The sequence below is a fragment of the Phacochoerus africanus genome, chromosome 6, assembly GCF_016906955.1.
Source record: "Phacochoerus africanus isolate WHEZ1 chromosome 6, ROS_Pafr_v1, whole genome shotgun sequence".
NCBI lineage: Eukaryota > Metazoa > Chordata > Mammalia > Artiodactyla > Suidae > Phacochoerus > Phacochoerus africanus.
The window spans coordinates 47,098,275-47,242,453 of record NC_062549.1 but is presented as its reverse complement, the minus strand read 5'-3'; the positions used below and the strand labels follow the sequence as shown (position 1 = coordinate 47,242,453).

General features: G+C 38.6%; 2 protein-coding genes across 7 annotated transcripts; one reads left to right on the top strand and one right to left on the bottom strand.

Annotated features, from left to right (window-relative positions):
* The first annotated feature begins 27,724 nt into the window (after nt 1-27,724).
* Nucleotides 27,725-54,451, top strand: OSGIN2 (oxidative stress induced growth inhibitor family member 2). Of its 3 annotated transcripts, none has more exons than XM_047783642.1 (6): nt 27,725-27,874; nt 35,117-35,271; nt 43,508-43,644; nt 44,422-44,613; nt 47,872-47,963; nt 52,439-54,451. In XM_047783642.1, exons 2-6 carry the CDS (start codon nt 35,205-35,207, stop codon nt 53,469-53,471), a joined length of 1,521 nt encoding a protein of 506 aa, XP_047639598.1. In that variant the 5' UTR covers nt 27,725-27,874; nt 35,117-35,204; the 3' UTR covers nt 53,472-54,451. The 3 variants fall into 3 exon arrangements, with proteins under 3 accessions (XP_047639598.1, XP_047639599.1, XP_047639597.1); XM_047783641.1 differs by lacking the exon at nt 27,725-27,874 and adding an exon at nt 28,505-28,670; XM_047783643.1 differs by lacking the exons at nt 27,725-27,874; nt 44,422-44,613 and adding an exon at nt 28,504-28,670.
* A 23,911-nt stretch (nt 54,452-78,362) lies between these two features.
* NBN (nibrin) lies at nt 78,363-142,527 on the bottom strand. 4 transcript variants are annotated; one of them, XM_047783637.1, is made up of 16 exons: nt 142,355-142,527; nt 140,173-140,303; nt 138,011-138,159; nt 137,435-137,594; nt 134,760-134,863; nt 130,996-131,113; nt 129,889-130,082; nt 123,080-123,177; nt 115,369-115,495; nt 114,472-114,747; nt 112,007-112,451; nt 109,023-109,091; nt 107,434-107,589; nt 105,582-105,695; nt 79,671-79,720; nt 78,363-78,519 (listed from the first exon to the last, which is right to left on the bottom strand). In XM_047783637.1, the coding sequence occupies exons 1-16, from the start codon at nt 142,389-142,391 to the stop codon at nt 78,489-78,491; spliced, it is 2,259 nt and encodes a 752-aa protein (XP_047639593.1). In that variant the 5' UTR covers nt 142,392-142,527; the 3' UTR covers nt 78,363-78,488. The 4 variants fall into 4 exon arrangements, with proteins under 4 accessions (XP_047639593.1, XP_047639595.1, XP_047639594.1 ...); XM_047783639.1 differs by lacking the exon at nt 142,355-142,527 and adding an exon at nt 141,230-141,298; XM_047783638.1 differs by lacking the exon at nt 109,023-109,091 and having other exon boundaries at nt 142,355-142,511.
* Nucleotides 142,528-144,179: the final 1,652 nt, after the last annotated feature.

Genomic DNA, 144,179 nt, shown 5'->3' with positions numbered 1-144,179 from the left:
TAGTAAAGTCTGAAGTCAGAGAACCTGATTCCTCCAGTTCCTTTTTTTCTTTTCAATATTGCTTTGGCTATTCAAGGTCTTTTGTGTTTCCATACAAATTTTAAAATATTTTGTTCTAGTTCAGTAAAGAATGTCATTGGTAATTTGATAGGGATTGCATTGAATATGTAGATCATCTTAGGTAGTATTGTTATTTTGACTGTTTGATTCTCCCAATCAAAGAGCATTGTAGATTTTTCCATCTATTTTACCATGGTAGACTATTTGTGTCTTCTTTGACTTCCTTCATCCATGTCTTATAGTTTTCAGACTACACATCTTTGGTTGCTTTTGTAGGTTTATTCCTAGATATTTTGTTCTTTTGGATGCAATGGTAATGAGATTGTTTCCCTAACTTCTCTTTCTCCTTTCATTGTTAATATATAGAAATGCAATTGACTTCTGTGTATGTGTATTAATTTTGTGTCCTGTGATTTTACCAAATTCATTGATGAGCTCTAATAGTTTTCCAGTAGTCTTCAGGATTTTTTACATATAGAATCATGTCATCTGCAAACAGTGATAGTTTTACTGCTTCTTTTCAAATTTGGATTTCTTTTTTTTTTTCTTTCTTTTTCTTCTCTGATTGCCAAGGCTAAGACTTCCAAGACTATGTTGAATAACATTGGAGAAAGAGGGCATCCTCGTCTTTTTCCTGATCTTAGTGGAAATGCTTTCAGTTTTTCCACCATTGAGAATGATGTTAGTTGTGGGTTTGTCATAAATGGCTTTTATTATGTTGAGGTAGTTACTTCTATGCCCAGTCTCTGGAGAGTTTTTTATCAGGAATAGGTGTTGAATTTTGTCAAAAGCTTTTTCTCCATCTATTGAGATCATCACATGGGTTTTATATTTTGATTCATTGATGTGGTGTGTCACATTGATAGATTTGCAGATATTGAAGAATCCTTGCATCCCAAGGATAATTTGATCATGGTGTATGATCTTTTAAATGTATATTTGTATGTGGTTGGTTAATATTTTGTTGAGGATTTTTGCATCCATGTTTGTCAGTGATATTGGCCTGTAATTTTCTTTTGGGGGGGTATCTCTTTCTGGTTTTGATATGGGGTAATGGTGGCTTCATAGAATGAGCTTGGGGGTGTTCCTTCCTTTGCAGTTTTCTGGCGAAGTTTCCAAAGAAAAGATATTAACTGCTCTTTGAAGGTTTAGTAGAACTCAGCTGTGAAGCCATCAGATCTTGGGCTTTTGTTTTTTGGAAGTTTTTAAATCACATTTGTGTGTGCGTGTGTGCTGTTTCTTGGGCCGCTCCTGTGGCATATGGAGGTTCCCAGGCTAGGGGTTGAATCGGAGCTGTAGCCACCAGCCTACGCCAGAGCCCCAGCAATGCGGGATCCGAGCCGCATCTGCAACCTACACCACAGCTCACAGCAACGCCGGATCCTTAACCCACTGAGCAAGGGCAGGGATCGAACCCGCAACCTCATGGTTCCTAGTCGGATTCATTAACCACTGCGCCACAACGGGAACTCCTTAAATCACATTTCCAATTTCGGTACTTGTTTTTGGCTTATTCATATTTCCTATTTCTTCCTGGTTCAAGTCTTAATAAGTTGTACCTTTGTAAGAATCTGTCCATTTCTTTTAGGTTGTTCATTTTATTGGCATACAATTTCTCATAGTAGTCTCTCATGATCCTTTGTATTTCTGCAGTGTCAGTTTTTTTGTTTTTGTTTTTTTGTGTGTGGGGTTTTTTTTGGGGGGGGGTTGCCTTTTAGGGCCACTCCCAAGACACATGGATGTTCCCAGGCTAGGGGTGCAGTCAGAGCTACAGCAGCCAGCCTACACCACGGCCACAACAACTTGGGATCTGAGCCTTGTCTGCAACCTATACTACAGCTCAGGGCAACGCCAGATCCTTAAGCCAGAGAAGGCCAGGGATCCAAACTGTGACCTCATGGTTCCTAGTCAGATTCATTTCAACTGTGCCATAATGGGAACTCCTGCAGTGTCAGTTGTAACTTCTCCTTTTTCATTTCTAATTTTATTGACTTGAACCCTCCCCCTTTTCTTCCTGATGAGTCTGGCTAATGGGTTATCAATTTTGTGGATCTTTTTAAAGAACCAACTTTTGGATTCATTGATCTTCTCAATCATTTTCTTTGTTTCTATATTATTAATCTCTGCCCTAATCTTTTTTATTTCTTTCCTTCTACTAATTTTTGGCTTTGTCTATTCTTCCTTCCCTAGATGTTTAAGGTATAAGTTAGGTTATTTGCATTTTTATTCTTTCCTGAGATAAGATTGTATTGCTATAAACTTCTCAGAACTGCTTTTCTGTGTCCCATAGGTTTTCGGTTTTTGTATCCTCATTGTCATTTGTCTCTATGTATCTTTTAATTTCCTCTTTGATTTCTTCAGTGACCCATTAGTTGTTTAGTAGCATATTGTTTAGCTTCCAAGAGTTTGTGTATTTGCTGGGTTGTTTGTTTATTTGTTTGTTTTCCTGTAGTTGATTTGCAGTCTCATAGCATTGTGATTGGAGAAAACACTTGAGATAATTTCCATATTTTTAAAAATTTATCAAGGCTGATCTGTAGCCCAAGAAGTGATCCATCCTGGAGAATGTTCCATGTGCACTTGAGAAGAAAGTATATTATGCTGCTTTAGGGTGAAAAGTTCTATAGATATCAGTTAAATTATTTGGTCTAGTGTATCATTTAAGGCCTGTGTTTCCTTACTGATTTTCTGTCTGGAGATCTGTCCATTGCTGTAATTGGGGTGTTAAATTCCCCCACTATTATTGTGTTGCTGTCAATTTACTTTCTTCTGACTGTTAGTGGCTTTATATATCGTGGGGATCCTACGTTGGGTGCATATATATTTAAAATTATTATATCTTCTTGTATTGATCCTTTGATCATTATGTAATGTCCTTCTCTGTCTCTTGTGATCTTCTTTATTTTAAAATCTATTTTATCTGATATGGGTACAGCTACACCTGCTTTTCTATCATTTCCTTTTGCATGTAATGTTTTCTTCCATCCCTTCAATTTAGGTCTGTATGTGCCCTTAGATCTGAAGTGGATCTCCTATAGACAGCATATATATGTTTTGCTTCTGAATCCATTCAGCTAGACGTTTTCTTTTAGTTGGAGCATTTAATCCATTTACATTCAATGTAATTATGGATAATTGTGTATTTATTTTCATTCACTTAAAATTTTTTGACTGCTATTTTCGGTCATTATTCTTCCCTTCTTCTTTTTGTTGTCCTTTCTTGAGACTTGCTGACCGTGTTTAGTGTTATGTTTGGTTTGGTTTTTCTCTTTTATATGTGTGACCATTACAATTATTTGTCTAGCTCTTCCTCATGTGTTTTTTGATATATCCTACTATATGTGTGCAGAATTCTTTTATATTGCTGGTCTCCTCAATTTCTTTTTTTTTTTTTTTTGTCTTTTTGCTATTTCTTGGGCCGCTCCCGCGGCATATGGAGGTTCCCAGGCTAGGGGTCGAATCGGAGCTGCAGCCGCCAGCCTACGCCAGAGCCACAGCAACGCGGGATCCGAGCCGCGTCTGCAAACTACACCACAGCTCATGGCAACGCTGGATCATTAACCCACTGAGCAAGGGCAGGGACCGAGCCCGCAACCTCATGGTTCCTAGTCGGATTCGTTAACCACTGCGCCACGACGGGAACTCCTGGTCTCCTCAATTTCAAATGCATTTTCAGTGTTCTGCATTTGTCCTCTCCTCTTCTCATGCTTGCTAGTTCATATATCATATTTGTCAATGAGTGATTTCCTACCTTTAAATTATCTTTGCCTTACCAGTGAGGTTCTTCATTTTTAATATTCTTGTTGCTAATCGTGCCTTTTCCTTTTCCTTGCTTAGAGAAGTTCCTTTAGTAGTTGATGTAGAGCTGGTTTTGTGGTGCTGAATTCTCTTAGTTTCTTCTTGTCTGGGAAGTTTTTGATCTCTCCATCAAATCTAAATGAGAGCTTTTCTGGGTAGAGTATTCTTGGTTCTAGGTTCATCTTCTTCATCACCTCAAAACTATTATGCCACTCCATGCTTTTTTTTTTTTTTTTTGTCTTTTTGCTATTTCTTTGGGCCGCTCCCACAGCATATGGAGGTTCCCAGGCTAGGGGGTGAATCGGAGCTGTAACCACTGGCCTACGCCAGGGCCACAGCAACGCAGGATCCGAGCCCCGTCTGCAACCTACACCACAGCTCATGGCAACGCTGGATCGTCAACCCACTGAACAAGGGCAGGGACCGAACCCGCAACCTCATAGTTCCTAGTCGGATTCGTTAACCACTGCGCCATGACGGGAACTCCTTTTTTTTTGTTTGTTTGTTTTTCCATTCTTGCTTATATAGTTTCTGGTGAGAGATCAGCTGTTATCCTTATGGGAATTCCCTCACTGTAATTTGTTGCTTCACCCTTGTGGCTCTTAGTATTTTTTCTTTGAATGTAACATTTGTCAGCTGTCTTTTTTTTTTTTCCCTAGGGCCGCACTCATGGCATATAGAGATTCCCAGGCTAGGGTTTGGAGTTTTAGCTGTTGGCCTATGCCACAGCCACAGCTATGTGACATCCAAGCCACGTCTGCCACGTCACTACAGCTGATGACAATGCCAGATCCTTAACCCAGTGAGCAAGGCCAGGGATTGAACCAGCGTCCTCATGGATGTTAGTCTGATTGATTTCCGCTGAGCAAAGACTTGAATTCCAGTCACTTTGATTAGTATGAGTCTTGCTGTATTTCTTCTGGGATTTATTTACTATGGAATTCTCTGTGTTTCTTCCACTTGAGTGAGTGTTTCCTTTCCCATATTTGGGAAATTTGCATTTATAATCTCTTCAGATATTTTCTCTGGCCCTTTTTCTCTCTCTTTCCATTCTGGCCCCTATGATGCCAATATTCGTGTATTTAATGTTGTCCCAAATGTCTCTTTGTCTCTCCTCAGTTTTTTTTTTTCAATTCCGTTTCTTTATTATTTCCTGTCACAGTAATTTCCACCACTTTGTATTCCACTTCACTTATTCATCCTTCTGCATCCATTAAACTGTGATTCATTCCTTCTAGATTACTTTTTTCTTTTTTTTATTACTCAAAGAATTTTATAGAATTTATAGATGTACAACAATCATTACAAACAAATTTTACAGCATTCCTATCCCAATTCCCCAGTGCATCCCCCCACCACCCCAACAAGTTAGGAAACCATAAGTTTTTCAAAGTCTGTGAGTCAGTATATGTTCTGAAAAGAAATTCATTGTGTCCCTTCTTTAGATTCCACAGGTAAGTGATAGCATTTGATGTTAGTGTCTCACAGTCTGACTGACTTCACTTAGCATGATAATTTCTAGGTTCGTCAATGTTGCTGCAAATGCTGTTATTTCTTTCCTTTTATGGCTAAGTAATATTCCATTGTGTATACGTACCACTTCTCTGTTTTTTTGTTTTTTTTTAGGTAACAGCACTCAAATTGTTTTATTCTTCATTCAGTTCTCCCAACTGAACATTAAGATATCTCTTGTTTTGATGGTTCTTTTTTTCATTCTTTTTTTTATTACTCAATGAATTTATTACATTTACGCAATGAAATGCTGGTATTTCATCCCTTTTAATGGATGAGTAATATTCTATTGTGTATATGTACCACTTCTTCTTGATCCACTCCTCTGTCAATGGACATTTAGGGTGTTGCCATGTCTTGGCTATTGAAAAGAGTGCTGCAATGAACATCAGAGTACATGTGTCTTTGCGAGTCATGGTTTACTCTGGATAGATGCCCAGGAGTGGGATTGCAGGATCAAATGGTAGTTCTATTTTTAGTTTTCTGAGGAATATACATACTGCTTTCCACAGTGGTTGCACCAATTTACAATCCCACCAACAGTGTCATAGGGTTCCTTTTTCTCCACACCCTCTCCAGCACTTCTTGTTTGTAGACTTTTTGATGATGGACATTCTGGATCTTGTAAGGTGGTACCTCAGAATGGTTTTGATTTGCATTTCTCTAAGAATGAGTGATGTTTAACATCTTTTCATGTGTTTCTTGGCCATCTGTATGTCTTCTTTGGAGAATTGTCTGTTTAGATCTTCCACCCATTTTTTGATGGGGTTGTTTGTTTTTTCAGTATTGAGCTGTAGGAGGTGTTTATAAATTTTGGAGATTGATCCCTTATCAGTTGCTTCACTTGCAAAGATTTTCTCCCATTCTGTGGGTTGTCTTTTTGTTTTGTTTAGGGTTTCCTTTGCTGTGCAGAAACTTTTAAGTTCGATTAGGTCTCATTTGTTTCTTTTTGTTTATATTGTCAATACTCTAAGTGGTGGATCCGAGAAGATGTTGCTGTCGTCTATGTCAGAGAGTGTTTGGCCTATGTTTTCTTTCCTCTAAGCATTTTAGAGTGTCTGTTCTTCTATCTAGGTCTTTAATCCATTTGGAGTTTGTTTTTGTGTAAGGTGTTAGGGAGTGTCCTAATTTCATTCTTTTCCATGTGCTGTCCAGTTTTCCCAGCACCACTTATTGAACAAGCTGTCCTTTCTCCATTGTATATTCTTGCCTCCTTTGTCAAAGATTAGTTGGCTGTGGGTGTGTGGGTTGAATTCTGGACTTTCTATCTTGTTCCACTGATCTCTGTTTCTGTCTTTGTGCCAGTACCATACGGTTTTGATGATTGTTGCTTTGTAGTATAGTCTGAAATCTGGGAGCCTGATGCCTCCAGCTTCATTTTTCTTTTTCAGGATGTCTTTGGCTATTCTGGGTCTTTTGTGCTTCCAAACAAACTTTAAAATATTTTGCTCGTGTTCTGTGAAAAAAGTCCTTGGTAATTTGATAGGGATTGCATTGAATCTGTATATTGCCTTAGGTAGTATAGTCATTTTGATAGTATTAACTCTTCCAATCCAAGAGCATGGTATGTCTTTCCATCTATTTGTGTCATCTTTGACTTCTTTCATCAGTGTCTTAGAGTTTTCAGAGTACAGGTCTTTTGTCTCTTTAGGTAGGTTTACTCCTAGGTATTTTATTCTTTTGGATGTGATGGTCAACAGAATTGCTTCCCTGATTTCTCTTTCTGATCTTTCATTGTTAGTATATAGAAATGCCTTCTATTTCTGTCTATTAATTTTGTATTCTGCAACTTTGGCAAATTCATGGATGAGCTCTAACAGTTTTCTGGTAGAGTCTTTAGGATTCTCTAGGTATAGTATCATGTCATTTGCAAATGGTGATAGTTTTACTTCTTCATTTCCAATTTGGATTTCTTTTATTTCTTTGTCATCTCTGATTGCCGTGGCTAGGACTTCCAAAACTATGTTGAAAAGTAGTGGCGAGAGCAGACATCCTTATCTTGTTCCTGATGTGAGCAGGAATTCTTTCAGCTTTTCACCATTGAGAATGATGTTAGCTGTGGATTTGTCGTATATGTCCTTTATTATGTTAAGGTAGGCTCCCTCTATGCCTATTTTCTGAAGAGTTTTTATCAGAAATGGCTGTTGGATTTTGTCAAAGGCTTTTTCCACGTCTATTGAGAGGATCATGTGGTTTTAATTCTTTGGTTTGTTAATGTGGTGTATCACACCAATTGGTTTGTGGATAGTGCAGAATCCTTGCATCCCTGGGATAAATCCCACTTGATCATGATGTACAATCCTTTTAATGTATTCTTGGATTTGTTTTGCTAGCATTTCTTTCAGGACTTTTTCCTCTATGCTCATCAGTGTAATTGGCCTGTAATGTGTGTGTGTGTGTGTGTGTGTGTGTCTGTGTCTGTGTGTGTGTGTCTGTGTGTGTGTGGTATCTTTGTTTTTGATATCAGGAAGATGGTGACCTCATAGAATGAGTTTGGGAGTATCCCTTCCTCTGCAATTTTTTGGAATAGTTTCAGAAGAACAGGTGTTCTCTCTTCTCTAAATGTTTGATAGAATTCACCTGTGAAGCCATCTGGTTCTGGACTTTTGTTTGTTGGAAATTTTTAAATCATAGTTTCAATTTCAGTTCTTGTGATTGGTCCATTCATCTTTTCTTTTTTTTTTGTCTTTTTTTTTTTTTTTTTGCTATTTCTTGGGCTGCTCCCACGGCATATGGAGGTTCCCAGGCTAGGGGTTGAATCAGAGCTGCAGCCACCAGCCTATGCCAGAGCCACAGCAACACTGGATCCGAGCCACATCTGCAACCTACACCACAGCTCATGGCAACACCGGATCCTTAACCCACTGAGCAAGGGCAGGGACTGAACCCACAACCTCATGGTTCCTAGTTGGATTCATTAACCACTGCGCCACGATGGGAACTCCCATTCATCTTTTCTATTACATCTTTGTTTAGTCTTGGAAGATTGTACTTTTCTAAGAATTTGTCCATTTCTCCTAGGTTTTCCATTTTATTGGCATATGGTTGCGCATGTAGTAGTCTCTTATGATCCTTTGTATTTCTATGATATCTGTTATTACTTCTCCTTTTTCATTTCTATTTTTACTAATTTGAGTCCTCTTTTTTCCATGAGAAGTCTGCTAAGGGCTTATCAATTTTGTTGATCTTTTCAAAGAAGCAGCTTTTAGTTTCATTGATATTTTCTATGGTTTTCTTCATTTCTATTTCATTGATTTCAGCTCTGATCTTTGTGATTTCTTTCCTTCTGTTAACTTTTTTTTTTGTCTTTTTGTCTTTTTAGGGCTGCATCAGTGGCATAAGGAGGTTCCCAGGCTAGGGATCTAATGAGCCTAAGCCACCAGCCTAAGCCACAGTCATAGCAAAGCCAGATCTGAGCCATATCTGTAACCTACACCACTGCTCATGACAACACTGGATCCTTAATCCACTGAGTGAGGGTAGGGATTGAACCCTCAACCTCATGATTCCTAATAAGATTTGTTTCCACTTCACCACAGCAAGAACTCCTCCTTCCGCTACCTTCAGGTCTTGTCTGTTCTTCTCTCTCTAGCTGCTTTAGATGTAAAGTTATGTTGTTTATTTGAGCTCTCTTGATTCCTAATGTAGGCTTGTATTGCTATAAACTTCCCTCTTAAAACTGCTTTTGCTGCACTCCATAGGTTTTGGAGGGTCATATCTTTGTTGGCATTTGCTCCTAGGTATTTTTTAATTTCCTCTTTGATCCCTTCAGTGATTCATTGGTTGTTTAGGAGCATGTTGTTTAGTCTCCACGTGTTTGTGTTTTTTTGCAGTTTTTTTTTTCTTCTGGTTGATTTCCATTGGTATCATGTTGTGGTCAGGAAAGATGCTTGATATGATTTCTATTTTCTTTAAGTTACTGAGGTTTGATTTGTATCCCAGACTATGATCAAACTCAGAGAATGTTCTGTGTGCACTTGAGAAGAATGTGTACTCTGTTGCTTTTGGATGGAATGTCCTATAAATATCTATTAAGTCCATCTAGTCTAATACTTCATTCAGGGCCTGTGTTTCCTTGTTGACTTCCAGTGTGGATGATCAGTCCATTGCTGAAAGTGGGGTATTAATGTGCCCCACTATCATTGTGTTATTGTCGATTTCTCCTTTTAAGATTGTTAGCAGTTGCCTTATATATTGTGGTGAACCTATGTTGGGTGCAGAGAAATATTTTAAATTGTTATGTCTTCTTTTTGGATTAATCCTTTGATCATTATGTTGTCCTTCCTTGTGTCTTAAAATAGTCTTCATTTCAAGGTCTACTTTTTCTGATATGAGTATTGCTACTCCAGCTTTCTTTTGATTCCCGTTTTTATGGCGTATTTTCTTCCATTCTCTCACTTTCAATTTGTATGTGTTCCTGAAGTGAAGTGAGTCTCTTGAAGACAGCATATATATGGATCTTGTTTTTGTATCCATTCGGCCAGTCTACGTCTTTTTGTTGGGGCCTTTAGTCCATTAACATTTAAGGTAATTATTGATACATATGTTCTTATTGCCATTTTATTAACTGTTTTGGATTTGGTTTTGTTTCTCTTTTTTCTTCCCTTCTTCTCTTGTTCTCTCCTCTTGTGGTTTGATGACTACCTTTAGTGTTGTACTTGAGTTGATTTTTCTTATTTGTGTGTGTATCAATGGTAGATGTTTGGTTTGCAGTTACCCCGAAATTTTGATATAGGAGTCGGTATATACACGAGATTGTTTTAAGTTGTTGGTCTCTTAATTGCAAGTGCATCTCCAGTGTCCTGCATTTGTACTCTCTTCTCATGATTTCTGATTTTGGTAGCATAACTGTACATGGATTATTTCCTACCTTTACTGAACACATGCTTTTGCTCATGAGCCTTGTCATTTGCAGTATTTTTGTTTCTAGTTGTGGCTTTTTCTTTTCTGCCTAGAGAAGTTCCTTTGCTATTTGTTGTAAAGCTGGTTTAGTGTTGCTGAGTTCTCTTAGCTTTTGCTTATCTATGAAGCTTTTGATTTCTCCTTCAAATATGAATGAGAGCCTTGATGGGTAAAGTAATCTTGGTTGGAGCTTTTTTCCTTTCATCACTTTAAATATATCAGGATGCTTCCTCTGGCCTGCAGAGATTCTGCTGAAAAATCTGCTGATAACTTTATCAGGGTTCCCTTGTATGTTATTTTGTTCTTTTCCATAGTTGCTTTCAATATTTTCTTTGTCTTTCATTTTGGCCAATTTGATTAATATGTGTCTCAGGGTGTTCCTCCTTGGGTTTATTTTATATGGTACTCTTGCTTCCTGGATTTGAGTTAGCAGTTCCTTTCCCATGTTAGGGAAGTTTTCAGCTATTATCTCTTTGAATGTTTTCTGTCCCTTTCTCTCTCTTTCTTTTTCTTCTAGCACACTTATAATACAGATGTTGGTGCATTTAATGCAGTCCCAGAGTTCTCTGAGATGTTCTTCATTTCTTTTCAATTTTTTTTCTCTTTTCTATTCTTCATCAGTGATTTCCACTAGTCTGTCCTCCACCTGGCTTATTCATTCTTCTTCTTCCTGTATTCTGCTGTTGGTTGCTTCTAATGAATTTTTTATTTCAGTTATTGTATTTTGCATCTCTGCTTGCTTAAGTTTTAAATCTTGTATTTCTTTGCTCAATATTTCCTGTAAATTACCAGTCTTTGCCTCCAGTTTTTTTCCAATGTCTTTCATCATTTTCAGCATCATCAGTCTAAAGTATTTTTTCTAGAGGCTGATAATCTCCAGATCACTTCGCTGTTTTTATGGGGTTTTTTTCTTTATCCCTCATCTGAGTTATATTTCACTGTCTTTTCATTTTGTATAGGTTTTTGGTGTAGTGTCCTTTGTGCAGACAATAGAGTTGTAGCCTCTGTTACTTCTGATGTCTTCCCCCCTTGTGGCTGAAGTTAGTATGGGGGCTTGCTTCAGGCTTTCTTAGGAAAGGGACTGATTCTTCCCCACTGGTAGTGGGGCTGATTCCTATCCCTCTAGTGGGTGGGGCTTTGACTATGGGTGAGATTAGAGGTGGCTGTGTGCCTGGGAGGTCTTTATGCAGCCTGTTTCCTGATGGGTAGGGCTGATCCCACAAGGATTATTGTTTGGCCTGGTGCTTCTCAGTGCTGATGGGTGGGGCCAGATTTGCCAAAATGACCACCTTCAGAGAAACACTTGCTGATGTGTATTCCTGAGATCTCTGCCTCCAATGTCCTTCTCCCACAGTGAGCCACAGTCACCCCCTTTTTTCCCAGGAAATCCTCCAAGAACTGCAGTCAGGTCTGACCCAGGTTCCTATGGAGCATCTGTTTTTCCCTGCTGCCCAATGCACATGAGAGTCTGTGTGCACCTTTCAAGAATGGGGTCTCTGTTTCCCCCAGTCCCATGGAGCTCCTTTGCCCAAGCCCCCCTGGCCTTCAATGCCAGATGCTCCAAGGGCTCTTTCTTTCAATGACAGATTCCCGGGTGTGGGGACTTGACATGGGGCTCAGAAATCTCACTCCTATAGGTGAGTCTTTGTGATACAGTTACATTCCGTTCTGTGGGCTTCCCACCCTGGCAGTATGGGGTTGCTTATATTGTGTAATCACCCCTCCTACCTCTTGATGTGGCCTCCTTTTGTCTTCTGGAGCAAGATATTTTTTGAAAGTTTCAAGCCCATTTGGTTGTAATTTTGTTGTTTTTAATGAGAGAAGTTGAGCTCCAGTCTTCTATTCTGCTGTCTTAATCCTGTCTCCCATGATTTTTCAAAACTAGATTTTTTTCATTTCAGCTATTGCACTATTCATTTTGCTCTTCAAATCCTTAGCTCTCTGTTAATCATCTCTTTTAAGGTCTTGATCTGTCTCCACTCTTTTTCCAAGACCTTGGGTATCTTAACTATCATCACTCTGAATTTTTTTTTCAGGTAAATTGCCTATCTCCTTATCATTTAGTGGGTTTTGTGTGTTTTTGTCTTGTTCTTTTGTTGTAAAGCCACTTCTTTGATGTCTAAGAATGTCTACCTTTATGTTTATCATCCCCTTGACAGTTAGAATGTAGATGTTGAAGCAGGTGCCCAGTCCTGGAGATCTCAGGGGTGGTAGTGTTTCATGTGTACCTCTTTGCTGGGTAGGCTCTAGGGAGTGTTCTCTGTAGATATAAGAGCAAGTTCCACTGTTCTGCCAGCACTCTCCTTGCTTGGCCACTCTAGAGATCTCTCTCTAAAACCTCATGGGTGGGAGGCTTCTCCCTAATTGTTGCTCACAAACTCTTTCTGTAGCTTCAGGATGTCCACATGGCCAACCCGTTTTTTCCCCATGTAGCCAGCACCAGCTCCCTCTTTGGGTTTGATTGCTAAGGCCCAAGCTTTAGTTCCCAACACCTGCTGGCACCTGCCTACAGTTGCCCATTGCCCATAGCACCGACCATTTGTGGAGGACTGTCTCCTTCTTAACTGCTTCAGACCATTTGTATAGGGTTCCTCCTCTGTTTTTGGCTAGTCTCATTGCTGGCATCAGGACTTCCCAGGATGCAGGAGCTATTCCTCTTTCCAGCTCCCTCCTGGGAGAGCTGGTTCCTTTTCATTTCTTTGCACTTCTTTTTCTCTTGTTCTTCTTCTTTCTTCTTATGTCCTATCTAGTTTTGTAATTTTTTGTTGTTGTTGTTCTATCATCATCTTGAGGTCTTTTGTCATTCTTTCTCTAATTTTTTGTGTGAAAAGTTCCACATATTTTCAATGTATTTGTGGGAGTAGATGAGCCTTACGTCCTGCTACTCTGCCATCTTAGCCCCCCTCCTTCCCCATTTAGACTTAATTCAGGCATTTCCATTGTAGCTCAGCGGTAATGAACCCAACTAATATCCATGAGGACACAGGTTCAATCCCTAGCATGCTCAGTAGGTTAAAGATCTAGCATTGTCATGAGCTGTGGTGTAGGTCACAAAAACAGCTTGGATCTGGGGTTGCTGTGGCTGTGTAGTAGGCCAGCAGCTGCAACTTGAATTTGACCCCTAGCCTGGGAATTCCATGTGCCATGGGTGTGGCCCTAAAAAGAAAAAAAAAGTAGACAAGTCAGATTTAAAAATAGAACTGCTTTCTCCCATACATCAGCTTCATTTTCTGCTATTTTTCTTGGTACTTCAGTCTATTCAGAACTTTCTTGGCTTTTGCTAGTCCCAGTTTTGTAGAATGAAATCTTGACTTTGAGTAATGAGAAATTAGATGTAAACTCTACTGCCAAAATAGTTTTACTGGCTGTAATTAGATGCCAGATAATAATAAAGTAGTATTATTAAATTTTGTGTGTATCAGTAGTGAATTTAAGTTCCAAGTATTGGTTTGATCCCTCTGAAAAAAATTAAAGTATTATTTTACGTTACCCTAGGAATGATGAACATTTATAAACCATATAATATTATACAAAATTCAGCCAACTATTTCAAGGGACCAAAAAAAATAGGAAAATTATTTACTTATCTTTGTATCCATGATTCAAGTAAACATAATTATAATGTTAAGGAAATAGCTAATAAACCCAACTGGAACTCACAAGAAATAGTGAAACAATGAAAATTTAGGTAACATATATTAAATTAATCGATATTAGGTAAATATATCAGAAAAAGCTGATAGTGGAAGGACCTCTTCTCCCAACACTAAACTCTTGGATATACTGTCAAGCTACCTATTAACAGTAAAATCTCCAAACTGTGGAAATAAAGGAACAGAAAATTTGGGGTAGTATAGTGAACAGGAGTAAAGGCAAAATAGCTTAGAGTGACTACAAGATTACCATACACATTCCACACAGTTTTCATTACCAAACTAAACTTGGGTGTGCTCACCCGCATATAATAAAGTCAACCTACTGACATAGGCTTGTGGTGAAGGAAAGTGCAGCATCTATTTTAGGTGCCATACTAGGAGTCTAGGCAGCTAGGCAGCTCATGCTCTAAAAACCCAAATTCTCTGATAGGTGTCAGAAAAGAACTTTTTTTTTTTTTTGGCTTTTTGGTTTTTCTAGGGTTGCTCCCTCAGCATATGGAGGTTCCCAGGCTAGGGGTCTAATGGGGGCTGTAGCCACAAGCCTATACCAGAGCCACAGCAACACCAGATACAAGCCATGTCTGCAACCTACACTACAGGTCACGGCAACACCAGATCCTTAAGCCACTGAGCAAGGCCAGGGATCGAGCCTGCAACCTCATCATTCCTAGTCATATTCTTTAACCACTGAGCCATGATGGGAACTCCAGAAAAGCACTTTTAAAGGCAAGGTGAAGGAAGGGAGTCACAGGGTATGTGATCAGCTCAGGCACAAATCTCCAGTTGATGGTGAGGTAACAGGGCAGTGTCACAGGTGGTAACATTATGGATCCTCAGGCTCCAGATTGTCTGGAGGCTACATGCTCAGGGTCATCATGCAGATAACTTATTCCATTTGGTGGGGGCTTTATTATCTGTAAAATGACTCAGGAATGTGCTTTAGATACTGTTATCTATGTACTCCAGAGAAGAACTAAAGACTGTAACTGCCAATTTACTGTTTAAATTGTTACCAGTTCTCCTGACCAAATTCCTACTTTTGCCACTCTATGCTAATATCCTTTAAATCATTAATTCTTGAGCAATGTTTTTGTGACTCAGGGAGGCCTGGAACTATAGCTTTTCTACAAATAAGAAGCAAGTAGAGGACAGGGTTGGGGAAGGCATCTGTCCCAGGAAGGCCCATCTAGTTTAGGTAGAGACAAATCTGAAACATTGTGGTTAAGAGTCTACATCTTGTGTATACAGCATAAACTACCAAGTCAACTCCCGCTGCGAATGAATTTATAGTTAGAGATTATAATCTATTTGAGGAAATGAATCACATAAGAAAGTATTAGTAGACACATAAATAGAAGAATTTTCAAACCAAGTTTAAAATCTAGTCTGAAGGATACTTTGAAATAAATATTTATAAGTAAGGAAGGAATATAAATAACACTGAAAGAATAAAAGAATATTCTAAATGAGCAAACAGATTTGCTAAAAAAAAAAAAGGAAGAAAAAGAAAAGCCAAATAGAATCTTTCTGCACATAAAAACATATATTTATAAGGAAAAAAATATATATATTAAGAGGGTAGATTTCAAATCTCTTCTATTTAATTAGTTTATCTAAATCTCTGGTGTTTTTCTATTAGTTAACTCTGGTGTTTAACTCTTAGATGCATGCATTTTTTTTTGTCTTTTTTTTGTCTTTGTTGTTGTTGTTGTTGCTATTTCTTGGGCATATGGAGGTTCCCAGGCTAGGGGTCGAATCGGAGCTGTAGCCACCGGCCTACGCCAGAGCCACAGCAACGCGGGATCCGAGCCGCGTCTGCAACCTACACCACAGCTCACGGCAACGCCGGATCGTTAACCCACTGAGCAAGGGCAGGGACCGAACCTGCAACCTCATGGTTCCTAGTCGGATTCATTAACCACTGCGCCACGACGGGAACTCCAGATGCATGTATTTTTAAACAGGAAAGAAAATTAATTTTCCCCATGGAATTGCACAAGGAAACTAGATGTGTTTTACATGATTTTACAGAAATTCATTCCAACCTCTAGTTCTGAGCTCAGGATACTACACCAAATTTCTAATATATATAGCATTAGTTTTAATTGATTTTCATTACAGTTCATAAATTAACATAAAATCACACATAGAAGTTTCCCATTGTGGCTCAGTGGGTTAAGAACTTGGCATAGGGTCCATGAGGATGTCAGTTTGACCCTGGCCTTGCTCAGTGGGTTAAGGATCCAGTGTTGCCCCATGCTGCTGTGGGGTATGTCGCAGATACAGCTTGGATCCCACATTGATGTGGTTGTCATAGACTGGCAGTTGCAGCTCCAATTAGACCCCTAGTCTGGGAACCTCCATATGCAAGAGTGCCCCTAAAAAGAAAAAAAAGAAAGGAAAATAATAATAAAAATTGCACGCAAATAAGCATACTCTTTGGCAACCTCCTCCAAAGAACAACTCTATCAAACAGGCAGTTAGACCACCAAATGATTATTTTAACTATGTTATTACAGGTACATATTCTAAAAATTTTTAAAGAAATAACTGTATGTTGGAGTTCCCGTCATGGTGCAGTGGTTAACGAATCCAACTAGGAACCTTGAGGTTGAGGGTTCGATCCCTGGCCTTGCTCAGTGAGTTAAAGATCCGGCGTTGCCATGAGCTGTGGTGTATGTCGCAGACATGGCTTGGATCTCCAGTTGCTGTGGCTCTGGCATAGGCCGGTGGCTACAGCTCCAATTAGACCCCTAGCCTGGGAACCTGCATATGCTGTGGAAAGCGGCCCTAGAAAGGCAAAAAGCAAAAAAAAAAAAAAAAAAGAAAGAAAAAAAAAGAAAAAGAAAAGAAATAACTGTATGTTATTTATTTATTTATTTATTCATTCTTTTCAGGGCTGCCCCCACAGCATATGGAATTTCCCAGACTAGATGTAGAATTGAGGCTGTATCTGCCAGCCTACTCCGCAGCCACAGCAACGCAAATCCCAGCCACATTTGTGACCTACACCACAGTTCATGGCAATGCCAGATCCTTAACCCACTAAGTGAGGCCAGGGATCAAACCCATGTCCTCATGGATACTATTGGGTTTATTACTGCTGAGTCACAATGAGAACTCCCTATATTTATGGTTAATGCTATTATTTCTGTGATTTATAATAACATGTCTTAAGACTGAGAATAAGGATAGATATACAGTTGTTTTAATAATATGATTATTTGAGGATATCACTAGTATAAATGCATACCATTTGTCTTATTTTAAAATAGTTTTATAATTTTGAATGTCTTAAAATGCCAAGTTAATAATTCCTCTTCATTTACCATTGAAACATATCAAGGATAAATTATATGGGAGTTCCTGCCGTGGCGCAGTGGTTAACGAATCCAACTAGGAACCATGAGGTTGCAGGTTCAGTCCCTGGCCTTGCTCAGTTGGTTAAGGATCCGGCGTTGCCGTGAGCTGTGGTGTAGGTTGCAGATGCGGCTCGGATCCCGAGTTGCTGTGGCTCTGGTGTAGGCCGGTGGCTACAGCTCCGATTCGACCCCTAGCCTGGGAATCTCCATATGCAGTGGAAGCGGCCCAAGAAATGGCAAAAAGACCAAAAAAAAAAAAAAAATATATATATATATATATATATATATATATATGGAAATTCAGGCCTTCTTGCTAAATCTGATTTGTGATGTATTTGATTTTATAGTTTTTTCTTCCAAATCGATAAGAAATATATGTAAAAAAGCCTGTAATTTCTATAAAGAATCTCCAAATAATTCACCGTCAGTTGTTAAGTGCCTCTTAAGACTCTGAGATCTATGTCAAGAAAGATTTTAACAATGAATTTACATACATGAGAACTGCTATATAATAAACCATTTTTTTAACTGGAGAGGCCAAAGAGTCTTTCAAAATTAAGGAGAATAAATTTAGGAGAAAAATAATGAAATTACATTTTAAAGTGAAATAATAATGTCAGTGTCCTTATGAAATTATCCCATGTGATGGCATAAATTGAAACTCTGAAGTCTCTGGAAGGAAATGTAGAAAATGTGTCCCTTTCCAAATATAATTTTGCCAGGCTTCTTAGAATTTTCTCTGATTTAATGGACAAACAAGCACGGGTAGAAGATAATTAAGTACAAAGGACATCTATAATAGCATTTGTTCTAAGCTGTTTTATGAATAAAATGGATTAAGGGAAGGTAATGCACTTTTCAAGATGCTGATTAGATAGGTTTAGCTCAACAGAAGCATCAGTATTTAAAATAAAAAAATTAATATTTATTTTTAAAAAACTGAAACAATCCTTTTTCCTCTTAAAGTGGAAAGAGGATCATTCAGAGCAGAAATCTGATTTTTCATTTGCAACATAAGGCAGGTTACATTAGAAGAATCATCAGGTACAAAAACACAAAATTCAGTATGTATTACAGCACAAGTACCCCCCTGAGATGCTGTTAGACTATTGAGGGTCATGCAATTCCATAGGAATGCTTTCCTCATAGTGGAAACTTAACAGTTGATTAGTATCATTCAAAGCTTGCTGAGTAAATGTTGTTAAAGGCTTTGTGTGAGTAATGACATCTTCTATTCCAAGTGAAGAACAAATATCATGGCCAAATGATCATACTATTGGAAAACTGATTGAACACAAAGTGCCAGCCTTAAATGTAGATTGGCAGGGGCAGTTTTCAAGATTACCAGCAGATGACTTTGAAATCAGTTGTGCATCTCTCTAACCAACCTGGGCCAAAAATTTGCTCCACAAATCCACTGGGTCTTGTTAGGAACTAGCTAATATTCTCCAGGTTGTCTCAAAATCAATAAGTTCCAAAACAATAACTGGTTCTCAAAGGTAATAATATATTGGCACTGTTCATGAAGGCACTCAGGCCAATTTCCTAATGTTATTAGGCTAATTATCCTTAGTACGATTTAACCTTTCCCAATATAAGAGCCTTTAAACTTAAATTATTATAGCTTGGTGTTGACCATATAAATCCATCCCATAGTTGAAGGAGGGCCCTTCCCAACAATTGGGAAGTTGTATTCTTTGACTGAAATTTAGCTCATTACTCTGATTGAGTTTGAGTAATTTTAAATAAAATTCATGTTTATGGCCAAGGTCAGAGCAATTGTGATTAATGGGCTAAGTGAGGAGGCCCCTATTAGGTTTGCCAAGGGAGAAATGCCCAAGGCCAAGTTGGTAAAGCAGAGAGATTAAGGCATCCCAAGCAGATGGGTGGGAGTTCACATAATGCCTCAGCAATAATGAATCTGACCAGGATCCATGAGGATGCAAGTTTGATCCCTGGCATCACTTAGTGGCTTACAGATTCGATGTTGTTGTGAGCTGTGGTATAGGTTGCAGACATGGCTTGGATCCCGAGTTGCTATGGCTGTGGCATAGGCCGGCAGCTGTAGCTCCAATTTGACCCCTAGCTTGGGAACTTCCATATGCCACAGGTGTGGCCCTGAAAAGACAAAAAAAAAAAAAAAAAAAAGACGAAGAAGAAGAAGAAGCAGATGAGCTGAGATTAAGATGGCACCAGCACTGACTGATAGGAGATGCTGTGGCGTGAATCTGTGGCACGAGTTGTGGTGGGAACAATGCAGAAGGAGGAAGGGAAAGTTAGGGGAGTGGGAGGGTGTAGAGCCCCACGGCAGAGGGCAGTTAACCCTTGTAGGTGGTTAATCTATTCAGGCTGTACCCATGTCAGCAGCAGGTCTCCAAGGTGAAGAGCCACATTTGTGGTGTGGGGGTAGGGGTCTGTCACCATCAGCCTGGGAACCCATTAGTCCCATCTAGTAGTATCAGCAGGGGCCCCAAAAGAGCTGTAACTGTTTTCTTCTAGAATAAATTTCCTAAGGGCTGTCCAATTAGAGCCTTGGAGAGAAGAAATTTACCAAAGTAACCTAGGAATACTAGACACAGGTACAAATCCAGCAATTAGCCTGATTATTTAAACTCTCATATGATTAAGCCCAAGACAGAAATATATTTGGTTCATAAGCAAAAGTGTGAGCAACTATCAATATAACCAGTATATGGGCCTGGTTTAACATCTTAGGTTGGGTGTATACTTCAGCTGTCATATTCTTCTTGTCATGGTCTGATAGTGCTGCTCTCAATTAGTCTAAACTGGGTTTTAGAAACAGAAATTGCAGTCCAGGTATGAAAGAAGCCCTGATATGGTCCCTTCTAATGTGGCTATAAAGCATTCTTTTTCTGATGCCTTTTCCCATATGCATAATCTCCTGGTTGCAGGACATGGGGCATTTGATCTTCATTCAAAGATAGATTACTTTAGGAGGAAACTTAGAATGTCCTTTTAATAATTCCTTACAATAATGTAATATAGAATGAGGAGCCATCCAGGAAGTGATCTTAGACCATAGATATAGAACCTCAAAGACAATTAAATATTGCTAGAATTTAATATCAACAAAAGTATAATTTTTCTCTAAAATTGTCATAATTTTTAAAATATAATTTGTCATAATTTTAAAACTTAATTGTCATAATTTAAAATGTAATTTTTCTCTAAAAAATTTCCACCTAATATAGCCAAATTAAGACTAATTTGTTTGCAAAATAAGTGTGGTTTCAATAAATTTTGTCTGATTATTTACATAAATATAATTGATTATATAGGCTCTTTTTTTTTTTTTTGCTTTTTAGTGCTGCACTGGTGGCATATGGAGGTTCACAGGCTAGGGGTCATCAGAACTACAGCTGCTGGCCTACACCACAGCCATAGCAACGCAGGATCCAAACCATGTCTGTGACCTACATCACAGCTCACGGTAATCCTGGGTCCTTACCCCACTGAGCAAGGCCAGGGATCGAACCCAAAACCTCATCATTTCTAGCCAGATTCTTTTCCACTGTGCCACGGTAGGTATTCTGTATAGGCTCTTTTAAATTTGGCTTCACTGAAACTTTTCATGAAGAATTTCAGATTGAACTTTTTATTTTTTTTTTTTTTCGTTTTTATGGTTACACCTGTGGCATATGAAAGTTCCTAGGCTAGGGGTTGAATCAGAGCTACAGCAGCAGGCCTATGCCATAGCCTCAGCAACACCAGACCCTTAACCCACTGAGCACAGATAGGGATTGAATCTGCATCCTCATGGAGACTTTGTTGGGTTCTTAACTGCTGAGGCACAATGGAACTCCTCTTTTACTTAATATTGATGACTCTAAAGACATGTGTGTGTTAATTAAACCAACAAACTTAAACTAACTTTAATACTAGATCTTACTTTAATACTGATTATTTTTCAGATCATATGAACTTGTAATTTGGGTTTCTTTCTTTTATATTTCTGAGTATTTATATAAGTGCTTAAGTCAATTAAATAGAGCTCTTTCACAAATTAATTTTGGTGATACCATCTGGAAATGAAAACATATCTATAATGTATGCCAGATATCCATATAGACACAGAGAGATCTCATAGTTTTCCCGCTCGAGTTTAAAAAGGCCTCCTTCCCCTCTCCTTTCTTTTTCTCAGTCTCATGAATTGGAGATAATCTAGACAAGAGTAAGATAAAAGTCCCTGAGAGCCCTGGCAGAACATTTACATCTTAAGATATAGGGAAAGAAAAGCCTGTTGTGTTCCCTTAGGGTCAGAATTCTGAAAGAATGTTTCATCAAACCAGCTTTCTCTATGTGCCAAAGCCAGCTTATTCCATCTTGGCCATTTTCAGGGTGAGACTTCCCTCTGTTCCCAGCTAAGTAGCCCTTGTGGGTTGTGTGATACATAAACCCAGCTGGTATTCCCATAGGTGGCCATCCATTAGGGAACTAGTTATCCTTTGGGGCACAATTTCCCATTACTAACTTAGTATCCCAATTCAGATATGAGGTATCATCTGAACAACTTTCTGAGGACAGTGTGGTGGATTGAATGTGTGCTGCTTCTTAGCTTCCCAAGGAATTGCCCTTGGGTTGGTTCAACTCTTCTAGGTGTCATAGTTTCTCCCTCTGACAGTCTGAAACTACTGGATGATTAGTCCTTATCTTGTGCATCCCTGAAGGTTGTAGTGGGTTCTCTGTGGGACCCCCTACATGTCATGAGGATTGATGAAATTTCTGCTAAGTTTTGAGTCACCTTAAATACACCTAGCCAGAAAGAGCCATATCCCTGTTGTTGAGAGCTAAATAATTCAATCTCTCATTTCACTAGCAGTTTGTTCAGATCATATCTACTTTTTTTAAAAGACAAATTTAACAAAAACCAGCCACTTATATATCCCTTGACCTCCCACTCACATCTCCCCAGATCCCTGCCCAGGAAATACATCAGTGCTGCTTAAGACCCCAAGTCTAAAATTAAATAGCTTGAATAAAATGTTTAGGATCATTACTTAAAAGTAGTGAGATCCAGATAGCAGAAGGACTCACAGGAATACCTGAGGAAGCCTGAGAAACCAGGGGGGTTCAAAAGGTCCATGCTGGTACCAAGCACCAGTTCCCAGTAGACTGCAGGTGTTCTCTGGTGGGTATCTCTGATATCCTGCCAACTATCTACACAAATGTTGATTTAAAAAATTAGTCAGTAGGTGTCCTAAGAAAAAAATGGTAAATTTTATTCAAGCCAACTTGAGGATTATAACTCAGGAGATAGTTTTTCAGAAAGCTCTGAGGACTGTTCTGACCATTAGAGATCAAAGCAAGGTTATCTAATTTTTTGAGATGAGGGGTTCTGCATCAAAGTAACATATTGACAGTTTACATAGTCCAATAAGGTGAGTAGTGGGTCATCATAACCGTTTACATGTTTAAGGAGGGAATGTTATCTCCTAAGGATTTACCTCACTGGTTTAGAAGTTAATTTTTTTGTGTGCGAGCAGGCATTCTTGTGTCTTCTTAGGGAGTCTAATTAATGTATAATGCAGATGCACAATGCATACTAAAGGGGAGGGTATGGTGGCTCAAACAGCAGAGAAAATCTTATGAAGTTTTTCTTTTCCTACCTTAAAATAATTTTGTTTTATCAGCAGCTTCATTGAGGGGGTAATATTGAGTAGATTCTAAGGCAGTGAGGGACTCAGCCATGTGGATATGGTGGAAATGGTGTTTCAGGCAGAAGGAGTAGACACTGAAAAATTCTAAGGAGGGGAGTTTGTCTCATATTGAGGCAGAATATTAACTCAGGTAGTTAGTGTAGGAGCATGGTCTCCAATACATTCCTTTGATATGGATATTGATTAACTTTTGTGGCTTAAGGGCTCCAGGGAGTAACACCTCCATAGGACTTGTTTTATTTTAGGAAATGCGCATTCCCCACAGGCTTTGTCTTCTGTAGGAAATTCGAATCTCTAGCCCACTCCTCAACTGATAAAAAAGGAATGAGAGGAGTAGTGACTTAATCTAAGGAAAGAAAAGGACAAAAAAAACATAAAACTTTTGTGACGTTTCCAACCCTAAAACCCCTGTTGGACAAGGACTGATATAGGTAATTGAGCAAGGCCAATTGGAGAAAACCACATCTTTCTGGACCCCACGTTTGTACCCCCCCCCCATCTTTAAGGAATAAAAACCCCTAAAGGACAATAGAGAAAAGGGCGGGGGTTCTTCTACCCACTCCCAGCCTGTCCTGGGAGCTATTTGCTTCTCTTGAATAAAGACTTTGCTTGCTTGTTGCCTGTGTGTTCTCAGAGTTCATTCTTTGACTGCCATTAACAAGAACGTGGATTCCGGCACCATCTATCCAGCATCAGTATGTTTAGAGAACCGCATGGGTGTGCTGAGGGTAAACACTGAGATAAGAAGGTTTTGACCATTGAATTAACCTTATAAAAGTGAAATAAAAGCTACACATTTTCTGTTTATAACTATGTACTTTAAGATCAAAGAAGTGAGTGTTTTTCTTCCTCAGACTTTACATTATCGATATCAGGATGAAAAATGGTTTGAAGCTCTAGTTTTTCAACTCAATCAATTGTGCAGAAATTGCTTATTTATATGTTAATGATTTAAATCATGTGCCTGAGGTCCCTTTACCAGATTCTTTTAAATTTAATTGCTAGCAGTGAGTGTGGGAAGGGATAGGGTTGTGCCTGGGCATTGAGGTTTTTAAATGTTCCCAGGTGATTCTAATATGCATGGTTGAGAAGCACTACTCTGGTATCTGCATAAGTGAAAAAGATAAGGCTTTTCTCATTCCTGCGCCCAAGTAGTCTGCTCACTTCTGCTCACTTTAGTGTCTTATCACTACAAACTCCAAAACCACAAATTCCCTCCAAAGAAATCCTGGGACCTCTCAAGCCTCACCACTGGAGGAGGAAATACATCTCTCATGTGACAGATGCCCTCATGTATCTGGAGGTAGAAGAATACCTTTTCACCAAAAACAGCATTTGGGGCTGAGAAGCCCTGTTAAAGAAACCTTGTTACTTACTTACCTCAAGCCCAAATTCTGTTTAGATTCTTCAATACATGGGCACCCCAAACCTAAGTTCCTTGTCTTGTCAATTTCTTACAAATTTATGATTTCTTTGCCTAAAAAGTATAAAAGCTGGTTCCTTTAGCCTCTTCTTAGGACCCGTTTGTATAAGACCTCCGTGCGATGGATTAAGTTTTTCTTTTTATCTGAGAGAATGGATATGTGTATATATGTATGACTGGAACACTTTGCTGTAGAGCAGAAATCATCACAATCTTGTAAATTAACTACACCAGTGAAAAAAGATTTTCTGGAGTGTCCATTGTGATTCAGCAGGTTAAGAACCTGGCTAGTATCCACGAGTATGTGCATTTGATCCCTGGCCTCGCTCAGCGTGTTAAAGGATCTGGCATTGCCACAAGCTGCAGTATAGCTTTGTTTGTTTTTGTTTTTGTCTTTTTAGGGCCACGACTACGGCATATGGAGGTTCCCAGGCTACGGCCTGAATCTGAGCTGTGGCTGCCAGCCTACACCATAGTCACAGCAATGCCAGATCCAAGCCACATCTGTGACCTACACCACAGCTCATGGCAATGCCAGATCCTTAACCCACTGATCAAGGCCAGGGATTGAACCTGCAACCTTATGGTTCCTAGTCAGGTTCATTAACCGCCAACCCAAGATAGGAACTCCTGATGCAGTATAGGTTGCAGACATGGCCCAGATCTGGCATTGCTGTGGCTGTGGTGTAGGCTGTCGGCTACAAATTCAATTCTACACTTAGCCTGGGAATTTCCTCCCTCCCTTCCTTCTGTCTTGTGTCAATTTTATTAGTCAAGCCACAAGAAGGCAAGACAGGTAAAGAGAGAACCTCCCCACCCCACCCTCCAACTGTGGATTTTGTTCTTGCAGTGTGACTTTGGGGTTTTTTTCCTCATGATTCTAACTATGTTTCTTTAGACCTTCTATAATTCTGCAACGTCCTGTAAAAATTCTTCTTAACCTTAGAGTGATTTTTTTTTTGTCTTTTTGCCTTTTCTAGAGCCGCTCCCGCGGCATATGGAGGTTCCCAGGCTAGGGGTCGAATCGGAGCTGTAGCCACTGGCCTACGCCAGAGCCACAGCAACGCTGGATCCGAGCTGCATCTGCAACCTACACCACAGCTCACGGCAATGCTGGATCGTTAACCCACTGAGCAAGGGCAGGGCCCAAACCGGCAACCTCATGGTTGGATTCGTTAACCACTGCGCCACGATGGGAACTCCCCAGAACTTCTTTTCTTTAAGGTACTGGCCCTGCTGGATTAGAGTCCCATACTCATGACCTCGTTTAACCTTAATTACCTCTGTATAGGCCCTATGTCCAAATACCATCACATTGGGGTTAGGGCTTTAATATATGAAATGAGGGAGGGGAGTGAACTGTGATTCAATCCACAGCACATACATCCTAGAATTTTGATTTTAGAAAATATGAAAATATTTTACGATATTATTATTATTATTATTTTGTCTTTTTGCCTTTTCTAGGGCCACTCCTGCGGCATATGGAGTTTCCCAGGCTAGGGGTCTAACCAGAGCTGTAGCCACCGGCCTACGCCAGAGCCACAGCAACTCGGGATCAGAGCCGCGTCTGCAACCTACACCACAGCTCACGGCAACGCCGGATCGTTAACCCACTGAGCAAGCGCAGGGATCGAACCTGCAACCTCATGGTTTCTAGTCAGATTCGTTAACCACTGCGCCACGATGGGAACTCCTATGATATTATTATTGATAATAATGAAAACTAATATTTATTTTGTGATTAAAATGAGCCAGGCACTACGATAAGTGCTTTATAAGTATTTTCTTACTTAATTCTTACAATCAATGAAGTAATTATTATTAGCTCATTTTACAGATGAGGAATCAAAGCCCAGAGATGCTGAGTAACTTGTCCAAGATCACACTGATAGCAAAGATTCCAAAACAGACATTTTAATTACTATAATTTAATGTATAAAATACTGTACATTATACACCAGTAAGGAGGGTTGTTCAGTAAGGATTCTACAAGTAGGTAACATTGGAAGCCCAGAAGTTACCATGGACTGGAATGGTTGCCAGTGTGAGATAAGCTCTACACTAAATGTGCTGCTCAGGGCACTGAAAGGAAGAGTAAGGGTCCATTACACAGACAGGGGAGTTTTAGACCACATACTAATTTACCATCCCATCAGAAGTATCTGAGTCTGTTGCTCTGCAATATCATGAAACCTGGCGTTTATTTTTAAATAGAATTTCAATTTCAAAAAAATAAATACAAAAACAAAAACTCTGCTATAAAATCCTTATGTAGTTTCTGTGGCTTGGTTTAATCACTAATTACTATCAAGTGTAAGCCACGACTGCAAGTTTCCAAGGCTTAAATACAAGCCAGATTAAGTCTAAAATCTGATATACCCACTTTATTATTTGAAAACCTGAAAATACTGCAAAAAAACTAAAAAAAAAAAAAAGCCATAAAGGAAAAGCTATACAAAGTACTCATAAATCTTCTTATATTTTAATATTTCAGTTCTGGATTGGCATAGCTTTTACGAGTTTAGTTTCTTTAAATTTAAAAGGATGTTATTTTATTTTTTGTCTTTTCAGGGTTGCACCCTTGGCATAAGGACGTTCCCAGGCTAGGGGTCCAATCAGAGCTGTAGCTGCCAGCCTACACCACAGGGACGCAAGAACTGAGCAGCCTGTGACCTAAACCACAGCTCACAGCAACAATGGATCCTTAACCTACTGAGCAAGGTCAGGGATGAAACCCGCGTCCTCACGTATGTTAGTCCGGTTTGTTAACTGCTGAGGAACGATGGGAACTCCAGATGTTATGAATATTAACAAAAAATTAACTTATGCCTTACTTTCTGAAACAAAATAAAATGAACATTGGAGTAAAATGAATATACACACGTATTTTCTTACAGCGTAAAACCCTGGAAGCAGGCTGAGTCCTACAATTTTATTTTAAGCTCCACAGACTTAAAGTCTGTTAAGTCCAGGTTTGTTCCATGGTAACATTCAGGAAAAACTGAGAACTTAGAAATTTTAAGAAGAGAAACCTAAGTAAGATTTAATTGCAAAAATATCTAGATCTTTTTTGTAAGGAGGAATAGAAAAATATCTCTGTATATGCAGTCGATCACTTCTAGGTTTTCCCCGCCTTTATTTCTTGAAAACACCGAACAGGGAAACTCTTCATTCCATACATTTCTAATTTTCCTTGCATTACAATCACCTGGAGGAATTTTTAAAAAATACGTTCCTGCCTTCCCCCGCCCTCGGTGAATTCTGGGCGGGGCTAGCACCCGGGTTTTTTAACCAGGGATGCCACTTAAAGAAGAGGGACCTTAGTCGGTAAACCAGGCTTCCCCTATCAGAACCTCTGGGGTGGGGTGCACTCGTGGTTTACTGGGTTCCCCCATTCGATTGTGACGCAGGCTCAAGAGTGAAAAGCGCGGGGTAACTCCGGGCGTATGCGCTCCGGCCAGCACGAGCAAAGCCGCTAAAGTGAGTTTCTTGGGGCGGGTATCTCGGTCTTTCCCGGGCGTCTTCGGCGAAACGCCCGAACGAAAGGACTACGGAGACTCTGGCTTGCGCGCTCGGGTTGGCAGACGCAGTGCAGCAGACAAGGTTTTTCCCCTGCACCGTCCAGCTACTACGATTAGCAGCTGTTCCTCTTCCCCTTGTCACCTAGCCCCGAGCATCCTCCCAGCCTAGCTAACCGCCCACGCCACCAGTTCGGGAACACGCAATAGGGGCCGAAGAGCTCAGGCCGAAGCCGCCAGTCACCGCAAACGCCGCGGTCGGGTGGACGGGCGGATCTCGGCCCCCGCGGGCCTCTCAGCAGCCGCTTGGTCAGGCCAGGCCGCGAGGAGGCCGCGGCTCCACCAGTCCCAGGCCTCGCCCGCCGCCGCCTCCGCACCTGCGAGGAGGAGCCCGCGCGCCTCCGCCACAGCCGTCGCAGCGTCCCCGCCCCGCCCAGTTCCGCCCCCATCGCGGCACCCTGAGATCTTCGCCGCTGGTGTGTCGCTCCCCGCAGGCGAGGAGCGGAAGCCTCTCTGTTGAGGCGTATTTAGGCGCCCCGGGGCCCGGCCGGCTGCCGGATCGCAGCTTCCGGGCAGCCGCGGCCACGGCCTGGCGCGGGGCGCGGGAACCCCGCGGACTCCGCGACCGGGCGGGCGTCCCCGACGGGTCACCCCTCCGAGATAAGCGGCAGTGGCTGTGGTGGTCGCGCTCCGGCGCCCCGTGCGCCGCGCTCCATGCCCGTGTGGTGTTGCCGCTGCTCTCTGGCCGGTCATTTCAGGTGACTTCTCCGCCGGGGAACGAAGGGGAGCAGGCGGAGGGTGGAGTGCTGCGAGGTCCGGCGGCAGGGCCTGGGCCGAAATGGGCAGAGGCCGCGCCTGTCTGGAGTCGGAGATGGGTCGAGGGTGGAAGGCGAGCGTCTGGACCGCAGAAGCCCCCTGCCTCGTCCGCTGCTTCCTCCCGGTTCCCGCCTAGTCGAGGTTTCCCTCACTCCGGGGCAGTCGCTTCTGTTAACATCTCCCTTTTACCGAACCGCGCCAGTCATGGGACTGCGGGACCGGCTAGGCCTGGGTCGAGTCGATTACTGCGAATGAGACTTCTAAGTACTGCAAAGTTTGTGTGTAGTGTTGTGAAGGTCCCTCTAGACCCCCGCACACACCTTAAACATTTTTTTTTCCTTAAAAAAAAAAAAAGTCTGATAAGTTACTGGTTTGAAGGGAAGGCAGGGAACCATGTTTAAAATGTGATGGTCTAATTACAAATAGGTTCTGACTTAAAGTGTTAGTCATTGTAAATAATATATATTGTAGAAATTTGAGAAATATGGTGCGTCTAGACTAACATTATGGGGAATGTTTTAGGATATATATTTTGAAATAAAAGTGGATGTACTAGATCCAGCACAGTTGGCCAGCACTACCATTCAGTTACGGAGAGAAATTCGACAAAAACTTAAAACGGGTTTTAACCCTGTGGTGAAGAAACGTTAAGCTTAGTGAAGACTTTAGTAAAGTGCCTTGCTTTCTATAAATGAATGCTAGAATAGTGATATACAAAATTTCTTTTGTGAAATATGAAATTCTGATCAAGATTTCTTAAATCGCGGTGCAAATGTAGACTTTAGATGACCCCTGAACTTGGATGTAAAGAAAGGGACCAGGAATTTTCACTCAACTTTTACCAAAGTCTGTTTTCTTCAGTTGTGAATATAAGCAGTAAACCACAGTAGTATTTGTGACTTTGTCATCAATAGAAATCACAAGTATTTTCATATTATATTATTGTTGACAGATACCTAGAAATACTGTTTGCTTATTTCTTCAAGATTATAGTAATTATTTTACATCATTGAACTTGGTTTTCCGCACCAGGGGCATATGGAGGTCCCCAGGCTAGGGGCTGAATCAGACCTGTAGCCGCCGGCAACCACAGCAACCCCACATCCTAGCAGTGCATGTGACTTGCACCACAGTTTAAGGCAATGCAGGATCCCTAACCCACTGATGGAGGCCAGGTATGTAACCTGCCCCCTTAATGGATCCTAGTCAGATTGGTTTCCACTGAGCCACTATGGGAACTCCTGAACTTATTTAATACAATAAAGTACATAAAAACATTCCAAGACTACTTTTTAGTTTCCTTGTAAATCCTATTATGGATTTAATAATATTATTCAAAGAAGAGGTCCAGAGGCTTCACCAAATTGCAAAAGGGGATGTAAGGCATAGGACAAAGAAGACTCGCAATTCCTGTTGTAATAGAGAAGCAATTCAGGCTTGCGCTTTTTCAGTGCCGAAACCAGCTCAGCAGGATGGGGCTGAAGAAAGGGTGCTGTGGAACTTGAGAAAAAAAAGCTAACATAAAACAAGACACAGAGACATTTATCTTAAGTAAAGGTGGGAACCAGGGGACTCAAGGTCTCAGGGACCAAGAGCCCTGCCTCAAGAAACCACACTGCTTTTATTGTGCTCTTGAGGATTACATCAAGTGAAAAGGGGGTTGTAGGTGCAGGATATAGGTTTTTAAAATTATTTTATAAGTTCTTTTATTATTTTAAAAGTCACTTAGCTGGTAGATGGTTAAACTTTTGCTCTAAACTTTAGGCATTTAAGAATCATTAGCATTTGAGTTAGCTATCTATGCATAGCATTTCAGAGAATCCTCACTGTGCTTCCACAAAGGGCATGCCTGCACACAGGTGCAGCCCTGTGTGCCTAGGTTTGCACCTTGCTTCTCTTTGCTAATGCATATTCTGCCTACGACTACTCCTAAACCACTTGGCCATGAGGTTCCTCTTTCTCTTATTCTTTAGAGGACATATCATGCTTGTGCAAATGGCGTGCCAATCTGCACAGGTCTGGCATGCCTAGACCAATATAGTATGTCCTCATTCAGCTGACCCTGTGAATAACCCATGTGTTTAGGTCTTTGTTTTTAAGCTTAAGTCATTTACTATCACCGAGACTGTTTCTCAAGCAGGAAGAGGGGACAAAGTAAGGAAGGACAAGATGGAGTTTTCAGCAAAGAGGCTAAGAAAATATTACAAAAACATGTCTTGCAACATCGTAGGAGTCTCTAAATTCTGGATGTTAAAATTCGTTTTATGTAATAGAACTGTTGGATTTTAATTTCTAGGCACATTTATTTGTTACTTATTTGACAGTGATTTGAGAGTCTCAGATGCACTTTGGAGAACTTAAAACAAGTTCCTCTAGTGAAAACTTGTTAAACTGAAGCCCCTGAAAAAATAATGCCTTTTGGAAAATATTGTCCAAAAGCCTTTTGACCCCTTTTGGAACAGTTGAATCCTAAGGACACAGCTTGGGATTCATATCTATTAAATTACCCCTAAGTAGTAAATACCATATGCTTAACTTCTTCATACAGAAATTTGGAGGAGGGGATGAAAACAAGGTATTTGCTATATTTTGATTTTGAGGGATAAAGGAAAACAAGCCTGCTAGTCAAAGGATGAAAATTGTGATTGATAAATCATATTTCCATTGTAAAAACAGCTCTACCTTAAATTTTAAAAAGAAACATGTATTTAATATTTGAAACATTTTCTAGGAGAAGATTTATACTTAACTAATACTACTTTTTGAGCATTTTCATTAGGAACACACTTTTTTTTTGTCTTTTGTCTTTTTGTTGTTGTTGTTGTTGTTGTTGCTATTTCTTGGGCCGCTCCCTCGGCATATGGAGGTTCCCAGGCTAGGGGTCGAATCGGAGCTGTAGCCACTGGCCTATGCCAGAGCCACAGCAACGCGGGATCCGAGCCACGTCTGCAACCTACACTACAGCTCACGGCAACGCTGGATCGTTAACCCACTGAGCAAGGGCAGGGACCGAACCCGCAACCTCATGGTTCCTAGTCAGATTCGTTAACCACTGCGCCACGACGGAAACTCCAGGAACACACATTTTAAACCAGTTGTGACAATGTCTACATTTTGAATCTTGTCTAATACCTGAAAAGATAAGTGTTGTGAGAGAACTGTTTACTAACTTTCAAAGGGAAAACTCCCATACTGCCTGTTTTGAAAGATGAAGTGTGTGACTGACTTCATTTGTGACTATAGAAACATTTTTTCTTATGGTAGTATCAATTTGGTAACAATCTGGGATCATGCTTCCAAAGACAAAACTTAGGGAATAATGCGTTTTGCTTTAGGTTTTTGTTTTGTTTTTGGTTTTTTAGGGCCCCACTCACAGCATATGGAAGTTCCCAGGCTTAGAGGTTAAATCGGAGCTACAGCTGCAGGGCTATGCCACAGCCACAGCAACACCAGATCTGAGCCTCCTCTGCATCCTGTACCGCAACAGCAATGCTGGATCCTTAACCTACTTTGCAAGGCCAGGGATTGAACCCTTGTCCTCATGGATACTAAGCGGGTTTGTTACCGCTAAGCCACGTGGAACTCCCACATTTCATTTTAGTTTGAATGGTCATTTACAGTAGTATTGTTAGATGTGAGAAAAGTATTTTTGTTATTCAATTTTTTTTTTGTCTTTTTGCCGTTTCTTGGGCTGCTCCTGAAGCATATGCAGGTTCCCAGGCTGGGGGTCGAATCGGAGCTGTAGCCCCCGGCCTACGCCAGAGCCACAGCAACGCAGGATCCGAGCCACATCTGCAACCTATACCACAGCTCACGGCAATGCTGGATCCTTAACCCACTGAGCAAGGCCAGGGATCGAACCCGCAACCTCATGGTTCATTGTTGGATTCATTAACCACTGAGCCACGATGGGAACTCCAGCATTTTATTTTCAATTGTCTTAACCTCTTAAGTGTTTTCTTAAGTATGAACCAATTATTTGAGAAGACCAAGTCCAATGGTAATGAAAGTTCCTTATAAGATCAATAGTTTATGGAGTTGATAGCCATATTAAAGTTCTGAGGTCTGCCAAAAAAAAAAAAAATTGTTTGAGGCATCTTGACTTAGAATATTAAATGCCTCTTAAAAGTTGTACAAAAAATGAAATCTATTGTACCTTTAAAAGTGATTTGGAGTTTAAGCCAACACTTCTAGCCATGGTTTGTTTGTTATTAAGAAATTTAAATATTAAGTATTTATTTTACTATATTTATTTGCAGGCTTAAACTGGCCAAAGCATTTTCAACTACTGAGTTTTGCTTATAAAATCAAATATAGTAGTAACTGCTAAAATACATTCATTCAGTCATTGAGATGATTATCGTTTCCTTTCGGAGTATACAGGATATCAGATAATATTCACATATCTACTTTAATATTTATATAGTCTCAAGTTAATGCTAACCCCCAGCATATCTCTCTTTTATTAGTGTGAAACATTTGTTAAAGTTTGAAGAAGGAGATATCTTTTTTTTTTTTTTGGCTGTCCCTGTGGCATGCAGAAATTCCTGGACCAGGGATTGAACCCGCACCCCAGCACCACAGCAGTGACAACGCTGGATCCTTAACCTACTAAGCCACCAGGGAATTCCAAGGAGATATCTTTTTAATTACCAGATTCTTAGAGTGATGATCATTTTTATTAATTATATCAGAAGTTACATATATATATACATGGAAGCAACAGAGTTCGAGGTAGGGATGTCAGAAGGAGACTGACTATGAGGTGCGCATCTCTTGAAAAAGAACTGTGGCTTTTACAACAACCACAGTATTGATGAGGCCTGGCTACCTGAAAGGGCTTTAAACAAAAGCATCCAAAGGAAGCTGGGGAACCTGTCCTTGGCACACACTTAGGAGAACTATCAGGGACAGGCCCAAGTGCTCACCTTGAGTTCAGTTGTTAAGCAGAAGGCATGACAGCTGGTACATCTGGATCTGATCAGTGGTGGTAGTTGGAATGATCTGAAAGGGATGGATTGAGCATAGGACACTTTCCAGGGCCAGATATGCTTTCCTTAGTAGCTGTATCTAAAGGGTATCTATTCTAGCAAAAATGGGCCATGTATCATTAAGGGGTCCTATTATTGGGGATAGGAAACTTGTCAGTTTATCCCAGATAATTTGGGAACTTGGAAGGTTATAGGGAAGCCAAAATTTTGGTCTCTGCCTAATTAATTCCATTTGTCATCCTTTTGGATCAGTGAGTCCTGTGAAGTAACTGATCCATCCCCATGTTTATTATTTTGGGAATGGTAATAAGCACAGTCACCTACTAGTTAGTAATTAGTTTAATATTTTCAGACATTGGACTGGTTCTGACTACATTAAGATGAAAACTAACTCAGGAATTCTGTATTCTAAAGTAATCTCTAATATAATGCAGAACTTTGTATTCAGAGGACACTCCATTTATTGCATGAGCATGTCAGAATGCCAAAACTTGTTTCTAGGAAGGCAATTGGGAAAGAAAGTAGATTGGAAATCAACATTAAGATCTTTCCATTTTTCAGTATCTCTTTGAGAATAAGATGTACAAACTTTTCTATTACCAAAATGTACAATTTGTAATTGATGTTTAGTAACTTTCTTAAAATGCTGTGCATGACTGTTGTGTTCCAAATATATTGCCTCTTGTGCACTCACCTTTTAATGAGAAAAAAGTGAAAGAGAAACTTTCCAGTCCTGTATCTCAGAGGATCATAAAAATCCCCAATACAATGCTGTGTTTTTGGTCATTAAAAATAACGTTTAAGACTTGCCTTCAAGCCACTAAAGAGGCATTATCAGCTACAGTTGGACCTCCATATCTGCAGATTCTGACATTTAACCAGCTGCAAATGGAAAATATTTGGGGAAAAGAATTTCCAGAAAGTTCCAAAAAGCAAAACTTGCATGCAGGCAACTAAGTACATAGCATTTACAGTGTTTACAGCTATTTACATAGCATTTACATTGTATTAGATGTTGTACATAATCTAGAGATGATTTAAACTATATGGGAGGATATAGGTAAGTTATATGCATTTTATGTAAGAGACTTGAGCATCCATAGTTTTTGTTATTCGGGAGAAGGGGTGGTTCTGGAACCAGTTAACCTTGGATACTGAGGAATGTTTGTGTTTAGGATTTCTGATAAAGTGGTATATGTTGACATGTAGCTAAGCTACTAATTTGAAAGCATTAATCAGAAGCATTTCCTTTTCTCCTTTTATGGAACTATTGAGTATTTTATGTCCTAAATAAAATCTGAATAGAGACAGATTTTTTTTTTAAGAAACATTTTCATAAAGGCTGTATTGACTATATATCACTTGCTTTGTTTTGTTCCATGTTTTTCTTTTAAAAGAAACTATAGTGACACTGAAACCGAAGGAGAGATTTTTAATTCCTTAGTGCAATATTTTGGTGATAATCTGGGGCGAAAAGTTAAAGCTATGCCATTAGTTGAAGAAACTTCTTTACTTGAAGATTCATCAGTGACTTTGCCTGTGGTAGTAATAGGTAAGTTACTGCATTTTATATCTTAAAATTACATTTAATAATCCTTACTATTATAAATGTATAGTTACATAGCACAGGTTCTTAGGATTGTACTGAAAAGTATGTTTAGGTGGGGTTTTTTTGGTTTTTTTTTGTTTTTTTTTTGTCTTTTTGCCTTTTCTAGGGCTACTCCTACTGCATATGGAGGTTCCCAGGCTAGGGGTTCTAATCGGAGCTGTAGCCACCAGCCTACCCCAGAGCTCCAGCAACACGGGATCCGAGCCACATCTGCAACCTACACCACAGCTCATGGCAACACCGGATCCTTAACCCACCGAGTGAGGCCAGGGATCGAGCCTGCAACCTCATTGTTCCTAGTTAGATTCGTTAACCACTGTGCCACAATGGGAACTCCCAGGTTGTTTGATATTTTAAAGTCAATAACCAAATCTTTGGAGAGAGTAATTTGTTTATCATATTAAATTCTGTGTTAGCATGCACCATTTTTTCATTAAAGGGATGGTAATACTCTTATTTTAAAATACGGTCTATCAGTTGTATTTATTATATGGTAGTGTCATGATAATGATAGTAACCAATGTTATTAGAGCCCTATACAGAGCATTCTATGTGCCTTGCTTGATTATGCCTTACAACCCTTTAGCCCTCCAATGTTATAGGGCATGGACAGACAGGGAAACTCAGAGCTTGAGTAACTTGTGCAAGTTAGTAGTCATTGAACAGTAATGAACATTATAATACCCTATAGTTATGTTTATAATAGTTTAACCATGCATTACTTTTATATATCCTTTGTACCACCTCAGTAGATAGGCATATAAGATATTAAAAATTAAGTTATTCATAAAACCTAATTACTCTAGAATTATAAAACTATGTTTTTGTTTTATTGCATGTATTTAATTACCTGTCATGTATATCTTGAGTCTAATATTCGAACTCATGAAGTTGGACAAGTGCTACAGTGTGAAACCAAGGCAAAGGAAGGAATTACAGGACCTAATGTGCCTTGGTGGCATACAACTTCCTTAGTTTCTTGGATAGCCTGTTTCAAAGTTAATGGAAAGGAAAGGAAGAAGTTCTGTCTTCTTTCTGGCACGTTGGCATCTCCCCATAGGAAATGCAGTAAAGGAAGAAAGGAAAGAAGGAAAGCAGGATAGTTCTATAGTAGATTACCCTCTAGGGGAGCTGATAGAATTTTTGCAGTAGTTCTCATCCAGGATATCTTAGAGACGAAACCTCATGTTCCATTTTCCACTTATCACCAACCCTGGTTTTCTATATTGGATGCCTTGCAGTAAGTAAAGGAACCCTGTCTCCTTATTCCAGTTGGGCTATCAGAGGGTCAGGAAAGGAAAAACTACCTTCACCTGTACCTATCTCATGTCTCCCAACATAATCCGTTCCTATTTTGCTTCAGCTAGCCAATGAGTAGCTTAACCTCATATAGGGCCATTATTGCTGGCAGTAGCACCATCAGCTGAGCATCAATAAGAGGTAATTTCCTTAATATATGTAATTGGTTTAATGTTCCTGTCATAAACAATTACCACAAACCTGGTGGCTTTAACAACATAAATATCACCTAAATGTTCTGTAGGACAGAAGTCTAACACTGGTCTCACTGGGCTAGAATCAAGGTATCAGCAGGGCTGCATTCCTTTTGGAGGCTCTAGGGTAGAATGTTTCCTTGCTTTTCCAATTTCTGGTAGCCAGCATTCCTCGACTTCTGGAACTCTTCTGCACCTTCAAAGCTAGCAGTGTTGTTCTGTTTTGTTTTGTTTTTTGTTTTTTTTTGTTATTTCTTGGGCCGCACCCGCGGCATATGGAGGTTCCCAGGCTAGGGGTCCAATCGGAGCTGTAGCCACCGGCCTACGCCAGAGCCACAGCAACGCGGGATCCGAGCCGCGTCTGCAACCTACACCACAGCTCACGGCAACGCCGGATCGTTAACCCACTGAGCAAGGGCAGGGACCGAACCTGCAACCTCATGGTTCCTAGTCGGGTTCGTTAACCACTGTGCCACGATGGGAACTCCCAGTGTTGTTCTTCTTTTAACATCTTTTTGTTTAAAAAAAAAAAAAAAAAAAAAAAAAAAGAAGGGAGTTCCCGTCATGGCGCAGTGGTTAACGAATCCGACTAGGAACCATGAGGTTGCAGGTTCGGTCCCTGCCCTTGCTCAGTGGGTTAAGGATCTGGTGTTGCCATGAGCTGTGGTGTAGGTTGCAGACTCGGCTCGGATCCCGCGTTGCTGTGGCTCTGGCGTAGGCCGGTGGCTACAGCTCCGATTCGACCCCTAGCCTGGGAACCTCTATATGCTGCGAGAGTGGCCCAAGAAATAGCAAAAAGTCAAAAAAAAAAAAGAAAAACCCCATCTTTTTGTTGTTGTTGTTGTTGTTTGGTCTTTTTAAAGCCATACCAGCAGCAGATGGAAGTTCCTCCAGGCTAGGGGTTGAATTAGAGCTGCAGCCGCTAGCCTACACCACAGCCGTAGCAACCCGGGATCCAAGCCTCACATGCAACCTGCACCATAGCTCATAGCAATGCCAGATCCTTAACTCACCGAGTGAGGCTAGGAATCAAACCTGTGTCCTGAGGGATACTAATCGCATTCTTTTCTGCTGAGCCACGGTGGGAACTCCTCTTTTAACATTTCTTAGTTAAGGTTCCTCCTCACCACAGATGGGAAAGGGTATCTGTTTTTAAGGACTTACATGATTAGAAGAGGCCTACCTGGTTGATCCAGCATACTCTCCCCACTTCGAGGTTCTTAATTTAATCGTATCTAAAGTGATTTTCTCTGCAAGTAGAAAGTAAATTTTCTCTGTAAGGTAGTGTGCTCAGGTTCTTGGGGTTTGGATAGGGAAATCTATGGGAGTTGGGGTACATTCTGCCTGCATATATTTATATATTTCTCTATGAACTTCTAGTTTGTATTCTTTTTTTTTTTTTGTCTTTCTGCTATCTCTTGGGCCGCCCCCAAGAGCGGCATATGGAGGTTCCCAGGCTAGGGGTCAAATCGGAGCTGCAGCCTCTGGCCTATGCCAGACCCACAGCAACGTGGAATCTGAGCTGCATCTGCAACCTACACCACAGCCCACGGCAATGCCAGATCCTTAACCCACTGAGTGAGGCCAGGGATCAAAGCTGAAACCTCATGGTTCCTTGTTGGATTCATTTCCGCTGCTCCATGATGGGAACTCCTATACATTATTATTAACAAAATGTATAGTTTACATTAGGCTTCACTCTTTAGGTTGTACAGTTCTATGGGTTTTGCTGAATGTATAATGTCATTTATTATAATGTGTAGAATAGTTTCACTGCCCTAAAAACCTGTGTTCTACCTGTTCATCCTTTCTCTCACCTACCAACCGCTTGATAACCACTTTTTTTTTTGTCTTTTTTCTAGGGCCACACCCGCGGCATAAGGAGGTTCCCAAGCTAGGGGTCTAATCGGAGCCGTAGCCACTGGCCTATGCCAGAGCCACAGCAACGCCAGATCCAAGCCTCATGTGCGACCTACACCACAGCTCACGGCAACGCCGGATCCTTAACCCAATGAGCAAGGCCAGGGATCAAACCTGCAACCTCATGGTTCCTAGTCGGATTCGTTAACCACTGAGCCATGGCAGGAACTAGCCACTTTTATTGTCTCTGTGGTTTTGCCTTTTCCAGAATGTCATATATGGGGTATCAGTGTTGTAGCCTTTTCAGATTTGTTTCTTTGACTTAGCAATATGCATTTAAGATCCTTTTCTCTGTCTTCTCATGGCTTGATAGCTCTTTCATTTATCTCTGACTCTTATTGCATTGTATGGATGTTTCAGTTTATCCATTCACTTATTAAAGCTTATCTTGGCTGCTTCCAGTGTTTGACAGTGAAGTTGATATAAATATTCATGTGCAAATTTTTACATGGGCATTAAGTTTTCAACTTGTGTAGTAGTATGATTGCTGGATCATATGCTAAGACTATGTTCAGCCTTTAAGAAACTATCAAATTGTCTATAAAGTGCCTGTGTCATTTTGCATTCCTAAGAGATATGAATGAGAGTTCCTATTGCTCCACCTTCTTGGAAGCATTTGATATTGTATGTGCTTTGGATTTTAGCCATTCTGATAGGTGTGTAGTGGTATCATTGTTTTCATTTGCAGTTCTATAATGATAAAGAGTGTTGTGAATTTTTTCACATAATATACCTTGAGGTACAGAGCTTTTGCCTACTTTTTTTTTTTTATTGATTATGTTGGTGATTTTCCTATGGTTGAGATTTAGGAGTTCTTTGTATATGTTAGAAACAAGCACTTTATCACATACATGTTTTGCAGATATTTTCTCTAGTCTTTAATTTGTCTTTTCATTCTCTTAAAACAATGTCTTTTGGAGTTCCTGTCATGGTGCAGTGAAAACGAATCCAACACAGAACCATGAGGTTGTGGGTTTGATCCCTGGCCTCGCTCAGTGGGTTAAGGATCCCGTGTTGCTGTGAGTTGTGGTGTAGGTCACAGACGTGGCTCAGATCCTGTGTTGCTGTGGCTCTGGCGTAGGCCGGCAGCAACAGCTCCAATTGGACCCCTAGCCTGGGAACCTCCATATGCTGTGAGTGTGGCCCTAAAAAGACAAAAAAAAAATGTCTTTTGCAAAGGAGAAATTTTATTTTTATTTATTTATTTGCTTTTTAGGGCCGCACCTGCAGCATGTGGAGGTTCTCAGGCTAGGGGTTGAATCCGAGCTACAGCTGCCAGCCTGTGCCACAACTGCAGCAATGCAGTATCTGAGCCATGTCTGCAATGTACACCACAGCTCACAGCAATGCCGGATCCTTCCACTGAGTGAGGCCGGGGATTGAACCTACATCCTCATGGATCTTAGTCAGGTTCAATAACCACTGAGCCACAAAGGGAACTCCTAGAGCAGAAATTTTAGATCTATGATGTGGTTTTTGTTAATTTTTGTAAAGATACAAGGTTAGTGTCTAGGTTCATATTTTTTGCATGTTGATACCCAGTTCTAGTACTAATTGTTGAAAAGATTATCCTTTCTCCATTGCATTGCCATTACTTTTTTGTCAAAAATAAGTTGACTGTGGGAGTTTCTGTCCTGGCTCAGCAGAAACGAATCCAACTACCAACCATGAGGTTGCGGGTTTGATCCCTGACCTCACTCAGTCAGTTAAGGATCTGATGTTGCCATGAGCTGTGGTGTAGGTCAAAGATGTGGCTTGGATCTGGCGTTGCTGTGGCTCTGGTGTAGGCCGGAGGCTGAAGCTCCGATTCAGCCCCCAGCCTGGGAACCTCCATATGCCGCAAGTGCAGCCCTAAAAAGCAAAATAATAATAATAATAAATATATATATATATATATATATATATATGTATAGTATTTGTGAGGATCTAGCTCTTGGCTCTCAACATAATTCTGTTCCATTGATTTGTATATTCTTTCATCATTTCCACACTGTCTTGTTGACAGTAGTTTTATAGTAAGACTAAAGTTGAATGGTATCAGTCGTGACTTTGTTCTTAGTGTGGATACTGGCAATTCTGGGTCTTTCATCTTGCTGTTCAGACTTTTTTTCCCCCTCCAGCTCTGTCCATGGAATGTGGAAGTTCCTGGGCAAGGGATGGAACCTGCTGCCCCAGCAATAACCACAGCCACAGCAAGTGACAACGCCAGGTCCTTAACCCACTGTGCCACAGGAGAACTTCCATTTAAACTTTAGAATCAATTTGCCAGTATCCATAAAGTGACTTACTGGGATTTTTATTTATTTATTTATTTATTTATTTTTGTTTTTTGTTTTTTGTCTTTTTGAGGGCCACACCCACGGCATATGGAGGTTCCCAGGCTAGGGGTTGAATTGTAGCTATAGCCGCCAGCCGACACCACAGCCACAGCAACACCAGATCTGAGCTGTGTCTTCGACCTACACCACAGCTCACAGCAATGCCGGATCCTTAACCCACTGAGCAAGGCCAGGGATCAAACCTGCAACCTCATGGTTCCTAGTCAGATTCAACTCTGCTGCTCCACGATGGGAACTCCCAGATTTTTATTTTGATTACATCAGATCTGTAGATCAAGTTGGGAGGAACTGACATCTTAACAATATTGAGTCATTCTGTCCATGAACATGGTATATTTCCATCATTTAGATAATTTTTTGATTTCTTTCTTCAGAATTTTGTTGTTTTCCTTATTTAGATGTATTTTGTTAGATTTATACCAAGTATCTCTTTTTTTCCACAAATCTAAGTGGTATTGTATATTTAATTTCAAATTCCACTTGTATATTGCTGGTATATAGGAAAGCAGTTGACTTGTATATTAACCTTATATCATGCAACTTTGCTATACTTACTTGTTAGTCCAGGAGTTTTTTGGTCAGTTCTTTTGGATTTTCTACATTAGATAATCATGGCATTTACAAACAAAGTTTATTCTTCACAATCTGTATACATTTTATTTCCTTTCCTGGTCTTAATCCCTTAGCTAGGATTTTCCATTATAATGCGTTTTGAATAGGAATGGTGAGAAGAGACATCCTTGTCTTGATCTTATAGGGGAAAAAAACCTAATTTCTCACCATTAAGTATGATGTTAACTGTAGGATTTTTGTAGATACACTTTATCACATTGAAGAAGTTCCTCTCATTTGTTAAGTATTTGTACATGAATAGGTGTTGGATTTTGTCAAATGCTTTTTCTGTATGTTTGTATTGTGATTTTTCTTCTTTTGTCTTTTTCTTTTTGATTCAAGGAAAGTAGTTCGTTGCCTTTTTTGGGGGTGGGGCACAGGTGCAGCATCTGGAAGTTTTCAGGCTAGGGGTTGAGTCAGAGCTATAGCTGCTGGCCTGTGCCACAGCACCACAGGATCCAAACCACGTCTGTGACCTACACCACAGCTCACACAATGCTGGATCCTTAACCTATCGAGCAAGGCCAGGGATCAAACTCATATTTATGGATACTAGTCAGGTTAATTTCTGCTGAGCTACAGTGGGAACTCCTTTTGCCTGAGATTTTAACTTCTAGTATTTGCCATTTAAAAGAAAAATTATGAAGTTGAATGGTTTATTGTCCTGTCTTTTGGGTTTTGTGTCATACTTAAAGGCTTCTTATTCCAGCTTAATAAGTAGAAATATTACCCTCTTTTCTAATATTCTTTTGGTTTTACTTTTCATGTTTACATTTTTGGCTGTGGGATGCAGCAGCTTAATCTCAGTTTCCAGACCAGGGATTTAATCTGGGCCACAGAAGTGATAGCACTGAGTCTTAACCACTAGACCATCAGCGAACTTCACATATTAATATCTTTGAGCTTATTTTTTATGAGGCAAGATATTAGGCAAGGGGAAACAGGCTGTTTTTCCTGATGGCCAGCAGTTGTCCCAGGTGGATTAAATTTTTGGTAGGTGATCATAATAGAGAAGTGGCAACCCAAACTGAAGAAACTACAGAAACCAAAGTAGTTAAAGAGTGTTCAAAAAAAAAAAAAAAAAAAACCAGTTTTGTTTTAGGTAAGGAATTGAGAAATATAGGAAGGCAATTATTAGGAAGTGAGACTTGAAAGATGGTTGAGATCAGAACATGGGGAACACTGGGTATTCAGAAACAAGAAATGAAGTGCTTTTGTATAGAGTGGGTAATATAATGAGGACTGTGTTACCAAAACTTATTTGTATGTAGAATGTGAAATGATATTGGAGTAAGTGAATCTTGAAAAAGAGGAGATTTTTGGCTTATGGATGAGAATAGCAAAGACAGCTCATTGAATATAGGTGACAAAATAGGTTTAGAACCAGAACCTGATTAACCAATGATTTCGCTAGTATATATCATACTTTGAGAAGGAATAAGTCTTAAAGGAGAAGGCACCAAAATGGAAGAACAATGAATTTGCTTTTTAACACGTTGTAATTAAGTTATTAGTAGTTCAGTCAGGTGGAGTGAAGAAGTGGCGTATAGAAATGGATGTATTTTTTGAGTAAAAGATCAGCCTAGAAATCTAATTTTGAGGTTTAGTAGCATAGAGGATTGACGCTTTAAGGAGGTGAGACTTCCAAAAGAATACAGGAGAGAAGACAGAAGTCTTCTCTTGTAAATACTTGATTTTAAGAGATTGGAGAAGGAAGAATTGGTGAAGGAGAAAAGCCATCTGTGAAATAGAAAAGCCAAGGAACATTAATATTACAATTCATGATAACACTCCTCTCTACCTTTTTAAAAATAGGAAATGGACCCTCAGGAATCTGCCTTTCTTATATGCTGTCAGGCTACAGACCATATTTATCATCAGAAGCAATACATCCAAATACAATCTTACATAGTAAATTAGAAGAAGCAAGACATCTTTCCATTGTTGATCAGGTATTACTTTTCACATGTCAATTCTTTAAAATTTTTTTTATACCTGAGAACAAGTTTAAACAGTGTTAGTTTTCTGCTATATAAGCATTGTGTTATTTTAGATTTGTAAATATATTCTGTTGAGTTACTTCTGTTTATTTTCTTGAGTTAATTAGAGCAGAATTTCCCAAATTATTTCCTGATGGAGTTTAATAGGTGCTCTATAATCAAATAAGTTTGGGGCGTTCCTGTTGTGGCTCAGCAGTAATGAACTCGACTAGGATCCATGAGGATTCAGGTTCAATCCCTGGCCTCACTCAGTGGGTTGTGGATCTGGCACTGCCATGAGTTATGGTGTAGGTCACAAACACAGCTCAGATCTCAAGTTGCTGTGGCTGTGGTTTAGGCTGGCCTGGGAACTTCCGTATGCCACACATGAGGCCCTAAAAGCAAAAAAAAAAAAAAAAGAAAAACATAAAATAAATTTGGTAAATGCTGCTTTTTATCATTAGGGTATTTTGGTAGACATAATAAGGCATACTAGCACAGTAAAGGCATATTTATGTTTGTAGTAAAATGGTCTAATTAGCTTTGTTGAAACTCAACTTTTTCCCATATTTATTTGAGCAGAGAATCTTACTAAATTCTCAAGGAAAATCAGTTTTTTAGCACACCATCTGTGAAATGCTAGATTAGGGAAGTGATCTTCACTATTACTATGTTAACAAGGAGGTTTTTTGTTTGTTTAATCCAGATTTTATCTGCCTTTTTTCTTTCTTTTTTAAAAAATTCATTCAGGACTTAGAGTATTTGTCTGAGGGCCTTGAGGGCCGATCATCCAATCCAGTTGCAGTACTTTTTGACACACTTCTTCATCCAGATGCTGACTTTGGATATGATTATCCATCTGTTTTGCATTGGAAATTAGAACAACATCATTATATTCCTCACTTAGTTCTTGGTAAAGGTCCACCTGGTGGAGCTTGGCACGTGAGTATACTTTCCTTAGCATTTTAGTGAATGTGAGTTATTATACTTGTCATCTTGATAAGACCATTCTGATTCTTTTTTTTTTGGCCATGCTTATAGCATGTGGAAATTCCTGGGCCAGAGATCAAACATGTACCACGGCAGTGACAGGGGAACTCCAAAGACCATTTTGATTCTTAAACATTATGATATGATGTTACATATGATGATTACCACATTTTTGTCTGAGAACTTTTATGTATTCCATTAAATATGAGTTAATTATTCATAGAAATTAAGCAATTTGATTACTGAGTCTTCGAATTTCTCTAAGCATTACACAGAAAATATATCAAGAATGTTTTGCATAGTAAAAAATTGTTAATTCATTTATTTATTGTCTTTTTAGGCCACACTTACAGCATATGGAGGTTCCCAGGCTAGGGGTCCAGTCGGAGCTGTAGCCTCTGGCCTACACCATAGCCACAGCAATGCCAGATCTGAGCCTCATCTGCGACCTACACCACAGCTCAAGGCAATTCAGGATCCTTAACCCACTGAGTGAGGCAAGGGATCAAACCTGCGTCCTCATAGATCCTAGTCAGATTCGTTTCCACTGAGCCACGACGGGAACTCCCATTTCTTCATTTTAGAGTTTATAAAATATCACAGTATTTCGTACCAATATCCAGTATATTTCAAGATCTTTTTTTTTTTTTTGTCTTTTTGCCTTTTCTAGGGCCACTCCCACAGCATATGGAGGTTCCCAGGCTAGGGGTCGAATTGGAGCTGTTTCCTAGTCGGATTCGGTAACCACTGCGCCACGATGGGAAATCCTATATTTCAAGATTTTAAATGAAAAATATGAAAGAAAGAAATGTTATTAATCTGCTTGGGCTGCTAAAACAAAATACAGTAGACTGAGTGGCTTAAACAACAGATTCACAATTTGAAGACTGAGAAATCCAAGATCAAGATTCCAGCTAGTTCAGTTTGTGGTGAGGGCTCTTTTTCTGGCTTACAAACAGCTGCTTTCTTGCATGTCCTCATGTGGCAGAGAGTGGGAATTCTCTTTTTCTTATAAAGCCACTTACCTTGTTATGAGAGTATCACTGTCATGACCTCATCCACCCTAATTACCTTCCATAGGCCTTATCTCCAGATCCCATCACATTAAGGGTTAGGGTATCAGCATGTGGATCTGAGAGGCAGTACACTTCAGTCTATAGCAGAGGTTAAACCAGAGAGCTGATAACTTAAAGATCCAATATATTTCATTAGGGACAGCTAATAATTATTCACTCCTGTGTCCTTAGCAGTTAGTAACAGTGTCTAATGTGTAGGAGTGCTCATTTGTTGTACAAATAAAGGTTAAATAATTTTTGCCATGTTATGAAATACAAACTTCATGGGAATTTTAACATTACACATCAAATCTTCAGTAGACACCTCAGTTGGATATTCCTACATTATTGCAATGTTACGGCTTAAAGTTGTTTACATTTAAATTATCAAATGACTATTTCAGAGTATTTTGGGACTTTCTATATTAAATATATCATTGACTCTTTTTTTTTAATTTTATTCTAATTTTGTCTTTTTAGGGCCACACCTGAAGTGTATGGAAATTCCCAGGGTAGGGGTCAAATCAGAGCTGTAGCTGCCGGCCTATCCCACAGCCAGATCCGAGCCGCATCTGCAACCTACACTACAGCTCATGGCAACTCCAGATTCTGAACCCACTGATTGAGGCCAGGTATTGAACCCACGTCCTCATGGTTGCTAGTTGGATTCGTTACCACTGAGCCACAGTGGAAATTCCCATTAACTCTTTTCAAATCTAAATTATGTTTATGGTAATGGGTAGCTTACATGTTTATATTTGCTCTATTAATGAGCAGCACTCTTAATAAAACTGGCTATTTTTAAAAAGCCATAATACTTTTAAAAAAGTTTTTAGACTACCTTCTCTCAATTCCTGAGGTTTTTATTGTACTTGAATATTTTCTGCTAGAAAAATGTACCAGCAATAATTGATCTCTGTGTTACTTTATTTCTTCCATTTATATAAAAGAAAGTTAAAGTGTAGGTAAGCCTTGATTACTAAAAACATATTTGAATCAGTGGTAAGGCTGAAATATATCTAAAACTTGGTTTTGATCCTAATGTCAGGCCCAGCCTGCCTCAAAGCAGTGGAAACTTGCATTCTCTTCCTGTGGTGATCCTGTTCTGTCACAAATACACTTTATAAGCCCAAGCACATAGTAAGTGCTCTGTGAATGTTAGCTAATAGTAATAGTAAATCCTATTCCCAATGTCAGGATGTATGGAAACAGGGCAAGAAGATTCAAATAAATAAGCAGTTGCCTAAAAGAGTTGGTTGAAAGAGATGACTGAGGTCACTGAGGAAGGTGCTTTGGGCCCAAGGCTTTTCTTTGTACTGAGCAAAATAGAAGTAGGACAAGCTCGAAGGGCTCACTTCTTTAAAGGCAGCATTAGCCTCAGCAGTGAGCCTGTTCTTAATTAGGCAACCACTGCTTATTTCTGTAGTCTTAGAAAGAGATGCCTGTTGTATTCAGACCAGCTTAGACTTCACAATCATAATTGATGGAGGGCAGGGGAGCTATTTTGCTGCCCATTAAAAACAAATCTCATAATATTACAATGGAAAGACATTTAAAATTAATAAAACTTTTTCCCTTCTGGAGTTCCCATCGTGGCTCAGTGTTTAACGACTCTGACTAGGAACCATGAGGTTGCAGGTTCAATCCCTGGCCTTGCTCAGTGGGTTAAAGGATCCGGCCTTACCATGAGCTGTGGTATAAATTGCAGACGCAGCTTGGATCTGGCATTGCTGTGGCTGTGGTGTAGGCCAGCAGCTGTAGTTCCGATTAGACCCCCTAGACTGGGAATGTCCATGTGCCGCAGGTGCAGCCCTGAAAAGCAAAAAAAAAAAAAAAAAAAAAAAACGCCACGACGGGAACTCCTAAGATGAAAGTCTTACTTCTAATTATTTGGTTATAGGTCAAAGCTATTAACATTGTGTAGGCATTGAATAATATTATAAATCTGATTTATGAAAGAAGTAATATAGATACTATCAAGTGTCAAAAGTATTTGAAAGTTAATTGGAATATACTTCTAGAGGTAATTTAGGAGTTTTAACTCTCTTATCCAGACTTAATTATAGTAAATGAGATGGATTTGGTTTAAAAAAAGAAAAAAACTTATGTTACTCATCAAATTTGTTTTTTGACTGTACATTTTGTATTCAAATAGAATATGGAAGGCTCCATGTTGACAATCAGCTTTGGAAACTGGATGGAGCTACCTGGACTTAAATTTAAAGATTGGGTGTCTACCAAACGAAGGTAAAGATCAAACTTAAAGTTTGGTTTTTTTGTTTGTTTGTTTTTTTGTCTTTTTGTCTTTTCTAGGGCCGCACCTGTGGCATATGGAGGTTCCCAGGCTAGGCGTCTAATCGGAGCTGTAGCCGCAAGCCTACTCCACAGCCACAGTCACTCTGTGACTACACCACAGCTCATGGCAGGGCCAGATCCTTAACCCACTGAGTGAGGCCAGGGATTGAACCCACAACCTCATGGTTCCTAGTCAGATTTCACCAACCACTGAGCCATGACGGGAACTCCATAGTTTTTTTTTTTTTTTTTTTTGTCTTTTTGCTATTTCTTGGGCCGCTCTGGCGGCATATGGAGGTTCCCAGGCTAGGGGTCAAATCGGAGCTGTAGCCACCGGCCTACACCAGAGCCACAGCAATGCGGGATCCGAGCCACGTCTGCAACCTACACCACAGCTCACGGCAACGCCGGATCGTTAACCCACTGAGCAAGGGCAGGGACCAAACCCGCAACCTCATGGTTCCTAGTCGGATTCGTTAACCACTGCGCCACGACGGGAACGCCAACTCCATAGCTTATAATGGGAAAGAGTTTGTCAGCAAATCTCAAAATATTTATGTTCTTGTCAAGATGAATAATCTTGATGTATGTGTCTTTCAAACATAATCTCTTTGCATCAGTGGTTTTGAGCTAGTTTCTATTTAGAGATATTATAAAACTAAATAAATAGAGGGCTTGTCTATAGATTATTAATCATAGTTTTATCCTCCTCTCCTGCTAAACCACTCTGTTACTTTCTTATCCACTCATATATCTTTTCCATACTTATTTACTTGTTTTTATGAATGGATATATATATATATATATAAAAGTATATAAATAACTTCATGTATGTATATCTCATGTACACTTTGTACCTAGAGTATTTGACTTTGCAGAGTAGAAGAATATATATAATGAATAATATATAATTTATGATGGAATAAAATAGAATCTGATGTGATGGGCTACTTGGCTGTAAAGGTAAATATTTAATAAGAATATGAGAATAGAAAATATGAAAATCTCAAGTTGAAAGAAGTACAAGTTTACATTGTATTTATTTGGAAGAAAGAACCCAAAATTAAAAAAAAAGAAGTATGAAAAGCCCTATCACACTCAAAGATAGTAAATATTAAATTAGCTAGGAATTACTAATACAGAGAATCTACTCCAATTTGACTACTCACAGAAAAAGTAAAGCAGGAAGTTACTTAACCTTTGTTACCACAGGGCTGTAAAGTTTGAATGCTTGACTTCCTGCTAGATAGAAATCCTGTTAATGTAATTATCCTTAATTTGAGAAGATTTAAGGAGAGTAAATTTAGACCGGCAGGGGTAATTGAGGTTAAACCTTTCAAATACCTTTTTTTTTTTTTTTTAAAGGAATGTTATATGAGTTTGAAATGTAAAGTTGCAGATCAGGGAAATTGTACAAGTTCTTGATTGCTCATAGGTAAGAAAGTGAAATTGCTCAACATATTCCCTTTATGATGTGGAAAGCCTTGTGATTTATGTACCAGAAGTGTTCATCCTTCTAAATCGAGCATATTGTATATTTAAGTAATATGTGAAAATACATCTCAAAGTGAAAAATAGTAGCTTTAGTTCCTGTCCTTGCATAATATTAAGAAAAGATTCTTAGGGAGTTCCCATTGTGGTTCAGCAGGTTAAGAACCCAACTAAGTATACGTGAGGATGTAGGTTCAATCTCTCGGTGGGTTAAGGGTCTCATGTTGCTGCAAGCTGCTGGCATAGGTCACAGATGCAGCTTGGATATGGTGTTGCTGTGGATGTGGCATAGGCTGGCAGCTGCAGCTCTGATTCAACCCCTAGCCCAGGAACTTCCATACGCCGCAGGTGTACCCCAACAAGGAAAAAAAAAGACTCTTAGACTTCTAGGGTTTGGCAGTGTTTGAATCCTGACTCTATAACTTCTAATGTTGTGACCCTGATCAAATAACTTAAACTAGCTTTCTGTTCCCTAGTTTGAAAACAGAGATGATAATAATAGTAACTATTACTTAGGGTTTCTGGAAAATTGAGTTAATGCATTTATAGTCTTTTTTGTTTGTTTTTTTTTTGGTCTTTTTAGGGCCACACCCACAGCATATGGAGGTTCCCAGGCTCTAGGGGTCAAATAGGAGCTGTAGCCTCTGGCCTGTGCTACAGCCTCAGCAACTTGGGATCCAAGCTGCATCTTTGACCTACACCACAGCTCACAGCAATGCCGGATCCTTAACCCCCTGACCTTAATTATTATAGTCATTAAACTTTAAGAAGGAAAACTTTTATGAACTTCTTCCAATTAGAAGTTACAATGAATCATGTGAAATGATTTGGTGTTTTTTTTGCTACTACTTACCTCTAATTGGGGTAGTGTTTAAGGATGTTAATGCCCATTCCTTTTTTTTTTTTTTTGTCTTTTTGCTATTTCTTGGGCCGCTCCGGCGGCATATGGAGGTTCCCAGGCTAGGGGTCGGATTGGAGCTGTAGCCACCGGCCTACGCCAGAGCCACAGCAACGCGGGATCCGAGCCGCATCTGCAACCTACACCACAGCTCACAGCAACGCCGGATCGTTAACCCACTGAGCAAGGGCAGGGGCCGAACCCGCAACCTCATGGTTCCTAGTCGGATTCGTTAACCACTGCGCCACGACGGGAACTCCTTTTTTTTTTTTTTTTTCCATTTCTTTAAAGTTCAAGTGGAAAATAAAAGATGTATAAATGTGATTTCTTTTTCATAAAGAGCAGATTATATTTATAGATCTCTTTATGAGTAGGAAAACAGAAATGTTCTCTACTTAAAGATGATTTTGTTCAATAGAAGGCTGATAGGAATTATTTTTGGTCATTAGGAAAATGGAAGACAACTTACTAAAAATCATGTCTAGATATTATCTTTAAGAAGTATGGAGTTCCTGTTGTGGGTCAGGGGAAACGAATCCAACTAGTATCCATCAGGAAGCGGGTTCGATCTGTGGCCTCGCTCAGTGAGTTAAAGATTGGCGTTGCCACAAAGCTGTGGTGGAGGTTGCAGACACAGCTCAGATCGGTGTTGCTGGGGCTGTGGCGCAGGCCCACACCTGTAGCTCCGATTCGACCTTAGCCTGGGAACTTCCATATGCCTTGGGTGTGGCCCTAAAAAGCAAAAAAAAAAAAATATGTATATATATATATATATATATATATATATATATATATATATATATGGATTCCTGTTGTGGCTTATGAGTTAAGAACCTGACATAGTGCCCATGAAGATGCAGGCTCACTCGCGTCCCTTGATCAGGATCTGGCATTGCTGCAGGCTACAGTGTAGGTCACAGATGTGGCTTAGATCTGGTATTGCTGTGGCCGTGGCATAGGCCTATAGCTGTAGCTCCAATTCGATCCCTTAGCCTGGGAATTCCATATGCTCCAGGTGCAGCCATAAAAAGAAAAAAGAAGTATATGTATTACAATTAGACCTGTAATATCTCATTGGTTGTAATATAAATAATATGGTCTATAGTTATGTAGAATATAAACTGAATAGTATCACTATAGACTGAATTGTTTAGATTACATTATTAATTGTGATAGAGACTGAAATAGTCTAATTTTCAGATATACACATTTTAATCCCCCCCCCTTTTACTTTGTCTTTTTGTCCTTTTATGGCCGCACTTGCAGCATATGGAGGTTGCCAGGCTAGGGGTCGAATTGGAGCTACATAATGCCAGCCTACGCCAGAGCCACAGCCACGCCAGATCCGAGCCACATCTGTGACCTACACCACAGCTCACAGCAATGCCGGATCCTTAACCTACTGAGCAAAGCCAGGGATCAGACCCACAACTAAATGGTTCCTAGTCAGATTCGTTTCTGCTGCTCCACGATGGGAAGTCCTTTAATCTATTTTTAAATAAAAGCTTATTGATAATGGCAGTTAATCTGAACAGATACTTACACAAGGCATTGGAGAAACAAAGATAGATTAACTACTACCTTCATGAGTCGTATTTTTCCATTGATTAAAACTAATTTATTAACTTTTTTTTTTCTTTTTGCCTTTTCTAGGGCCGCTCCCTTGGCATATGGAGGTTCCCGGGCTAGGGGTCGAATTGGAGCTGTTGCTGCCAGCCTATGCCACAGCCACAGTAACACAGGATCCAAGTCACGTCTGCGAACTACACCGCAGCTCATGGAAACGCTGGATCCTGAACCCACTGAGCGAGGCCAGGGATTGAACTGGCAACCTCATGGTTCCTAGTCAGAGTCGTTAAACACTGAGCCACGATGAGAACTAATTTATTAACATTTAAAAAAAAAAAGCTTTCTTTGTAGAGTGTTAGAATAATTGTTGGCTTAGTCCAGAGGAATAAAAAGATACAGATGGAAAAGTAGTAATCATAGAAACTAAAAGTATTATCCTCAGAGAATATTTTTCCTTACCCTTTTCTAGGAACCTAAAGGGGGATCGAGTTATGCCAGAGGAAATAGCTCGCTACTATAAGCACTATGTAAAAGTCATGGGTCTTCAGAAGAATTTCAGAGAGAATACTTATATTACCTCTGTATCAAGACTCTACAGAGATCAAGTTGATAATGATGGTCAAGACCGAGATATTTCAACACCGCATTTACAGATAGAGAAGTCAAAATTTATCAAGAGAAACTGGGAAATCAGGGGTTATCAGCGAATAGCAGAGGGTTCTCATGTTCCCTTCTGTCTCTTTGCTGAAAATGTAGCACTGGCAACTGGAACATTGGATTCCCCTGGCCGCCTGGAAATTGAAGGGGAAGACTTTCCTTTTGTGTTTCACTCAATGCCTGAATTTGGAGCTGCTATAAGCAAAGGAAAGTTGCGTGGCAAAGTGGATCCAGTGTTAATTGTGGGTTCTGGGCTTACTGCAGCTGATGCAGTACTGTGTGCTTACAACAATAATGTCCCTGTGATTCATGTATTTCGCAGACGAGTAACTGATCCAAGCTTAATTTTCAAACAGCTTCCAAAAAAGCTTTATCCAGAATACCATAAAGTCTATCATATGATGTGTACTCAGTCATATTCTTTAGACTCAAATCTTTTATCTGATTATACCAGTTTTCCTGAGCACCATGTGCTTTCCTTTAAGTCGGACATGAAATGCATTCTTCAAAACATCTCTGGATTGAAGAAAATATTTAAGCTTTCTGCAGCAGTGGTGTTGATAGGTTCTCATCCCAATCTGTCTTTTCTGAAGGAGCAAGGGTGTTACCTGGGCCATAACTCAAGCCAGCCGATCACATGTAAGGGTAATCCTGTGGAAATAGATGCATATACTTACGAGTGTGTTAAAGAAGCCAACCTTTTTGCATTGGGTCCTTTGGTTGGAGACAATTTTGTTCGATTTTTAAAGGGAGGGGCATTGGGTGTTACACGTTGTTTAGCTACAAGACAGAAGAAAAAGCAGCGTTTATTTGTTGAAAGAGGAGGGGGAGATGGGATAGCTTAAAGTCGGTTTATAAGTCATTTATATGGACACTTTATTATTAAAGATTTTTAATAGTGGTTTTAACAGTGTATTGGCTTGAATTTTCTGAACTTGAATTAACTGGGAGAGCCTCAAGCTATAGTAACTATTTTTTAAAGTTATCAGAATTTGATGTCCTGATTACATTTAATGTATGAAAGGTGTCACAAATAGAAATACTGCCAATTTGGTATGCTTTAAGTTCTCAACTAAAATATTCCTTTTTTCCAAGATTTATTTTTTGTGATCATTCTTGGTTTATTTAGGTCTGATTCCAAAATAAAACAGCATTGCATCTATAAAACTACTGTCATTAGGCCAGAGATTGTCCTTACTTTATATATTGGATCACCATGCTGCTCACAGTGTGGTCCAGAGAGCATCAGCTTCATTTGTAGCTTTTTGGAAAGGTAGACCTTCAGGCCCCACAACAGACTTACTGAATCAGAAATTGCATCTTAATGAGATCCTCAAGGAATATGTATGCTTATTAAGGTTCGAGATACACTGGTCTAAAAGAAAATGGTATTAAAGGTACATATGCTGAGGTGGGTGGGATAGAAAGTATATACAGCTCAGGTTTTATTTATTTCAGAATTATCAAATGTGTAAATCTAATTTATTAACAAATATGATGAGCTTTTTAAAAATTTTTAATGTTGAAACCTTAACAGGTAATTAGTATTCTCAGCTTCTAATTTAAACAGTCCAATAATGTTGGCATATACTTAAGACATCCAAGAACTTGCCAAGATAATTTTTTTGAGATATATTCTCTACCTAACTAGCAGAATGCTTAAACAAATTTGCAGTTCAATAAATTTTGAATGGAACTTATTCCTGTGTGAACATTGAGTCAATTTCTGTCACTGAAATTTAAGATATTTGGACATAAGACTTTGTAATATGCAATATTTTTGGGTATTACCAGAATTATTAAAGATTGAAAAGTTTAAAACCTTTCTTTTCTGGAGTTCTCTTGTGGTGCAGCAGGTTAAATAAGGATCTGGTGTTGTCACTGAGTGGCTTGCGTCATTGCTGTGGCAGGGGTTTTATCCATGGTTTGGGAACTTCTTTTTTTTTTGCTTTTTTAGGGCCACAACCATGGCATATGAATGTTCCCAGGCTAGGGGTCCAATCGGAGCTACGGCTGCCAGCCTACACCACAGCCACAGCCATAGCAATCGGGATCTGAGCTGAGTCTGTAACCTACCACCCCAGCTCACAGCAACATGGATCTTTAACCCACTGAGCGAGGCCAGGGATCAAACCTGCATCCTCATGGATCCTAATCAGGTTTGTTAACTGCTAAGCCATGAAGGGAACTCCTGGCCTGGGAACTTCTACCTGCTGCAGATGCAGCCAAAAAACCCTGTCTTTTCTATTCTCAAGGTGACCACTTTGAAATATGTTCATTGGAGATGATACAGCATTTAATCCAGTAATTGTCTGTTGAGTTATTTGTTCTATGTTGTTTAAAATTTGGGTGTGTGTAATGTCTGTATATTCATACAATTCCCCAGAAATTTAGTGTTAGACAAAAAAAGAAATGTTTCTTTTGAAGTTCTCCATGGCAAATTGAATTTCTCAGTCTTTCTCTCTTTTTTTTTTGGGGGGGGGGCATAAAGCTTATTTTATCTGCAATATGTTTATTGAAAGTATTTCTATTTTTTCTTAGTATTAAAAAAATGGACTAAAAGTATTTTTCTATCCATGTTATCACAAAGTTATGTGCTTATGGAATCGTAATTCACCTTAAAATATAATTACTTAGAATAGACATCTACAACTAGCTGTTTCAGATGAATTCTTATATTCTTGATAACTGTCATGTCTGATTAACTTGATTTTAGAAATGACCATACCCAGTTTTTATTGTAACTTTTTTCAAATTAATTTCATACCTATTGATATGGTGTCACATCCTTTGATTTCACTGTCTTTTTGGCCTGTCTTTTGGAGCTCTGAATGAGTTGAATGCTTTTCCTTTCTTTTTTGGCTTTCCAGCATATAGAATTTTCCAGGCTAGGGGTCAAATCGGAGCTACAGCTGTTGGCCTGTACCTCAGCTCATGGCAATGCCAGATCCTTAACCCACTGAGCGAGGCCAGGGATTGAACCTGCATCCTTGTGGATACTAGTCAGGTTCACTTCCACTGAGACACTATAGGAACTCCCATAATGCTTCTCTTAATATCATTTCTAAATTGAAAATAACATTGTTACAAGGATGATTTCTAGGGAAGAATAAAAAGTGTTATCTTCTTTGTTTCTCAACAGTTTGCTTTTATTCAACTGAAAGCTTTTTTTGTGATGAGAGTATACCCTCCAAGTCCCCCCAAAAGAAAGACCAGGGAAAGTAAAGCTTCAGTAGGGCCCTAAGTAAACCTGGTGCATAATTTCATTTTTAGTAACTTCCCACTTCTCAGTTCTCTCTCAAACCTTTCTGGAATGTGATCCATGTGATTCTCTGATTATAGTAGACTGTTGTACTCTTAAGTTGATCAATTTCTGTCCCATAATTCCAAAATTTCTTATTATTCATCAGTATGAACTACCTATTCAGGGAGAAGGAAAGCACTAAGAATTTTGACCAGTCATACCATGATTTGGGCATCTCCATCCCTCAAAAGTCTAGCTCTTAAAAGGATGATTAAAAAGCAGAACCTAGAGTTTCCATATTGGCGCAGCAGAATCGAATCCAACTAGTATCCATGAGAATGCGTGTTCTCTCCCTGGCCTTGCTCAGTGGGTTGGGGATCCAGTATTGCCATGAACTGTGGTATAGTTTGTAGACAAGGCTTGGATCCCACATGGCTGTGGTGTAGGCCAGCAGCTGCAACTCCAATTCAACCCCTAGCCTGGGAAACTCCATATACTGCAGGTGTGGCCCTAAAAAGATAAAATAAATAAATTTAAAAGTGAATATAGAGATTCTTTGAGGTTTTGAAAATAATACAGTAAAAATAAGATTTAGTTATGGCTTTTGTTTTTAAATATGTGAGTATGTGAAATTTGTTCAACTTTACTTTTTTAAAGTGAAGGAGGAAAAAAAAAAAAAAAGGCCAGGCATTCATTCATTCAACTGAGACCCCAAACAGGCCAAGCTTTGGGAATACAGTCAGTGTAAGTGCACATTACCCTAAAACCAATTCTCAACAGGATTTGCCAGTATATTAACCACAGAACTTGACACTCTCTAAAGGGAGAGAATAAAATCCACATTCTCAGCAACACAACATCCAAAGTGCACACCATGCAATAAATTATTACATGTGAAGATAAGAGAATGTGATATAACCAGGAGAAAACAATAAGTAATCAAACACCCAGAGGAGTTCCCGTCGTGGAGCAGTGGTTAACGAATCCGACTAGGAACCATGAGGTTGCGGGTTCGATCCCTGCCCTTGCTCAGTGGGTTGGCGATCCGGTGTTGCTGTGAGCTGTGGTGTAGGTTGCAGACGCGGCTCGGATCCCGCGTTGCTGTGGCTCTGGCGTAGGCCGGTGGCTACAGCTCCGATTCAACCCCTAGCCTGGGAACCTCCATATGCCGAGGGAGCGGCCCAAGAAATAGCAACAACAACAACAACAACAAAGACAAAAAAAAGAAATAAAACTTAAAAATAGAGTTGACACGTTACAAATAGCACCTTTAAAAAACTTTATATAAATGTTTGAAATATTCAAAATGTTTACAAGTGAATAGGTGCTGAGTCTCAGAAGAAAAACTTTAACATTCTATAGCTGAAAAATGCATTCTGAAATGAAAAATTCACTAGGTGGGCAATAAAAATATACAAGACACTGTAGAAGAAGAAATCAATGTGATAGGGTTTATTGGAACTTCAAACTGAAATGCAGGCAAAAAGAATTTTTTAAAAAGTAGACATGGGATAAAGAACAAACGAAGTGGTCCAATGTGTATAGATGGATTCCAGAATGACAGGAAAAGAGACTGAAGCAGAAAAATATATGTGGAGAAATAAAGTTGAAAAATTTACAAATTTGGAGTTCCCGTTATGGCACAACAGAAACGAATCCGACCAGGAACCATGAGTTTGTGGGGTTGATCCCTGGCCTCACTCAGTGGGTTAGGGATCTCATGTTGCTGTGAGCTGTGATGTAGATCACAGACGCAGCTTGGATCCCTCGTTGCTGTGGCAGTGGCATAGGCCGGTGGCAACAGCTCTGATTAGACCCCTAGCCTGGGAACCTCCATATGTTGCGGGTGCGGCCCTAAAAAGACAAAAAAAAAAAAATTTTTTTTTACAAATTTGATTTAAAACGTAAAAAGCAATCCACGGGACTTCCTACTGTGGCTCAGTGGTAATGAATTTGACTAGTATCCGTGAGGATGGGTGTTTGATCCCTGGCCTTGCTCAGTGGGTTAGGGTCAGATCCAGGTTTGCCTGAGCTGTGGTGTAGGTCACAGATGGTGCTCGGATCTGGCATTTCTGTGGCTGTGGCATAAGCTGGCAGCTATAGCTCCGATTTGAACGTGAGCCTAGGAACTTCCATATGCTGTGGGTACAGACCTTAAAAGACCAAAAACAAAAAGCAAAAAACAAACCCAACCCACAAATCCAAGAAACTCAAACTGTAAACAGGATAAATACAAAGAACCAACCAATTGCTGAAAAAGACGAGAAATTTTAAAAAGCAGCCAGAGTTTGACACATAACAGTGAAGAATAAGAATGAACAACTTACCAAAAAAATGTGATAGTTTGTTATTAGTGTATATTAATTTTGTATTATCCAATATTACTGAATTCATAGTTCTAATGCTTTTTTGTGGCATCTTTAGTATTTTCTAAATATACTATCATGTCATCTGCAAACAGTGACAGTTGTACTTGTTCCTTTCCAACTTAGATGCCTTTTCTTTTTCTTGTTTGATTGCTGTGGATAAGACTTCCAAAAATGTTTAGTAAAAGTGGAGAGAGTGAACGTCTTTGTCTTGTTTCTGCACCTAGAGGGAATGATTTTAGCTTTTCACATATGTGTATGATGTTAGCTGTAGGTTTGTCATATATGGCCTTTATTATGCTGAGGTATGTTCCTTTTTTTTTTTTTTTTGTCTTTTCTAGGGCTGCACCTGTGGCATATGGAGGTTCCCAGGCTAGGGGTCCAACTAGAGCTGTAGCTGCCAGCCTACACCACAGCCACAGCAACTGGGGATCTGAGCCACATCTGAAATCTACACCACAGCTCACAGCAATGCCAGATCCTTAACCCACTGAGCAAGGCCAGGGATCGAACCTGCAACCTCATGGTTCCTAGTCAGATTCACCAACCACTGAGCCACGACAGGAACTCCTGCTTCTGTAACCACTTTGTGGAGAGTTTTTGTCATAAGTGAATGTTAAATTTTGTCAAAAGCTTTTTCTGCATCTATTGCGATAATCATATGATTTTTATTCTTCAATTTGTTAATATAGTGTATCACCTTGACTGATATCAAACCATTCCTGCATCCTTAGGATAAATCCCACTTAATATGGTACGCAATCCTTTTGATATATTGTTGAATTTGGCTTACTAGTATCTGGCTGATAACTGTCGCATTTATGTTTGTCAATGATATTGTCCTCAAATTTTCTTCTTTGTGGTATCTTTAGTTTGGGTATCACACTGGCCTTGTAGAATGAATTCAGAAATTTTCCTTCATCTTCAACTTTTGGAATAGTTTGAGGAGAAAAAGTGTTAACTTTTCAAATATTTTGGGAGTTCCCATCATGGTGCAGTGGAAAAGAATCCGACTAGGAACCATGAAGTTGTGGGTTCAATCCCTGGCTTCACTCAGTGGGTTAAGGATCTGGCATTGCTGTGAGCTGTGGTGTAAGTCACAGATGCAGCTCGGATCCTTTATTGCTGTAGCTGTGGCATAGCTACAGCTCCAATTAGACCCCTAGCCTGGGAAACCCCATATGCTGTGGGTGCAGCCCTAAAAAAGCAAAAAATGAAATAAAAATAAAAAATAAATTAAAAATAAAAATATTTTTGTATAATTCACCCATGAAGCCTTCTGGTCCTGGACTTTTGTTTGTTGGAATTTTTTTTATAATTATTTATCTAATTACTGGTAATTGGCCTATTTCTTCCTGATTCAGTCTTGGGAGATGACTGTACATTTCTAGGAATTTATCTATTTTTGCTAGGTCGTCCATGTTATTGGCACATAAATACTCACAGTAATCTCTTACAATCCTTTGCATTTTTGTAATGCCAGCTTTAACTTCTCTTTCATTTCTGAATTTATTTGGGCCCTCTCTTTTTTTTTCTTGATAAATATGGCCAGAGATTTATCAGTTTCATTTATCTTTTCAAAGGACAAATTCTTTTTTTTTTTTTTTTGTCTTTTTGCCTTTTCTAGGGCTGCTTCTGCAACATATAGAGGTTCCCAGGCTAGGGGTCTAATCAGAGCTGTAGCCACTGGCCTACACCAGAGCCACAGCAACGTGGGATCTGAGCCGCGTCTGCAACCTACACCACAGCTCATGGCAATGCCAGATCCTTAACCCACTGAGAAAGGCCAGGGATGGAACCCGCAACCTCATGGTTCCTAGTCGGATTCGTTAACCACTGAGCCATGATGGGAACTCCTCAAAAGACAAATTCTTAGTTTAGTTTCATTGATATTTATATTGTTCATCTTTTTTTTTTTTTTTTTGGCTGAGCCCTAGGCATGTCAAATTTTCCAGGCCAGGGATTGAACTCAAGCCATAGCAGTGACAACACCAAATCTTTAACTTCTAGGACACCAGGGAACTCCTGTTGTATTTTACTTATTTTATTTTATTTTTTCCTGTTAGGGCTACACCTGCAGCATATAGAGGTTCCCAGGCTAGAAGTCAAATTGGACTTGCAGTTGCCAGCCAATCACAGCAACATCAGATCCAAGCTGCATCTGCAAACTACACTGCAGCTTGTGGCAACTTTGGCTCCTTAACCCACTGAGTGAGGCCAGGGATGGAACCCACATCCTAGTCAGGTTCTTAACCCACTGAACCTCAATGGGAACACCCCCCCCTTTTTAGACTCTGTTTTATTTATTTCTGCTCTGATATTTATTACTTATTTCCTTTCATTAAATTTGGAGGCTTTTGTTCTTTTTCTACATCATTAGATATAAGATTAGGTTACTTGAGATTTTACTTGTTTCCTGATGTAGGCAAGTAGAACTGCTTTCGCTATATCCCTTACATTTTGGATTATGGTGTTTCCATTTTCATTTGTCTCCATGTATTTTTATTTTATTTTATTTCTGTTTTATTTTATTTTTAGGGCCACACCCATGGCATATGGAGGTTCCCAGGTTAGGGGTCCAACTGGAGCTGTAGCCACCAGCCTACACCAGAGCAACAGCAATGTGGGATCCAAGCTGCGTCTGTGACCTACACCAGAGCTCACAGCAATGCTGGATCCTTAACTCACTGAGTGAGGCCTGGGATCAAACCCACATCCTCATGAAGGCCAGTTGTTTTAATTAACTGCTGAGCCATGATGGGAATTCCTCCATGTATTTTAAAATTTCCTCTTTGATTTCTTTTGTGACCCATTGCTTGTTAGCTTCCATGTGTTGAAAAACTTGATATGATTTCAATCTTGTATTTATTGAGATTTGTTCTGTGTTCTATCATGTGCTCTATCCTAGAAATTGTTATATATGCACTTGAAAGAGAATGTGTATTCTGTTACTTTGAGATGGAATGTTCTAAATATATCTGTTACAGAGCTCTCCTTGTGGCTCAGCAGGTTAAGGACTCGACATTGTCCCCATGAGGATGCATTTCAATCCCTGGCCTTGCTCAGTGGGTTGTGGATCTGGCACAGCTGCAAGATGTGACATAGATTGCAGATGTGGTGCAGATCTGGTGTTGCCATGGCCGTGGCCTGGGCCCCAGCCACATCTCCCATACAACACCAGCCCAGGAACTTTCATATGCTGCAAATGTGGCCATGAAAAAAAAAATATACATATGTATATATATATATATGTACATATGTGTCCATTATATATATATATCTCCATTAGGGCTATCTAATGTATAATTAAGGCTAGTGTTTCCTAATTGATTTTCTCTCTGGATGATTTGTCCCTGGATGTAGGTGGGATGTTAAAATACCATACTGTTATTGTATTACTGTCAACTTCTCCATTTATGTTTGCTTTATGTATTTAGGTGCTCCTATGTTGGTTTCACATATATTTACAATTATATCTTCTTGGAGTCATCCCTTTATGTTATATCCTATTTTGTCTCTTGTTAGACTCTTTTAAACTACTTAGTCTGAAATTAGTATTGCCACCCCAGTTTTCTTTTCATTCATTTGCATGGAATACCTTTTTCCATCTCCTCACTTTCAGTCTACACGTATTTTTAGAGCCAAAGCGAGTCTCTGGTAGGAAGCATATATACAGGTCTTGTTTTGTTTAGCCATTTAGCCACTCTATGTATTTTTTTTTTTTTGTCTTTGTTGTTGTTGTTGTTGTTGTTGCTATTTCTTGGGCCGCTCCCTCGGCATATGGAGGTTCCCAGGCTAGGGGTCGAATTGGAGCTGTAGCCACTGGCCTACGCCAGAGCCACAGCAATGCGGGATCCGAGCCGCATCTGCAACCTACACCACAGCTCACGGCAACGCTGGATCGTTAACCCACTGAGCAAGGGCAGGGCCCGAACCGGCAACCTCATGGTTCCTAGTTGGATTCGTTAACCACTGCGCCACGACGGGAACTCCCACTCTATGTATTTTTCACAGCTGCTTTCAGTCCATTTATATTTAAATTCACTATTGATAGGTATGTAGTTACTCCATTTTGTCAATCATTTTCGAGTTGTTTCTGTATGTTTTTGTTCCTTTTTTCTTTTGCACTCTTTCCTTGTGATTTTAATGATTATTTTTAATGTTATGTTTGAATTCCTTTCTCTTTTTTGTGTATTTATTATAGGTTTTTGGTTTGTGCTTACCATGATGTTTATATATATCTACTTTATATAAAGTGAGCTGATGTGAGTTAGGGAAATATATATATTTCCCTAACAACTTATTATTATTTTGCCTTTTTCTAGGGCCACTGCCATGGCATATGGAGGTTCCAAGGCTAGGGGTCTAATCGGAGCTGTAGATGCTGGCCTACACCAGAGCCACAGCAAAGCAGGATCTGAGCCATGTCTGTGACCTACACCACAGGTCACAGCAATGCCAGATCCTTAACCCACTGAACGAGGCCACGGATCGAATCTGAAACCTCATGGTTCCTAGTCAGATTCATTAACCACTGAGCCACGACGGGAACTCACAACTTATTATGGATATAGGTGATTTGTTGCTGTAAGAAAATTTCACATTTCTCTTATAGCCTTTTCTTTTTCATTTCTATAACATTTCTTCAGTGCCACTAGTGGTGTTTTGCATGTCTGTAAAAGCTTATTTCTCCTACAAATCTAAATGATAGTCTTGCTGTGTAGTGCATTCTTGACTGTAGATTGTTTTCTTTTCATCACCTTAAATATATTGTGCTACTCCCTTGTGTTTCTGCTGAATCAGTTGATTGTCTTATTGAGAGTTCCCTTGTAAGTAACTAGTTGCTTTTCCCTTGTTGCTTTGAGATTGTCTCTTTCTTTATTATTTTTTTGTCTTTTTGTCTTTTTAGAGCCGCACTTGCAGCATATGGAGATTCCCAGGCCAGGGGTCGAATTGGATCTGTAGCCATTGGCCTACACCACAGCTACAGCAACATGAGATCCAAGCCGTGTCTGTGTCCTGCACCACAGCTCATGGCAACTCCAGATCCTTAGCCACTACTGCCAGAGGGAGGGAGGCCAGAGAATGAACCCACGTCCTTATGGAGGCTAGTTAGGTTTGTTAACCACTGAGCCATGACAGGAATTCCTCTTTCTTTAATTTTTGCAGTTTTAATTATAATGTGTTTTGGCGTTGACTTCCTTGGTTTGATCTTCTTTGGGACACTGTCCTTCCTGGACCTTGATCTCTGTTTTCCTTTCCCAGGTGAAGTAAGTTTTTAGCTATTACATCTTCATATAAGTTCTATGCTCCTTTCTCTTACTCTTCTCCTTCTGTTACGCCTACAATGCAAATGTTAGTAGGTTTAATTGTGTCCCCAAGTTCTCTTAAACTGTCTTTTTTTTTTTGGCTTTTTAGGGCCACACCCACAGCATATGGAGGTCCCCAGGCTAGGGATCCAATTGGAGCTACAGCTGCCTGCCTATGCCACAGCAACGCCAGATCTGAGCCAAGTCTGTGACCTACACCACAGCTCACGGCAACACCAGATCCTTAACCAACTGAGGCCAGGGATCAAACCTGCAACCTCATGGTTCCTAGTCAGATTTGTTTCCACTGCACCATGACAGGAACTCCGAACTGTCCTCATTTTTAAAAATTCTTTTTTTTTTTGGTGTTCCCAGTATGATTCAGCAGTTAAGAACCAGGCATAGTGTCCATAAGGATACAGGTTTTATTCCTGGCCTTGCTCAGTGGGTTAAGGATATGGCATTGCTGCAAGCTGTGGCGTAGGCTGCACATGTGGCCTGGATCTGATTGGCTGTGGCATAGACCTGCAGTTGCAGCTCCAATTCATCCCCTAGCCTGGGAGCTCCCATATGTTGTAGGTACAGCGGTAAAAAGAAAAAAAAATGTTTTCTGCTCGGTTTGTATGATTCCCACTACTCTTCCAGTTCCCTGATTCGTTCCTCTATATCATCTACTCTATTGATTCCTTCTAGTGTATTTTTAAATTTCAGTTTTGTATTCTTTAACAGTTTGGTTCCTCTTTTTCTAATCGTTAAGCTTCTCACTGTGTTCAATTTTTCCCCTGAGTTCATTGAGCATCTTTATGATTATTGTCCTAAACTCTTTATTCTCTTTATTGGGTAGATTGCTTATCAGCACTTTGCTTAGTTCTTCCTCTGGGGTTTCATCTTATTCCTTCATTGGAACATATTCCTCTGTCACATTTTGTCTAGTTTTGTTTTCATTTCTGTGATTAGACTGGTCATATTTCCTGATCTTGGAGACATGGCCTTATGTAGAAGATGTCCTTTGAGGCACAGTAGCACATTCCCCTCTGGTCACTAGAGCTATATTCACTTGGGTTGCCACTCATGTGGAATGAATGGGCTCTTCAGTGTGGCAGGGCCAACTACTGTAGGAATGTAGGCAGCTGGAGCTGTCCCCTTGATTGTTGGCTAAGGCCAAGAGAATTCCAGAATGGGTGTCATCCTGCTGGTGGGCAAGGCTGGGTCTCTATGCAGCTGGCTGCTTGTTGTGGGAGATCATGGCACTGGTACCAACTTGATTGTATGCAGGTAAGCTCCCAGTGCTAATAAGGACTCCAAAATGGCACTTGGCAGTACAATTGTCCTTGTGGTACAATAAGCACCCTCAAATTGCTTCCACTAGCCTCTATGTCAGTCAAAATCCCTGTTTCTTCCTATGTCTCTGTGCTGCTTCACAAAGTCTGTGATATTTGTGTGTGCCCTTTAAGAGCTGAGTCTCTGTCTCCTCCTCCATATATGCCCTGATGCCCTCAAAAGACAGATGTTCTGGGGGCTCATCTTCCTAGTGCAAAGCCCCAGGGCTGCAGAGCCCAGTGTGGGGCTTGGCCCCCATTCCACAGGAGAAACTTTGCAGTTGTTATTATCCTTTTGTTTGTGGGTCACCTACTAGAGAATGTGGGTCTTGACAATATCACATCTCTGTCCTTCCTACTTGTTTTGTAGTGGCTCCTTCTTGATATTTTTAGTTGTGGAATATCTTTTATGGTGCTTTTCAGGTTGTTCTCATCAATAATTACTCTGGAAAGAGGTATAGTTTTGGTGTGCCCATGGGAGGAGATGAGCTCAGGGCCTTCTTACTCCACCATCTTGGCCATTCCCTCTCCCTAAATGTTTGATTAACATAGAATAGATGTGACAAAGAGAAAAAAAATCATGGTGACAGATTTCAAACCAACTGTAGAAATAATTATATAACATTAAGCACCACTGATTTAAAAAAAAAAAAAAACCAAACTTTAGTAATGTTTACAGGAGACTCATGAAAATAGATAGTGCTATCCTGATGGAAGTAAAAAGACATTAACATATAAACACTTAAGAGAAAGACCTAAAGATGAAGTATACTAGAGACAGGGAGAGTATCATAAAAGATTTATTACATTCAGAAGACATACCAATATTTTAAAAATATATGCATCTAATTTCTAAGTTTCAAGATATATGACGAAAAGTTCTGGTCTCAGTTGGCAATATAGGAGGCTCCAGAATTCACCTCCTTCAGTGGACACACTGAATCTAGTTACACACAGAACAATTCCCTTTGAACGAAACACAGAAATTAGCTGAGTTATTCCTACATATACAGTGAACTAAAAGAAAAAATTAAAAAATGGTAGGAGAGACTGAGAAATCCTCTTGCCAGAATCCTCCCTGGGACAGTGACAATCAGGAAGGAACTCCCAATTACTCCCTGAGAAGTGAAGGGTTTGGACCCAACATTGAGCATCCTAACTTTTAAGACTTCTACCTGAGGGACAGGCCCCCCAAACATCTATCTCTGAAAGCCAATGAGGCCTGAGCCCACAGGATTCACAAGACTGTGGCAAAAAGGAAACAGTTCTTAACCAATACTTGAACTTGCTGTGGCTATTCCATCAGGGCTCAGCACAGAGGCAGCAGACAAAAATCTCCTAGTGTTTCACTAAAAGAGGCTTATTTGCATAACTTAAAAGATGTAGTCTGAAGGTGAGTTTCCTAATTTAGCACACATTTAGGGAGACATTGCTATCCTCTCCAGAGACCAGTAGCTATTATGTTTGCATTCCCCCTGTGTTCCACCCCAGGTTACTGGTGTCACCCCCAAAGAAGATGATGGATATTTCTGGTGCCTTAGCTTTTGAGGCTGCCACTCAGGGGATACGTTCCTTGAAGCCTGGCTCTGCTGGCCAGCTTAGCTTGGGTTCACAGGTCAACAGGGATGTAGCAAATAGGTCAACAGGGATGTAGCAAATAAAGTTTTTTTTTTTTTTTAAGTCTTAACTATTCTATTTTTTAAAGTTTTATTGAAGTATAGTTTATTTACAAAGTTGTGATAATTTCTGGTGTACAACAAAGTGACCCCAGTCATACATACACACATATTCATCCTCTCTGATTCTTCTCCCACATAGATTATCAGAGTACAGAGTAGAGTTCTCTGTGCTATACAGCAGGTCCCTGTTGCCCAATCATTCCATATACCTCAGTGTGCATATGACAGTCCCAAACCCCCAGTCCAACCTTCCCACCCCCAGACCTCTCCCCTTTGGTAACCATAAGTTTTTCAAAGTCTGTGAGTCTGTTTCTGTTCTATTCATTTGTATCCTTTTTTTCTTTTTTAAATTCCACATATAGGTGATATCATATGTTTGTCTTTCACTAACTTCACTCAGTATGTTAGTTTCTAGGTCCATCCATGTCACTGCAAATGGCATTATCCTGTTCTTTTTTATGGCTGAGTAATATTCCATAGTGTATATGTACCATAACTTCTTTATCCATTCCTCTGTTGGACATTTAGATTGTTTCCATGTCTTGGCTATTGTAAACTGTTGCAATGAACAATGAGGTGCTTATATCTTTTCAAGTCATGGTTTTCTCTGGATAGATGCCCAGGAGTCGGATTGCTGGATCATATGGTAGTTCTATTTTTAGTTTTTGTAGGAAACTCCATACTGGAGTTTTGTAGGAAACTAGTTTTGTAGGAAACTCCATACCATACTAGTCCTGTAGGAAACTCCATACCATACCATAGTATGGTACTGGCACAAAAACAGAAATATAGGTCAATGAAACAGGATAGAAAGCTCATAAATAAACACCTGTGTCAAGTAATTTATGACAAAGGAGGCACGAATATACAATGGAGAGAAGATAGTCTCTTCATTAAGTGGTGATGGGAAAACTGGACAGCTGCATGCAAAATAATGAAATTAGAACACTCTCTAACACCATACACAAAAATAAGCTCAAAACGGATTAAAGACTTAAAGTAAGACTGGATATATAAAACTTTTAGAGGAAAACAGGTCAAACCTGTACATTCCCACTAATAGTATAAGAGGGTTCCATTTTCCTCCACACTTTCTCCAGCATTTGTTATTTGTAGACTTTTTAATGATGGCCATTCTGACTGGTGTAAGGTGGCATCTCGTAGTTTTGATTGGCATTTCTCTAATAATTAATGATGTTGAGTATCTTTTCATGTGCTTTGTCTTGCCATCTGTCTTCTTTGGAGAAATGCCTTAGATCTTCTGCCCATTTTTTTTTTTATTGGGTTGTTTGGTTTTTTGATATTGAGCTGCAAGAGGTGTTTATATTTTGGAGATTAATCTCTTGTCAGCTGCTTCATTTGCAAATATTTTTCCCCCATTCTGTGGGTTGTCTTATTTTCTTAATGCTTTCCTTCGTTGCACAAAGACTTTTATACTCTAAAAGGTGGATCTGAGAAGATATTGATGCAGTTTACATCAGAGACTTTGGCCTGTTTTCCTCTAAAAGTTTTATATATCCAGTCTTACATTCAAGTCTTTAATCCATTTTGAGCTTATTTTTGTGTATGGTGTTAGAGAGTGTTCTAATTTCATTATTTTACATGCAGATGTCCGGTTTTCCCATCACCACTTACTGAAGAGACTATCTTCTCTCCATTGTATATTCGTGCCTCCTTTGTCATAAAAAACTTGACCACAGGTGTTTATTTATGAGCTTTCTATCCTGTTTCATTGACCTATATTTCTGTTTTTGTGCCAGTACCATACTATTTTGATACCGGGTAGCTTTGAAGTGTAGCCCGAAGACTGGGAGCCTGATTCCTCCAGCTCCACTTTTCTTTCTTAGGATTGCGTTGGCTATTTGGGGTCTTTTGTGTTTCCATACAAATTTAAAAATTGTCTGATCTAGTTCTGTGAAAAATGCCATTGGTAATCTGACAAAAATCAGTTGCCTTTCTATATACCAACAACAAACTACAAGAAAGAGAAATCTTTAAAAAATCCTAATTATGACAACAGCATCAAAAAGAATAAAATACTTAGGAATAAATTCAATGAAGAAGGTGAAATATTTGTACAAAAACTGTAAGTCACTGATGAAGTAACTGTAGAGATTCAGTATATTGCTTATCAAAATTCCAGTGGCATTTTTCACAAAAATAGAACAATTGTAAAATATGTACAGAACCATAAACAAACTTAAAAAAGCCAAAGGAGTCTAGAGACAAAGAATGAAGCTAGAGGCATCACAATTCTTGATTTCAGAGTATATTATGAAGGTATATCAAAGTGCAGTAATGCCATAAAAAGACACACAGAACTTTGAAAAACTTATGGTTTCCAAAGGAGACAGTTCGGGGGGTGGGGGGATGTGCTGGGGTTGTGGGATGGAAATCCTATAAAATTGGATTGTGATGATCATTGTACAACTATAAATGTAATAAATTCATTGAGTAATTAAGAAAATAAAAAAATAAAAAGACACATAGATAAATCAAACATAATAGAGTCCAGATTTAAAGTCAGGCACTAAATAAATTAAAATTTGACAAAAGACCCATGAATATAAAATGGGGAAAGGATATTTTCTTTAATAAATGGTGCTAATAAACTGGTCAGCCAAATGCAAGATTGAAACTGGACCACTGTCTTGTACCACATACAAAAATCAATGCAAAAGGGATTAAAGACTTGAACGTTAAGCGTGAAAGCATAAAATTCCTAGAAGAAATCATAGGAGGAAAGTTCCATTATAAAGGTCTGGGCAATGATTTTTTTTTTTTTTTTTGCATTTGACAACAAAGTCAAAGCCAGGAGTTCCCGTTGTGGTGCAGCGGAAATGAATCTGACTAGGAAACATGAGGTTGTGGGTTTGATTCCTCGCCTCACTCAGTGGGTTAAGGATCCAGCTTTGCCGTGAGCTGTGGTCTAGGTCGCAGATATGGCTCAGATCCCAAGTTGTTGTGGCTGTGGCCAGCAGCTGTAGCTCCATTTCTACCCCTAGCCAGGGAACTTCCATGGGCAGCGGGTGTGGCACTAAAAAAAAAAAAAGCAAAGGCAAAGCCAATAAAAGAAAAATAAACAAGTGAGACTATATCAAACTAAAAAGCTTCTGTACATCAAAGGAAAGAAGCAACAAGCAACCGACAGAATGGGAGAAAATATTTCCAAAGCTAATATACCTGATAAGGGGTAAATACCCAAAATATATAAAGAACTCACCAGCAAAAATTAAAAAATGCAATTAATAAATCGGAGAGGAACTGAATAGATATTTTTCCAATGATATACAGATGGCCAACAAGTACACTGAAAAGTGTTTGTTATCACTGATCATCTGGGAAATCAAATCAAAAGCACCTCACAGCTGATAAACTGGCTGTCATAAAAAGTATGAGATAACAAGTGCTAATAAGGATGTGAGGAAAAGGTAACCCTTGTACATTGTTGGTGGAGATGTAAATATGGGTAGATACTATGGAAAACAGTATGGAAGCTCCCCCTACACCAAAAAAAAAAAAAAAAATCTTATTATCCAGCAATTCCACTTCTGACTATAAAGGAAATCACTCTCAAAGAAATATGCACCTACGTGTTCATTACAGCATTATTTACAATAGCCAAGATGTGAAAGTAACCTAGGTGTCCACTGATGGATGAATAAAGAAAATGTGGTACACAATGGGACACTATCCAGCCATAACAAAGAAGGAAATCCTGTGTGTGACAACATAGATGGATTTTGAGGACATTATGCTAAAATGACAGACAAATACTGTATGACCTCACTTATATGTGGGATCTAAAAAACCCAACTAATGGAAACAGAACGGATTGGAGGTTGCTGAAGCAGATGGTGGGGAAAATGGGTCCACATAGTCAAAAGGTACAATATCTTCCAATTATAAGATAAACAGGTTCTGGGATTTAATGCACTACCTTTAACAATTATGTCAGGTGATCAATATTAACTAAATTTATTGTGGTAATCACTTCACAATACATATGTATATCACATCATTATGTTGTACATAAACTAACATATCTCAATAAAACTAAATAAAAAAGATAAATGAAAAAAAATTGACAGAACTAAAGTGAGAAATAGACAAACCCACAACTATAGTATAAGATTTTAATATTCATCTTTCACTAACTAGCCTAAGACAACAAAATAGGAAGGATATAAAATATTTCATTAACCCCTGATCTGACATTGGCAGAGTATCTACACCCACAAATTGCACAATACACTTTATTTTTTTTAAGTGCATATAGAATATTTATCACAGACCAACCACATGCTTGTCCATAAAACTTTCAAAAAATTTCAAAAGATTAAGTTTCTTGGAATTCCCATTATGGCTCAATGGTTAATGAACCCAACTAGCAAACATGACAGAGATTCAATCCTGGGTCTCACTCAGTGGGTTAAGGATCAGGCACTGCTGTGAGCTGTGGTGTAGGTCGCAGATGCAGCTCGGATCCCGAGTTGGTTGTGTATAGCCCTTCAGCTACAACTCTGATTTAACCACTAGCCTGGGAACCTCCATATGCCATGGGTGCGGCCCAGAAAAGACAAAAGACAAAAAAAAAAAAAAAAGGTTAAGATTCTTCCTAAATACAATCTCTTGCTAAAGTGGAATTAATTTTACAAAAAACTGGTAACTAGCTATTATATCTCTGGATAGATACAGAACTTTTATTTGGAAATTAAACAGCTAATCCACATATCAATGAAGAAAGCCCAGGGAGATTAAAATGTGTCTTGAACTGAATAACACAAATGTCCAAAGTTGTCACATGCAGATAATACAGTGCACAGAGATAAACTTATAGTTTTAAATTCTGATGTTAGAAAACACAGTTTTAAAATCAATGATCTAAATAAACTTCCATCTAGAGGGACTAGAAAAATGCAAATTAAATACAAAGTATTAGTAAGGAAATAAAGACAATCGTGAAAATCAATAAAAAAGAAAAAGGACAGGATTCCCATCGTGGCTCAGTGGATACGAGTCTGACTAGCATCCATGAAGACACAGGTTCAATCCACGGCTTCACTTGGTGAACTGAAGATCCGGTGTTGCCATGAGCTGTGGTGCAGGTCACAGATGCTGCTCGGATCTGGCATTGCTGTGGCTGTGGCAAAGGCTAGCAGCTGCAGCTCTGATTCGACCCCTAGCCTGGGAACCCCCATATGCCGTGTGAGTGCAGCTCTAAAAAAAAAAGAAAGAAAAGGGACAAAAATAGAGAAAAAAAATCAGTGAAACTAAGCATTTAAAAAAATTAAAATAGAAATGATAAACCCCTAGCTAGAATGATAAAGAAAAACTCCCACACATCTCTGAAAAGAATGATAAAAGGGACATCACTATATATCATACATTAAAAGTTTCACACAGGAATATTATGAACAACTTTATACTAGTAAATTTCATGTTTATTAGAATGGGCAAAGTCTTTGACAGACATAAACTACCAAAACTGCCACAAGAAATAGGAAATATGAATAGCTCCCTAAGATCAGAACCAAGGCAATTCAACCTCACATTGACAGTTCTAACCAATGAAACAAGGTAAAAGGAAAGGCAAAACAATATAAAAGAAGCAAAACTGCTTTCATTCACAGTTGACATTATTTATATAAAAATTCTATGGAATCTACCAAAAAAAAATTTACTAAGCTATGTGAGTTTTGCATGTTCTTAGCTTCTTAATTTAATATTACAAAGTTAATTGTATTTCCATATACAAACAGTAAATTAGATGAATTTTTAAAGTACCATTATAAAAGTATCAAAGATACTAAACATTTATATTTTGTATAAATTTAAAATAGACAAGTCTCTATACTGAAATATAAGATAATTCTTTAAGAAATTAAAGATCTGGGATGTCCTGTCATGGCTTAGTGGAAATGAATCCAACTAGTAATCATGAGGATGTGGATTCAACCTCTGGCCTCACTCAGTGGGTTAAGGATCCCATTTTCTATGAGCTGTGGTGTAGGTTGCAGATCCTGCGATACTGTGGCTGTGGTGTAAGCTGGTAGCTGCAGCTCTGATTTGACCCCTAGCCTGGGAACTTCCATAAACCATGGGTGAGGCCCTAAAAAAAGCAAGAAAGGAAAAGAAAAAGAAATTAATAAGTATATTATGTTCATGGATTAAACTGAATACTTTTAAGATGTCAAGTCTTCCCAAATCAAGTTTTAGATTCAGTATAATCCCAATTAAAATCCTAGCATATATTCTTGATAGAAATTGACAAGTTTCAAGGACTGACAGTATCTGATTTCAAGATTTAATTAACAGCTTCAGCAATTCAAGACAGTGTGGTGGTGTTTGTGTAAGGATGGACAGACAGATCAATGAAACAGGAAAGAATCTAGAAAACAGAACCTCCTACACATGGCTAATTCATTTTTTACAAAGTTGCCATAGTAACTTAGAGAGGAAAAAAATCATTCTTCCTACAAACGGTACTAGGCTGGATACTTACATGGTAATAAAATGAACTGAGACCTGTATTTCACACAATACTCAAAAATTTATTCACAATGTGTCAGACTTAAAAAACTGATGTTTGACTATCAAAATTTAAAATGTGCGTTCATCAAAAAACATCATTATCAAAAAACAATTAAATATGAAAATAAAAAATAAAGGCTAGGAAAAATAGTCTCAATACATGTATGACAAAGACCTGCATCCAGAATATAAAAAAAAACTTCTCGGAGTTCCCGTCGTGGCGCAGCAGTTAACGAATCCGACTAGGAACCATGAGGTTGCAGGTTCGGTCCCTGCCCTTGCTCAGTGGGTTAACGATCCGGTGTTGCCGTGAGCTGTGGTGTAGGTCGCAGACGCGGCTCGGATCCCACGTTGCTGTGGCTCTGGTGTAGGCCAGTGGCTACAGCTCTCCGATTGGACCCCTAGCCTGGGAATCTTCATATGCCGCAGGAGCTGCCCAAGAAATAGCAAAAAGACAAAAAAAAAAAAAAAAACAAAAAACCTTCTCTAACTCATTTATAGTAATTAAGAGTAATACAAATTAAAACCAAAATTAGACAGCACTACATACCCATTACGATGGTAATAACATTAGGGAAAAACAGTGCCCAAGTTTTGCAGATGGGAGCTATCAGAATCCTCTTACTGGTATAGGTAGAGCAATCGTCCTTAGAAAGAGACTGTGGGGGAGTTCCAGTAGTAGCTCTGTAGAAACCAATCTGATCAGTACTCCAGAGGACACAGGTTTGATCCCTGGGGCCTCACTCAGTGGGTTGAGGATTGGGCGTTGTTGTGAGCTGTGGTGTAGGTTGAAGACGAAGCTTAGATCTGGCGTTGCTGTAGCTGTGGTATAGCCTAGCGGCTACAGTTATGATTTGACTGCTAGCCTGGGAACCTCCATAGGTCATGGGTGTGGCTCTAAAAAGGAGACCATATATACTCCACCAGTTTCACAACCTAATTATGAAGCAAGAGACTCAAATGGTTCCATTTTCCCAATCAATAAGCCCTGTTAAATCCTAAAGTGTCCATGTTCTCTCCAGTGTCACTATCATAATTTAGTGTTTACAACCCCCCCCTCTTTTGTCTTTTCTAGGGCCACTTCCCTCAGCATATGGAGGTTCCCAGGCTAGGGGTCTAATAGGAGCTGTAGCCACTGGCCTACACCAGAGCCACAGCAACACAGGATCTGAGCCATGTCTGCAACCCACACCACAGCTCACGGCAGCAGTGGATCCTTAACCCACTGAGCAAGGCCAGGGATCGAACCCGCAACCTCATGGTTCCTAGTTGGATTCATTAACCATTGCGCCATGACAGGAACTCCTACAACCCCTTAACACTATTTTGACAATGTCTTAATCTTTAAAAAATGTGTCTTAATTAATCTTGATGCCTACACTAGAAATTGTCGATTGGTTCACCTTATTCTACTTCCTAGGGAGGCTGAGAATCTTAAAAACTACATTCCCCTGACTCCCTTGCAGCTGGAATTCCACCTGCAAATAGGGAGAACTTGCAAGTATGTTAATTATTTCTGCCAAGTAGATGCCATTCTCCCAAGATCTGGAGGTTGAGAGTGAGGCAGAGACTTCTCACTTTCTAAGTTATCCAAAAGGGATAACCTCCTATCCCTTTTGCTGTCTTTGCTTACCAGAAGTTATAGAAAAATGTCTTCCCTTGTAGTATTGTTCCATTCCTTATTCTCCAGACAACTGAACAGCTTCACTAATATTGATTTCAGCTTCTTGCTCTCTGAATCACAGGTACACAGCTCTATTCTTATACACATAGCTCTAGTGAGGTCTCAGAGTTAGAAGCAACCTGATGTCTCCTCTAAATTGTTCTGGGAGTTTTCATTGAAGGCCCAGACAAAAACCTTCTATTTTAGCCATTTTAATCATCTAATTCTTTCTACTAAATCCTTTCCTGCTTAAAACACTTATAGTGGTTTCTATTTACTTCAATTAAAGTTCAGTGTCAAAATGTCTCTAGCTTCCACTTCTTAATGTTTTAAACATAATTAACATACTGATTTAGAAATTCCCATTCAGGAGTTCCCATCGTGGCTCAGTGGTTAACGAATCCGACTAGGAACCATGAGGTTGCGGGTTCAATCCCTGGCCTTACTCAGTGGGTTAAGGATCCGGCGTTGCCGTGAGCTGTGGTGTAGGTTGCAGACTCAGCTTGAATCCTGAGTTGCTGTGGCTCTGGTGTAGGCTGATGGCTACGGCTTCGATTAGACCCCCTAGCCTGGGAATCTCCATATGCCGAGGGAGCAGCCCTAGAAAAGGCAAAAAGACAAAAAAAAAAAAGAAAGAAAAGAAATTCCCTTTCAGAAATTATCTGTAGCTCCTCAACAGTCCAGACACCTCTTGCCCCAACAGTTAAAATCTTGTAATTTATTAACAAACCCAACAATCTATTTCATTTTATTTTTTTTCCTTTTTAGGGCCACAAGTGCGAAATATGGAAGTTCCCAGGCTAGGGGTCTAATCAGAGCCGCAGCTGCCAGCCTACACCACAGCAACACCAGATCTAAGCTGCGTCTGTGACCTACACTGCAGTTCACAGCAACACTGGATCCTTAACCCACTGAGCGAGGCCAGGGATTGAATACACATCCTCATGTATTCGTTACCACTGAGCCACAGCAGGAACATCCCTACACTATTTTAAAGAAGTGTTGTTTCCCTAGTTTGGGAGGCTAGCCTATACAGTGATAGAGAAACAGGAGTGACATTCAATTCCATGGTTTAGAGCAGTAAAATAACTTCCAATAAGTTTGCTTACTCCACATCATCCACTTATAAAGTTAAGCAGAGCATTATGTTTATGAATTCACAGTTGGTAGCCTGACAAAAAAGACAGAAATATTCAAAAGCAAGTTATACAAGCAGACATGTTAAACTTGAGGGACAAGAAGACTTAAGTCTCAACGTGCTTCAGTCTCTTTGGAAGGAAAATATGGATACGATCATTCAAATAAGCAGATATAGATTCCCACTAGTGTGACCAGTTAACCACAAGGTCTAAGTTGTGGAAACGGGAAGAAATCTGTAAGGAAGATATTTTTGGGTAGAAAGAATATTATGCCTAAAGAAAGGGAAGGGGGTATGCTTCAAAAGTGCAGCTAGGCAATGGACAATTAGATTGAGGCCAAAGGCCAGACTACCTCTTTCCTCCCTCCACCTACAGCAACCCCGGTCAAAAATGGGGTCACAGTTCCAACTCATCTGACTGAGGAAGAAAGGAAGGTGGCAAATCATAGCCCCTTCTCTTTCTCTTAAAAACACATAAAGGCTTAGGAAAAAAGAGTGCCCAATAAAGCCAGTGGAAAAAAGTATAAGCATTTCTGTGACTGAAGTTGTTCAGGGCAGAGCTAACAGCTTTATTAAAATTGTGCACCACTTAAGGATGTATGCAAAGCAAACATCTTCCATCTATTTAACAACATTTTCTACATTAAACAGAACTTAAAGGACTTTTAGAAACTTAGATCATTAGTCCTGGAGTGTTTGTGCTTTTAGATTATACCTAGAGAGTAGAGAGCCCATTATTCATTAATCTTTGAATTCTTTCAGTGTTGTAGGAGGCAATGTTTTATATAAAATACATATTTAATAATTTTCCTCAACAAATAATTTGAAGGGGTAATGAAACAAACAAAACAGAAAAAACTATGACATTTACAAACTATCTCCTGAAAGAAACATGTTCTAAAGGCTGACCAAGACTACAAAGTATCAAATTCCCCTTGTGGTTCAGGCATTAAGGAACCTGACCAGTATCCATGAGGAGGCCTTGCTCAGTGGGTAGGGGATCTGGCACTGCCTTGAGCTATGGTGTAGGTCAAAGATGCAGCTCAGATCCTGCATTGCTGCTGCTGTGGCATAGGCCAGCAGCAGTAGCTCCAATTTGACCCCTAGCCTGGGAACTTCCTTCCATATGCAGCAGGTATGGCCCTAAAAAGCAAAAAACAAAACAAAACAAAACAAAAGAGTGCAAAGTATCTTAGCCAGAAATGCAGTGATTTTCCTTTGTTGAATATGAAGGCATACTGAATCTTCCATGAGGATCAAGCAACACTACATATTAATTTATGATATAACTTTTCATACTTTTCTATCTCTCACAACCTAAAAAGTTAGATTAGGTAGAACCTATGTGAGACTAGGAAGTTTTCAGTCAGCACAAAAAGCTTGTTCTACCTCCTAAGACAAAATGCATCAGTTTTTAGATTATTTAAAGAATAATCTAATTCTGCTGTGAGCCACATGGGAAGTACAACTTTACTCTAATTTGAATGTACAACTAAAGCTGTCCATGTGACAAAATTTGAAAAAAGGCATTGATTTTTTCCTTATCTCCCTATAAGAAAAAAGACAATCATACCATTTCTACTTCACAGATAACAAAACAAAACAAAAGAAAATAGCATTCTAAGCAGCTCAGAACACCATCAAACAAGTCTTATCTCATTCTAGAGAGGTTTATCCACAAGCCTGATGAAGTCTTCCACTTTTGTTTCCATTACTAGAATAATGTTTTGGTGACATCTTCAACACTGAATCCATTCCACCTGGGTTACTTCTACTCAGGGAAGATTACAGCATAATGGAAAAGAAAAAATAATTGAAAGAAAAAAAATTATGTTATTATGACTATAACCTTTCAATCTAGTCAGTAAAAAAGAGCAAGATAGAGAACATTACACATATTATGCTATTATTTTTGTAGGAAATTACTGAAAAATGATAGCACAGAAATTTGAATAGGCACTAAAAATTTCTGTAAAGACTCATTTGAAATGAGTATCATGAATTTTTTTCAAAGGAGGGGAAGCAAACAGCTAGGACAGTGGTAGAAAGGAGACCTTTTAATCTTTTACCCTTTTGTACTTTCAGATTTTGACTGTATTAATTATGACTATATTAACTGATAGATAAATTAAAATCTCATTTAAAAATGAAAAGAATTATCATAAGAGATGAGATAACAAAGACTGAAAACAGAACAAAACTGTCACATATAAAAGAAATAAAGGAGTTCCTGTCGTGGCTCAGTGGTTAATGAATCTGAGTATGAACCATGAGGTTTCGGGTTCGCTCCCTGGCCTCGCTCAGAGGGTTAAGGATCTGGCATTGCTGTGAGCTGTGGTGTATGTTGCAGACCCAGCTCAGATCTGGCACTGCTGTGGCTCTGGCGTAGGCCAGCGGCAATAGCTCCAATTAGACCCCCTAGCCAGGTAACCTCCATATGCCGCACATGGGGCCCTAGAACAGACAAAAAAAAAAAGAAAGAAATGGAATTTTGTGCATTTTATTTAATAAATTTAGGTCATATACTTAAATCTTCTATACACTATACGCATATATCCCAGAGATAACCCAAAGTAAATGCTTAATAGAAAATGTTTTTCCATGGCTTCTTTATCGTCTTCTTTTTACATTAGGATTATATCTGCAAGGAAAGAAACAGGGATAAATAATACCAAGATAAATGATAGCATTTTTCTCACTTAAAGTTAAAGGGCTTTGAAAATATTGTCACACTTTGACAAACAGAATAAGAATGCTAATTTTATTCTTAGGATTAGATATTAAGCACTGATATTTTTATTGTCATTTATCCTTTTGATGTTGCTTTGATGAATATTTGGCAAAAATAAAACACCAAAACATCCTGTAGAAGCATTAAAATAACTGATGAAAATAATAGTTTAAATATACATGTTTTTATACTTCTTCCAGGATGGCTTCAAATAGACCTCTCCATCCCCAAATTAAATTATACCATTTGTACAAAGGAGCATAATGAACCTAAAATATAATTATTTTATGAAATTTTCTCCTATAGCAATTAAACAAACGTAGGTTGGCAACTATATATTTTCATCTGATTTTACTTATGAAAATGAGCACTATTTGCCAATACTTTCAATAATGAAATTAAAGAATCAAATTTGCTACAAAACAGACTCAAAAATAGAGTATTTTTTGGTAAAACATTACTCTCCCCTAGTCAGAATCTACCTATAATATTGTATTTTATAAGTATTTCAGAGCAAATTATTATAAGGTTTGTTGGGCCTGCACAAATGCCGAAAAAACTAAATCAGAATTGAATCATAATCCCACTTTAAAACTCCTCTAACACTTCCACAAAAACCTGCTTTGAAACTCGAATCCAGCCTCTTATTTGAACGTATGTGTCAAATAAAAGTAAACAAATGGTCTGGTATTTACTTGTCTTATTTCAAAACTCATTCATTTATAATTCTACTGAGAACTGAAAATCTTATAAATTTATCATCCAAATTCAGCCAGCTCAGAAAACTTCTTTTGCCTAAATGCCCCATATAAATTTTAAATATCTTGGGATACAGTACAAGCGAATTAAGCCCAAACCTTGAAGCTGTATCCAATAAACTTCATTAAGATGTACTCAAGTAGTAAAAAGAAATACATTTATTAAAAACAAGACAAAATATTCTTTAGGTAAAGGTACTAAGTGTCTATTTCTAAGGAGAGAAGAAACAAATATTTAAACCCTATGAATAGAAATGAATTTTACATACAAAGATACATGAGAAAGCTGAAATAAAACTTTACCTAAAGAGATCATCAGCAAGAGATTCTTCTTTTGCATGTTGATTTTGAACCTGTCAAAATTAACATAATTTCAAACACTTGTTCAATGAGGAAAATATAGTTAGTGAAACTGCTATGGTGAGTGATCACAGTCATTTCTGGTCTTTTCACTTCATGCCAAGACTACTGCAAGAGTTCTCTAATTAAAGAACTTTCTCAGTGGGTTAAGGATCTGGCATTGCTGTGAGCTGTGGTATAGGTCACAGGCATGGTTGGATCTGGCGTTGCTGTGGCTATGGTGTAGCCAGCAGCTGCAGCTCCAATTTGACTCCTAGCCTGGGAACTTCCATATACCAAAGGTGTGGCCCTAAAAAGCAAAGAAAAAAAAAAAGAGAAAATTAAAAGTAACATCTGCTGTGAAGAACTCCCACAAAACTTTAACTATATAACTCCTAGATATTTATCAATTTCTACATCTGTTATAATTATACTACAGCTCCACTAAAAGAAAGACCATAAGTTTTCTGAATGCAGATAGTTTGTATATCAGTAATTTAAATCTGTGTATTTCCAAATACTAACTTAAAACTGTTTCTAAAAAAATTTCATTTAATCTTTATCTAATTCATCACTACTTTTACACTACTATCCCAATTTTAACCAATAAAGGAACAGTGACTTGGGTTAAGTAACATGCAAAAAATAAAAAATCTGTCACATGGAAGAACTGAGATTGTATAGGTCTACCTGAATAAGAGCCCCAGCTATTAACCAGGCTGTTACACTGCCTCTGAGTCTTTGGAAAGGACCTAGAAGAATGACTTGCAGAGATTCAAACTCAGAGAATGATTTTCCATTCATTCTTATATCATTTTACATTTTCTAATAAGTACAGCAGTTGTCAAAAAAACTGCTGTTATCATTATCCTAAATAGTCTTAAAGGTTTCCTGTCAGAGGATGCTAATTTTAAACTTTAATATAGTAAAGAAAAGTCAGCTTTATCTTATATATCTTAGTAAAAATATTAAGTAAAATAGTATTGAAAAACCGAAATCCTTCCGTTACTGGCCTTCTTCAATGGCTTGCAAGAACTCCAACTCACGGTCTTTAAAAATTCAAATCAGGGTGGATAGAGTTCAAATAATCATTATGTTTAATGCACAGAATGAAAATAGACGAAATTCAAGGAAAGTACGGGAACTAGGTGAGTATGAAAACTAAGAGGGGGCTGAAAAAGAACAAAAGGCAGGGAATACAGAAGAGTAGCTGGTGCAAGCCTAAAGAAATGAGACATCAAGACAGTAGCACATTTATATGTAGAAGCTATAGACATGCAGAAGAAGAAAGTCAACTCTATTTAAAGAGAAAATTGCTTTAGCAGAAATAGGAACGATTTGGTGGAATAAATCTAGAGCATATCCTCTCTCTGTACTAATGCTAATGAAATAAATGAAAGATGGAAAAAAGTTACCAGCTGCACAATCATTCTCTCAACTCCTCCCCATCCAAGAACAAATAAAACTCCACAGCTATAATTAATCAAGAAAAGCATAACTCCAAGCCATAAACTTCAAAAAGGTGGCTGTACAAAGAACCAAAAAACTGATGCAACTGATTCCAAACACCCCCCACCAGCCCATTAAAAGGTGCTACAAAACTGCATTTCTATACACTAACAATGAAAGAGCAGAAAAAGAAATTAGGGAAGCCATCCTGTTTACCATCATATCCAAAAGAATAAAATACCTAGGAGTAAACCTACCTAAAGAGACAAAAGACCTGTACTCTGAAAACTCTAAGACATTGATGAAAGAAATCAAAGATTGACACAAATAGATGGAAAGATATACCATGCTCGTGGATTGGAAGAGTTAATACTATCAAAATGACTATATTACCTAAGGCAATATACAGATTCAATGCAATTCCTATCAAATTACCAAGGACTTTTTTCACAGAACTCGAACAAAACATATTAAAGTTTGTTTGGAAGCACAAAAGACCCAGAATAGCCAAAGACATCCTGAAAAAGAAAAATGAAGCTGGAGGCATCAGGCTCCTGGACTTCAGACTATACTAGAAAGCAACAATCATCAAAACCGTATGGTACTGGCACAAAGACAGAAACAGAGATCAGTGGAACAAGATAGAAAGCCCAGAATTCAACCCACGCACCTACAGCCAACTCATCTATGACAAAGGAGGCAAGAATATACAATAGAGAAAGGACAGCTTGTTCAATAAGTGGTGCTGGGAAAACTGGACAGCCACATGGAAAAGAATGAAATTAGGACACTCCCTAACACCTTACACAAAAATAAACTCAAAATGGATTAAAGACCTAGATAGAAGACCAGACACTATCAAACTCCTAGAGGAAAACATAGGCCAAACACTCTCTGACATAAATGACAGCAACATCTTCTCAGATCCACCACTTAGAGTATTGACAATACAAACACAAATAAATAAATGGGACCTTATCAAACTTCAAAGTTTCTGCACAGCAAAGGAAACCCTAAACAAAACAAAAAGACAACCCACAGAATGGGAGAAAATCTTTCCAAGTGAAGCAACTGATAAGGGATTAATCTCCAAAAATTTATAAACACCTCCTACAGCTCAATACCAAAAAAACAAACAACCCCATCGAAAAATGGACAGAAGATGTCAATAGACAATTCTCCAAAGAAGACATATGGATGGCCAAGAAACACATGAAAGGATGTTCAACATCACTCATTATTAGAGAGATGCAAATCAAAACCACTATAAGGTACCACCTCACACCAGCCAGAATGGCCATCATCAAAAAGTCTACGAACAAAAAGTACTGGATAGGGTGTGGAGAAAAAGGAACCCTATGACACTGTTGGTGGGATTGTAAATTGGTGCAACCACTGTGGAAAGCAGTATGGAGATTCCTCAGAAAACTAAAAATAGAACTACCATTTGATCCTGCAATCTCACTTCTGGGCATCTATCCAGAGAAAACCATGTCTCACAAAGACACATGCACTCCAATGTTCATTGCAGCACTCTTTTCAATAGCCAAGACATGGCAACACCCTAAATGTCCATCAACAGAGGAGTGGATCAAGAAGATGTGGTAAATATACACAATAGAATATTACTCAGCCATTAAAAAGAATGAAATACCAGCATTTTTTGCAACATGGATGGACCTAGAAATTATCATGCTAAGTGAAGTCAGCAATACAATGAGACACCAACATCAAATGCTTTCACTGACATGTGGAATCTGAACAAAGGACAGACAACTTCTTTGCAGAACAGATGCTAACTCACAGACATTGAAAAACTTATGGTCTCCAGAGGAGACAGTCTGGGGTGTGGGGAGATGTGCTTGGGGTGTGGGATGGAAATCCTGTGAAATCAGATTGTTATGATCATTATACAACTACAGATGGGAAATATTCATTTGAGTAATAAAAAAAAGAAAAAAAAAGTATTAGCAAAAGTCTAAAAAACAAACAAACAAAAAAACCACCTGTCTAAATCTGAGAATTCTTACTAATAGTACAAATTTGGGAAAAAATAGCCTCAGCAGGAAAGAGAAAACAACTGCTGATGGACTGCTGAGAAGGGACCAATGGCATGGAGAATGAGTAAGTGGGACTGACACACCAAAGGCACAGCTTCCAGGCATCCTTAACAAATTAGTCAAATAATCTAAAGTACTAGGTTATTCTCTTCTGGGAAAGGATATACTCCCTGGTACATATTTAAATCTAGTCCCAAGAAAGACCTACACATAGCTTCACCTGAGCACCCCATTTCCTCTATTCAATGTCCTCAGGCAATAGAAAGAGAAATTAGAGGAGTTCCCGTCGTGGCGCAGTGGTTAACGAATCCGACTAGGAACCATGAGGTTGCGGGTTCGATTGCTGCCCTTGCTCAGTGGGTTACCGATCCGGTGTTGCTGTGAGCTGGGTGTAGGTTGCAGACGCGGCTCAGATCCCGCATTGCTGTGGCTCTGACGTAGGCCGGCAGCTATAGCTCTGATTAGACCCCTAGCCTGGGAACCTCCACATGCTGCAGGAGCAGCCCAATAAATGGCAAAAAGACCAAAATAAATAAATAAATAAATAAAAGTAAAAAAAAAGGAAAAAAAAAGAAATACAAATTAGATGGAACAAGCAATGGGCCTGTAAGCATGTTGCCATAATGACACTGTGAGGCCACTAGGATAATTTTTGTTGTTGTTTTTTTTTTTTTTTTTTTTTTTTTTCTTCTTTAGGGCCACAGCCATGGCATATGGAGATTCCCAGGCTAGGGGCTGAATCAGAGCTGTAGCTGCTGGCCACAGCCACAGCCACAGCCACAGCAACACAGAATCTGAGCTTTGTCTGTGACCTACACCACAGCCCACAGCAATATCAGATCCCTAACCCACTGAGCAAGGCCAGGGATTGAACCTGTGTCTTCATGGGTGCTAATCAGATTCGTTAACCAATGAGCCACAATGGGAACTCTGATAATTCTGTTCTTTATGAGCAAGCTAACATGTATAGGAGTGAATACAACCACATTCAACTTTTGCCTCACAAACTGGCTTTAGAAAGTAATACTTGCATAGAATGTATATGATGTTCCATAGAGCAAATGATATCTGGACAGGGTATTTTACTTCAAACAGCTGCAACATGAGAGAAAACAGCAAAGACACTCCGCATCCAGATGGGAAAAAAAGAGAGAGACTGGAACAGAACATGCAAAAGACAGAGAATCTGCAAGAAATAATAACCCCAAAATAGAAAGAATTTAAAAAAGATTAAGAACAGGAAAGTAATAAAATAAGAACAAAAAAGTTGATGATGAAAAAACCACAATGAAATTAAATGGGAATGAATGCTAAGTAAATAAACTGAGAACTCTAACACACCACTTCAGGATTAAATAAATGAGAAATACCCACACTGTTTCTGCTGTTATAAATACTTTTATTAGTAGCACCTTATGTAACTCTCACAAAAAGCCTGTAAAATAGAGGTACTATTATTGTTTTCATTCTGCACAGGAGGAAACAGGTACAAAAAAGCTAAGTAATTTTCTCAAGGTCACATAACATAGCTGGTGAGGAAGAAAACTGTAATACAACTGAAATCTGAATTTCTGCTATAGTGAAAGCTTAAGAAAGCCATAAGGAATGAAGAAGAAATCAATGTGGAGGGAAAAAGTGAATTAATAAAAGTAGAGTTATGTTTTAACTGTAGAGAACCCAGCAAATATAAAAAATGTTTTAAAAGATATAACAGAAAAGTTCATGAAGCAAAAAAGAACTGCACCTACAAACCAAAAGAGCACACTGCATTCCACGAAAAAGAAAGGGAGAATGATCAACACAGATACGTTCTGACTGTTACTGACTTTGAAGCTTAAGAAAAAAATACCACAGGCAGAAAAGTCACCTAAAAGGGGGAGGAAAAGGGGACTGACATGAAGTGGGGAAAGGGAAGCACAGAAAGTACACATAATTTCCTCCGTCTTCATAGCAAGGAACCAAAACAACAGTATCTAAAATCAAAATGAGCAGTTTGAAACAAATATTGATTTTAAACTGATAGTGTTTTTCATATTTAGGGATCATAGGAAACACCCTAGAAGGAAGAAACATTTATACAAATTCAGCAATGCTTTCAGTTTTACTTCCTTCTATTAGTCTCTATCTCCCTTCCTACACTGTCCCTGCCTCTCACTCCTCAATGAAGAGATTTCGGGAAGACTATATACTTAATGTCTCAATGGATAATCAGAATTAGGATTTTAATTTCTTCAATCTTCTGTGTAATACCATAATTTTTTGGAATGCAAGCTTCTAAATAATAAAGCTACTCATTCTTTCAAAAAAGAAAGGGGGGGGAATTCTTGGGTGGCCTAATAGGTTAAGGATTGGCATTGCCATTGCTGTGGATCAGATTTGATCCCTGGCTTGGGAAACTTCACAGGGCATGCACGTGGCCAAAAAAAAAAAAAAAAAAAGGGACGCCAATCAAGATGGTGCAGCAGTAGGATGTGGAACTCTCCTCCTCCCACAAATACATAAAAAATGCATCTATATGTGGAATAATTCTCACAGAAAATCTACTGAACACTAGCAAAAAACCTCAAACACCTGAAAAGACAAGAAAGATCTCTAAGTAACTAGGTAAGATGAAAGGGAAAAAAAAAAGAGGAAGCAGGATGGGACCTGCACCCTTGTGAGGGAGCTGAAAATTAGGAGAAGTTCCCACACCCTGGGAAGCCCCCTCACTGGTGGGGAGATCAGTTGGGACAGAAAAGGAACTTCATAGGAGAGTGCTGTGAAGTGGCAAGCAGGACAGTGAGACCAGTTTGTGGCAAGCAGGACAGTGAGACCAACACAGACTGTCCATGTCATTGCCCTGCTTGCCCCAGCTTCAGGCACGTGTCTGCTGGTGTTGGAGCTCAGGGTTTAGAGGACAACCTCAGGAAGAGGACTGGTGTTGGTGACATGGAGAAAGCCTGAGGGACTGGAGTGTGGTATAGCAAAAACCAAGAGTGTTTGTGGAAACCCAGGCCCATCATAGAAAAGAAGCATCAATGTTAAGTGGCTGTGAAGAAAGGGGGTGGGCTGCCACTGCAGCCTCTTTTTCCACGTGGTGCTGGTGTCCACCTCTAAGAGCTCTGGGAGAAGCTCCAAACTAGGCAGGCTCATGTGTCCTAGCCACTGCCTTGGTTGGTTCCCACACTGACCACCACCTTGGTGGGCCCCAGCAGCAGATACCAGCAGGCTATCCAAATGCAGAAGTAGGGCTGAAAACACAATTGAGTTCCAGGGGCCATGTGACATAGGAAGCAGGGTTGAAATCTCTCCCAGTGGCTAAGTGAGCCATATATTTACACCTCTGTCACTGGCTGTGTAAATTCAGTGTTTGTGGGACATCCAAATGAACAGATGCTCCTGCAGCTGGGACAGTCTGGTGTTAGCAGCTGTGGGCTTTGGGGTTGTGGGGGTGGGGAAAGGGAATGTAGTCAGGGTCTGAGCTGGCTCCATTGCTCCTAGAGTGGTTCCAGGTGTGCCATAGTCCTATAACCTGACTTCAGTGGATCTGCCCTGGTGGCCTTGTGATAACATGCTAGAGAGACATTAAGGCCAATTTCTGGCATTCCCCCAGTTGAGGGAGGGCTGAGGGCAGTGGCAACAACAGTGTACTCTGTGAGCCTGCATAACAGGTAAAGTGTGACACAACAGAGCACACTCACTTGTGATAAGCTCTGGTAGACTAATAATCAGTGGCTCCTCTCCAAATGGGAATGCTCCAATCACACCTATCTCACACCTGCAGCTCAGAAATGTACTCCAACAACTAGGGAGCAGACCCAGCCCCTGACAGGGCATTGACAACCAGAGTTCTGGTCACCACAACATAAATCACATATCCTATCAAGGAGACAGTAATCAGCATACACTGAGATAAGAGGTGGCAGGCATCTATACTAAACAAAGCCCTCACACCAAAAAATATTAAACCCAAGCAGGTTACACAGTGACATTCCTATATAAAATCAGTCCTAAAGACCACAAGAGATAACTGTTTCTCCTAAACTCAAAAAGTATGAGAAATATAAGTAAAATGAAGGAAAGGAACTACTCTCAAAAGGTAAAGAGAATTCCCCTGAAAGAGTAAACAATGAAACAGACATCTTCAGTCTTACAGATACCGAGTTCAAAAAGGAGATAATGAAAATACTGAAGGAATTAAGAAAGGCTATTTATAGAAATCCAGATTACTGAAAAAAAACACTACAAACTATGAGGAGGAGCCAAGAAAAATTACAAAATTCATTTGCAGATATGAAAGCTGAATTAAAGGTAATGAATAGCAGAATGAAAAATTCAAAAGGAGGAGTAAGTGAAATGGAAGATAGAATAATGGAAATCACCCAATTAGAACAGCAGACGGAAACTCAAATGCCAAAAATTAAAGGAATATAAGAGACTTATAGGATAATATAAAGCATGCCAATCTACACAATTGGGATCTCAGAAGGAGAAGAAAGAGAAAAGAGGATTGAAAAATGCATTTGAAGAAATTATGGTTGAAAACTTCCCAAACCTAAAGAAGGAAAAAAAAAAATATCCAGGTTCAGGAAGCATAGAAGTTCCTGAACACAATAAACCAAAACAGACCTACACCAAGACATATTATAATAACATAAATAGAATATATAATAATGAAAATATAAAGAGAGGATTCTTAAGACAGCAAGAGGAAACTAAGTGTTATTACAAGGAAATTCCCATAATGGTATCACATGATTTCTCCACAGAAAGGTTGCAGGCTGGAAGGGAGTGGAAAGATATATTCAAAGTCCTGAAAGGGAAAAATCTATAACCTAGGATACTCCACCCAGCAAGACTCTCATTTAGAATAGAAGTAGAGATGAAGAACTTCTCAAACAAGCAAAAACTAAAGTCAGCAATACTAAACCTAAAGTAAAGGAGAATTTGAAAGGTCTTCCCAAAACAGAAAAGAGGAAATTTATAGGAAAGTGAAAAATCACAAATGGAATGTAAATCACTTAAATAAGCCAGTAAACAGATTAAAAAAACAAAACTTTCTGTGAAAGAAATGACCACAATGAACAGCAAAAGGATGAACATAAAGATACAAAAGAGGATATCAAACTCATAAATGTGAGGGAGGAGGGTCAGAAAATGTAGTCTCTCCATGCCTCCTGGAATGTGTTTGAGTCTATATGTCTACCACTCTAAAGTAAACAGATATAAGAAAGAGTTAACATACTTGAAAAACAGGAAAATCACAAGTAAAAAACATACAACAGTTTCACAAAAACCAAACAGAAGAAAACATAAGTATAATACAAAAGAATAAAAAGAAAACAAACTACAAAAGTAAACACAAAAAGAAAAAGGGACAAAAACGAAATATAAAGTCAATGGGAAATCGAAGTTTAAAATAGCAATAAATACATATTTATCAATAATTATTTTAAATATCAATGGACTGAATGCTTTAATCAAAAGACACAGAGTGACAGACTGGATTCAAAAAACAAGAGCTTAGAATATGCTGCCTAAAAGAGACGCACTTTAGGGAAAAGGCCACACACATACTGAAAGTGAGGGAATGGAAAAAAGACATTTCATGCAAGCTGAAATGATAAGAAAGTGGAGGTTACAATACTCAGAACAGACTTTAACACAAAAGTTACAAAGATTAAAAAAAAAGTACACTGTGGGAGTTCCTGTCGTGGCTCAGCAGAAACGAATTTGACTTAGCATCCATGAGGATGCAGGTTTGATCCCTGGCCTCGCTCAGTGGGTTAAGGATCCAGCATTGCTGTGAGCTGTGGTGCAGGTTGCAGATGTGGCTTGGATCTGGTGTTGCTGTGGCTGTGGTATAGGCCAGCAGCTGCACCTCTGATTCAAAGCCTAGCCTGGGAACCTCCATATGCCACAGGTGTGGCCTTAAAAAAAAAGAAACAACAACAAAAAAGACAAAAAAAAATACACTATACACTATATAATGATAAAAGGATCAATACCAGGAGAGGATACATAAACATATACTAACAGACATAAAAGGAGAAATTGATGGAATAGATTTACAAGGAGATCCTGCTGAATATCATTGAGAACTTTGTCTAGATACTCATGTTGCAACAGAACAAAGGGTGGGGGAAAAATGTAATTGTAATGTATACATGTAAAGATAACCTGACCCCCTTGCTGTACAGTGGGAAAATAAAAAAAATTATATTAAAAAAATGGTCAAAAAAGAGAAATAAAATGTCATGTAGTTGGATAAAAAAAAAAAAAGAAATTGATGGGAATACAGTAACAGTAGGAGACTTTACCATCCTATTCACATAAATGGAAAGATCTTCAAGACAGAAAATCAGTAAGACAACACAGATCCTATATGAGATAACAGAACAGTCAGACTTAATTGATAGCTTCAGGACATTACATCCAAAAAAAAAAGAATACACATTCTTTTCAAGTTCACATGGAATATTCTCTAGGACTGACCACATAGTAGGGCACAAAACAAGCCTCAACGAATTTAAAAGTATAGAAATTATTTTTTCAAGCATCTTTTCTGACCACAACGGCATCAAACTGGAAATCAACCACAGAAAAAGAAATGAGAAAAAAACAATTACATGGAGACTAAACAACATGCTACTAAAAAAAAAAAAGAAAAAAAAAAGGATCAAAAAGGAAATTAAAAAACACTGTGAGACAAAAGACAATGAATAATACAACCACATCAACAAAAGACAAAAATCACATGATTATCTCAACAGATGTAGAAAGAGGATTTGATAAAATTCAACATTCATTCATAAAAACCCTTATGAAAGTGGATACAGAGGGAACAATCTAATAAAAGCTATTTATGACAGACCCACAGCCAATGTAAAACTCAATGGTGAAAGACTAAAAGACTTCCTGCTAAAATCTGGAACAATACAAGCATACCCAATCTCATCACTTCTCTTAGATGTAGTATTTGAGTCCTAGCCACAGCAATCACACAAGAAAAAAGAAATGAAAGGTATTCAAATGGTATGGAAGAGGTAAATTTGTCATTACATGGAGATGATATGATCAAATTAGAGGAAACCCTAAAGATGCCACACAAAAACTACTAAAACTGATAAATGAATTCAGCAAGGTAGCAAGATTATCATTAAATCCATTACATTTCTTTACACTAATGAAATATCAGAAAGGGAAAGTAAACAAACAATTCCTTTTAAAGTCATATGCCCTAAAATAAAGTACTGAGGAATAAACCTCACCAAGGAGGTGAAAGACATATGTTGAGAACCACAAAACATTAATAAAGGAAACTAGAAATGATTCAAAGAAATGGAAAGATATCCCACACTCTTGGATTGGAAGAATTAATATTGTTAAAATGGCCATATTGCCCAAAACAATCTACAGATTTAATGTGAACTCTATCAGATTACCCGTGACACTTTTCGTAGAACTAGAACAAATAATCCTAAAATTTTTATGGAACCATAAAAGACCCAGAATTGCCAAAGCAATCTTGAAGAAAAAGAAAAACAGGAGGCATAATCGTTCTGGACAGTCAGACAATACTACAAAACTACAATAATCAAAACCATGTGTTACTGGCATAAAAACAAGCAAAAGAATCAATAGACAGAAGAGAGAGCAGGATAGAGAGCCCAGAAATGAATCTACACACCTAAGGACAATTAATCTTTGATAAAGGAGGCAAGAATTTACAATGAGGAAAAAGTCTCTTCAGCAGGTGGTGCTGGGAAAGCTGGATATAAACGAATGAAACACACTCATACCACACATAAAAAATAAATTCAAAATGGCTTAAAGACTTAAATATAAGACAGGACACCAATGGAGTTCCCTGGTGGCCTAGCAGTTAAGGATCTGGCATTGTCACTACTGTGGCTTAGATTACTGCTGTGGCCTGGGAACTTCGGCATGCTATGGGCACGGACAGAAAAAGAAATGACACCATAAAATTCCTACAAGTGAACAGAGGCAGAACATTTTCTGATATAAATCATATCAATCATTTATTACATCAGTCTTCCAAGGCAATGGAAATAAAACAAAAACAAATGGGTCCCAATCAAACTTATACTCTTTTCCACAGCAAAGGAAACCATAAGCAAAATGAAAAGACAACCTATGGATTAGGAGAAAATATTTGCAAATGGCATGGGACTGACAAGGGCTTAATTTCCAAAACATACGAATAGCTAATATAATTCAATAATAAAAAGCAAGCAACCCAGTCAAAAAATGGGCAGAAGACCTGAATAGACATTTCTCCAAAAAAGACATACAGATGGCCACTTGACACATGAAAAGATGTTCATCATGGCTAATTATCAGAAAAATGCAAATCAAAACTACACTGAAGTACTACCTCACACTGGTCAGAATGACCATCACTAAAGTCTACAAATAGTACATACTGGATAGTATGTGGAGAAAAGGGAACCTCTTACACTGTAAGTGAGAATGTAAACTGGTGCAGCCACTATAGAAAACAGTATGGAGGCTCTTCAAAAAACTAAAAATAGTTACCATATGATTAAGTAATCCCTACTCAGTATATACCCAGATAAAACTATAATTAAAAAAAGATAGGAGTTCCCATCGTGGCTCAGTGGTTAATGAACCCAACTAGCATCCATGAGGATGCGAGTTTGATCCCTGGCCTTGCTCAGTGGGTTAAGGATCTGGCATTGCTGTGAGCTGTGGTGTAGGTCAAAGATGCAGCTCAGATCCTATGTTGCGGTGGCTCCGCTGTAGGGGGGTGGCTACAGTTCCCATTAGACCCCTAGCCTGGGAATCTCCATATGCTGTGGGTGCAGCCCTAAAAGACAAAAAGAAAAAAAAAAGATATATACACCCCTATTTTCACAGCAGCACTATTTACAATAGCCAAGACATGGAAACAATCTAAATGTCCATTGACAGATGAATGGATAAAGAAGAGGTATATTACTCAGCCATAAAAAAGAAAATAATGCCATCTGCAGCAACATGGATGGAACTAGAGACTCTCATACTAAATGAATTAAGTCAGAAGGAGAAAGACAAATACCATACGATTTCACTTCTATCTGGAATCTAATATATAGCATGAATGAACCTATCTACAGAAAAGAAACAAACTCATGAACATGGAGAACAGACTTGTGGTTGCCAAGAGGGAGGGGGAGGGAGTGGGAGTATGGAGTTAGTAGATGCAAACTATTGTATTTGGAATGGATAAACAATGAGATTCTGCTGTATAGCCAAAGGAACTTTATCTCATCACTTGTGATGGAATATGATGGAGGATAATGTGAAAAAAAGGAATGTGTATACACACACACACACACACACACACACACACACACGTATAACTGGGTTACTTTATTGTATAGCAGAAACTGACAGAACACTGCAAATCAACTATAATTAAAAAAAAATTTTTTTAAGTAAAAGGGAACCCTTTTATACTGAGGGTTAGAATGTAAACTGGTGCAGCCACTATGGAAAACAGTATGGAGGCTCTTCAAAAAACTAAAAACAGTTATCACATGATTAAGTAATCCCACTCATTGGTATATACCCAGACAAAACTATAATTTGAAAAGATATATATATGTCTATGTTTACAGCAGCACTATTTACAACAGCCAAGACATGGAAACAACCTAAATGTCCACTGACAAATTAATGGATAAGGAAAAGGTACATAAATGTAATGGAATATTACTCAGCCATAAAAAAGAATGAAATAATGCCATTTGTGGCAACAGTGATGAACCTAGTGATTATCACACTAAATGAAGTAAGAAAGAAAAAGACAAATACTATATGTTATCACTTACATGTGGAATCTAAAATATGACAAATTAACATATCTATGAAACAGAAACAGATTCAAAGACAGAGAACCTAGGGGGTGTGGATGAGGGAGGAAAAGACTGCGTGTTTGGGATTAACAGACAAATTATTATTATATATAGGATGGATAAACAAGGTCTTTATAGCACATGGAACTATATTCAATATCCTGTGGTAAACGATAATGGAAGAGAGTATGAAAAAGGATTTATATACATACATACATACATACATACATATATATATCCTTGTATGTGTATACATATATACATATCCTTGTGCGTGTATATATATCCTTGTGTTTTTTGGGGTTATTTTTTGTCTTTTCAGGACTGCACCTGCTGCATATGGAGGTTCCCAGGCTAGGGGTCTAATGGGAGCTGCTGCTGCCGGCCTACGCCACAGCCGCAGCAACGCCAGATCCAAGCCACGTCTGCAACTTACACCACAGCTCATGGCAATGTTGGATCTTTAACCCACTGAGTGAGGCCAGGGATTGAACCCGCAACCTCATGGTTCCTACTCGGATTCGTTTCCTCTGTGCCACGACGGGAATTCCTTTGTGAGTGTTTATTTATATATCTTTGTGTATATATATCCTTGTATAACACATACACATATATAAGTCACTGCTGTATAGCAGAAATCTACATATTTTAAATAAATTATACTTCAATAAAGTTTTTTAAAAAAGAAGAAAAAAAAAAGAGAAGAGTGGTGTTCCCATTGCGGCTCAATGGATTACAAACCTGACGAGTATCCATGAGGATTTGGGTTCAATCCCTGGCCTCACTCAGTAGGTTAAGGATCTGGTATTGCTGTGAGCTGTGGTGTAGACTGCAGACATGGCTTAGATCCTGCATTGCTGTGGCTATGGCACAGGCTAGCAGCTGTACCTCCAATTCAACATCTAGCCTGGGAATTTCCAAATGCTGCAAGTGCAGCCTGGGGAAAAAAAAAAAAAAGGAGCAAACAATGTTACTTCCAATCTTCCATTTTCTGACAGCAAATAACCCTGATAACCCTATTTTTTTGAGTGATCTAAGAATTTTTTGATTAAAAAAGTTTTTATTTTTTAATTTATTTTTCCTTTTAGGGCCGCACCTGTGGCACACAGAAGTTCCTGGGCTAGGGGTCAAATTGGAGCTGTGGCTACCAGCCTGCGCTAGAGCCACATCTGCAACCTATGCCACAGCTTGCAGCGACACTGTATCCTTAACCCACTGAGCAAGGCCAAGGATCAATGGGCACTATCAGTGTTCAATAAACCACAGGAAGAACACCTAAAAAAGCATTTTAAAAAATTTCTGAAGACTAAATGAGAAATATAAATCCTAAGATGTTACCAAGGGCCACAGCCAACTTTTGCCCTACCCTGTAGATATCTGTAAACCATAAAAAAACTTAGGCTCGCCTTTGATATCTGTTTGGGAAATGAGTACTATGAAAAAAATTCAAGATAAGAAATAGAAGAAGAGGGCAGAACTAAAGGGTGAAAGAAGAACAAAGTCTACAACACAAAAGGAGATAGTAAAGAAACTTGCCTGTCTTGAACCTGACACAGGGTGAAGGAAAGAAGTAAAACATCTAAGTTTGTAACACAGGTTGGCCTTCACTCAAGCCTCTGGTCCAAATACATATTAACTACCCAAATGACCCAAAAAACGACAAGCAGAGATTAAAGTAGTTTCATATTGGTAAAACAAGACTCACAGACAAACAGCTTTTCTATAGGAAATAAACTTAAAATTATGACTCAAGGAATTCTCAAGGATCAAGCTCCAAGAAAAATGAGCAATCCACATTTGAACACCACAAAATATATACTTGCAACAAGGCATCCTAAGAGAGGACTAGATGAAACATATCAACACTTTACATATTTGGTATCATTAGGAAGGAATATAAAAGAGGAGCTTAAAAACATTAGCAGGGAACAAGATTTAGAAACAAATGAAGCAGACTTCCAGAAATGAAAAATACAACAGATTGAACAAAAACTCAATGAATGAATGAAATACCAATCAGAAGAGCTGACAGGAAGTACTAAACTGGAAGATAAGCTGAAAAGAGTGATATGTTTCTGATTTCTTAACTTCCATGTAGGACTTTATATATTAAAAAGCTCACAGGAGTTCCCGTCGTGGCGCAGTGGTTAACGAATCCAACTAGGAACCATGAGGTTGCGGGTTCGGTCCCTGCCCTTGCTCAGTGGGTTGACGATCCTGCGTTGCCGTGAGCTGTGGTGTAGGTTGCAGACTCGGCTCGGATCCCGCGTTGCTGTGGCTCTGGCGTAGGCCAGTGGCTACAGCTCCGATTCAACCCCTAGCCTGGGAACCTCCATATGCCGCGGGAGCAGCCCAAGAAATAGCAACAACAACAATAACAACAACAAAAAGACAAAAAAAAAAAAAAAAAAGCTCACAGAGTTTCCGCTGTGGTGCAATGGGATCAGCAGCATCTCTGTAGCGCCAGGATGAAGGTTCAAAATCCAGCCTGGCACAGTGGTTTAAAGGATACAGCACTGTTGCAACTGTGGCTCAGATCTGATCCCTGGCCCACGAAGTCCACATGCCACACAATGGCCAAAAAAGAAAAAAGAAAAGAAAAAAGCTCCTCACTATATTGAACTTTATTAAATTTTCCAGTTTAAAAAAAAATGGTTGAAAGAATTATGGCTCAAGTGGACAGTCCCTACGAGTTTCTAACATAGTAGTTTATAAATAATATGTAGTTGACATACGTAAACAATGAATTTTTGGAAATCACATTCTAACATAGAAAGCTATCAATCGGGGTTCCTGTCATGGCTCAGGGATTAATGAATCCGACTAGGAACCATGAAGTTGAGGTTCGATCCTTGGCCTCTCTCAGTGGGTTAAGGATCTGGGGTTGCCATGAGCTGTGGTGTAGGTCGCAGACGCAGCTCAGATCCTGTGTGGCCGTGGCTGTGGCACAGACCGGCAGCTATAGCTCTGATTAGACCCCTAGCCTGGGAACCTCCATATGCCGCGGGAGTGGCCCTAGAAAAGGCAAAAAGACAAAAAAAAAAAAAAAGCTATCAATCGGTTCATATTTTCCCAAAAGAGCAATGTATAACTAAAGTTTGGGTTCTTGAGGCTTAGGCAGCATATTAGCTATAGATATATGATCAATGAATCTAGAACTCCCTTAAAAAGAAATATTATGGAAAAGTACAAATTTTTTTAAAATGATAACTAAATACACTACATATTTTTAAATTTTCTTATTATAGTTGATTTACATTGTTCTGTCAATTTCCACTGTATAGCAAAGTGACACAGTCATATATCTATACACTCTTTTTCTCATGTTATCTTTCATCATTTTCCATCACAAGTGACTGGACATCATTCCTTATGCTATACAGCAGGACTTCATTGTCTATCCATTCTGCTTGTTTTGCTTTTTACAGCTGCAGCCATGACAGATGACAGATCCCAGGCTATGAGTTGAATCGGAGCATATCCACAGCAACGCCAGATCTGAGCAGCGACTGCTACCTACACCACAGTTCACAGCAGTGGCAGATCTTTAACCTCCTAAGTGAGGCCAGGGATTGAACCCTCATCTTTATGGATACTAGTCAGGTTCCCTATCACTGAGCCTCAAAGGGAACTCCTGCCTATCCATTCTTGATGTAAGTTTGTCACTATTAACCCCAAACTCCCAGTCGATCCCACTCCCTCTTCCTCTGCACTGGCAACCGCAAGTCTGCTGTCCATGTCTGTGAGTCTCTTTCTGGTCTGTAGAAAGGTTCATCTGTGCCATACAAAATTTAGATTCCACATATAAGTTATATCATATAGTACTCATCTTTCTCTTTCTGACTTACTTAGTACAAGAATCTCTAGTTCCATCCACATTGGTGCAAATGGCATTTTGTTCTTTTTGACTGAGCAGTATTCCATCGAGTACAGGTACCACACCTTTGTAATGTCTATGGGCATTTAGGTTGTTTCCACGTCTTGGCTATTGTGGACAGTGCTGTAATGAACATAGGGGTGCATGTATTTCTGAATCAAAGTGTTGTCTGGATATATGCCCAGGAATGGGATTGCTGGATCAAGTGGTAGTAATATATTTAGTTTTCTGAGGATCCTCCATACTGTTTCCATAGTGGTTGTACCAATTTATATTCCTACCAACAGTGCAAGAGGGCTCCATTTTCTACAAACCCTTGCTACTATTTGTAGTCTTATTTTGGAGATTAAGCCCTTGTTGGTAGCATCATTTGCAACTATTTTCTTCCATTCCATAGGTTGCCCTTGCATGTTTGTTGTTGTTTTTTTACGGTTTCCTTTGCTGTGCAAAAGCTTTTAATTTTGATTATGTCTGATTGGCTAATTTTCATTCTTATTTCTATTGCTTTGGGTGACTGACATAAGAAGACATTTGTAGAGTTGATGTCACAGAATGTTTTGCCTATGTTCTCTCCTAGGAGCTTTATGATGTCTTTTCTTATGTTAAAGTCTTTAAGCCATTTTGAGTTTATTTTGTGCATGGTGTGAAGGGTGTTCCAGTTTCACTGATTTACATGCAGCTGTCCAGTTTTCCCAGCACCACCTGCTGAAGATACTGACTTTTTCCCATTTTATATTCTCTCCTACTTTGTTGAATATTAACTGACCATTAGGTGTCTGGGTTTATTTCTGGGCTCTATGTTCTTTTACATTGGTCTGTATGTCTGTTTTTGTACCATTACCACAATGTCTTGATTACTGTAGCTTTGTAGTATCATCTGAAGTCTGGGAAAGTTAAGCCTCCTGCTTGTCCCGCCCCCCCCCCCCCCCGCCCCCCAGGACTGCTTTGGCGATAATGGGTCTTTCATGGTTCCACATAAATTTTTGGATTTTTTTTTCTAGTTCTATAAAAAAAATGTCAAGGGTATCTTGATAGGGATCACATTAAATTTACAGATTACTTTGGGTAGTACGGCCATTTAAACAATATTAATTCTTCCAATCCACGAGCAGCATAGGATTTCTTTCTATTTCTTTGAATCCTCTTTAATTCCTTGATTCAATGGGGTTTTGGTCTTTGCGGGGGGGTGCACCGGTAGCATATGGAAGTTTCCAGCCTAGGGGTCTAATCACAGCTACAGCTGCTGGCCTATGCCCCAGCCACAGCAAGAGGATCCAAGCTGCGTCTGCAACCTACACCACACCTCACAGCAATGCAATGCTGGATCCTTAACCCACTGAGTGAGGCCAGGGATAAAACCCATGTCCTCGTGCATACTAATCAGATTCCTTTCTGCTATGCCACAATGGAACTCCTCCTTGATTAATGTTTAATATAGCATATAAGTTTTCACCTCCTTGGTCATGTTTATTCTTAGGTATTTAATCTTTTGGGGTACAATTTTATTTTTTAATTTTTCTATTATTTATTATTTTTTATTACTCAAATGAATTTATCACATCTGTAGTTGTATAATGATCATAACAATCTGATTTCACAGGATTTCCATCCCACAGCCCAAGCACATCCCCCCACCCCCCAAACTGTCTCCTCCAGAGACCCTAAGTTTTTCAATGTCTGTGAGTCAGCATCTGTTCTGCAAAGTTCAGTCTGTCCTTTTTTCAGATTCTACAGGCCAGTGAAAGCATTTGATGTTGGTGTCTCATTATGGCTGACTTCACTTAGCATGATAATTTCTAGGTCCATCCATGTTGCTGAAAATGCCATTATTTCTTTCCTTTTAATAGCTGAGTAATAGTCCATTGTGTATATGTACCATTTCTTTTTGATCCACTCCTCTGCGGATGGACATTTAGGCTGTTTCCATGTCTTGGCTATTGAAGTGTGCTGCAATGAACATTGGAGTGCATGTGTCTTTGCGAGTCATGGTTTTCTCTAGATAGATGCCCAGAAGTGGGATTGCTGCATCAAATGGTAGTTCTATTTTTAGTGTTCTGAGAACTCTCCATACTGTTTTCCACAGTGGTTGCACCAATTTACAATCCCACCAACAGTGTAATAGGGTTCCTTTTTCTCCACACCCTCTCCAGCACTTCTTGTTTGTAGATTTTTTGATGATGGCCATTCTGGCTGGTGTGAGGTGGTACCTCATAGTGGTTTTGATTTGCATTTCTCTAATATGACTTACTGGCTGTTGGTTTGTCATAAATGGCTTTAATTATGTTAAGACATTTTCCCTCTATACCCACTTTGGTAAGGGTTTTTTTTTTTTTTATCATGAATGGATATTAGACTTTGTCAAATGCTTTTTCTGCATCTACTGAGATGATCATGTCGTTTTTTTACTTTTCTTTTGTCAATATGGTGTATGATGTTGATTGATTTGCATATGTTGAACAATTCTTGTGAACTTGAGATGAATCCCACTTGGTCATGGTGTATGATTTTTATTATTGGATTTGGTTGGCTAAAATTTTGTTGAGAATCTTTGCATCTATATTCATGAAAGATACTGGCCTATAATTTTCTTTTTTTACAATCATCTTTGTCTGGTTTTGGTATTCGGGTGATGGTGGCTTCACAGAATGTCTTTGTGAGTGTTCCTTCTTTTTCAATCATTTGGAAAAGTTTAAGAAGGATGGGTATATGTCCTTCTATGTTTGGTACAATTTGCCTGTGAAGCCATCTGGTCCTGGACTTTTGCTTGTACGGAGTGTTATTACATATTCAATTTCACTTCTAATGATGGGTCTGTTTAAATGATGTATATCTTGATTCAGTTTTGGTGGGTTGTGTATCTCTAGAAAGCTGTACATTTCTAGGCTTTCAAATTTGTAGACATCAAATCATTCATAGAATTCTCATATGGTTTTCTGTATCTCTGCAGTATTTGTGAGATTTCTCATTTTTCATTTCTTTTCTTCTTTTTTTGATTTTTAGAGCTGCACCTGCAGTATATGGAAGTTTCCAGGGTAGGCACTGAATTGGAGCTACAGCTACTATCCATAGCCACAGCCACAGCAACATGGAATCCGAACCGCATCTGTGACCTACCCACAGCTCACATCAATGCTGGATCCCTGACCCACTGAGCAAGGCCAAGGATCGAACCCACATCCTCATGGATACTAGTCGTATTTATGTCTGCTGCACCACAATGGGAACTCCTCTCCTTTTTTCATTTCTTATTTTGTTTATTTGGGTTCTTTTTTTTCTTGGTGAGTCTGGCTAGAGGTTTGTCAATTTTGCTTATTCTTTCTAAGAACCGGCTCTTGGTTTTATTGATTTTCTTCTATTGTTTTTTGAATCTCTATATGATTGATTTCCTCTCTGATCTTTATGATTTCCTCCTTCTGCTGACTTTAGGTTTTGTTCGTTCTTTTTCTAGTTCTTTAAGATGGTAGGTTAAGTTGTTGATTTGATTTTTCTTCTTTTTTGGAGGAAGGCCTGTATAACTATAAACTTCCCTCTGAGAACTGCTATTGCAGCATTCCACAGATTTTGAATGGTTGTGTTTTCATTGTCATTTGTCTTGAGGTATTTTTTACTTTTTTATTTATTTTTATTTATTTTAATTTTTAAAAAATTTCTTTTGTCTTTTTGTGGCCGCACCTGCAGCATATGGAGGTTTCCAGGCTATGGGTCTAATCAGAGCTGTAGTCGCCGGCCTATACCACAGCCACAGCAACGCCACATCCTTGACCCACTGAGTGAGGCCAGGGATCAAACCCTCAACCTCATGGTTCCTAGTTGGATTTGTTTCCACTGCGTCATGATGGGAACTCCCTGAGGTATTTTTTAAATTCCCCCCCTTTTTTTTTATGTATGTAATTTGGTTTTATTGAAAAACTTACTAGGAGAGATTTTTTTTTTTTTTAATTTTCCCACTGTACAGCAAGGGGGTCAGGTTATCCTTACATGTATACATTACAATTACATTTTTCCCCCACCCTTTCTTCTGTTGCAACATGAGTATCTAGACAAAGTTCTCAATGCTATTCAGTAGGATCTCCTTGTAAATCTATTCTAAGTTGTGTCTGATAAGCCCAAGCTCCCGATCCCTCCCACTCCCTCCCCCTCCCATCAGGCAGCCACAAGTCTTTTCTCCAAGTCCATGATTTTCTTTTCTAAGGAGATGTTCATTTGTGCTGGATATTAGATTCCAGTTATAAATGATATCATATGGTATGTCTTTGTCTTTCTGGCTCATTTCACTCAGTATGAGATTCTCTAGCTCCATCCATGTTGCTGCAAATGGCATTATATCATTCTTTTTTATGGCTGAGTAGTATTCCATTGTGTATATATATACCACATCTTCCGAATCCAATCATCTGTCGATGGACATTTGGGTTGCTTCCATGTCCTGGCTATTGTGAATAGTGCTGCAATGAACATGCGGGTGCATGTGTCTCTTTTAAGTAGAGATTTGTCCGGATAGATGCCCAAGAGTGGGATTGCGGGGTCATATGGAAGTTCTATGTATAGATTTCTAAGGTATCTCCAAACTGTTCTCCATAAATTCCCCTTTGATTTCCTCGTTTATGCATTAGTTTTTTAAGTATGTTGTTTAGTCTCCATGTAATCAATTTTTCCTCAATTCTTATCCTGTGGTTGATTTCTAGTTTCAGGCCATTTGTGGTCAGAGAAGATACTTGAAATAATTTCTATACTCTTAAATTTGTTGAATTTAGTTTTGTGCCCAAATATGTGGTCAATCCTTGACAATGTTCCATGTAAACTTGAAAAGAATGTGTATTCAGATTTTTCTGGATGTAATGTCCTGAAAACATCAACTAAGTCTAATTGTTCTATTGTGTCACTTAGGATCTCTCTTGTCTTCTGGTATTCTATCTAGAGGATCTGTCCATTGATGTGAGTAGGGTGTTAAAATCTCCTACTATTACTTCATTCCTATCAATTTCTTCTTTTATGTCTGTTAGTATTTGCTGTATGTATTGAGTGCTGCTTTATCAGAGACATATATATTGACAAGTGTGATATCCTTTTCTTGAATTAATCCTTTTATCATTAAATATAGTGTCCTTTTTTGTCTGTCTTTATCACCTTTGTTTTAAAGTCTATTTTATCTTGGAGTTCCCATCGTGGGGCAGTGGTTAACGAATCTAAGAACCATAGGTTGCAGGTTCGATCCCAGGCCTTGCTCAGTGGGTTAAGGATCTGGCATTGCTGTGAGCTGTGGTATAGGTCACAGACGTGGCTTGGATCCCGTGTTGCTATGGCTCTGGCATAGGCCAGTGGCTATAGCTCCGATTCAACCCCTAGCCTGGGAACCTCCATATGCCGCAGGAGTGGCCCTAGAAAAGGCAAAAAGACCAAAAAAAATTTTTAAAAAGTCTATTTTATCTGATGTGAATATTGCAACTCCTGTCATTTCCTTTTCCTTGAATTATCTTTTTCCATCCCCTCACTTTTAATTTATATGAGTCCTTTGCCCTAAGGTGAGTCTCTCATGGGCAGTATATTGTAGGCTCTTTTTATTTTATCCAGTTTTCCCATTCTATGTCTTTTGATTGGAGCATTCAGTCCATTCACATTTAGGGTAATCATTGATAAATATGTATTTATTGTCATTTTAAACCTTGTTTTCAAGTTGATTCTGTTTCTTTGTTCCTTTTTTTGGTAGGATGATTTTTTTAAAATTTTATGCTCATGTCCTCTTCTTTTTAGTTCTTGTGAATGTACTATTTAGTTTTGATTTGCGGTTGCTCTGTTTTTCAAGTATGTTAACACCTTCCTAATCTGCTTGCTTTTAGCCTGATAGTCATATAGGCTCGAACACATTCTTAAAAAAAAAAAAAATCTAGATTTTCTTACTTTCTTTCCCCACATTTTGATCTTGATGTCCTTTTTTGCATCTTCATGTTTATCCTTTTGCTTTCCCTTGTGTTTATCACCACTTTTACGAATAGAGTTTTTTCCTTTTAGATTCGTATACTGGCTTGCTTAAGTGATTACTTTCCAATTGTGATTTTCCTCCCTCCTATGTCTTATTTCTTTTCTATTAAAAGGAGAACTTTCAGTATTTCTTTCAAAATGGGTCTAATTTTGCTGTATTCTATCCTTGTTTGTTGAAGAAAGTCTTTATTTCTCCTTCTATTTTAAATGATAATTTTACTGGGTAGAGTATTCTAGGCTGCAAAATTTTGAATATATCTTGTCACTCTTTTCTGGCCTGTACTGTTTCTCTAGAGAAATCAGCTGATATCCTTATGGGGGGGTGTCCCTTATTAACTCTTTGATTTTCTGTTGATGGCTTTTTCTTGCTTTGTCTTTACCTTTTGCCATTTTTATTATTAATATGTCTTGGCATGGGTGTGTTTGTGTTCAACTTGCTTGGGGGGGCCCTCTATGCTTCCTGTATCTTGATATCTGTTTCCTTTAGATTAGGTAAGTTTTTGGCCATAATTTCTTCAAGTAGATTTTCAATCTCCTTTTCTTTTTCTTCACCTTCTGGAATACCTATTATGTATAGATTGGTCCACTTTATATCATCCCATAGACCTGTTATATTACTTTCATATTTTTTTATTTGTTTTCTTTCTGCTGACCCAATTTTCATTATTCTAACCAACAAGTCACTTATTCATTCCTTTGCATTATTCATTCTGCTCTTTAATGCCTTTAACTCAGCTTGTGACTCTGCAAATGAATTTTACAATTTTTCATGATTCCTCATCTTTTCTAGTTCCTTTCTAAAGTAATCTGCATTACTGTTCATATCTGGCCTTAATTCCTTCAGTATTTTCACTATCTCCTTTTTGAACTTGGTGCCTGTTAGAATGCAGAGGTCTGCTTCATTGTTTGCTCCTTAGGTGAATTCTCCTGTTCTTTTTCTTGGGAATGGTTCCTGAGCTTCTTCGTTTTTCTTATATTTTTCTTATTCTTTGAGTTTAGGGAAAATAGCTACTGTAATCTCAGAGGGCCATTTATATGTGAGAGTGCCCCTGGGTGGTTTGTCAGGGCTTACAATTTTTTTTTTTTGGCACGAGGGCTGCTTTTGGTTGGGATGCTTGCTGTCTCTTTCCTCAGTGTGTGCAGACTGTTATCCCCTTGATAAGTGGTGTGCTGGTGCAAGGCCTGCACTTGCTTCCAGGAAGATGGAGGCAATCGGCTAGGCCAGTAGTCAGTGCCTGGCTGCTAGGCCCTTGACAGTGGTGAGGACCTACAGGGAGGTGGCACAGACTGCTCTTGGTTGCAGGGCCCTGGCAAGTGGTTGCAGGGAGGTGTAGGCAGTGTTCTGAGCCTCTGGCAGCACCAAGAGCAGAGTGTGTGCATTCCCAGGGGAGTGAGGGCAACCGGTGGTGCTCAGTTGCAGTACCCTCCTCTGTGCCAATCCAAGAGATGACTGGGACTATAAGTGGTGACCATTCAGGGACTCCTGGTGGTAGCAGGCCATGCCTACCTCTGCAGTCTAAGATGCCTAAGGTGATCTGCCCCCAGGTAGTGCAAGAAGCACCCTGCCACCCAAGAGCCTGGGTGTGCAGAGAGATATTCCTATAGTGGCCCTACCCTTTCTCCTCTCTTCCTCCCCAGCAATGGTTCCTTGCTTTTTCTGCAGGCAAAAGCCTCCTCCCACACTCCCTCAGCTGTGGTACTCTGGTCCCCAGCCCAGGGTGCACCACTCCCTAGCCCATCAGGCTGTCTCCACACAGCTAACGCTAGTCCTCTACCCGGAACCAACTTCTGAAGCCTGAGTCTCAGTGCTCAGCTCCCACCGGAGTGTCAGAGGCTGTAGTACAAGGGGGCAATGGTACTGATGATCTGTGCAGCTCTCTTTCTGCTTTGCCCCTCTCAATCTGGCCGCTGCACTACTCACGGAGGCTTTGAGTGGCCTCCCAGAGTGCAAGTTCCTTTCCTCTTTCACAGCTCACTCTCAGGAGCTGTGAGCGAGCTGGTTCCATCCTGATGCCTTTTTTTTTCCTTTCCTCTCTCCATTTTTTTTTTTTGTTGTTGTTGTTGTTCTACCCAGTTATGTGGAAAGTTTCTTGCCCTTTTTGGAGGTTTAAGGTCTTCTACCAGCATTCAGATGTTCTGTGCCAATAGTTCTACATGTATTTGATTTCTTTCTTTTTTTTTTTTTTTAAAGGTCTGCGCCTGTGGCATATGGAAGTTCCCAGGCTAGGAGTCAAATCAGAGCCACAGCTGTTGGCCATAGCTACAGCCATACGGGATCCAAGCCACATGTGACCTATACCACAGCTCACAGCAACACCTGATCCTTAACCCACTGAACACAGCCAGGGATTGAACCTGCATCCTCATGGATACTTATGGGGTTTGTAAGCTGTTGAACCCCAAGTGGAACTCCCTAGATGATTTTTTCTTGATGTGTTTGTGGGAGAAGATGAGAGCCATGTCTTACTTCTCTGCCATGTTGATCCCACCCCTAAATTAATCTTAATGCTCCGTACCTCATGAATTTTTCAGAATGAATAACCTTAGATCATTTATCTTAAGTTAGATTTTAAGAAGAATTTGCTCTAAGGAAATCACAAGGGATGGAAATGCAAATCAAACAAGTTACTGGGTCTCATTTCCTACTAACCTCCATTTCCTGCTTCAACCAGTCTTCTAATTCTGTATTCTTTCGAGCATGATAAGCTATCAGATCTGATCCTCCAATGATGTGTGGAAGTTTTCCTGCTCCAGGATATGTGACCTGTTAAATAGTAAACCTTGTTAAATGCACTAAAAACCAAGACAATCATTTTTTTAAAAAGTTTTAAAAAAGCAAATATTGTAAACATGCATAATAGTACATGATAAAGTAATTACTAAAGATGTTTATGTCCTATAAATGAATATGAGCAAGAGATAAAGGAAATAGAGCTATGTTACTGATTTGAGTATATTCGGAAAAGCTAAAATTCTTTCATTAGAGGCAATCCAGTTAAACTTCTTTCCACATAAATTTTGGTTTGAATTCCTTTTAGAATCAACAAATTTCCTTGGTCAATTAAATTAATATTTTTAAGGGTTTTAATTTTTTCTGAACTATTTCCCCAGCATATATGCACTACTTTATACTTCTTCATTACTCCTGCGCCAGTAATGACTATTATTGCTTTTTTTCATTCATTAATTAAAAAAGTAGTACATCTTTTAAATTTTGACATAACAATTAGATTTTGTACCACTATATTAACATGAAATAATCAACAGCAAGAATGCCCCTGTGCCATTTATGAGCTGCAGCTGTGGGGTGGAAAAGAGTAAGTGGGTGCCATGTAAGTAGGAGATATTTCCCATCACCTACTCTAAGTAGAAGTCTTCCTGTTAAATGGAGTTTAGAATCCTTTAATAACATTATAATACTCCCTAAGGTTCTAAAGTCATTGGAAGAAAACTATTTAACTGAGAAATGTTAAGAGTAGCTCACATTAGAGAGAAAAAGCTACAATACCCCATAGTCACAGCAAGAATCATAAAGATCATGTTCTAGAGAAAAGCAGTCTTTCATAGAAATCACTTTCGAAAAAATTGCTGTATTTTGATCAAATGCATAAGCAAAACCTAGCAGTGATTAGTAATATGGAGCAAGAAGCAAACATATCAGTAGAGAAAACAAAAAGAATATACAACAAAAAGAATACAAACTGGATAAGAACCACAAAAGTATGGTTCTTTGTCCATACTGATAAAATAAATATCAGTTCCTAAAGGTGGAATTCAGGTTTGATATTCAGTGTACATGTTTATATTCTGTGTTATACATATAAGTAATAATAAAATGCCTAGTTTTCATTATTAAATGTGCTCATTTATTTTAAACAAATCTGTATCTCCATAAAGTCCTGAGGTTAAAGAACCTCTTCAGACAGTCACAAATCAATATTAGAACTGGAAGCACCCTGTCAACACAGCCAAAAGAATGCTGCTGAAGGTGGAGAAAACCAGGTAAACAGTACCATATAAAGAATTCAACCGTAATAAAGTTTGCTTCATATATTCATTAACTGTCAGTATATGTCCATACTAGAGTAATTTTTTAATTACTTTTTGTAACTGTTTTAAGCAGAAGAAATGGTATCAGTTTTCAACATAAACTGCTTTTTTTCTTTTCCTTCTTTTTTTTTTTTTTTTTTGTCTTTTTAGGGCCACACCCATGGCACATGGAGATTCCCAGACTAGGGGTCTAAGCAGAGCTGTAGCTGCCTACCTACGCCAGAGCCATAGCAACTCCAGATCTGAGCCGCATCTGTGACCTACACAACAGCTCATGGCAATGCCGGATCCTCAACACTGAGCGAGGCCAGTGATTGAACCCACAACCTCATGGTTCCTAGTCAGATTTGTTTCCACTGTGCCATGATGGGAACTCCCCTTTTTTCTAAAAATATTTCTAAAAAATATTTCACACTGCCATCTTATAATATTTTAGTTAAAGGACTACATACCTTTTTGAATTTCTTGAAATTCTTTAGTTCACCATAATCATTATTTATACTGGATAGATTTCTGGAGAAAGAGTTACTGACTACCAGTGACTCAAATTTGGTCAGCAACACCTTCCTTGGAAGCATCTCACCTTCATCTTGAAGTTCACTGTTGTTCTTAAGTGAGATTAAGATGGATAGAAGAAACGAGAAGGAAAATGAAAATTACTTGTCATTTAGGAGTCTAAAGAAAAAAGATGGAATATCTGAAAAAAATTTTAAAGGGTTTATTTCTGGCACCTAAACATATGATTTGAAATCAAATCATATCTATTTCAAAACCAGAAATTTACTCAAGTACTCTCTAACTTTAGAAACATTTATATCATACTCATCTACGACAGAAATATCATGAAGTATTTTAAATTTAATAGCTAACATATTCTAATAAATCATCCCAGTAAGCAATTTATCTTCTTGTATATATTTTCTTGGCAAGAAGTATTATCTGCTTCATTAAAACCATATACCAAGACTGTTACACAATCTGTTCTATAAGTTCTCATATAATAAGCTTAAAGTTTCTCGACTTACAATAATTTATATTGTTTATTTTGGACACCTCAATCATTAATTCTGAGAACACCACTTCATTACCTGAAAGCCACTTTCTTATTCCAGATTAACAATTATTAAATTAGCCTAAAGATTCCTTTCTGTTGCTGGATGAGATTCTTTGTCATTTACTATTTAACTAACTAGTTTGTTACATACCCATCTTGTTATAGATGCTTAAGGCTGACCATCTCAGTCGTTTGTTTTTTTGTCTTTTTAGGGCCACACCCACGACATATGGAGGTTCCCAGGCTAGAGGCAAATTGGAGCTGCAGCTGCTGGCCTACACCACAGCCACAGCAACACCAGATCCAAGCTGTGTCTGCAACCTACACCAAAGCTCATGGCAACACCGGATCCTTAACCCACTGAGCAAGGCCAGGGATTGAACCTGCATCCTCATGGATGTTAGTCAGATTTGTTCTGCTGAGCCATGATGGGAACTCCCCCAACTCATTTTTTTATACTGCTTTACTAAATATTCATATGGAAGTTGCTAACAGTCTTGAGATAAAGATAGGGAGAGAAGAAAAAACTGAAAAGTCAAAAGAAAAGTTTCATGTGACAATGATAGTATAATAATCAGGAACTCTAATATAATAACAATGGCCTAATACTCTTGTATTGTGTTTTAGAGTTTACAAATATTTCATGTCTATTACTCTATTATATAATATATAAACAACAATCTTGTTAGAGAAATGTCAACCTGATTGTATAGACAAAAGACTTTAGGTACATAAATATGAAAATGACTTATTCAAGGTCACATACCTATGAAGCAGAGAGCAGGAAATTACATTCAGGATTTTTCCATATGCTTTTTGCTATATAATAGCTATATCTATCCATTTACAGAGGAAGCATAATTATGAAACAGACCAAAATTATACAAGGAGAATAAATTAATCCTAAGAATGTAGACTGACACAAAATTGATTAAGGTACAGTTCATTTAAGTCAAATCTTTATAAAGTAAAAGAAAAGTTCCTCACAGGTATTTCTTTCACTGACCACAATGATTCTTTCTTGAGCTCACACTTCTTCCCAATTTCATTTTCTTGCTAAAGAAATAAAAAAAATATATTGTTTATAAGAGTTATAAGATAGAACCTTTCTGAAAACCTTAGAGATTTCATTCTCTTGACTCAGTTATTTGACTTCCAAGTATCTTTCCTCGAGAAACTATAAGGTGAGAATAGAATGCTAATCTATATAGAGTGGAAAAAGATAATGTAGTCTGAGTTATAAGAGTAAAGAATTGAAGCAATATAAATTCATGTAAGTTACATGCTTAAAGAACATTTAACATGAGAATCATAAGTGAACAAAACTGAATTAACAGTTTACTCCAATTTCAAAAATAAGATTTAAAAAAAGAACATGCCAAAGTATTAACTGTAGTTATCTGCAAACAGTAGGTTTATCAACTATGTTTATTTTTCATAATTCTACATGATTTGTATTACTTTGAGTCAAAAAATATAAACACTTTAAGTCTATCTAAATTTATTTAGAATTGAATTTTAAGTAATCCTTAAAATAAGAAGTTATCTTAATTGTTCAAGATATTTATCTGTTAATAAAATGGAGACTGCCTTGTATAAAATCATAGTATCCTTCATATTCATATATCCAGACAAATTACTGGACACAAATATATTACACAGATAGCTTTCTAATACTTTCAGTAAAAACTACAATCCTTTTGGCTACAATAGAGGGGCATAACATTTTACATCAATTTTTCAATGATTTGGTCATAAAAATTCAGAAAAATCTCCATAGTAAGAAAGTTGGAAAGAAAGGACAGAAAAACAAAATGTACCCTGTGCTTGCTTGGGGACTAAAGAGAATTGTTTTTATTTAGCAGGAGTAAGGTTAAAATGTCTATTCCAAGCCTACCATGTGCTCTTTTACTGAGTACTTTCACATACATCATCCACTGAAGTTATCACAATCACAACATTTTACTTACTCCCCCGCAGCTTTTCCCCATCCTGCCATACTCCACCAAACCTGCTTATCCTCTTGAGCAAGTTTTTATTTCCTGTCTCAGAGAATCATACTATAACCTACCCAGACCCCTGGACTGTAAGCTTGGAATTCTCCTATGCTTCTCCCACCCTCATTTCTCATACTTAGTGAATGATCCAATCCTAGAGATTCTACCTCCTAAAGGCCTATCAAATTTATCCTCTCAGACTGCCTTTCATGTAAGCATAACCACTGCCTAGAATTAACTAAATACTTGAATGAATGACATCCTAAGAAAACTGACAAAGGGAATAGCTAAAAGAGCAGGGTGGACCTGTGTCTTTGTCCCAGTTGTCAATGCCTACTGTCAGTTTCCTAATCTGTTCAATTCATACAGTACTACTTCACTGGAGGTTTCTGTAAATAGCATGATGGTATCCAGTAAGTGGTAACTATTACTGTCAGGCTTTCAAAGATGCTATAGTTGTGAGAGAAGGATACCTTAATTTAGAACAGAAAGGTGAATAGAGGAGTTCCCATGTGGCTCAGTGGTTAACAAATCTGACTAGGAACCATGAGGTTGCGGGTTCAATCCCTAGCCTTGCTCAGTGGGTGGAGGATCCGGCATTGCCGTGAGCTGTGGTGTAGGTTGCAGACACGGTTCGGATTCCGAGTTGCTGTGGCTCTGGTGTAGGTGGTCAGCTACAGCTCCGATTAGATCCCTAGCCTGGGAACCTCCATATGCCATGGGAGTGGCCCAAGAAAATGGCAAAAAGACCCCCCCCCCCCCAAAAAAAAAAGGTGAATAGAGGTGAAGAGATATTTTGCAGACAGATATTCTGTTAAGAGGAGGAATGTTAATAAAGATGTGGAGTCATGTTTGCATTTTATGGAGACTGGGAAATTCAAAGTAAGGCCAAGACTGGGGCACAGCTGTCATTAATATTAGGATAAACTCCAAAGAGGGATATCTAGCCAATAGCTTTCTATTTCAGCTTGTAGGAAATCTTACAGACATGACAGAATCCATATTTAATCCCAAAACAGAAAAATGGTAGTGCTATCATCAACATATTTTAGAAACTGCCCTTCTGAAACACAGATAGGGAATTCAATGCAACAGAGAAGTATCACATTTTATCTTCTTAAAACTACAAAGAGTTTTTAAATTCTTTTTTTGGTTGCCCCATGGCACAGGGATCAGATCTGACTGTGACCTATGCCACAGCTGCAGAAATGCCATACTTTAACCCACTGAACCTATGTCCTGGTGCTACAGAGATGTCACTGATCCCATGGCACCACAGCAGGAGCTCTGCAAAAAGTTTTTTATTTATTTATTTTTATCTTTTTAGAGCCACACCCATGGCATATGGAACTTCCCAGGCAAGGGGTTGAATTGTAGCTAGGCCACAGTCACAGCAATGCCAGCTCTAAGCCACATCTTTGACCCACACTGTAGCCCACTGCAACACCATATCCTTAACCCACTCAGTGAGGCCTGGGACCAAACTAGCATCCTCAGGGATACTAGTGGGGTTCATTACCACTGACCCACAACAGGAAATCCAGAATTGTTGTATTTTTATCTTATCAACCAACAAATTCATATACTGGGTATAGAGGATATTAATTTTTCCCCAAATAAACATTATGAATGCTCATACTGTCAATACAAATATGGAAAGTACTTTTTAACATTCTAAGTTTCTATTTGCAATACTTTTCATTAAAAAAAATGTTACTTACAGGACAAAGTAAGTAAACGAATCCAATTAGCATCCATGAGGACACAGATTCAATCTCTGGCCTCACTCAGTGGGTTAAGGATCCAGTGTTGCCATGAGCTGTGGTGTAGGTAGCAGCTATAGCTTGGATCCTGCCTTGCTGTGGCTGTGGCTTGGGCCAGCAGCTGTAGCTCCTATTTGACCCTTAACCTGGGAACTTCCATATGCTGTGTGTGCAGCCCTAAAAAGCAAAAAAAAAAAAAAAAGTTACTTACAGATATTTTGTTCCTTTCTGGTATTGCTTCATCATTAAAAGTGCCATTTGTTTCTCTATCCAATCTTGGCCTTTTTCTAATATTGACATCTTCCTCTTGTTTCTGAACTTCCACTTCAATTTTTAACTCTGGCTTTGTGTTCTTGAATAACTGTTCAAATATTTCATCTTCTATGGCTAAATCATCAATTTCTTTTCTTTTTTCTGATCTTAGTTTTTCTGTAGAAACAGCCACACCCATGGCTCTGGTAGAATTTTTTACGGTGGATTTTAAATCTATATCTGCAAATAAGTTATCTGTTTTCTTTTCAACAGGCTTATTCTGAGATAGATGCTGCTCCTTATTGTTCCATATTGATGGTGTAGTAGGTTGTGTTTGTTCTAAAGACATTTCTGTTCTTGCTGACTTAGATAACGACATTTCTTGATTTTCTTCATCCCTTTCCCTTAAGTTTAAAAAAAAACAAAAACAGAAAATGAATATACCTAAGTCATTTTTCAGTTTGCAATATTCACCCTCTTCTTCATTTAACCGACAATATTCTTGTTTTTACTAATTAACAATATCACCAGAAGTAAAAAAAAAAAATAAGACACCTGAAAATAGTGCCTAATCATATACACTCTACTATTTTGATAGGACTGATCAAACCTGTAGCTTCAATAGTAGGGAGATGTCTACCTTCTTTATTAAAGTAGCAGTAGTAAATCAGTATGTGGAGAAAAGGTGGAAGAATACAAAATACAAAACACTTGTTATCAGGAAACAATAGTTTACTTTATTATGCAGGGAAAAATTACCCTAGGAATAAAACCTGACGAGTTAAAGAAAGTTAGATTCAGGACAGTAAGAGTGGCTCAATCCAAAATATAATATAGACTACATACTGTAAGTAACATGTGAATATGTAACTGAGAGTATGCTATGCAATACTATATCATTCATTCAATAAGTACTGATTACTTGACTCATTTAAACTGTACTGATGTCTACAGAGGGCACAAAACCTTGGTTTTCTGCTCTCCAGTTTCTTTACTGGGTTCATGTTGAACTGGAACAGTTAGGGCACTATTTTAAAAATACCAATCTAGGGAGTTCCCATTGTGGCTCAGCAGAAACGAATCTGACTAGTATCCATAAGGATTGCAGGTTGGATCCCTGGCCTCGCTCAGTGGGTTAAGGATCCGGTGTTGCCGTTATGAGCTGTGGTATAGATCGCAGACCCAGCTCGGATCTGGTGTTACTGTGGCTGTGGTGTAGGCCGGCAGCTGCAGCTTCAACTTGATCCTTAGCCTGGCAACTTCCATACGCCGCAAGTGTGGCCCTAAAAAGATAAAAAATAAATAAAAATAAAAATACTAATCTAATGCAAGAGTCCTAAACAAACCAATCAAAGGTTTTTGTAATAATTTAGGTGGTCAGAGTTTAAACCAGAGAGCTAGCAACACAAACAGATGGAAAGGGAGGAATTTATGAGACAAAGAAATTAAGAATCAACACTACCAGTTTGGGGACGCAGAGGAGAAAGAGTCAAAGATTTTGACAAAGTGAATTACTAACTAAAAATACATTGACAGGGGAGAAAAAGTTTTAGGTCTATGAATAGGGAAAAGAGCAGGAAATTTCTGTGGAGAAGTAGATATGCTGCTTAAAGGATAAGTTAGGACCATCAAACTATAGGGATCATCTATAGTGAAGTCATGAAACTTTGAAGTACAGTATACAGAGGAGAAAGAAAAGTCCTCGGGGGTGGGGGTGGGGGCAAAGGAGAAAAAGGAAAAACCAGGATAAGACATTACCACAAAAATCAAGAGACCATAATGAAGGACAAAGATTCAAGAGCTGAACATCACCAAAAGGCCACAAGAGCTGGCAACTGTCACTGATTACTATCAAGGATGTCAAGTTAAGATGAAATATCGTGTGTACGTTAGGAAATATTTCATACAGAAACAGGAGCAATAAAAATAATCTCCTTCTTCTTTTAGGAGAAGTTTTAACAGTGATTATAAAAGACAAAGGGCAGTATCTAGAGGAAGAAATCAAGGAAAGTTTTAAAAACCAAAACTGAGATAGAGTCTTTGAATATAGAAGAAAAGGACCTAGAGGAAGATATTAAAGGTGCTATAAACTGAGAGACTAATTGATGAAGCATGGTCTTAGAGGAAGTGAGAGAGGTGATCAAGGAAACAGGTCAAAAAGCAGATGTGGGGAAGCTTTCTTTCAAGAGAAATGGAGCAAATGGAACAACAGATAAGCAAAGGATGTAAGAAAAAAGATCAGGGAAAATTTATCTAATGACCTTAGTAAAGGAGATTCGACATTTCTGAGAGGGAATAAGTTCAAAGGACCCTAGCTTTCCACAACAGCTTACTTAAGCAGAATACAGACTTAGTAACACACTACAATCATATAACAAGTATTAACATTTTTTGAGACACAGAGTGGTATTACTGAAATCATACCTTTTTTTAGGAGATGGGTGAAAGTAGTTTTTGATGGAGTTGGTTTGCTGGTGCTGAGAAGGCTGATCTCTCTTTTTATTTACACCTGGGAATTTAGTTGGTGAAAGCTGATAGTTCGGGATTTTCATCTTAACGAGAGTATCTGATACTATATTACTGCGATTAGAGCTTATTTTAGGGTATTCCTTCATAGCGGATATTTCTTGTGATGGTATTCTGAGATTTTGGTCCACTTCGAAGATTTTGATTTCCTTTGGCCTTTCACTCAAATCCATACTAAGCAAAAGAAAAGAATGCAAGGTAACAATCAAGTTTACAGCAATTTTTATCTAGAAATAGCACTAATATACACATATAAAGTATCTCCAAAACTGTAAGAAATCTTCAGATACAGGCTATATCACACAGTACAAATTTACTTCAAATGTATTTTATCAGTCACACATAAAATAGTATACTAATTCTTTGTAGTCTTCCATGTACATTTATAAGGAATTAAGAAACCCTTATTTTCAGGAGTTGGCAAACTAAAGCTTGCAGGCCAAATCTGGTCTGCCGCTAGTTTTTGTAAATTAAGTTTTACTGGAGCACAATTAAAAATTAAGTTTTACTGGAGTTCATTCATTAATATGTTGTCTATATGGCTATTTTCATGCTACAGTAGCAGAGTTGAGTAGCATGACAGAGATCAATGGCCCACAAAGCCAAAATATTTATTCTCTAGTCCTTGGTAGAAAGTTTACTGATCCCTGTCCCAAAATATTATTTTCCTTGATGCCCCCCACTCTCCCACTCTATCTCCCAAGAGATGACCTGATAAGGCACTGGCTTTACTTCTTGAATACACTATTAATCTACTGACAGAATAATAACAATAGCTTAACAATGAAGCTTTACCATGTATCTGCTTGCTCTGATTCTGTGTCAGCTACATATGTTGCAGTATTCACTGGGGCACCTGGCATTAAGTTTTCATTGGCTGATAAGCCTTGAGAAAGGCTTGGACCTGGAGTTGTCTTCAATCCTATAAACCACAGAAGTAAAAGAATCACAACTGCTAGACAAAAGCAAAAGAAAGAACAACTACTTAAAATTGTTAAGACTATTGCCACATTGAGGGAATTAACTAAGTAATTTGCACACAGTTGTCTCCAGTCAAATACTTAACAAAATAGTTCATAAGCAGCCTCTTGGCATCTGTGATGGGCTTATCTGAACCAAATCATTTTGAAGCTACATCAAATACTTTTGTGTTAAAGTACCATCAACCTAAAGAAAAATAAAATCAACTTAAATTCTAATTCAAATTGTTTTAGTCAGGAGACAAGAAAATTAAAATTTCTTCCCCACAGAAAGTATATCTATTCTACACAAAAATCAAAATCAATGTGAACTTAATTTTTAGAAGGACTATATGATTTGAAGAGATAAACAGTTTTAGACATAAATATTTTGGCTATTCCATAAAACCATAATGATTACTTCATCATTTTACTTACCAGAATAGCAATTCCTTCCTTCCTTCCTCCCTCCCCCTCTTTTTCTTTTTTTTTAATAGTTGTACCTGTGGCATATAGTTTCCGGGGCCAGGGACTGAATCTGAGCTGCAGCTGTGACCTAAGCCACAGGCTGCGGCAACACCAGATTCTTGAAGCCACACTTCTGCAGTGACCCAAGCCACTGCAGTTGGATTCTTAACCCGCTGTGCCACAGTGGGAACTCCCTGGAATACTCTTCTTAAACCTCCCACACTGAATTAGATGCCCCTCATTCTGGCTCCCATGTCACTATCACCCTTTACATCACTCTATGAACTGTTAACACATTGTTAACATGTAAACACTAGCTGTGTGCCCTGTATTATTGAGATTCTCTATGCCTTAAATTCCTCATCTTATAAAAAGAGGATAATTATGCTTTCTTACATGTTTTATGGGCAAAATGAATTTATATATGGATAGCACTTAGAAGACTGCTTGTAACATAGCAAGCACTATGCAAGTGTTGCCTGCTATCACTATCATCACCATAAACTGTATTTGTTTACTTATTTTCTCCTTGAGAAAAGGGACTGAATCTCGCTCACTTCTCTGTCTCCAATATCTGAGCCATGTTTGACATATAGTGAATATAAATAATGGAAAAAAATTTTTAAGTGGACACTTACTAAATATCAAAGCTAAATATTTGCTTTGTTAGATCCTCATGACATAGGATGTATTTAATAAATGTTCATTACTGATTTCAAATTCAGCTATTTAAATTACTTCTGCCACTCTCCTTACATGACCACCTTTAAAAAGCTCACTGGCATTTCCTTTTAAACACATATCCTTAGAATTTATTTCAGCTTGCACAGTTTGCAAAATATAATAATGATAAACACTTATATAATCACTAAAAGAAACATTTATAAATTGAATCTAATAACCTAGAATAACTAGTGTTTGTTAACGAAAACTTGATTTACAATGTTCTCCTTGCTAAAATACCATGAGAGTAAGGATTTGCTCTATTCTAGTCACCTCTTAATTCCAATTGTTTAGAATAATTATAGGCAAATGTTCAATAAATGCTTGCTGAAAGATGAATGGATATGGAAGGAAAGGAGGAGGAGGAAAAAAAGGGAGGAAAGGAGACACGCATTCACTAGGTTCCCCCCAAACTAGCTATGTCCTAAAATTATAAGTCAGATGTCTATGACTTGGAACCCACACAGACCTACCTATGAATATGTGCAAGAAGTAATACTACTAATTATAATGTAGATTTTTAATCAATTCCTTATGACCCTGTTTCTATATAAAATGATACAATAGAAAAGGTGCTGGTCTAGTAGTCACAAAACCCAAATTTTAAGATTGTATTGGCTATGAAGTATTTATGGGACTCCAACTTTTCTCAGCCTTGAGATCTCATTACCTTCTAATAGAAAGACAGAACAGATTATCTCTAAGGCCATAAATATAATTCTAATAGTGGATGGTAAAATTTTATTGCTCCAACCTAGCAAAGATAATCTTGTGAACCAATAACTTAGCTCAATAAGCAAATATTCAAACTAACTACAAACAAGTACCGTGCCTGGTGATGTCAGAGACTCCAAAATTAATAAGAGCTTACTATCAATCTAGTGGCTGAAAGAGGCATGGAAACAACTGGTTATGTTTTAAAGTAGGAAGAAACTTTAACTGGAATGCAAAAAAAGTTACTGGAGTATAGAAAACAGAATAACTAATCTGACTTGGAGAAGAGTTATGGGAGAGAACAATTTAGTGAAACTTCACAAAGGTAAGCATTTGTAAAATGAATCAGATTTTGAAGAATAGTGCTAGTTAGCATTTTAGGAACAGGGACCATGATGAGCAAGGTCAAGGAGGATGGGAGCTAGAAATAATATGACACACGTATTCTACAGGGAGGTATATTTTTTAAAAAGATGAAGATGGAAAGAGATAGGCTGCAGCTAAACTGCTGAAGGCTCGCAGGTCTAGACAAAGGGCTTATGGATTTATTCTATAGAGAATGAGAACTAGTAAAACTTTTTAGGAAAAGGGAAAGTGATTTTAATGGTAAAGTGAATATGGAGGCAGGACCATTACTGGGGGCAACTGAAACAGCCCTCAGGAAAGAAAGACACAGAGGGTTCAAATAGGGCAGTGGCTATGAGAAGAGATGGTAGTAGACCTCTTGAGTAGAAGCTATAATGGGAGAATTCCAGGTCTCATAACAATAAAAAATGACCGAGGTTTGTAGTCTGAGTGCCTCCTTCATTTTATATAAAGGAAGACTCCTCTTCAGCTCAATCCTTCCCTGATTTCTTAGAGTTTGTATGAGAATTATAAAAATCCAGAATGTCCTGAAATACAGAGAATGTGAATTTGCATTTAAAAAAAAATGTCGGAGTTCCCGTCGTGGCTCAGTGGTTAACGAATCTGACTAGGAACCATGAGGTTGCGGGTTCAATCCCTGGCCTCAATTCAGTGGGTTGAGGATCCTGCGTTGCTGTGGCTCTGGGGTAGGCTGGCGGCTGCAGCTCAGTTAGACCCCTACCCTGGGAACCTCCATATGCTGGGGGAGCGACTCCAGAAAAGGCAAAAGACAAATAAATACATAAATAAAATAAAAATAAAAAATAAATGTTTCTGAAGTACATATTTGAAAACTAGTTTTCTAAAAGAGAAACAAAGGACAGTTTTCTGAATCAGGGATGGGGACAAGAGGAGCTACATGCATGGTGGTTACTACACTCTGAGCATTTCTCTAAATGATATCCATATATCAAATTCACTTTGCCCTTAAAACAACATGTAAGGAAAGTATGATAATTATCCTTATTTCATAGACCCAATGACTATTTTTACCTATTTTTGGTTGTGTCGTTAAAGTCTGAAATTAGTGATAGGGTTTTGTTTTTTCTAAAAAAAAGAACAGAAATCCACTGTCAACGGAGTAGCACCTACAGTACATGCTATTTTTAAAGGTTGTTCAGATTTCTAACGAAGAGCTTCTCCAAAAACAAGGCTCTCTTTTGGTTTCCACCTAAAAGTAGTTTTCTTTTTTTTTGTCTTTTTGCCTTTTCTTGGGCCGATCCCACGGCATATGGAGGTTCCCAGGCTAGGGGTCGAATCGGAGTTATAGCCACTGGCCTACACCAGAGCCACAGCAGCGCAGGATCCAAGCCGAGTCTGCAACCTACACCACAGCTCACGGCAACACCGGATCGTTAACCCACTGAGCAAGGGCAGGGATCGAACCTGCAACTTCATGGTTCCCAGTCAGATTCGTTAACCACTGTTCCACCACGGGAACTCCCCCTAAAAGTAGTTTTCTAAGAGAGGCTAAAGAGTTAGTCTCTACCTTTTTTTTTTTCTTTTTAGGGCCACACTAGTGGCATATGGAGGTTCCCAGGGTAGGGGATCGAGTCAGAGCTGTAGCTGCCAGCCTATGCCACAGCCACAGCAATGCCAGATCCAAGCCAAGTCTGTGACCTGCACCACTGCTCACGGCAACGCTGGATCCTTAACCCACTGAGCAAGGCCAAGGATCGAACCTGCGTCCTCATGGATGCTAGTCAGATTCATTTCCACTGAGCCACGATGGGAATTCCTTCATCTTCGGACTCTAAGGATAAATTCTGAGAAAGTCATGTATTGAGAGGAAATACTGACCATATCACAATTCTTTTTTTTTTTTTTAAATTGGGCCACACTCACAGCATATGGAAGTTCCCAGGCTAGGGGAAAATCAGAGCTGCAGCTGCCAGCCTATGACACAGCCACCACATCTGCAACCTACACTGCAACTCATGGCAGCACTGGATCTTTAACCCACTAAGCAGGGCCAGGGATTGAACCCGTGTCCTCATGGATAATAGCCAGGTTCATTAATGCTGAACCACAACAGGACACCCATCATATATCACAATCCTAACAAGTTATTGGGACATAATGGAAACTTCACAAGCACTTAAAATTGCTTTTGGGAGTTCCCGTCGTAGCGCAGTGGTTAACGAATCCGACTAGGAACCATGAGGTTGCGGGTTCCATCCCTGGCCTTGCTCAGTGGGTTAACGATCCGGTGTTCCCGTGAGCTGTGGTGTAGGTTGCAGACGCGGCTCGGATCCCACGTTGCTGTGGCTCTGGCGTAGGCCGGTGGCTACAGCTCCGATTCAACCCCTAGCCTGGGAACCTCCATATGCCACAGAAGCGGCCCAAGAAATAGCAGCAGCAACAACAACAACAACAACAACAAAGACAAAAAGACAAAAAAAAAATTGCTTTTGAAGGTTACCTATGTACAGACAGAAATATATCTAATGTATGAGAAAGGGCAGAAATATCAGGTGAACACACATTCTTTCCCAAATCATAAAATTCAAATACTAGCTTGTCTAACAATCCTTTTACATCTGCCTCCAGTAACCCCAAACCATCATCTCTTAAAATTTATACACCAAAATATATGCCATCTGTACTACAGTGTAATAATATCATAATAGCTTTGATTTAAAGAGTCAATTTGAAAAATATTTGAAGAGATAATAGCCAAAAACTTCCCTAACATGGGAAAGGAACCACTCGCTCAAATCCAGGAAGTACAACGAATACCATGTAAAATAAACCCAAGGAGGAACACCCCGAGACACATATTAATCAAAACTGACCAAAATTAAAAACCAAAAAAAAAAAAAAAGTCAGTTTGAATCAAACCATTTGCTATGTGATCTCTGGCTAATTTCTGTACATCAGTTCTTCATCTATAAAATGCAAATGATGTCAATTAACTTAAAAGGATTGCAGATTAAATTATAATGACATATGTAAAGCACTTTTTTCAGTCTCTAAACTCAAGAGACAGCAGCTGTTATTAGCATTTATCATTACCAATGACTTACACACCTAATCAAGTTCTGGTCACTAGGCTCTAACGGCTCACTCCTCCTAAAAACTACCTCAGCACATTCCTGTCTAAACCAGGAATGCAGAGTGTAGCTACTCAGGAGGTACACAGCCCAACTCTACAGGTGCCATTCAGTGTGCTATAATGTAAATGATGCCCCCAGGAGTGAATAATGAGGTAGTGCTGTCCTAAATTTTCTTTTAGCCAAACTCCAATAACTGCTGACAAATAACTATAAAAAGAACCATGGAGGCGAAGTTCCCATTGTGGTGCAGCAGAAACGAATCCAACTAAGAACCATGAGGTTTCAGATTCAATCCCTGGCCTTGCTCAGTGGGTTAAGGATCCGGCATTGCTGTGAGCTGTGGTGTAAGTTGCGGATGAGGCTCAGATCCTTCATTGCTGTGGCTGTGGAGTAGGCTGGCAGCTGTAGCTCTGATTTGACCCTTAGCCTGGAACCTCCATATGCCACAAGCGTGACCCTAAAAAGCAGAAAAAAAAGAAAAGAAACCTGGAGGCAAGTAAGTGTATACAGAAACACTGAATGGACGATCTGATAACCAGGCAAAGAAAAGTTACTAGGGAGAATAAATGTAAAAATATCTTAAGGTAAAGAAGAAGGAATAAATGAACCATTTTCTTGATAGCAGTATCAGCCTAATACCAATAAAAGTAAGGGGACTGTTTAAAAAAAAGGGGGGGGGATATTGCTCTGAATAAACTGGCTTCTGTGATAGTCAATACTGAATTTTTTTTTTTGTCCTTTTGCCTTTTCTAGGGCCGCTTCTGCAGCATATGGAGGTTCCCAAGCTAGGGGTCCAATGGGAGCTGTTGCCACTGGGCTATGCCAGAGCCACAGCAATACCAGATCTGAGCTGTGTCTGCAACCCACACCACAGCTCACGGCAACGCTGGATCCTTAACCCACTGAGCAAGGCCAGGGATCAAACCCACAACCTGATGGTTCCTAGTTGGATTCATTAACCACTGAGCCACAATGGGAACTCCCCTGAAATTTTTTTTAAATTAACTTTTTTTTGGCCAGGTCCATGGCATGTGGAAGTTCCCAGGCCGGGCATCGAACTTGTGCTAAAGCAGTGACTGAAGCTACTGCAGTGACAACTCCATATCTTAACCCACTGAGCCACAAGGGAACTCTTTTTTTTATCGCCTGAGATAATCACACTATGCATTCTTATTTATTTATTTATTTATTTATTGCCTTTTCTTGGGCCGCTCCAGCAGCATATGGAGGTTCCCAAGCCAGGGGTCGAATCGGAGCTGTAGCCACCAGCCTACGCCAGAGCCACAGTAACGCAGGATCCGAGCCGCATCTGCAACCCATACCACAGCTCACAGCAACACTGGATCCTTAACCCACTGAGCAAGGCCAGGGATGGAACCCGCAACCTCATGGTTCCTAGTCGGATTCGTTAACCACTGTGCCATGACAGGAATTCCTGTATTCTTCATCTCAGTAAATGGTACCACATCTAACCAATTAATCATGCCAGAAACTAGGACCTGTTTCTGAAATCCTCCACAGGCAAGATCTACTGGGTTCTAGTTTTAAATTTTGGCCTGAATCTCTTTTTCTGCATCTTCACTACTACCACCCTGGTCCAAGACACCAGGCTCACTCTCACCTGAACCTTCACAATAGCTCCACTCATACCTCCATTTCCATTTTGGACCCCTGGAATTTGTTCTCCACATAGACATCACTGTGATCTGCTCCTTCTACCCAGGAATTCTACTCTGGAATTCTGCTACTAAGATCCCTCCACAGCTTCCTTTTCTCAATATTCATAACATATGACATTAATATTACATCCTAAGTTACACCACCAATTCAAAATAGCCTACTCCCAGTCACTATCACATCACCTTGTTTTAGCTTTCTCTTTGTGCTTGGCCTTAACAGAACTTATCAGATATGTTTGTTTGCTGTCTAAATCCAGACTTTTAGAATAAAAGGCTCATAATAACAGGTATTTTGTTTACCTTATTCACTACTACATCTTCAGTACTTACAACAGTGCCTAGTACTTGACAACCACAAGTATTTATCGAATGAATAAATGAATAGATAAACATGTGTTTTAAAAGATGGTGAAAACTGTCATCCCCACAAGTATAATGTACATACAGCCTATCATCAATTAATATAATAAAGTTGCTAAAATATCAATAATGTTTTAATTACCTGTACTTGGCTGGCTGCGAGGATCACAATAATTCTCTGTAGTAATGAAAATAACTGCCAAGCCAATTTCCGCTTCAGGAATAAGTCTAAGACCCCTCCTGTTAGAATAAAATAACAAGTATGATAATATATTAAAACTAACAACTTTTATTAAGATGATGTAAAGCAAAGTCTTTTTTTTCCCAGAGTGATATCACAATTTTATGGGACAGAGAGAACCACAAAAACAGAGAGTACTAGCTTATTCACTGGAGTAACTACATGGGGCAAGCTCACCACCTTTTAATCTTTCAGTTATTTTACCTGTAAAATAAAGGTCTAAGGGTTCCCATTGTGGCTCAGCAGGTTAAGAACTCGACTAGTATCCATGAGGATGTGGGTTTGATCCCTGGCCTTGCTCAGTGAGTTAACGATCTGGCATTGCCATGCCAACCTACATATGGTGTATGTAGGTTGCAGACATGGCTTAGATGCCCTGCTGCTGTGGCTGTGGCATTGGCCGGCAGCTGCAGCTCCAATTCAACCCTTAACCTGGGAACTTTCATGTGCTCTGGGTGCAGCCCTAAAAATGAATAATTAAATAAAGATCTAGAGTAAAGGATACAGACCCTTCCAGTTCTCAAATTCTATAATTCTCAGAATGAAAAGAGTAAGAACCAGATGAACCAATAAAATATTTTTAAAGCAAACCTATGATTACTAAAATCCTAAGATAAAACTTAAAAGAGAGAAAGAGGGAAGAAGGAGGAGGGAGAAAAGTACAAAGAACTATATATAAGCTATATCTATATATATAACAAAGAACTATACATGTAAGCTACATCTATCTATCTATATATAACAATTTTAAGTTTAGTAAATCAATCCATTTTACCAAATTTACATGTATTAATCTTCTTTGGTAAAGGAATCTTAGGTAAACCTATCTTTTGTTATGTGAATGTGAATGACTGATTTTATAAAACAAAGATAACTTAATACAACTTAATAACAGAAGTGGCAGTAGTAGAAACTACACTTCAAATTTCTAGAGCTATAAAACTCCTTTAATACTTATTATAAAGATATTTTAAGCAGTTGTAGTAGCTTAAAAGGTTTTTTTCAAATGTTTAACATTTGTATTTTGTAAGGTTTTTAAAATGGTGATTCTAAAATGTATATGGAAAGGTAAAAAGTCAGGAACAGCCAGGATGCTTTTGAAGAAGAGCAGAAGGAAAAGATTTGTCCTACCAGTTATGAGAACTTTAAGTTAGAGTAATTAAAACAATGTGGTAAACATGGTATTGTTACAGGAATAGACATCTTGCTCAATAGAACAAAAGAAAGCCAGAAACATTACCATGCATGCAAGGTCCTTTGGTACAAAAGAGAATCAATTCCATATAGATTAAAAACAAATTTCAAAAACAAAATCTCAAAATACTAGCAAAAATATAGGTGAATATCTTTTTGACCTATGAGGAGAAAAAGATTTCTTCAACAAAATACAAAAAGTACTGATAGATTGTTAATTTTTAGTATATTAAATTCAAGGGCTTTCCTTCCACAACACAGTAAAAATATAATTTACAAAGTAGTAACAGATTCAGTAATACATAAAGGTGAAAAAGGGATAAATATCAAGTATAAAGAATTCCTACAAATAAAAAAAAGAGCATACAAATATGCAATTACCATACAATTCAGAAACTCTTAGGCGTTTATTCTAGAGAAATGAAAACCTATGTTTAGACAAAAACCTGCTCATAGCAGCTTCTTTGGAACAAAAGCTGGAAAAATGTAGACATCCTTCAATGGGTGGATGACTCAACAAACTGTAGTATATTCACATAATATATACATAATATGTATCATACATATCCATAATGTATCCATATGTATACACATTTTGAGTGTGTGTAGTAGTTTAAGTATTTTTCAAATGCTTGGTGTTTGTTGTTTTGTATGTATTATTTTAACTTAGAGTTGAACTCTGCAATTATAATAACACACACAAAGATTTTAAAAAGTGATCACATATACCTACCTATAATTCAGGCAATTCAAAATTATTTTATTATCTACTAACACTTTTGAAATTTAAACAATACATCATGAAAATCAGTTATAAAGATTGGCTATATAAAAAAATACATATTTAATAATAATGTTATATAGACATACAACATCTTAAATGAGGAAACGCTGGAAGCATTCCTTTTAAAGTCAACAGTGAGATAAATGTGTCTACTACTGCCACTTCTATCCAACTGCTTTCAATGTCTCAATTGGTACAAAGCCAAGAGAGAAAGAGAAGAGAGCAATATCAGAGGCATAGATTAAAAAGGAGAGAAATAGTATTTACACAAGATACGGTTTATTCAGAAAAACTCTAGATAAATTATTAGAAATAAAAGACAAGTATAGCAAGGTGGTGGGATATAAGATTATCTAAATGTCAGCTAAATTTCTATGTATCAGCAATAAACCAGGAAATATAATTACAGAAAAAAATATCCATACCGTGAAAATACTTAGCAATAAAAAAGATACGCAAAATCTAGACGAATCTCCAAGAAATTACGCTGATTGCAAAAAATAATTCTTTTTTTTTTTTTTTTTGGTCTTTTTGTTGTTGTTGCTATTTCTTGGGCCGCTCCCGCGGCATATGGAGGTTCCCAGGCTAGGGGTTGAATCGGAGCTGTAGCCACCGGCCTACACCAGAGCCACAGCAACGCGGGATCCGAGCCGCGTCTGCAACCTACACCACAGCTCACGGCAACGCCAGATCGTTAACCCACTGAGCAAGGGCAGGGACCGAACCCGCAACCTCATGGTTCCTAGTCGGATTCGTTAACCACTGCGCCACAACGGGAACTCCGCAAAAAATAATTCTAAAAGGTTACATGCCATATGATTTCACTTATACATCATCTTTTAATAATAAAATTTTAGAAATGGAGAACAAATTAGTGGTTGTCAAAGTTCAATGACAGAGAGTGGGAGGTGGAGAGGAGTGTGTGGTTATAAAAGAATTATAAGGGATTCTTTTCTATTTTTTTATTTTTTTGTTTTTTAGGGCCGCACCCACAGCATACGGAAGTTCTCAGGCTAGGGGATGAATCAGAGCCACAGCAACACCAGCTCTGAGCCGCATCTTCGAGCTATACCACAGCTCATGACAATGCCGAATCCCTGACCCACTGGGCGAGGCCAGGGATTGAACCCGCCTCCTCATGGATACTAGTCAGATTCACTTCTGTGCCACAATAGGAACTCTGAATATGAGGGATTCTGTGTTCTGTGTCTTAACTGTGGTGATGAATACATGAACCTACACATGAACCTATAATCCCTCATATTCTTTTATAACCATGCACTCCTCTCCACCTCCCACTCTCTGTCACTGAACTTTGGTAACAACTAATTTGTTCTCCATTTCTAAAATTTCATTATTAAAAGACAATATAAATTTATTTCTATAAAATTATATAGAACTAAATATTCATACATGACACATACATGAGAACACATAAAAGTGAGGAAATCTTTATAAGAAAAAAAATTTATCTCCAGAGAAAACAGCAAGAGACATGAACACGTATTTCACAAAGAAAGAAAATCAAATGTCTAAGAAATGTTTGAAGAAATGCTAACCATCACTAATGATCAAGGATATACAAATCAAACTCAGAAGATATGGGAGTTCCCATTGTGGCTCAATGGGTTACAAACCTGACAGGTGTCCATGAGGATGCGGGTTCGATCCCTGGCCTCACTCAGTGGGTTAAGGATCCAGCATTGCCATAAGCTGTGGTTTAAGTCACAGATGTGGATCAGATCTCAGATTGATGTGGCTGTGGTGTAGGCTGGCAGCTGAAGCTCCAATTTGACCCCTAGCCTGGGAACTTCCATATGCTGCAGGTGTGGCCCTAAAAAAGCAAAGAAAAAAAAAATCACAAGATATGATTACATACCTACTCAACTAGCAAAAATGATGAAAATACCAAGTATTGGAAATGATATGCATCTAACTTGATCTTTTATATTGAGGATAGGAGTATAAAGTGGAAAACAATTCGATGCTGTTAGAGCATTCTATTAGGGTTCTACTAACCCTAATAGTAATATATCTGGAAGAAAGCACCAACAGAAAACATACAAAAATGACCTCAGCAGTAGTTCATAATACTAAAGATTTATTTTAAATAACTAATTTATTAGGGAACAAAATTAATGTGTATTATTTATGGTTCAATGATGATAGTCTATCATGATCCAAAGATTATGATTCTTCCAATTTTGTGCAGAGCTGTGGAACAGGTGAGAAGAGGAGAAGGTAAAGGAGAGGATAAAGAGAAAATAATTAAATTAGTAACAGGAAGAGCTCTCAAATTTGGGCTAAGATACTAAGAAAACATCTCAGGAAGGACAAATATTAGGATTATACTGTTCCCCTAGATTTTTTTTTAATGGCCCTGGCATAAGGAAGTTCCTGGGCTAGGGATTGAACCAGATCTGCAACTGAAGGCCTATGCCACAGCCATGGCAACAACAGATGCAAGCTGCATCTGCCACCTATGATGAATCTTGTAGCAACATCAGGTCTTTAACTTGCTGTGTCACAAAGGGAACTTCATTTTTTTGTTGTTGTTGTTTCCCTAGACTTCTTTCTTCAGATAAATTTAATTTTAATCACTGATATCCTATACCCACTTCTAACATCTAATCAATATACCCATGGCAATAACCAATCCCAATGCTGGACTGTTTGAAATACAGTCAACAGCTGCTTTTACTGGTTTGATATATACCTTCAATGGCTATCAGTGGCTTGGACTAAAAGGACAGGTATTATTTTAAGTGATAGTCTTTCTCAAACTATAGAACTGTCCTCTCTTCAAAATCAAATTGCAACAGGGGCCAAAGATAATAGAACAAAACGTCACCTAATGATCAAGACAACAATCTCTGGAGTTCCTGCTGTGGTATAATGGGATCAGTGGCTTCTTGGGAGTGCTGGGATGCAGATTTGATCCCTGGCACACAGTGGGTTAGGGATATGGTGCTGCTGCAGCTGCAGCTTAGGTCTGATCCCTGGCCTAGGATCTCTATATGCCACAGGGTGGCCAAAGATGGAAAACAAAAACAAAAACAAAAACACAACAGCCCCTGAGCAATCTTGCATTCTAGCTACTTTCTTAACTCAAGGATCTCTGTATATGGTATATACAATAAAGATGTAATGGTATAGAGCATTGTCTCTGGAACTAGAAGCTTAGGTTCACATCCTAGCTGCTCTGTTCATTCCTCATATTACACTCAACCCTCAAATCCAGCCCCATCTGCACAATGGGGACCATAACAGTAAAAAATAAATACAGTATGAGGATTAAATGTCTAAATATACGTAAAACTCTTAATACAGGATGTGCTATATAGGATTAATATAAGCTATTATTGCTATTGCTATGGATGGCTCTTTTAAAGACTGGTCATAGGTAAAATATTGCTTTTAGTGGTCTTCTCTATTTAAAATAAATTTTTCCCCTCTGCCCTGTTATTCTGCTTCCTTATACACATTTGTAATTATCTGTTTACTCGTCTCTATCTGTCTTTCCCTCTAGCCAGTGAGCTCCAATGGTGGCAGAGACCATGGCTACCTTGTTTACCATTATGTTCCCAGTGCCTAAAACATAACAGAATCACAATAAATTTTGGTTGTCATAGTAAGGTGATATTTTTGTTACACAGGTATTTTCTTTTTCAGAGCAGTTAATCCCTCTCCATTAAGCAAAATATCTATGGGACAGATGACTGAAATTTTAATTTTTACTTCAACAAAACCATAAAGGAAAAAAGCAATCTTCATAGTCAGGAGGACTCCTGGGACAGAGTTTATTTATATGGATATTTTAGTCAAAGAAATACCCTAAGCCCTAACTAATTTTTTACTAGGCGAATAGAAATTTAGTCAACAGACTGCCAAGGCTGATTTTTTACAATAACTTATGCATCAAAAATGCTAAGGGGAATTGCCCCATTGTGGCTCAGCAGATTAAGAACCCGTCTAGAATCCATGAGGATGTGGGTTTGATTCCTGGCCTTGCTCAATGGGTTAAGGATCTGGCATTGCTGTGAGCTGCAGCACAGGTCACAGATGTGGTTTGGATCCTGTGTTGCTGTGGTTACGGTGTAGGCTGGCAGCTGCAGCTCTAATTCTACCCCCAGCATGGGAACTTCAATATGCTGCAAGTACAGCCCTAAAAGGTAAAAAAAAAAAAAATTTGTTTAAGCTAAGACTACTGAAAATAGAGTCCAGGAAAAAAAAATCCTTGATTTAGCGCTTTCAAACTGCACCCCCTACAGCCCCCGATAAAACCTATTCTAGGATATTTGATAATTTTTTCCTGCTTTACCATAATACCCTATACATATGAAGGATAAAATACACACACTTTCGATGGGTAATAATCATTAAGGAAAAAATACATTTTCACTCTAGATTATTTTAGAAAAAAATCTGCATTTGAGTTTTAACTCAGTTGCTACATACTCTAGAGAAAAATACTTTATTAAGAGAGGTAAATTCTGCAACTTCTATTAAAGTAACAAAAAAGAGGCAGAAAATAAATACTGAGATAAAACTGTCATGGGTAAACATATTCTGTTTCTAACATACTAAGTCACAACTAATTTTCAAATACTATACACAATAAAGTCTTTACACTAATTCTTGTATATACTTCTACATTGTTATGTGGAATGCAACAAAAATTACATATAAAATCACCTACCTGCCTTTTTTTTTTAAATTAATAATACTATACCTTTGGAGTATATCCATAATTGAATGAAGCCATTTTTTCTGAGAGTCAGGAATTAAGGTCTGTGAATCTGTTATTCCTATATCAACAACACAAGTTCCAGGAGCTGAAAAGAAACTATCTTCTTCTTCGTTTTCTTCTGTTATCAACCTAGCATCTCCTCCTCCAAATACAACTGCTGCACTTAATTTCTTATGCTAAAAAATGGAAAAAAAAAGAAAAATAGTAATGAAATAGCCACAACTGGCTTCTTAAATACATTCTTTAAGAATTTGATTTGGGAAGTAAAATAAAAGTAGAATTGGTTCTACTTCTTGAGAGGACAATCTGAGCTTCCACTTGGAGAAAATCCCTAGTTCACCAGGTACTTCTGCAGCCCTGGAATCATCTCTAGTTCCTCATCACACAGTACTCTGGGCTTTCTTGAATGATTTTTCCACTTACCACATAAACTCCTAGAACTCTCATTTCAGGACACATTTCAACAGCTGTTTACTAACCAAACAAACTAGAACTTAAATGATAATTTTCGGTCTCATCCTGTATGTATTTACATAAACTTAATTAATAAGCCATTTATTAGATAATAAGAAATACCATAGTTGGAGCTCCTGTTGTGGTTTAGTGGTAAGGAACCCGACTAGTATCCATGAGGACTGGGGTTCAATCCCTGGCTTTGCTCAGTGAACTAAGGATCCAGCATTACCCAGAGCTGTGGTGTAGGTCGCAGACTCAGCTTGGATCCAGTGTTGCTGTGGCTGTGATGTAGGCTGGCAGCTATAGCTCTGATTTGCCTCCTGGCCTGGGAATTTCCATATGCTGCAGGTGTGGCCCTTAAAAAAAAAAGGCAAAAAAAATACCATAGTCATATACATGAATACCTAAACACTAGGTAGGTTCAGGTGCCTGGGTAGGTCTTTTTTTCATGGATACTAGTCGGGTTCATTACCACCGAGCCACAATGGGAACTTCCTTGGGTAGTTTTTTTATTCCATGTCATACTTCTACACAAAATCTCAAAAGGAAATGCATTAACACCTATTGATAACAGTAATAATTTATCCTAGTTTATAATATTTTCTTTAGGAAAGTTTAGCTTATTAACATCACCTGTTTGGCGTTTAGAAAGACAAATGTTCTCCCTTTGAAGATTTGCCTTCTTTCCTGCCGTCCCGACAGATCAATATTTTTACTTACGATAGCTGGTTCATCAACAGGTGGGTAAAACCTATAAAAAATAAAGTACATTCTAATTATATACTAAACTGCATGTATATCATTACATTTGTTAATGGAATGGCAATCTAGGCACTAGAAAAGCTTACTTTCCATAAGACCATAATATTTTTTTTTTTCTTTTTCGGGATGCACATGCAGCATATGGATGTTCCCAGGCCAGGGGTTGAATTGAAGCTGTAGATGGAGCCCATGTACAGCCACAGCCATGCCAGATCCAAGCTGCATCTGTAACCTATGCCAAGCTGTGGAAGCACCATTTCCAAACCCCAATTAGTGAGGGATTGAACAGGTATCCTCACACAGACATCGGGTCCTTAACCTGCTGAGCCAAATGGGAACTCCCCATTATATTTTTTAAAAATTAAGAGGTTTATCTGGGACAAAAGGACTGAAAACATCTAAATGCCTTTTCTAGAAATATGGTGACAGGTACCACACAGAATTAGAATGGTCTTTATTTTCTAAAAATACATACTGCAAGGGGAGACAATCATAATGAGATATAATTAAACAAATATGAATCAAACAAGGCATATGAATTACACAAGGTTGAGAGAAACATCATCCATTAAAGATCAAATTTTATTAGCACATTGTGTTTGTTTAGGAACCAACATGTATTACTAACGTTGATATTCCAATGCTATGGCTACCCCAAGTGTTTTATTATATATCTCTTTGCAGAAGCTCTGGAAATTTTATTATTTTTTATTTCATTTTTTTAATTACTCAATGAATTTACCACATTTATAGTTGTACAACGATCATCACAATCCAATTTTATAGGATTTCCATCCAACATGGAAATTTTAAAATCTACATTTTGTCAGTTTAAATAAAATTTCCAAAGTGAGACTTAAAAATAGTCTTTTAGGGAGTTCCTGTCGTGGCACAGTGGAAACAAAACCAACTAGGAACCATGAGGTTGTGGGTTCAATCCCTGGCCCTGCTCAGTGGCTTAAGGATCTGGTGTTGCCGTGAGGTGTGGTGTAGGTTGCAGATGTGGCTCGGACCTGGCATTGCTGTGACTGTGGCATAGGCTGGCAGCTGGCTGTAGCTCCGATTAGACCCCTAGCTTGGGAACCTCCATATGCCATGGGTGTGGCCCTGAAAAGAAAAAAAAAAAGTCTTTTAGCTTTAACGTAATGTTACAAACACAACTTAATCATCCACGGAAACTAGGGAAAAGAATAGAGAAATAAAATCAACAGATAATTCTTAATCCTCTCATCATTTTATAGTTTCAACTTTCTATATAATCAGATCTTTTGTTACAACTATTCAAAATTGACCAGGCTTTTTTTTTTCTGGCCACACCCATGGCATGCAAAAGTTCCCAGGCCAGGGAATGAATGTGTGTCAAAGTAGTGGCCCAAGCCACAGCAGTGACAAAGGTGGATCCTTACCTGCTGAGCCGACAGTGAACTTCCTGACAAGCTTTTAATCGCTCTACTTTTTAGTAAAAATTACTAATGCTCATGATACAAAGGCTCAATATTGCTAAGGTGTCAGTTCTTCCCAATTTGATGTACAGATTAAATGCAATCCCCAGAATTCCCTGCCAGTACTTTTGTGGATATTAACAAACTGATTCTAAAGTTTATTTTATTTTATTTTGTCTTTTTAGGGCCACACCAGCAACATATGGAGGTTCCTAGGCTAGTGGTCAAATCAGAGCTGTGGCTGCTGGCTGATGCCACAGCTAGAGCCATGCCAGATCTGAGCCACATGTGCAACCCATACCACAGCTTACAGCAACACCGGATCCTTAATCCACTGAGTGAGGCCGGGGATCAAACCTACATCCTCCTGGACACTAGTCAGGTTTGTTAACCGCTGAGCCATGAAAGGAACTCCTGATTCTAGAGTTTATATGAAAAGGCAAAAGATCCAGAAGAGCCAACACAATACTGAGGGAGAAAAACAAAGTTGAAGCACTAACACTACCTGAATTCAAGACTTAAATAAAGAGATAGTAATCAAGAGAGTGTGGTACGAGCGAAAAAAACAAATACATCGATGGAAGAGAACAGAGAGCCCAGAAACGGACTCACATAAATACAGTCAATGATCTTTTACAATTCAGCTAAGGCAGTACAATGGAGCTTAGACACTGTTTTCTATAAATGGTGATAGAACTGGATATTCACATGCAAAAAAAAAATGAATCTAGACTCAGATGTTTTACTCTTCACAAAAATTAACTCAAAATGGATCATAGACTTAAATGCAAAATGCTTATAAAACTCCTACATGATAACATAGGCGAATCTAGATGAACTTGGGTATGAAAATAACTTTTTAGATATAACACTACGATCTATGGAAAGAAACTACATTTCTTAAGAGTTCCTGTTGTGGCTCAGTGGTTAATGAACCAGACTAGTATCCATGAGGATGCGGGTTTGAGCCCCGGCCTCTCTCAGTGGGTTAAGGATCTGGTCCCTGAGCTATTGTGTAGATCACAGTCATGGCTCGGATTCTGTGTGGCTGTGGCACAGGCTAGCAGCTACAGCTCCAATTCAGCCCCTAGCCTGGGAACTTCCATATGCTGTGAGTGTGGCTCTAAAAAAAAAAAGAAAGAAACAAACTACATTTCTTTAACAAGCACCTATTATGTCAAAAAACATGCTCGGACTCTGTGTAACCATTACCGTTAAGACTAATACATATACTAACACTACTAAATACTTAAACACTTGGCAGGACAGGTTATTAGTCTCATCTTCCAAAGGAAGTAACTGACATTCAGAAGAAATAAGCTCAATTCACAAGGCTACAGTGTTGTAAACATTCTCGCCCAGGACTCTGGCTTCAAAACAGAGTTGCTGCAACCCTTCCAGGGGTACTGCAAACATGATACCCAGTGCTAGCATATGTGCTCTACCTCTGTCATTACTGTCCCTCAATATTTTCTTTTATTTTTATTATTTATTTATTTATTTTAATTTTTTCCTTTTAGGGCCACACTAGTGGCATGTGGAGGTTCCCAGGCTAGGGGTCGAATTGGAAATACGGCTGCCAGCCTACACCACAGCCACAGCAACTCGGGATCTGAGCCACATCTGTGAACTACACCACAGCTCACGGCAATGCCAGTTCCTTAACCCACTGAGCGAGGCCAGGGATCAAACCATGGTTCCTATGTGGATTTGTTTCCACTGTGCCACAATGGGAACTCCCAATATTTTCTTTTAAATACTGGCACATATGTAACATTTGTTTCACTAAGAAAACAACCAACAAAGAATTGTTGGGATAAGCATTGAGGTTCTACTGTACAGGACCCATGTCCACTCTTGAGACACAGGAACAGAACTATGTCCACTCTCTTGAGACAGAACATGATGGAAGACAGTATGAATAAAAGAATATGTGTGTGTGTGTGCGTGTGAGTGTCTACGACTGGGTTACTGTTTTGTATAGCAGAAACTGACACAACACTAAATCACTATAATTAAAAAAAAGAAAAAAAGAATTATTGGGGACCTTTACACACGAACAAAAAAATTTCATGAGTAACGCCGAACTGTAACATTACATCCTGAAAGTTATTAAAGAAGGGATTAACCTAAATAAAACCAGTGTTATCATATTTTATATGTCATACTTACTATATTTAAAATACAACATACCTTTCAATTTCTGGAGGGTGTTTCTTAGACTGAACTGCTTTAAGAAATTCAGTAAAATATTCTGGCTTTACAATTGGACGCCCGCAAATGAGTGCACATATTGTCTAAAAAGGAAAAAAACATGCGAATACATATATGCATACCCTGGCATTTTTAAAGAAAAGTTTTAAGTTATAGACTACAAAGATACTGTTCTATTCTGTTTTTCCTCTTGTCTCTCTAAATTTAAAAAGGTGCCTTAGAAGTCAGTATCTGGTCACTGCTTAGTTTTAGTATACAAATCCCTATGTAATCATTTGATTTTAAGAAGCCACCGATTACAATATTAATTTTAAAACTGCTTTGGGTGGTGGGACTGAACAACATAAATACAAGTCAATTTAAAAAATATACCTATTTTGGGAGTACCCATCGTGGCGCAGCGGAAACAAATCTGACTAGGAACCATGAGGTTGCGGGTTCGATCCCTGGCCTCGCTCAGTGGGTGAAGGATCTGGCCTTGCTGTGAGCTGTGGTGTAGGTCACAGATGTGGCTCAGATCTGGTGTTGCTGTGGCATAGGTCATCGGCTATGGCTCTAATTAGACCCCTAGCCTGGGAACCTCCATATGCCACAGGTGCGGCCCTAAAAAGATAAAAAAATAAATAAAAGTATACCTATTTTAAAAACATTAAAATGTGTATTTTTGAATTAAATATCTTCTATGCCCTAGAGAAGATAATATCAAGAGATAAATATGAGAGAGAAGCCCTTTTCAGTCTAACTGCCTTTTAAGCAAATTATAATTATGGAATAAAGTCTTTTTAAGAAGTAAATACAGGAATAACTGTTTGGGGTTGGATAAAAGCTCAAATTGAGTATATACAGATGGGGCAGGGGAGAAATTTCAACCAGCAAGTAAATCAAGCTATAAGCCTTAAGTAAGATGTATCCACAAAATCTGAGGAAGTTTTTAAAAAACTGCCATTGGCAATGAAAATAAGAAAATTCAGCATAATCCTAGGAAATAGTCCAACTAAAGAATCTGTAAGTATGTTTATAATAAACACAGGGAATTACCTAAATGTGAGCAAACAACTTAGGGTATCTCTCAAGAGTGGAATCTGAAAGCTACCAACCTAAAACATGAATGAAATAATTGACTTCTAGCTTAAAGAAGTAATATGCAAGTCAACACTGGACTGAGTAAGCTCCAATATACGTGGTGCTGGGCAAAGGATTCAATTGCCCCATGCCTCGGTTTCCTCCTCAGAAAATAAAAATTGAACTGAATGCTCTTTAGCTTCCCTTTTGCTTCTAACATTCAATGATTTTAAACATTAAGCTGTATTTTTGGAAAACTTGCTAAAAAAAAGGAGAAAATGACAAAATATTTTTGGCACATGACTGATCAGAGATATTGAAAAAGGAGTATTGCTCCGCAAGCCTTTGTTGGTGTATATCCAGTACTCTCTCATATCCAGGGACTGGGCAGCCATTAGCATCCCAGTCACCATGATAGTGTATAGACTCAGTACAGTATTTTTCAAAACCATCTAACTGCCTTTGCTCTTATTTCATACCCACCAAGCAAGGGCAAAATTACCTATTTCATTTTTCAGGGAACTTGATATCTTTAAAGGGACCATACTGGAGTCTGTACATAAATATTCTGGTCACCACAAAGGTGCATCCCTACTATAAATGAATAAATGGACATTTTGATTTATGAATCTGTTACCTCAGTTTATTAGCATAAACTAATACTCAGGAGGCTAATCACTACATTGAATTTATAAATTGATTACGTGAACTTACAAAGATGAAAGGATTCTTGACCAGAGATAACCCCACCAAGACGCAAGTTTAACATGAGGTTCAGCTTTTCTCTATGACACTTCTTTAGCTATAATATACATATTCTAATTTAATTAATTCTACATTAAAGGATTTTGGTAGCATCTAATAAAGAAATCTAAATATTTGCTGCTTTTCACTATAGATAGTAACCTAAAAAAACTCACACATCTATAGTCAACCTGTTTGAAAAGAGATTAATCACCTCTCAATGCCATCCTTCAATTAGTTTTGGATTAACCAAATCTGATGAAGATGCAAGATCTGAAAACATACCAAAATATATCACTGTTTCAATGAATAATCAGCATCTTCTAAAGGTACAAATCTACCTATCTCTATAAAGTGATACGTAAAGGTAATATTAAACTATAAGAACTTAAAGTCTCTGTGATTAGGGCCTAAAATCAAATAAAAACTAAATGAAAGAGTCTGAGAACATGAGATGCTATCAGAGACTGAAGGAAAACAACTTGATAGAAAAGATATGAGCTGCTAACTTTAAAGGTTAATAGTTGCTCTCTAATTGCTTACTCTTAGACTGAAAACACAAACTATGCTCTGTCATAATGTCCTGGCCAAAGGGTAAGAGAAATCATTTTTAAAATGCTAAATCAAAACTTGAAATATAATTTTATGTACTATTGCTTGCTCCAAATAATAAACATGTTTTCCAAAAAAACTCTTCTAGCCTATATTGTAGGCATAGGGTTGGCTGGCATATATGCATCTACAACTAACAGTTTTAAAGTAAGTAACTTTACAGTATACAGTGGATAAATGAGTAAGTTTAAATTCACGAAGCTTATTTTAACATAATAACAAGGCATTCAACCTACTTTAATGGTAACTTTAACTGATACCATGACAAGGTGTGTACATTCCTTTGTCCAATTGTTCATAGTAAGTCCTCCAAGTTGCAATATAGTTTGACTTAAAGCAGTTTTCCCAGAGACATCTAAACAAGAAGAGCAGGCAACCAAAGGTTCATACTCTACTCTGTAAATAAGAAAAAGTTATATAAAGTTATCAAAATTATAGAAATGGCAACTTATGGTACTTTAAGCTCACATCACATGTTGTTATTTTGATTTTTATGTGTTACTATAAACCTTCTAACTTGCAAAATTATCACTTCCTAAGTTTTAAGTCACAATTTTTTACATTATACTTGGACCTATGCAGACTCAAACCTATGTAGCTCTTGTTAAGGCTCTCAGGGCCCACTTGAACTCTTGTTACTATCTATGATTAACAAAACACACTAACCACATGATATACAAAGTTCACTAGTGTGCTAAGTAGTAACTAAATAGACTGGTTCCAATTCATTATCCATAAATATCCTTTTCCTTTAGAACTTGAATGGTGTAAAATAAAGCTGCTCAATTTAATGTTAACTAGAAAATTCTTACCTGAATTTACTTTTAAACACTCCAAAGGTAACTCTATCCCCTGTCTTCAAAGTTTGGGAAAAGTCAGTCCGCATTTTTTCCTCATTAACAAAGGTACCATACTTAGAATTATCTTTTATTGTCAATACAGGGATTTCATCCGTTTGGCTCTGAAAAAAAATCAGTAATATCAAAAATTAAATAATTTTAAAGTCTCTTACCATACAGTAAATATTATCCCCAGAGGAAAAGGTTTCAAAAGAAAAAGCTGATAACTTTTGGAATAGTGACAGGTGGCTGACCTCCCAACACAATGAGGCAATACAGTTACTGTTCTGGTTGCATATGAAGAATGATCATTCAAGTAGCAATTAAAGAAAGATGTCTTAATTTCAGAATCATTCCTCTTAGAGCATACATTTTCTTTATTTCTGTAAGTCAGTGGAGATTTTTCTGATCTGTCAATTTGAGAATTGTTTGTTTTTGCACAGACTGTTCCATGTATAACATGCCAATATCATTCCTAAGGTTTTTCTTTGTTTTTTTTTTTGGTTTTTTGTTTTTTGTCTTTCTGTCTTTTTAGGGCCACACCCGAGGCACATGGAGGTTCCCAGGCTAGGGTCCAACTGGAGCTGTAGTCACTGGCCTATGCCATAGCCATAGTAACACCAGATCCTAGCCAAGTCTGTGACCTACACCACAGCTCCAGAGATGCTGGATCCCTGAACCACTGAGTGAGGCCAGGGATTGAACTTGCAACCTCATGGTTCCTAGTTGGATTTGTTTCTGCTGTGCCACGATGGGAACTCCAGGTTTTTGTTTTTACTTTTTTTTTTAACAGTATCAAAATCACATAGTAAAAATCAGTCCAATGAGAAAAGGCTAGAGGGTCTGACTTCCATCAAGTTTATTTTTTCTTTAGGAATTTTGACTATAATAGTTTTCTATATCTAAAAGAATTCAGGGAGTGTCTCAGCAGGTTACAAACCAGACTACTACCCATGAGGATGTGGGTTTGATTCCTGGCCTTGCTCAGTGGGTTAAGGATCTGGTGTTGCCATGAGCTGTGGTGTAGGTCACAGACATGACTTGGATCCTGAGTTGCTGTGGCTATGGCTGTGACTGGCAGCTACAGCTCCATTTAGACCCCTAGCCTGGCAACTTCCATATGCTGCAAGTGGCCGCTCTAAAAGGCAAAAAAAATTAAAAAAAAATAAAATAAAAATAAATAAAAAAATAAAAATAAAGGAATCCAGCCACAAAACCTAAATATCACTGAACAAATCCAGCATTTGCCAAAATGTAGTCTTTGCTCAAAACAACAGCTTTTCTTCTTATTACCACCAGCATTACCATTGAGCACAGCTATTTGTATACATTTGTATTACTTTTATAACCCATCTTTTTATTAAAAGAATCAACACACCCAAACAAACTCAAAGCCAATCAAAAGAGCTGGGGGAGTTCCAGTCATGGCTCAGCAGAAACAAATGTGATGAGTATCCACAAGGACACGGGTTTGATCCCCGGCTTCTCTCAGTGGGTTAAGGATCCCGTGTTGCCATAGCTGTGGTAAAGGTCTCAGATGCAGCTCGGATGTGGAATTGCTGTGGCTGTGGTGTAGGCCAGTGGCTCAGCTCCAACTTGTCCCCTAGTCTGAGAACCTCTATAGGCCGCAGGTATAGCCCTAAAAAGACAAACAATCAAAAAAAAAAAAAAAAACACTGTGGGGCATATACAACAGCTATTTCCCCTACTAAAACAAACCAATTCCCCTTGCAAAAACCTAAGACACAATGGAAATACCAGTGTTCACCTGGCTACACAAACTCTTTAAAGATGGTCTAGTCACCGCTCTATCCTCAGGCTTGGCGCAGTGATTGACACACAGTAAGCACTCAATAAATGTTCAAGTAAAGAAACAGAAATACGTTCTACTTCCTGAGTTTCTAAATCACTACAGTAAACAGTAAAATACTGAAACAGAAACTTCAAATTTCAAATACCACCGGTACCACTGCCAAAATACAACTCTTTAATTTTGTTAATTAAAAAAAAAAAAAAAACTAACAGCCCTATGAAATGAAAAGTCTCTCAAACTCTCTCTTACATATACACCAAGGTATATCATGTATATTTCAATCCCCTTACTATAAGCTAGTGGAATAAAATTAGTAACTTACCAGGTTGGTTATAGAAAAGTTAGCAGTTAATATAGCATGATTTCGACTGATTGATTGATCATCTTCAATTAAAATGTCACAATTTTTCCTTCCAACAATGTACTCAACACCAGTCAAAAGTCTGTATGGGTCTAAGAATTTTTTAAAAAAATAAATTAACACATCCATACACAACCATGTATTTATAAGTATGGCAAATAATTAAGTATTTTTATTTTGCTATCTAAATGCTGACAAACAACTTCATGTAAATCAAATTTGTGTTTTCTAGTAAAGCCTCACTGAAGGATGCAAATCTGTATAGACGGAAAGCTCAACCTTTTGTCTAAAGAGAAAACAATACTGAAAACTGTCAATGCTTGCCCAAATTAAAAATTTAATGCATTACAAAACAAAATCACAACAGTATGTTTAGAACGTAATATGGTAAAGTATGGTACTGGATCAAGAGTAAAAAATAGGAGTTCCTGTCATGGCTCAGTGGTTAAAGAATTCGACCAGGAACCATGAGGTTTAGGTCTGATCCCTGGCCTCACTCAGTGGGTTAAGGATCTGGCGTTGCCCTGAGCTGTGGTTTAGGCCACAGATGAGGCTTGGATCCCACGTTGCTGTGGCTCTGGGGTAGGCCTAGCAGCTATAGCTCTGATCAGACCCCTAGCCTGGGAACCTCCATATGCTGTGGGAATAGCCCTAGAAACGGCAAAAAAAAAAAAAAAAAAAAAGAAGGAAAAATGTAGATCAATCAATGCACAAAAATTCCAGACCAAAGTGAAGTGCATATATTGAGTAATTTTTTTTTTTTCTGTTAAGGTAGATTTAAGAACAATGGCAGAGTGTATTAGTTTTTAAAAATTTTGGAAATCACAAATTGTTGGAGTCATAGCATGTATGCTGGAGTTTAGTCTTGGAGCACTGCAGTTGTAGAATGATGAAGATAAACAAGACAAGTAGCAAAGAGTCCAGGTAAGCTTTGACCAGATTTGGAACACATTTTGTTAATCAGATTCTTAACCTATGGTGGACTCTTTCAACAAAAAACCTGTGTAGGTTTACTCACATTTTTCCTAGAAGTATGGACCCCATAGCTTCCATTAGATTCAATATCCTCCAAAAGTTTAAGAATGCCACCTACTGGCACTAGTGGCATTTTACTTCTACTACCACCCTAAAGGACACAAGGAGACAGTCACAGACTACAACTGTTCCTGGAAACTTCCTACTTGTCTACCACAGTTTATGTTCTATCTCTGCAATGCTCCAAGTCCACAGCAATGCCTTGATCTTTATAATATTTTTATTTTGAGTCTTTATAATATTTTTCAGTCTATAAATACTATGAGATATTATTAGAGTATTTTTCCATTTGTTTGGTCCTCTCCACACTTCCTGACATTGTCAGTCAATTGAGTCTGCACATAGATTTTTTTTTCAACCATAACGTACACTTTCTGAAGGCAAGACCAATCATAGGGTAACCCTGTTTATCTATGAACTAATAAGCGCTTACACAGAGTAGGCAAGCAATTAACATGAGATTACCATTTTCCATTCTTAGAAATAAAAAAAAAAGAAAAACAATTTTTTTCAGTTGTTCTGATGACAAAATGGAAAAAGGTTCTGAAACAAAACCGAAAGTACGCTTTCCCGTGGCTGCCATTTACCCAAGTCATCTCCGTGGCTATTTACAAAAACAATGTGTTCAAAACGGAGTCATCAGTTGCCACTGTGTTTTCTAGCTTGGGTTAACTTATTCTGGGTATTTCTTCAAAAGCCTAAACCACTGGGAGTCACAACAGGTACCCCTGCTAAGGATTAATCCTGCAGACCATCTAAGCCAGGATGAGAGCAGCTGGTCCCGTCAGTGGCTTTGGTCCTAACCGTGGAGAACCCCGGCGGCAGACCCGGCGGTCAGTGGCCGCCCAGCGCCACACACCTATTCCCCTGCCCAATTTAAAGCCTGTTTCGAAAGCACTGCGCTGCCGAGGAAAACAGCGCGATCCCCACACAACAAATGCGCCGTTTTTCCGCATCAGCCCTCCGGCCTCCCAGGGCGAGAACGAAGAACAGCCCAGAAGGCGGCGAAAGAGGCGAGAACGGACCGGAAACATCGCTCTGCAAACCCTCTGCCTACCGCAGCTGCTCCAGGGAAATCGGTCCCTAGACATTTCCCTTCCGCCCTTACCTCGGGCCGAGGCCTCGGCAGGAATCAGCTTCCACATGGTCCTGGATCCTCAGGGTTGGGTCCGACATGCAGCAGCGTGACCGCAGCGACCGACGTGCGTGGCCGTAGCGCCCGCAGTCGGCGCGGACTCTGGGACGTGCGCGCTCCCGGGAGCCGGGCGGGCCTAAAAAGAGGAGGGATAGGTAGGAGTCAGACTTGGACGCCTGGTCGCCACCTGGTGGTTAGGAAAGAAACAGCTCAACCTGTATTAAACTGGATATCCTGCATATATGTGCATAACTGATGCACTTTGCTGTACACCTAAAACTAACACAAAACTGTAAGTCAACTACACTCCAATGAAATTTTAAACATAATTAAATAATATTTATCTCTGAATGAAAAAAATTAAAGCTGTTCAATGAACACTACAAAGTAAACACCCTAGAGTATACTTCTGGTTATATAATTTCTGGTTCTCAGAAGCATTCTCTAATGGAGTTTCCTGGTGGCTCAGTGGGTTAAGGATATGGCGTTGTCTCTGCTGTGGCTTGGGTCTCTGCTGTGGTGCAAATTCCATACCTGACCTAGGAACTTCCACTTGGCCATGGGTGCAGAAAAATAAAAGCTAGATTTCCATTCTCTGCTATGAACATAAATATGAAAACCCTATACACAAAATTAGTGAATTGAGTTAGGTGGTATATAAAAAGGACAATCATGACTAAGTGGGGCTTATTTCAGAAATATAAAGGAGGATGTTAACTGGAGGAAAAATAAATGTAATTCATCAGAATAACAGAAAAAGGGGGGAAAATCATGATCACGGTAGTTGTAGTAAAATCATTTGATAAAATTCAGCATCCATCCATTTATTCTCAGCAAAATAGGAATAAAGGGAACATCCTTGATCTGATAAAGAGCACCTACAAAAAAACCCTGCTGATTTTATTATATTTAAGGTAAATTATTTAATCTTTTCCCCGGCACTAGGAATGAAATAAGAACATTTTTGCTCTTACTGCTTATTTTCAACATGGTTTTAGATGTTCTAATCAATGCAATCAAGGGGAAAAGGATTGGACAGGAAGAAACACCGGTCATTATTCACAATGACATGATAATGTACCCTGAAAATCTAAAAGAATTGAAAAGTGAATTTAATAAGGTCACTGAATACCATGTCTAAAATATTCAATTGTGTACCTTTATTCTAGAAAATAAGTAGAAAATGATATTTGAATAATTATAATAGTACCAACAGTCATCAAATACTTTGTTAGAAATCTATCAAAGATGTGATACAGAACATTATTGACTGCAAAATATTACCAACACAAATTAAAATAAATCCTAAATAAATGCAGGACAACATGCCATGTTCATGGACTGTTAAGATGTCATTTCTCCCAAAACTGATCTATAGATCCAATGCAACTACAATAAAGTCTCAGAAGATACTCTGAGTGGAAATTGTCAAGAAGTTTCTAAAATCTATATGGAAATGCAAAGGCTGAGAATAGCCAAGGAAATTTTGAAGAATAAATCTGGAGTACTTATAACCACCAAATATCAAGATGTATTATTATAAAGTTAGTTATTGTCAGTGTTCTATTGGCACAAGGATAGGAAATAGGCAAATGTATCAAAATAGACCTTAAAAAGTTCTACACATGTAATGTGATTTTTCAGAAGTGATATTTCATAGCAATGGAAGAAAGTTTTTCTTTTTTTCAATAAATGGTCCTAGGGATATTAGTTAACACTACAGAGGAAATAAAGACTGACCCCATATCTCACACACATAGGAACTTTCAAATATACAAAACAGTATCATTAGCTATAG

Coding starts and splice junctions, on each gene's coding strand:
- OSGIN2 (XM_047783641.1), top strand. CDS start 28,627: ATGCCCGTGTGGTGTTGCCGCTGCTCTCTGGCCGGTCATTTCAG. Junction 28,671..35,116: donor TCTCTGGCCGGTCATTTCAG/GTGACTTCTCCG, acceptor TTCTTTTAAAAG/AAACTATAGTGACACTGAAA. Junction 35,272..43,507: donor TTTGCCTGTGGTAGTAATAG/GTAAGTTACTGC, acceptor TTTTAAAAATAG/GAAATGGACCCTCAGGAATC.
- NBN (XM_047783637.1), bottom strand. CDS start 142,391: ATGTGGAAGCTGATTCCTGCCGAGGCCTCGGCCCGAG. Junction 134,864..137,434: donor CAGTTAAAGTTACCATTAAA/GTAGGTTGAATG, acceptor TTTCCTTTTTAG/ACAATATGTGCACTCATTTG. Junction 109,092..112,006: donor CAGAAAGGAACAAAATATCT/GTAAGTAACTTT, acceptor TTATTTCTTTAG/CAAGAAAATGAAATTGGGAA.